The 119,859-nt window shown below is 38.5% G+C and overlaps 1 protein-coding gene across 38 annotated transcripts; it reads right to left on the bottom strand.

Annotated features, from left to right (window-relative positions):
* Positions 1-24,518: 24,518 nt before the first annotated feature.
* On the bottom strand, positions 24,519-113,359 carry SLMAP (sarcolemma associated protein). Of its 38 annotated transcripts, none has more exons than XM_075053195.1 (25): positions 113,287-113,359; positions 111,679-113,148; positions 77,061-77,208; positions 71,312-71,384; positions 69,860-69,896; positions 68,263-68,325; positions 66,712-66,807; positions 66,340-66,411; positions 65,355-65,495; positions 63,557-63,694; positions 62,101-62,269; positions 61,965-62,015; positions 61,326-61,376; positions 56,935-56,997; positions 50,571-50,627; positions 47,069-47,149; positions 46,743-46,802; positions 40,584-40,706; positions 39,762-39,836; positions 35,887-36,207; positions 34,476-34,593; positions 32,734-32,905; positions 31,124-31,258; positions 27,508-27,597; positions 24,519-26,467 (listed from the first exon to the last, which is right to left on the bottom strand). In XM_075053195.1, the coding sequence occupies exons 2-24, from the start codon at positions 111,874-111,876 to the stop codon at positions 27,514-27,516; spliced, it is 2,526 nt and encodes an 841-aa protein (XP_074909296.1). In that variant the 5' UTR covers positions 111,877-113,148; positions 113,287-113,359; the 3' UTR covers positions 24,519-26,467; positions 27,508-27,513. The 38 variants fall into 38 exon arrangements, with proteins under 38 accessions (XP_074909296.1, XP_074909294.1, XP_074909302.1 ...); XM_075053193.1 differs by having other exon boundaries at positions 77,055-77,208; XM_075053201.1 differs by lacking the exon at positions 61,965-62,015.
* Positions 113,360-119,859: the final 6,500 nt, after the last annotated feature.

The following is a 119,859-nucleotide window of genomic DNA, read 5'->3' on the forward strand; positions in this document are numbered from 1 at the left end:
TTCCCACGCATTCCTGTGGCTGCCAAATCCCCACCAGAGACCCCGGGGGCTTACGCTTGGGAAGGGAAGGGGAAAACCTTTGACGGCACTTTTTTCCCTTTCTCACCAAGCCCCTGGGAAATTGCAGGGGATGGAAACCACTTCTGGCAGATGAGAAACCTGCATCTGCGAGGGCGCGCTGGGAGGTGGCCCTAAAACCTCCCAGCCCCAGCCCTGCTGCCGGGAGCCCCCAGCCAGCCCTAGCCTGGCTGTGCCCATTCCCGGGCACCCACCTCCCTCCTTGCTCTGATGAGAGGGGGGTTCCTGGGGACAGGGTTTGGCGATCCAGCTCAAGATGAAAAGACATTTTGTGCAAGAGCAGAGGGAAGAAGATGCCTCTGCTTGGCCCTCTCAGCCCACTGGGTTTCCAGCTCCCTGTGCGCCGGCACCAGCCCCTGCATGCGGTACTACCGTAATGCGTAGGACAGGGTAGGGCTGACCACCAGGAACTCAAAATACTGCAATTTCCAGGAAGATGCAGAAAATGGTTACGTGATTATGTCAGCCCTGGCCTCCGTGTTCCTCTTGCACTTCTCTGCCATACAATTGTGGAGCGATGGAAACACTTTCTGCATCTCGAGGCGCTGATTTCTGTCCCCCGTCCCCTGCTGCAGGCTCGCTCTCACCTTTAGCCACCACATACGCCCCACGCAGACTGTTCAGAGTTGGCAGAGGGAATTTTTAGGCTCCTGCCCCACCCCTGAAAACTATGCTAAGCCTGGCCCTGGCAAAGGCTTCTTCAAACACAACTTGTTAGGTATGAAATCACGGCTCAGTATGAAACCCTGCTCTCGGAGCTGCTGTCACACGTGGGCCACCCTCTCGCCCGGCTGCGCTGGCAGTCGGAGGAAAGGGGCAGGCGCGAACATTTACCAGCCTCCTCTGCAGGAGATGTACCGGGCGGGCAGGCTGCAGGTCGTCACAGGGAAGGCCACGCATGGCGGGGGCAGGAGCGTTTCACGGGGCCGGCAGGAAGGCAGCAGGGCTAAGCTGCGGTGGAGGTTTGCTCACAGACCCGGCGTGCCCTGCGGTGTTGCGTTGCTCTGTGGCCACGGTGCACGCTGGTCCGGGCACAGCAGCAGTCGCTGTGCGGAGCCCAGCTGCTGCCCACCCCCCCTTAACCTCCGCATCCTCTCCGGTGCATCGCCCCGCGCGTCTGCAGGAGTCCATACGGGGCCTCATCGCCGGCGACAAAGCGCTCGGCGCAAACGAAGAACACGAGGCTCCCGCAACTCACGGCTCCGATGCCGGCACGTCCCACCCCGCACCCTGCGTCTGGGCTTCGCTTGCGAGCTCCCCGGGGCACGGGCTTTGCCTAGACCCTTGAATGAATCCAGAGCACTTTAGCCCCATCTAAATAACACGAACCTCAGGCAGCCCCTCCAGGGTGGATGCAGCATATCTTCCTGCCCAGGTGATTCCCAAAGGACCATCAGCACATGCCATGGCCAACCCCCTCGAGCACCCAGGCACCCTGAGTTACACAAACAATGACTTTTGTCCCCAGTTATAGCAGCCTCGATGAAAGAGGAGCTCGAGCGAGAGAGAAGGAGGGGAGAGGCAACCCCTGCCCTTTTTTCCCGGAGCAGGAGGCTCCGGCTGCAGCGCTGTAATTCCAGGTGACACACGGCATCCCCGGGGCTTCACCGGCGACGGCGCACGAGGCGACGGCCGACACATAATGCCCGCGCAGACACCCTCATTGAAGGGCTGCAGCAGCTTTTCATTCATCCTTGAGATCAGCCCCTCTATGTGACTTGACTTAAAGGCTAACATTTAAGATAATTTTTCAAACCTTGCTCTGGAGGGAGAGCAGCTTTCAGGCTTTTGATTTCAAGTATGAAAAATGTAATTATGGATAACGTTGCCTCTTGCTGCAGCATAAGTGAGAAACCTTTCTGTGTTTCATGGCTGGTCCCTGTGCCCTAAAGTAAAAGAGGGTTTCTGCTTTCATTACAAAACATATTTGTATTTCAGCCTGAAAGGCCTTCTCATCTGGGAGCTCTCTAGCGGTCAGCAGTCTCTCCTGCATGTGGTGTTACTTAGCCAGCAATTTTTCTTCTGTGTTGCCTGGGGGCCAAAAGTACTCCCCAAAAGGCAAAACGCAGGTTAAAATTGTTTAGAGAACAAAACTCTATTAGAACATTTTATTGGAGTCCAGGGAAATTACTTTTAAAATACATACACATAATATTAGCAGCAATAATATACTTTTTAAAAAGTCCACTGTAAAAGTAATGATGGTTCAGAACAGAGCCAGCGTTTCAAACCCATCTCTACGGAGATCACATCAGACGTGTGGCTTATATTTCCACCTTCTGCAGTGTGCAAGAAAATAGGCTGCTAAAGATACTTGCCTTTGGCTAATACATTTGCTAACCTTGGACAGTTTGGTTGTGTAATAGCTTGAAATCAGAAAGGTTCATGTTCACAGAAAGCTAAAACCTGGGGTTTTTTTCATTTACAGGCTTCTCAGCTTGTATCAAAACCACTCTTCTCAGTCCTTACTGGGTTCTGCCCCTACGATACTTAAATCTGCTGTTATATTTAGATTATTATAAGGTGACAAATTAATCTAGGATGTGACTACCGAAGGCAGGACCTGTCCCAGCAGCCGTCTCACAGTGTCACATCACAAACATCCAGGCTCGCCTGGTTGGCATCCACCTTCCCTCTTGCCCGAGGTGAGGGATGGAGGTGCCAGTGCCCAGGGAGGGTGCCAGGGTGGGCAGCGTGGAGCCGGGGTGGGCAGCGTGGAGCCGGGGTGGGCAGCGTGGAGCCGGGGTGGGCAGCGTGGAGCCGCGCCGGCCGCCTTGGGGGACCCTGCCCTCCTCCGGGCACCGGCACGAGGCAGCTCCAGCACCCGGGCCACTCTGGCCTTAGCCCTTGCTAATGTTAATTAAGCAGCTGCATTAAACGCTGGTGACTTCTCAACTGAAAATACAGAGATTGGGCTACCTCCACACGCATCTCTAGCGAGCAGAAGCGAGGTCTTCTATTTTTCACCTCCCCACGAGGAGGAGCCCAGTGGGCTGCGGGCATTCGGGGGGGCCAGTCCCAGCTGATTTGGACACTGCCCAGGGTACACTAGGTCCAAGCACATTATACATTGCTTTTGCTTATAGTTACCTGCCCTTGATAGCATTTTCTGGGGGGAACAGGAGCTCCAGAGGACTGTTCCCATCTGCAGAAAGATGCCATCAGCTGGGGCACAGTGACAGGCAGTGCGGTGGGGATCTGCTGGCACACACACTCTAATGCTAGTCTGAGATTTCCACATCATCTTAAAAAAAAGGGTAAAAAATATAAATTATAAGAAGAGAACAATGAAATCTGAGCAAACACCACTAATGGACTTTTCTCCTAATTTCTTAACCCACCTCCTATGTTTATAAATGAAAGAGAAACATCCAGAGGTTCCTAGTTTGAGATCTGATTTCCTTGCTAATCAAAAACGCCCCAAATACTTCTCAGTCTCTGTTTTCAGATGTTGTCTTCTCACAGAAATGACCATCTAAAGTATTCATCTTTTTGTCAAAAATACACCTTTTCATTAAAAAAAGATATGCTGTTTTTTCATTCTTATGACAGCCCTATGTTTTTCTTTTTTTTTTATATGGGAACAAGCTTTTTTCTAAACTTAAAGAAACCCTTCTCAGAAGGGGTGAAGATATGAAATATTTCTAAAACGCAGTTTTCTTTGATTTCCAAAGAATTCGATTCAAGTGCTAAAAAGCTGTGGAAAATAATCCCAGTGAGAGAGGAGTAACAGAGAGCCAGGTTCTTCCTAAGCCTCCGAGCCCCTTTCAAGTTGGTCTGAAAACCTCATTGTTAATCAAAATAATTGCATGAGAACCAATCAGGAAATCCTGAAACATTCAAAATGAAAACTTGTCGTTACAAATTCACCATCGTGGCTAAAAAACAGATTACCTCTGTCAAAAGCTGTGGGAAAGTTTGCTTTGTAGCAGTAGGGGCAGAAATAAATATTTGCCCAATCTGTTTTGTTTATCCTAAAAATACATATACATGTGCAGCACTTCAATTAAACACTATTTTCTTTTCCCCCATGCGCACATCATTTGAACTGCCCGTGTGAGGGGCTTTTAAAGCATCTCTCCCTGGAGTCAGGGTGATGGCTCGACGCCAGCGAGTTACTCAGAGAGTTACGCCACGGCGGGGCAGGTTGGACTGCTTTGAATTTTAAGCCTCACTTCTTTGGTATCACCTCTGAGTCCATTTAAACGTAGCTGACCCCGTGCTGTAATTTAAAGCAATTTAAAGTAGATGCATGAAGTGCCACTGAAAACATACCTGCACACGTGTCGTTATTTTTGTGGGTAAACGCCAGGCGCACCCGCGACCTCCCGGCACACGCAGGCAAGGCCGGCGCTTGCTGGGGAGCAGGCGCAGGGTGAAGGCGTTCGGGTGCTGACAACGTCTGTTTCCCCAAGACAACGTGCAGATTCTCCAAATTACAGTATTTAAACCATTTAAGAAATTGCATGTTTTCTTGAGGAAGAGTGGTGCTGGGGATGACTGGGCTGGTGGAAGAGCTTGACCTCAGGCGGGGACCAGGAGTGGAGACCTCCTCTGCAACTGGTGCCAGGGAACATCCCCGGCACCCGGTTATGCCAAGATACCCAGCACCGCGTGGCCGCCCCAGGTCAGCCCTTGCCACCCCGACTACCGCCAGCGCTGCCAGCTCTTCTCCTGTAGATCTCCTTCCCTGCTAATGGGGTTCCTGAGGGCTTCTCCCAAGGGGGTCCTTCCCTCCCCAGGGGTTCAGCATTTTCACCAATTTCAAGTCAAGTCACTACTCAAGCTAGGGCCCAGCTTGCCTGGGCACACCAGGCTAAAACAAGTGGTTCAAAACACAGCTGTTTATAGCCCTGCGGCGGTCATGAGCCTCTCCTGCACATACCCCGGGAACGAAGTCCTCTGCACCGACCGCTGCTTTTGCAGGGACATGGTCAGAGTTACAGATGGGAAAGGTCTCCAGTCGGGGCCCTCTTCTGTAACAGCTGTTCACAAAGTCAGTGATGTGCTTTGTTTTGAAAATAAGGTCCATACTTATAAACAAGTCATTTAAAAATGCAGTTGTTTAAAAAAAAAAAATCAGAAAAATAAAAGGAAAAGAATTCCAGCCCGGTATTCCAATCCTCCTGGTCCACTCCCCTATGGCAGCAATGTTCAAACAGGTGAAGAGGAGAGAAAAACAAGAGCTGGAAAAAGAACGAATGGTCACCATATTTAAAAACACCTGCTGGAAGTGACCGCAGCAGAAAATAGTTCAGAGCATTTTGGAAAATACATGGATGATGCCCATAACCCACCTTCACCCCAGGACTCCATCGGAGCATCCACTGATCCCGCTGGCATCACATGAAAGCGCAACAATCCTCTGTGAGGTATGAAGATCCTTTCAAAATCTCTTCTTGCCTGAAACAACTCACAGCTAACCAAAAGTATGGCTTATTTTGGCTGTATTTAGCAACTCTTGGCTCTTCGTCATCTCAGGAGATTGGGGTCTTGGTGCTTCTCCCACTCAAGTCATCGGGAATGTTGCCACACGCTCCAGACGGCAACCAGACCTCATCCTACGTGCTTATCTGTTGAGCTGACACCTTTTAATTTCTCAGCACCTATCGTAACAATAAATTTGCCAGAACTGAGCATTGCTACAGGTAGAGTGGGACGGACAGCAGCTTTCTGCTGCTGCACTTACAGGTGATGATGCTCGGTCGCGACTGCTGTGGGTCCCTCCGAGCCCAAACCCCACACCCGCCGCTAAACAAACCGTGTATTGGGACCCCCGGCAGCGGGGGCTGAGCTGGAGAGCCCACCTGGGCTGCCCCCAGCCTTCCAGCTCTGGACCTGTGGTTAGGGTTTCTCGTCCCTGGCCCTGGGGCAGCACCGCAGGTGCGATATGTGTTTTCGGAATGAGAAAATCTGGCATTTTGCTCCAGCTCTCCCACTCTCCCTCCCAGCCCCTGCGGCACAGCGAAGAGCTGGCTCACCCCAAAATGCTGCGGCCAGGACCGACCAGGACCGTGACAGCACACGGGTTTGCACATCAGCACCGCTGCTTTTATGTGAGGAAAAGGACTGGTTTGGTGCAACGCTCTGTTTCTGAGTAAAAAGCAGTGGCAGCTACAGGCTGGTTCCCTGCACGGTTGAATTTAATTTTCAACCCGTTTCTGTAGGATATAGCAGCGAATTTTTGTAAAACCACGGAAGCAGACGCGTCCTGCGTGCATCCCCTCGCAGGACCATCGCTTCTGGTGTCAGACACCAGGAGCACTTCCAGCCCCCTGCCCGGCGGTGCTGCGGCACCTCCCTGGCATCACAAGCCGCTGCTGCAGCTGATGCCCCATCGAAGCCAACCGACAGCTCTGACCACCTAGTTATGCCTCCACGTACACAGATACGGGTCTGCCCCAGCAGAACCGGCGGAGGAGGCACACTGCTACCAGCCGCGGGCACCTTCTTCCCACCCCTTGGATGAAACGGAGAAACCCAAAGGGAGTCAAGGACACCTTAAGAGAGGAACAGAAACCAACAGGGAGCTGTGCTGGGAGGGAAGGAGGCCAAGGAGCAGGATTATAGATGAATAACATGTGCAGTGTAATTAATCTAGATTAGTTTTTATTTTATAGCATTAACAGCCCGCAGTCACAGCATGAGGTGATCTGGTCCTGCAAGTTCCCAGCCTTCGCAGGGCTGGGCCGGATCGCCCGGCGCTGGGAGAGCTCCAAGGACGGCGTCAGTGTGCAGGAAGCGGTGCTGGTGACTCACCGGCTGCGTGCTTGCTTGGAGACTAATGAACTAATACCCGGCACTCTGGCCCTTTCCACGGCCCCCTTCCATTAATCTTCTGGTTAAAGAGCGCAGCAGTCGCTCAAGGGGGAAATTCCCACAGAGCAGAAGGATTTGTGCCGGCAGCCCCCCTGCGCCGACCTCCTTGGCAGCCCTCGCAGGGCCAAACGTCCGACTCCTCCGACCCGGCATCTGTGCTCAGGAGCCGCTGGGATTTACGGCTCTTCCTCCTGACCGCCCTTGGAAGCTGGGTCTCCTGCAACGCATGCCGGGTGATGGGGGTTCAGGCTGCAATTCACGTCTCAGGGAGGAAATGCAGAAGCAGGGTCTCACGCTGGGGTCGGGCAGCTCACAACGACATCTTTCTTCCCATAAAAGATTCACCTTGGCAGTTTTTGGCAGATTCCACCTTCTGCAATAGCAAGTTGCCTACCTGAAGCGCTCGTAGCCATCCTCACCGCCCTCCCAGCCTCCCCCCCATACAAACCCTGGAGATGCGGGGTTTTGCTTTCCCTAGATTACAAATTGCCACATGCTGTCCCATTACCAACATGTACTATCCCTAAAAGGCCCACATATCTGTTGTGCCTGGAGCAACAACAGAGCTTTTCTAGCCTCAAAAATCTGAAGCACTGTTAAAAATTGTTTCTTAAAACTCCTGAGACGCAAGAGCTGCACCGTGCCACAAACAGCAGGAAAACCTGAGATCTTGGAGACAGGCTCTACTGGTGAGCAATGTGCGACAGAACTTGATTTGTGCTTCCCTTTTCATCCAGGACAGACTGTATTTAACATCGTGTCTTCATGTGGAAAACTCCTAAATTGTTCCAGGGATAGCAGAGACCTGCAACCGCAGCCTTTGCCCCCGAGGCTTTGCAGCCTTGGGGAATGGGACAACCAGGGACTGGGGGCCCAGTTACCACACAGCTACTTTACTCCATCCTTTGACTTTATTTTATATTCGTTTTTCTTCAATGTAATAGAATACAACTTATTTTACATAATGTATACAAACTATATCACAATGCTTTACAGGGCAAAGCATGAATTACATGGTAAAAACTGGGAGAAAAACGATGAGGTCCTCTGCACTGCCAAACCCCCTGTTTTCTCCCTGTTCGGTGACCTCCCAGGACGTCCTCAACCTACTGGGAAGCTCCAACCTGACTAATTACTGGCCCCAAGGTGAACTCTGCCCATCACCAGTGTGGTTCCCCCCCCTCTCCAGAGCACAGGCAGGGCTGGAGCCCCGCTGCTGCTCCTGCCTGCGCTGCCCAGCCCTGCAGCCAGCCTGAGGACTTGTCGCATTTAACCTCCCCTTGTTCTTATCTCCATTTTTTCACAAAACAAAAGGCAGCTCTCCTTCTCTTGAGCAACATGATTATTCCCAAAGTAATTACTGCAAACTCAGGGAAAAAACCCCACCTCATTCTTTTCTCTGAGGATGAGCTATTTTTTGCATAGCACATGGGTGGCCCCAGATAAACCACTGGGTTTGGCAATGCCGTTTGCTGCATTTATGAAAGCAGTAAATCCATCACAGCTCCGCAGTAACAGAGCCGGGGCAGGATGCGGACCTGTCTCCTCTGATAGTCTCTTTTTCTAGCTGCTTTATGAACACAGCTAGGAAAAGCACTCACAACAACCATTCATGATATTGTGGGTATTCTAAGTGACATTAGACTGATGACAGCCAGGTCTCTACAACCTACCAGTGAGGACAAGGGCAAAAGGGAAGGTTTTGGAGACTGGGAGAGAGCGTTGAGAGGAGTTGAGGGTCACACACACCACAGGGAGATTGCAAGGACAGACAGAGGGAGACTGACCTTACTGTCAGAAGTAAAGTTTTCAGACAGATCCCCAAAGTGATCCCTGTAGGAATCCTGAACAAAGCACACGCACCTATACAAATACACATATGCATAGCAACAAAAGGAAGGTACTGGCTACAGCTTCCCCCAAGGCCTGAGTTCCTGCAGAACATCCCATTGTGAACAGGGCGCTATTTTAACAAATATTTTTAATGAGTTATAAGAATAATAAACCACCCATTTTCCATTCTCTAACCTAACGGAATAAATGTATAAATTCACAGCATCTGTACAACGTCATGTCCAGAAACCTTCCCAAATATGGAAAGATCAGGATCCCTTCCTGAAAGAGCAAAATCGAACACACCCATGGCAGAACTGATGACAATGGGCAGAAAAAGAGCAAAGGAAGGCGTGTAGGAATAAGTTTCTCTACAACACTTAAATTAGAAACATAGGTCAAATATACATTTGATGGGTAGGAAAAAAATGGTTAGTAGACAAGAAACCAGAGAGTTTTCCTAACTTCAAAGTCTACTTCCTCTCCTAATCCCTTTCATTCTAGTTCCACACCAATGAATCAGACTTTGACCTAAAACCTTTGCAGTAGGAGAATTAGCCAAATACTTGAATTAAATATTGCTTATAAAAATCTATTTCCTTTTCTTAACAGCAAGCCTTCCAACTGGGAAAAGAGTTTGAGGCCCACGTGCTTTCTAAGTCTGTAGAAATAGAAGTTTCTCTCTCTTGCATCCCATCCCTCATAATCTGGAGAAAACACAGCCTTACACATCGAATTCTTTTCCAGCAGCAACTCAGCAGGATATTTGCTTAACCAGGAGGAATTCTCTACATCTAAACGATCCTTGAATGATCTCTTCATTTTTGACCACACTTCCTGTAGTCCCTGAAACCACTTCAAGTACTGCAGGTCTCTGCTGACCCTGGTGGCTGCTGTTCAGCATTCCAGAAATTCCTCCTGACCAGGACCTGGAGCATCTGCTGCGGCTCTCCTGGGCCCAGCAGCCAAGGGATGAACGTACTTTGGCTTGGACTGCAAGGTCAACAAGGTCAAGTGCTACCATGAGGTCCTTCCAGCAGCAACCGTCCCCCTCCCAAATCTCAGACCCTACCCATGTAACTGCACTTAACAAGATACCAAGAAAGCCCCAAAACAACCCAACCAAAAAAACCCCATGTCCCCCTCAATTTTATAATACATTTATATTATATATTTATAATCCCTGGAGCAGACCAGCCATGGCTCCTTGAGTATGCACAAATTAAGCCTACACATCGGCCTTGTGAAAAAAATACAACGCACTGGCAGATTACACGTGGCCGCACTGGCAGAGGTAGGTGAACTACGGCTTACAACGTTTTCAAGAACAGACTAAGACTTGGGGGATAGGAGCAGGTCCTGCACAACTTATTTTGCTTTTAATCAATGGAGGTACACGAGTTTTTATTTCTACTTAAAGTTTGGACATGATGCACAACTGATAAAGATGGTAACTGCAATCTCAGATATTAAAATAGCAAAGGTTATTAAATAAGTACTGGCTAGTCCATACAAAGCTTCCCTTCCAGAGAAGGTTATGACTATGATTAAAAAACATTTAAAGCCTAAATTGGACCTTGGTGACTGTGTTATGGTCCCATTTTCTTAGTCCATCAGTCATCACCCTGGACTCAGCTTATGAGCAGCAACCATTTCTCAGACCATGGAAAGGAGGTCGTATCTTCCCTACAAGCAAGCAGAAGACCATCGTGTTTAACTAACGATGGCAGCTTCGCCTGTGGAAAATACCATCGTTTAACTTTCCATATTGGTGGCATAACTGGAATATTTAAGTAATCGCGTGAGTGTTTTCTTGGACTAGTTTTAAGATTACTGCATAAAAGGAAACACTTTGAAGTTCTGGCAAAAATGAGAACTGGAACTGGTGGCTTTATATCCTGCTGGGCCTTTCAGGGGCTATAGGTATATATTTAGAGCTGCAATTAGGTCAAGTTTTCTGTTGTTCTCAAGAAAAGTTTCTACATTTCTTGAGAATTCTTCCTTACAAGAGAGAAGAAGGAGGCAGCTCTCCCTATTTCGCTCCTGACTCGTAGAGGGTGGCTTTACGTGATGCTCTGCAAACACACAAGGATGGGCTCAAGGAGCACGGGTAGACCAGGGCCCGCTCCTACAGAGAAGAGGATGCCAACAAACCTGGAAGCACTGTGGATTCAAAGCGAGCCCATTGCTGTGGTCTGTGTACATGCAGAGACATCTTCCTGCCCTCTCCAACACATAGGCGTGCTCCAGCCTCGGGGAAGATGTCCTGCAGACCTCATCCAGTGAGTTTCTCTGAACCTCTGCCTGAAGCCTTATGTGCTTGCAGGAATATGGGGCTACGATTCAAGGCAAGATCACAACGCAGACCCTCCTAAACTACTCTGATGCAGATGGCACTATCAGACAGCTTTTGCTGCACACAGGATCAACTCCTACCTGCCATATCCTGCCACCTCAGTAAAGCAGTTAAGACACATACAGAAAAATTCATACACAAGTTATTTTGATGCGGAAACAACAACTAGTGGACAAGACGCACATACACACACACAAAAAAGGCAAAAAATTAAGAGTCTAGTATGGCACCAGTTAGCTTAGAATACTTTTTGCTTTACTCCTCCTGCTTCAATTGGATCAATACTTTTTAATACAATCTTTATCACATCTTATTAATGAAAATATTACTCAGTTCTGTTGAGGCAAAATAGATTGCATCGCAAAGAATAATTTCCTAGGATTTCATGCTCATGGCACACAAAGTCACACTGATTCCTGTTCTAGATGTGCAAATGGAGATGTGTTCAGTTTTGAAGAACGCAGAAGATCCTACTAAATAGCCCTTCTTCAGAAAGTGCTATATGTAGATATAAGGACCACTGAAATAGTCCAGAAAACACAGACTGTATCCTAAGGCAGTGATGCTTCAAACATGTGCTGAAGCCCATAAAAATAAGTTAAAGGCTGTGTTGACAGACAGGATGAAGGGAAAATCTGTTTCTGGGATTAGTAGTTACAAAAGGTCTTCCAGATTCTGGAGTAATCACAGGATGAGATTTCCAGATGGCTAACCCGGATCTCAGTAAGACCAAGGAAGAAACATGCATCCCTAAAGTTACCAGGGACAACAAATCTTCTAGATAAATGGTATCTCAAGGGTATTCCTGTGAATCGTCACATGAAGGTGGCACCCAATATCTTCTCCAAACTCTCTAAAAGTGGTAAAAACCTCCTCAGCTTCCTGGAAGCAGGAAGAAGGAAAACTGCTTCTTGTTCTCCACGTCAGCCAGGACACCAGCCCATAGCCCTGGGCAGACCCACGCCAATGGAGGGGCACACTCAGCCCTTTGGGGACGATTTGTTTGGGGCACTGCTGTAAGACAGACAATCCTTCACCCAGTGAGGAGCTGGTGTATGTTTGCGAGATGCCCCAAAACATCTTCTGCTCCCATGTCAGCTAGGCTCAGGTGCTTTTATAAAAGCTGCTGTTTTGGGATGAGGGTGAAGACACTTGAAAAGCTGAAAATAAGGCATGAAGTGCCATCAGGGAGCCACCCCTCCCACAGGGAGCTGAGAAGACAGAACATCTTCAGATGTGGTCTTCCTCAGCTTTTAGCGGGAGACTCGGGCATTAGAGCAAGCAGAACGTGGCAAGAGCCATATAAAGCAACTTGGTGGCCTCCTCCAAACCATCTCAGCAGCACCGGAGCCCTTCACAGGGCCAGGCACCAGGCTGATGGGTCAGTCCGTGAGTGCTTCCCCCTGCTCCGGCTGACAGCTTGGCAGCGCTGTGAGTGGCAACAGGAAAAGGCAACAACCAGATGAAAGAAATCGGGAATCTGACCCAAAAGTTCGCTGAGCCAGCCCTGGCTTAAAGCCAGGGAGAAGTGGCAACAGCCACTACAGAAGAAAGGTTCGGGAAACGCTGTTCTGCCCCTGGAATAATGCAACATTTGTCTTCATTTACCGAGGAAACAATTCAGAGAGGACAGCAGATATGCAGGCTTAGGACACAGCTGGAGGATATTACGACCATGGCACCCCCCCATTTCTGTGTCAGCACAGTTATGCTACACAGCTTATCTAGCAGACAGGGCTCCTGCTCCTCATTAACAGCATCGAGCAAAGTCCTGCGTCGAGGAGGGAAGGGCCCCGAGGCTGGGGCAGAGGAGGTGGCAGAAGAGCTTTCTCCTAAGCTTCAAGGAGGGAGAAAGGTAAAGGCAGGGGCTTAAGGATGAATGAGCCTCACTCCAGGCTCTCCTGGCTCTGTCCTCCCCAGGAGCTCTGTAACACGGGCTGTTCACATGGCACGAGGTCAGGCTTGAAAACAAACTCCCTGAAAGCAATCACTAATGCTTGCTAAACACTTTTCCATTTTTTTTAAACAAACCAACCAACCAACCCAAACAACTTTCAGTCTTCTGTCCTTGCATGACTTGCTTACTGACAGCGAGAAGAGAGGCACACTGAGACCATGCCCTTGCACAAAGGCAGGTGCTAGGAAATGGGGAGCATACATCTACTTTCCTCATGGCAATGCACTGCAGGACCAATTCCTTTCAGTAAACATGGCACAGAAAATCCAGGTGAGGAGAAAACAGGGTTTTCTCTCTCCAGCAGGCAGCAGACAGATCAGTGTGTTGCTGCCAATGTGCAACTTGCACAGAGGTGGTGCCTGCCAGTCTGCGGCTTTCCCCTTCGGAGCAAGTTATCTCCCATTCAGGTACAAAACAGATGCAAGAACCCAGCCAGGCCAGCACTCTTGGCTGCTCACAGGACGTCTTTAAAAGCTGAATGACAAGCTGTAGAGCAGATGTTCACCCTTGGCAGCAACTACAGCCATACTGTGGTGTATCGTTTTGCTTTTTCAGCTCTGGCCAAAAAGGATGCACATTTCTTCCACGCTGTGTTATGTACAAGAGACTGAACCCGAATGTGGTGATATTTTCTAATAGACATCAGCAAACTCCTCCGGTAGGAAACCGAGCACTTTACTGGCAGTTCATCAGTGCCCTGAACACCACCACTCTGAATGACTAACACATTGAATCCCAGAAATGAGACAGCGGTAACCATTACTTTATGGTTCAGGCATCGTTTACAAAAGGCTTTTGGAGGAGTGCAAAAGCAGATTTCTGGAGGAAGCTGGAAGAGGACAAAAGAGCTGCCTGTGCGTCGCATAGCACTCCCCAGCAGGCTGCAAGCACCAATTTTCACATAGTTTAAAAGGGGAAAAAAAAGTGGATAATTTTTGCTAATAAATTACAGTTTGAAATGGAGTAAACTCAGATTCACAGAGCTGATTTGGCTCAGGATACAGCATCTTTCTCAAATATGCACACTTGAAGATGAATCACATGTAGCTCATAGGGACACTGTTCCTAAAGTTTGCTCTCCCATAACTGTTTAAGGTTCCCATTCTACAATAAAAGATGATGTAATTGTTTATATTAATAAAGGTAATGGTGTTCAGATCAAATCTAGGAAACCACTCTCTTCCCTCTTAAAGTTTAGCAGCCACATTAATTTTTTTACCAGGTCGGAGAGTGTAGGAACTGGCCAGGGTATAAATAGAAACATAGAAAGACGAAAAAGGTGCAGAAGGACCCAAAACACATACTTGACACATATTTCTTTTGTTCTTAGAAAACTGGCTAAGTTAAAAGTGATGTAGTTCTCATTGCTCTCACTCTGTCCATATTAGGGAGATTAAACTTCCGCACAGGAGAGCTGCAACTGAAAAATATTGCCATTATACTAAGCACAAATAGCTTTTTCTTGAACACCAAGCATGCACGTGGCCTCCCCTCTCCCCCCAGCTTACATTTTATGAGATTTTGGACAGTCAGAGAAAACTCTCCTTCCATATGTTGAGGATGTTAAGATTTCAACCTCCTTGCAGCAGGAAAATAAAGTCATCTTCTTTGTAATGCCACAGCACTGAGCGCACACACACAGCACTTAAACAGTAATGCATGAACTGATCTCTGCCATTGCTGAAAACTGCAGGGATCCCGTAGCAGGTCTTGTTCCTGTCATGTCTGCAGATGCTCTGTTAAGGACTCCAGGGACATAGAGCAATTACTAGGGTTTGTTTCTGCTTTCCAGGAGCAGTTCTGTTTAGGAGAGAATAGAAAGGGATTATTTTTACCTTATAGTTTGGACTCACAGGGTGTGAACTGAATTTTTCTTCCCACAGAGATACATCGTCGTAACATCTAAGTATTATAGTGCCTTGTAATGAGGGGGTTCCTTCTGAGCAGTGTATACAATCCCAAGGGCTAACGAGGGTGAAGAGCAGGGCCCAATTAGCAGCGCAGCTGGGGGCTGCACAGTCAAAAGGACTGCTGCATTTAGGCCACACACTGAGGGTTGTCTGAAGTTTTTTTTCTTTTGTTTTGGGGGACTTTGTTGGTTTGTGGGTTTTTCATTTTTTGGTTGTGTGTTTTTTTTTTTTTTCTTTAAGTCTGCTATACTTGACATCTGCTTCTGGTAAAATTAACACGCGCTCTCATTCTATTTAATGTTAAACGTAGATTAAAACAGTACTGGGAACTGCATTGTCTGAATCTGTGGGATTGTAGGAAATATCCACGAAGCATTTTCCACTTGCATGTGTATAGAGAACAAAACATTTAAGTGAAGATCATTTTTTCCATCTATATTACATACATTATTATATACAAGAGAGAATTAGACAAAACAAAACTAGAACAAAGATTCTTTGAAGTTTCAAAAGAATCTTTGTCTGTCTTAGCCATAGGGATGGCTTAAGCAAAGCTCCACGGATGAGGCAATGAATGAGGCGACAGATGCGTCCAAGGCATCTCACTCTAACACACAGTTTAGCCAAAGCAATACTAAGACCACGCAGAGGACGTGCTGACACCAACATCATTCTTTCTACAGCAGAAGAGGTCCACAGGTCTTACCTTCTCCTGACGTAGTCAGGCACGGGTCCACCCTTCACCGTGCCCTACAACAAGTTCTGGCACTTTGACCAGTAGAGCTGCCGTTACCAAGGGCTGTGCTCGCACTGCGATGGCACCGCGCCGTCACGGCGGCGTGCGCACCGGCACTCAGCAAGACGATCTCTGCTAAATCTCACCCCACAACGTTCCCTGCAGCAGTGACTGCTGAGACAGTCCTGGTTCCTGAAGACCTCAGCGACCAGAAGGGCGTCTCCAATTAAAACCGCCGGACATAACTGGCGGCTACTTTATCGTTCACCTGCTTAATGCGGCAAGCAAAGCTCCACGTCACCTCTGTGCTGTCGCAAAAAGCAGAAGCCGCCTGCGCTCGGGGAGAGGGACGTCCGCGGGCCCAGCTCTCGCGCACCGGTGGGAGGAAGCCTGGGGTCAGGGCAGACCCGCAGGTCAACGCCAGGAAAGGGAAAGGAACGGAGCAGGCGTCCCACGAGGTTCGGGCACAGGGCAGGAAGGCAGACGTTGTCCCCGAGGCCCCTCTCTCGCACAGTGCCTCAAACGGCACCTTCCACCTCACTGCACCCCGCGTCAGGCAGGGCCGGCTCCTCCCTGCACGGGGCAGCCGGCGGCCGTCCCGCCACGCTGGCCGAGGCGGGGAGGCAGCAGACGGGACAGAGGGGATCGGGGTGCTCCCTCGAGGCCTGAAGGGTACTCTTCTACGAGGTAAAACCCAGGAACACCCCCGTCCTTGCCAGATCCGCTCGCTTTGCCCTTCCCTTCCTGATGCCGCCCGGCCCCATGCCTCTCTTTTGCATTGGGTGGGAACTTTCCCCAAACCGCGCTGTTTTTCCCTCGTTTCCTTCCTCTCAAGACACCTGGAACCTCCTCCTGCAGGATCCTGCCACCCCTCGGGGTGACTGGGGCCAGGCCCCAGGGCGGTGGCTCATTGTCTATGAAACTAAAGCAATCACACGTACAGCACAGGGTGCTGGGGTGACACATTCAGAGACAACACAACTACGGATACAAAGGTTTGTACATACTGAAGATGACAAGTAACTTATTTCAGCAAAAATAGCCTGACATATTTGACGAAAAACAGAAGCAGCAACTACCAGCAAGGAGTCCTCCAGAAGGCTGTAGGGGAGGTATTTTCCATCCTGAAACGTGTTACGAAATGTATTTGAAATTTGTGTTTTGACATCTCAAGCTGTTAGTAGATGCTCCTTGCTTAAAAGAGTCAGTTTTGCATGCAATAAGCAATGCAGCACAGAAAAAAAAAAGAAAAAATCCTTTCCAACTTCAATGCCAGTTTAAAAGTTATTGGGAGGCAGCCAATATATTTAGGGAAGCTTTTTAAACTCCCTCTTGCAAACTAAAAGATGCCTCAGCAGAGATCTGCGCACACAGCAAATGCCGCACATCTCAACTCCAACTTCACCCTTCCAACATGCTGAATTTTAAAAGCTTGAAATAGTTTTACCTGAACCTACCTCATTAAAACTGTATTGAGAAGCACACAGCTCCATCCCGCTAAGATGGACTATAAATAAGTTGAGTTTTATGCAACACTCTGCTACAACAACTTCTCTCTGCTACAGTGTTCACTTGATTCAAGCAGCCATGCAAACACACAGCTTAGCTAGCTCATTGAATGGGTACGGGTAAAATAGATGTTGTGTAAATACACTTAACATAAATGCTGGACTCCAGCTGAAAGCCAACCCCACAAGGCAGACAGCAGTGTACGGAGATGCAAGACTACTTTTCACTGATGGGCAAGTGCTCAAAGGGTGCTCATGTGGGTGAAGCGGTGGTGTCCCTAACCAGGGTTAACAGGATGTGACTCTACCCTGAGTCATCATCCTCTTTCTCCTCAACTGGAGATGGCTGCTCGCACCTGGATCACTGGACACCTATGGCAATACTCATCAAGACAGACTGCTTTCCAAGCTTGCTCTTCAGAGGCTGCAGGAAGCAACCTTCACATTAAACAGTTACAACTTTTTATTTTCACACTATCTTCACAACCAAAAGGACTGAAGATCGCTAATATATGCTCAAAATTTAAATAATAATATAGCAGTTTTCTGATGAAATATCTGAGCCAGCAGGATCTAGCTGAAGCCCTACTTGCAGTCCAAGAAATTAAAAAGTTAACCCATACAGCTGCAGAATGACTAAATACCCAGTTTTTGTTCTTTGTTTTAGAATAAAAAACTTACCATGTTTTAATAATCTCCAGGGTAATGTATTTCATGGGAACTGGAAACCATTTACATTAAATGAACTGAACGAACACCACTGTTACATGAGTCCATGTGCACATGAGTCAAACTGAGGTGCCTCAGTTGGGAAAGATCTCTGTCCGTACAGTAGTCTCATCTTCCATCTTGATATACATCACATCAAAGGCTTCACCGATAAATTTCCTTGCCCATCTCAGGGTCATCAGTAGCAGAGATGCCCAGCAGACCCACCTTCCAAGCAGATGCAACATCCTATGCATCTGACAAAGCAGTTCAGTTCTCACCAAAGAAATATCCCAGAAGTACTCGTTCTGCTGGAATTATTCCAGCATTTGTTTCTTAATTACTGGGGGAAGCATCAGTCTGGGGCAAATAATTTTTTGCCACTCTCTCTAGATTTGAAATGAGAAACACCACATAAGTCACTAGAGGTTTTTTTTGCTATTTGTCTACTAAGTCTCCTCCTCAACCGGGGCACGGACATGCTAAGGAACACCCTTGCTTGCTGCAAAAGCAGTCTTCCACATAAAGTATTAAGAAGGGAGATTGTTAATAATTTGTTATTGGCCGGGACATAATTAAGGAATGCATAAACACGGTGGTACCCTGCAGGTGCACCATGGCAGCAACTTCAAATTTACTGTTTAATCAGATGGATGAGAGCCCTTTAAATTTGAAAGTATTGGAAACTAAGGAAGAATTATAATTCAGAGAAGTCTGCAGAGGAAGGATGCACTACTGCTGCAACATGTAGCACAGAGACACCAACACCTGGCCAACCCAAGTCTGGAAGTGCAATTAAAAAAAATTACTGTGAAGTTGCTGCAGGCTACATTTTCACTTATATGCCATTACAATAATTATGAAGTGGAAAAAACTGAGCAATAAATGTCTATTACAATGCCCAGCTACAGTTGGATTACAGCCAAGTTCTGCAACAGAAAAACTGCCAATCAACTGTGACTGCTACACATAAAATAGAAAAACCAAACACCTTTAATACCACACCTAACGAGCCTGTAATATTGATACTGAATCTTTAAAAATGAGCAAACCTTATCATCACTTTTCATCTATCGCATTACTCAGAAATAAACTAAATCAGTGTCTGTTTGTCTCCTCGGTCTAAGGAAGAGCGCTCTGCACTGGTATTTGGGAGACACAAATTTGAGACAAAGTTACTGGTAGATTTTAGGTGCTACAAACAGCATCTCATGAAGAGCAGCTAGACAGACATATTTAACGCTTTTTTTTTTTTTAAGGCTTTTTTTCTTCTCCAAAAGCCCCAAACATCTAATGCATCTGGTAGAATGTTTTAATGTCAACTCTGATTTTAACTCTTTAAACAGAGAAACAGAAGAAGAGGCAAGTTACCTAGGCTCTTACACCAGGACTTACCACAGCCCGGAGTGGAACCATGCTTACTTCAACTATACCCTGGGGTGGATCTAAACCACACAGCAAACAGGGAGGAGACTTCCCTTCCTCAAACTGCTCAAACTTGCTGAAAACTACGTAAGTGACTCAGGAAATGTCCTTCTCCTGAGTCAGCACTGAAGCAATGCTCCAGAATTGCATCTGATTTACAGTGCAGGTTAAATAAAGACTGCAGGATTGTTGGTTTTCTTAAAGGATGATCTGTGAACGATACCCCAAGAGTGTCTGGTCACTAAAAACACGTAACCCTTGCACAAACCGAGGTTGCACTCGTACCCTGTGTTCCAGCCCATCTCTCCCTGGGTGTGCATGCACATCTGTTGGGGCACTGCTTTACCACATCACAAAGGTCATATGGCTGTGAACCCCATTCGTACAAAGTAAACAGGTAAATAGATTCCAATTTTAAAAAAAGTTTTAATTGATTTCATTAACTAGTAACTTGTCTTCTGTTGCAATAAAGCAGAGTGCAGCAGGTTATTTGGAAGTTGTGGAGTGCTGAAATTTGGAGTTAGGCTGAATGAAAGACTATGTACAATACAAACCAGCTTTCTGTTGTGTTGTAAATTTATTCTCGTAATTTTTACCATTTATTCATCCCAAAAAGACATATTGCATATTTGGAACATTTTTAAATAAGAGCCACTATATTATTCAAGATAAGTAGTAGTTTTGTCACATCAAAACTGATGACATGCCCAATAAAGTATTTTCCAGAGCAAGAATTCCTTACAAGAAATCTAAATAGAATATAAACTTCATAAATGATCTATCATGAAAAGATTAAAATAGTAAATCCATTCCATACTGAAGGCAGTCCTTTAGCACTTATAGTATGTGTGTGGTGCTTCTAAAAAAAAAAAAAAAGGAAAAAAATCAATTTCCTAACAGAACGTACTGAAACAAATACGGGCTAGCTTTTGGATAAATTTTATTCCAATAGAACAGAATGAATTGATCACTTAACCTTTTTCTCTCAAGTTACTGATTAATATGATCAGGTAGGAAAAAGTTACTTTTAGTTTAACCCAAGCTTTGGATGTATCTTCATCAGATACAATGAAGAGAAGACATGCTTGGAAGCACATCCACATTTTCAATGTATCACCTAACATAATAAAAGAATTACATCTCCATACAACATCTCCATTCCCACAGCTGAGAATAATTTGAATGTAAATCTCAATTACATCTCCATTGTCATGGTTGCTAAACGCAAGTAATCATGATCTATTTTACCGCATGCAAGCGCAGTCTCAGAACAGCAATGTATACACATGCACACACACCCTCAGTGCATTAGAACTGTGACATTTCCAGCACTGGGAATAATGCTGAGCCAAATTAAGTAGACTGAAAAATCTAAAGTCACATGAATAATTTAGAATTAGAAATGCCTTATAGAGGGAAACAGCAGTAACAGGCAACAACATGATGGAGCTGAGGGAAGAGAATAAAATGTATGATCTTGGGAAAAGGAGTGGTTTTGCTTCACCTTAAGATCTAAGCAAATCACAGAGTAATCTACTGGAAGTAATCAGTAGAAAATTCAAGAATGTAGAATAATCCCTGCCTGTCAAGGCATTTCTAAAATAAAATTCCACTTTTATGGGTTTTAAAAAACTTAGGTTTATTGGTGTTATTAAACCAAGACTTCTGTAAATCATTTGCCATTCCAATAAAAGTGATCAGTGCACTGCTATCACTGTAACTAATAATCCAGATTAAAAACCAGATGACAGATTGCAAAAAACTAAGTGAAGGAAGTATTCTATGAATGTTTTCCCTAGTGTCCTACAGGGATCTGGTTTTGGCTCACTACCATTCAACAGTTGATAATCAATAATCTAGAAATGCTTCAGTAGTCAGCCCTGCTAAAACCTGAAGGTGGAAAAAAACCCCATCAATGAACTGCTGAACAGTAATGGGAACGGGTTGTTGCCCTGGGATGCCTGCCTACAGCATTTTTTACCAAACAACATTGCCAAGTCGGATACCACTGGGGTGGGGTGATGCAAGGAATGCAAAGTTTTGATTCACAAGATTAAAATCCAGATGCTAGAAGTCAGTGAATCCCAAAAAAGGTTCTGGTAGGCAGCCAAATACTAATACCAGAGCAGGATATAAAGCTTATTGTCTATTTATATGATGTTAGTAAGGTAATTACTGTAAGGACATGTTCTGTTCTGGCATTTATTCTTCAAAAAAAAAATTCAGAAAACAAGAAATAGTTTAAAAAGCTGACAACAAAAACTAGAGGGATAAAGAAAAAATTAAGAAATTAAATCCATTAATATAAAGTAAGATTGGAAGGTATTTTGATCATGGTATGTCAAAATCCTTGGATCAGGACAACATTTGCAGTAGTAGAACATCCTTCAAGAGAGATATATTTAAATCCAATAGTTGATAGCCAAAGCAAGATGAACTCAAACAGGGGGTTGTGTTTTGGTTGGGTTTTGTTTGTTTTTTTCTGAGAGGACAGTAGTTGACCAAGTAACTTACCTACAGACATGACTGATTCTTTTGCTGAAGTTCTTAAAGCAAGAATTCTTTTTTTTTTTCCTAAAATATATGCTTAACTTCTTGACATTATGCTTCTGGTGTTGATATCAGTGGGTAAAGTTTTATGCCTGTGACATCCAGAAAAGCGGTCAGATATGAGTTCCCTCTACCTCTACCATTGAACGGAAATTTGGACCTCTAATGGCCCTTACCACTGAAACCTTTATTTCAATTGCTCATTTGCCTTCTACTTACAAGAGCCTTTAGTCAAATACTGGTAGCACCCACCATTTTTAAAGCTGTAGTGGGTGCAACCCTTTCTCCACGCAGAAGAACCTGGCTCTGTAGGCAAACCTTTGCTCACTAGTTTGAAGGAGTTGGCACAAACTAAAACCCCAGGAAGGCAGGAAGAACTGAGACCCCCATACTGCAGCCCAATTGCCCACCAGAGAGGAAGGAAAGAAATTCTGTGTCCAGAAGCACACACAAAGAGGGACTGGGATGAGCAAATCAGCTGGATCTGGGGAATTCAGTGCAGCTGTTCGCTGGAAGCAATCACCCTTTAAACAGATCCAGAGGTATACACTCGCAAGAGAGGGAGAGAATATGGCTTCTAATTCTTTTGTATGATCAATTGCTATATTAGCGGAGACTCAAAATCTTGAGACAGTCGCTAATGAAATACTAATGGTGAATGAAAAGCCAGAGGGGAAAAAAAGGCCTCTGGTGGAAACCAGCCAGCCCTAGTTGCAGAGCTAGTGCAAACGACAGTGGCTTCCCAAAAGCCATTGTGGTGACCTGGTGTTTTAAAGCACTCAGATGCTGCTGGTGGAATGAATCTCGGCAGTGGATTTGTCATGGAGAAGATTCAAGCTGAAGACGTGATTCTTGCAAGTGGCAGAACCTTACAGATTAAGGCAGCAGACATTCAAAATCTTATGTAAAGCACACTGAAAGTTTGAACCAGTACTTCAGAAGACTTAATTAGAGAAAGAAAAATAACTTAGAAATATACTCCCAAAATACATGCACAGATTACCTTTGCTTCAGCCATCAGTCATTTGATACTAAGTCTCACTGACTGTTTCATGAGAAAACTTTGCAATATATTGTGCAGGCTCACAATTCTCCATTTAGCACCAAAAAAAATCCAGAGATTCTGCAAGAAGGATCAGGCTAAGACTCTGGAATAATGCATTTAATTCAGCTACAAGGAACAGGAAAGTTACACTACATTTTTTATATATTGTATATTTATATTTTTAAATAAAAGACCTGCTGGTGTAGTCCCCATGTAGGTGGAATTCTTTTAGGACACCAGGACAAAACTGAAGTAGCATTCAGGTATTTTACTATATTGAATCTTCCAAATTGAACTAGCAACTGATAAAACAACACTCAAGACTAATTTTTCTAGTATGAGGAACCTTTTTAAAAACCTCAAAGTTCAGTGCAAGCTCAGAGCACTTATTTTACAAATAGAGCATCTTACGCACCTGTGAAAAGCTGCTCTTGTTACAGTAACTCCAAGGCTTAGCTAATCAAGCCTCACAACTAAAAAGAAAGAACCTAAATATGAAGGTAAAAGAGCACACACATTTATCATAAACAAATGCAACAAAAAAATAGAAAGGTTTGTGCATAGAGTGCTTGCAAAATAACTCCACTTGCTGCTTTAGTATCAAAGCACTGAAGAACAGCAGCTTCCCAGTTATCCAATCCTTCTCCAGGGATTCTCACAACAAAAGAGTGAACTGTGCATTTTAGCTCATTCCTGACCATTCTGAACACGCAAACGTCAAGAACTCCTGGGAAAGGCACTGTATTAGGGAACCACAGCTATACTTGTAAGCACAAACCTCCATGCAATGTGTACTATGCACCTGTGTATTTAATATAAATATGCACACATGCACATAGTTAAATGAGAAATCTTTCTCCTTTAATACAACCATGTTGGGTCTCAAATTTCAGCTCTCTGATGCTCTAAAGATTTCTGAAAACACAACATTTGTCTTTAACACAAGAAAAAACGCATGTCACAGGCAGTGTTGCTCAGTATGGGGCACCAACCGGCAGCACAGGCCGGCCCTGAGGTTGGTCCCAGGGAAGCCAGCACCATCCCCGCTGCCAGCCAGGAGGGACCACTGCTCCACCAGGCTCCACTCCACCTCCTCACACCATGTCTACATGCTACCAGCAGGGAGGAGCGAACGAAATCCACTGGAAAAGAACCAGTAGCTGAAAGAGGGACAAACAGGGAGTTCAAGATGCTAAAAAAGAGAGGAGGCAGCATCAGGCTCCCTTCCCCTAGAAGGGCTTTCCACTATCACCCCACTACCTGCAGCCACTGCTCCTCCAATCTCACAACCCCTGCCACAGGCACGATCCACCCTTCAGCTGTGAACGTTTTTTTTCCACCCCATGGCAATATGCTCCCAAGCCTTCCGTGGCTCTCTCCTCCCCCCCTTCTTTCTGAAAACCACAGACAGGAGAGAGATCAGCTAGACAAAAACTTAAACCAGTGCAAATGTGAAATACAAAGTAAAAAAAAAAGTCTTTTGCTATTACTGGACATGCTGCAGACATTGTGCCTAGTAACTGTGGCAATATCTAGTGCAAAAGAAACTTAGCATGAATCTTTTGTTTTCAAATGACATTCAACTCAAACATGCATAGGGAGAGTAAAGTTATTTTATTAAATCATGCACATCACGTGTGTTAGTGCAAATAGTTTAATCTGTACTCCAGAAATTCTATTGTATTTTTATATCTTTACAAAATAGATTTAAAACAATTATTTACTTTAAAAAATGTAATTCTGAAGTTAAGCATTTCAGAACAATATTTGCAATAACCTATATACAAGAGGTACTAAGTACCACTGGCATACGAGTGTTCTGTGGTTGGGTGGCTTCCTGCAACTGAAAAGGATGAAATGAATGAACTAAATGACAATATTTATTTTCTACAAGTCACTTGTGGACTATTTTTTCCAACTAATAATCCTCCCATTAGCAAATCCCATGTAACTTAAGATAGAACCTTTAATTAAAGGACAATGACCCTCAAAACCTCACAAAGTAAATTATATGCTAAATTTCTATTTAAATATTTAAACTATCTGTCGATTGCCATAATATTCTTTAAAGCCAATTGAATTGCTGAGATTACCTCCCTATTTTGAAGTTTCCTTTAGCAGAGCCATTTTACTTTACCATTCTTTAGCATATTATTTAAGTCTTTAATAAACTTTTTTGACAGAACTGTTGAGCTGAACAAGACAACTACAGTCTACATTTAATTCAGTACTAACTACAGTGATTCCCACCAAAAGTCAGCAAATAGCAATAGTTATAGTACTTGGATAAGGAAAATAAACTTTGTAATGGGGACCACTGCATCATACTTACAGCCATGTGATGAGGATGCACAAAATTTTACTACCAAATTAAAATCACCTTCACCTGACAATACTTCATCAGGTACATGATTCCAATTTTGTAGTATTTTATGTATCTTAGATTTTTCTTTTTCAGCTAATCACAGATGTACTGTAGCAGTTCTCTTAATAAAGTTACATCAACAAAAGCTTATCTAAAGAGCTTCTCCAGCTCAAGTCAGAAAGTATCAAATGACTGAAAAAATAAATTGATACATGTGATATGTGAGAAAGTATTCATACTTTTAAAGAACATATCTCTTTAAATATATGAAATTTAATAAATTACATTCAAACTAAAGGTAACGTAAGTTGAATCACCGCACTATGTCCATCAAATGACCAAGTACTTGCTCCCAGAAATACCTTAGTTCACTCAAGAACACACACATGCTTACACTCGCACACGCGCACACTAAATACTTTAGGCTGGTCTTCACCATCAGTATCTCTATCTCTTTAAGGCTGGACATGAATTGTGTTTATTCCCAAAAATCATTAATAAGCAATCCTTATCAAAGAAAAATACGCTTCCTTCAAAAGGCATGGTAAGACAAGTTTTCTTAAGTCTTGTTCCCAACAGCTCAGTGACTAACAGCAAGTAAAATGGTATACCAGTTTTAAAAAAAAAAAATTGTACTGAAAGGCACTGAGCACATGGCATCTGTTTTCCAAGTATCTGCAAGGTTACTTGGCTTGGGCGTCCAAATCAGAAATGTGTTTTTCCTTTTAAATCTGGCAATCAGATTCTAAAGTAAGTGTCCACAACCCTAGCCATTATAAATAATTTGGTACCAAGAAGCCTACTTTAGGCCACCATTATAGTATTCAGAATCCCAACATACTAATTTAAAACTTGCATGAAATTGTAAGCAAAAATATTGCTCACAGTATGATGAATCACAATTTTATTCCCTCTTTATAGACAGATACATTTTATACAGTTTAAAGCAAATGACCCTACTGCTGTTCTCACGCAGAGCTGTGCTGTATTAAGAGGTAAAAAGGAAGAGAATTAATCTGTTTTCCCTCAGTATATGAATGTTGCCAGCTTCTAAAGGGAGGACGGTGTATGGATTCAACAACAGTTCTCATGGAGAAGCTCTGGTTAGGCCTGGGTACAGCACCACGGCTGTTACAGCAACCAAAGCTGCCATCACAGGCATCCAAGGCCATTGTCTCTGTGTGGAGAGAAAAAAAAAATCAATATCATATTTGCTCTAATTCATACTAATCAGTTTACCCCGTGGTTCCTGAAAGTCTTGAGTACCTGTTGATAGGCATCACTAAAATGTTACCCATGAGCCCTACTGCAGGCTAGTCCTGACTTAGAGCATCACAGTAAACCGTGCTTCTCTACCAAAGGGAACTCCACAACTCTTCATGACTGAAGATCATCAGGAGAACTTTTGGCAGTTCCGTACTTCCACCTTCATTACTGTACGCACCTCAAAGAAATCTGCTATTAAACATGTGAGGGCTTAAGATGTTTAAAACATGGCTCGTGCCAAGTAATCGCTAGACAAAGGTTTATGCAGTACTGACATCTTTAACTTAGCTTTTGAATGTTCAAATCCAGATCTATGAAGTTAGTTTCTAGCAAATCCTAACAACATCATTTCTAATGGACTGTCACAACATTTCATGACAATAGCATTTTAAGAGGAGGACACACGGAGAGACATTAGAGAAAATGCAAGCTGAGAGTTCAGAATACAAACCAACCACCTATTTCTCATCTTGTCTTTTTTTCCATCTTCTTCATAGCAACAGTGAGAAAAATTAAAGTGTTTAGAGCCAGAGAGGAATTTCTTAGTCCATAAATAGGAACCAAAGCTTCTTGATTTTTATTATTATTTAGAGGCAAACTCTTCATTTTTCTTGGTTAATTAAGCAATTAAGTTTTCTTACAGGCCCTAGCATCACAGCATTGTGCAAAAGGTAGCCCATTTGCTAAAGACAAACTGAGACCAAGTTAGAAGCAGCACATTCAGAACCAGTTAGAACGAAATCCATTGTTAGAATTAAAGAAATCACACAGATGTTAAATGATTAGTTGATTGCTCAGCTCATCAGTATCAACAGAATGGCATATTAAATGAAGGGTTTGCTTCAGGTAAAGAAATACCTGTGAGCATTTCACCATGCACTATTTTATACAGAAATGGCACAAACAGGTGAGAGGGACAAACATACATTGACTGAACAGTAGTGCTTGTACCTTTCGCTACCACAATGGGCCGTAACACCAATACAGGAAAGCCAGGATTAGGCCGATGAATACGGCTGGGACGGGTTGTAATATGGAAGGCTAAAGAAGGGAAGGGATATTAAAAATCACTTTGTGCTATAAATCAATCAGGTAAAGATGATTTAGAGAGGGGAAAATAAGTCAGTGAGTTGTGTTTTAATTGAAATGTATTAAAGACATCTAACACAATACAGCATTATCTAATCTGGTATACAAAGTTAGTACACCGTTCTACTCAAATGAACAGGGATGTTTAAAAATAAAGGGAAGTAAGCAGAAAATGTTCTAAGAAACCTCTTGTCACAACTTGGAATTTAGCACTTAAAAACAACACAAATCTTAAACTGATTTGCCTGTATCTTATTTATAGCTGCGTTTTGTTTTTTTAAGTGATAGGAAATCCCATCTGGATTTCTTAAGGTAGAAAGACTCACACCAGATATTGAATTTTTCAGCTACTTCTTCATTCCTTGCTAGTTAGCCTTTCCCATTTTCCATCACCAGCCTCCAGGAAAAACATTTTTTTTCCTCCATTAGTGAATCAATTACAACTATGTCCACAGGCAAACCCAGTTCAGACATTTCCATGAGATTGTAACATGACTGTACAATCAACACTAAATTACTATAAAAGCAGGGAAGTACATTTCAATTAGAGATACAACAAAGATCAGCATCTCTGGAAGGTCAGCAGCCTTGTGACCAAATGCAATTCTGAAAAAATCAATCAAATGTTGCAGCTGGGCCAAACTACCAGCTGGCAAGACTGCAGGGTTAATTTAGCTTACAGCCTCATTAGAACCATCTACATATTTTCTCAGCTACATTCAATTAACTGCAAACTACTTCACATTCTGGATGGACAGCCCCTATCCTTAACATGACAAATTAAAAGCAAAAATGGATCTAAATTCTTTTTAAGCTGTCCTTGGAAGACTTCCACTTTCTCTGTATCCTAACCTATATATTTGTGCACATACAAAGACACACAGAGGTTAAGTTCAAACCATGCTAAGTATTTTAAGAACTTTTTTGTGTTGAAGCCACCTTGATTTTGTTCAGTCAAATAAACAAATGAATAAAAAATTAACGTTTGAAGACTTTCTAAAACATCGTGATTCATAAATAAAATCTCATCCTGTTATGAATTTGTAGAAGTCACTTATTCATAGAGCCTCCAATATGGTTCAAAACACAGGAATCTTAGAAAGTATTCTAGTCTCTGCCATTCAATTTAAATTTGTTTTAATCAAGGCAAATATTTCACAGAAAAATTATGTGTAACTATTGAAGTATTTTCATGCAGGATTATTTTTGTGTCATTGGTGCCACAAATCGGAGTGCCACCTTCCCACAGAAAGCATGTTGGTAGAAATAATCACAGCAGTGTTCAAAAAAGTGCCAGAAGTTTAAGTCAACCAGAGCAGCTAATGTCCTCAAACCATTCACATAAATAAATCTGTCATATAAAGCGCATCAGGAAATAATCAGTGACTACAAGCATGCAAGCACAAGTAGTACACCACACTGCTAAGCATTTCAAGAACACAACACTGCAATTTTTTAAAAAGTAAAACTTAAGTATAAAAACTTAATATTTAAATGATACCCCAAATGGAGTACAGTAGCCTTGTCTTTTCTAACATTTGTTAGTTCACTGAACAATCCTATGGATTTTTTTTTTTAGTTATACACATTTATGGCTGTGGCATTTTGGCAAATGAAACAGATGATAAATATCCACCACATTAAATGAAATTGCCTCCAAATGATTAAATTTTCCCCCTCACGAACTTATCAATATATCTAACAAATCCCCTTATTGTTGAGGAGCATTTAAGTAGGTGCTTCATCAAAAACGAGCATCTTGTATTAGAATATGAAGATATGCAAACTCAGATACAGATGGGCCGCAAAAAAGGAACAAATTCCACAGTGGTAAGTCACGTTCTGTGGGACACTGTCCTCAGAAATGAAGTAGCAGATACTGATTCCAGCGTAAGAGGACAATGGTACTTGAAAAATTTGACTTTGGAACTCAGCCCAGTATCCATGATGCTTCAAATAATCCACAAGATAGATATGTTTTACATTACTGATGGCAAGTAATGTTTGCTTGAACAGCAAGCTTATCCTGCAAGTCCTTATATGGTTGGATGCTCTTCATCATACCCTGACCTCCAGGTTTCAACTGTCATTAACTAACTCCTCTGGAAGCAGATTTTGGCAACTGCTGTGGTTCCTCATTTCTTCAAATACTCACCTCAAATTTCTCCTAAAATTTCCCTTACCTTGCAAGCTTTTCCACTTTCATCAGGTGCTCCAATTCCCTTCACAGTATTTCTTCCCTCTACTATCCCCCTTTTTCCACTCATTGTTTTAATCCTGAAGTTAATGTTTTTAACAGAGCAGAAAATCTCACATTCACAATCACTTATTCAGTGTGATCTCTTCTGTTAGAGTAGGGCTTTTTTGGTTGTTTGTTGACTTCTGCCTACTTTAGTAACTCACTATTATCTGAGCATTGCAGAAGAATTCTAAGCAGGATGCAGGTTCCAAGAGAATTAATTATAACATCATATTCCTGAAAATATGGCTGAAGAAGTGAGAAGGGCTTCGAATTCTTTACATCTTTGACAGCTCTACTATGTTAGAGTTTTACATTCAGTAATTGGCTATGGCAATTCATATTCATCCAAACTTTGGGCATCTAGCAGCCAGCTGATTTTAGAGGATGGGACCTATAAAACTTTCTTATTAGTCAGAGAAACAATTTTCTAAAAGGCTATTACAAAGCATCCATTATCCTCCTGTTTTGTACTGTCCACTACAGGAGTTGTTCACCCTGCAATGATTATACAGGTAGTAGAGGAAGACAATAAACCAGCCATCCCAGGATACTAAGGTTTCTAAAACAAGGCTATGACCACCTTATAACGTGTCTGCCACACCCTTAGTGTTTGGAGGATTTCAGAAGTTTCAGTATAAACAAAAGTTGTCCCTAGGTGTAAACTCAATTCTAATGATACCAACTCTCAAATTAATTGCAACAGAAAAGAGTATTTTCATTAGTGAGTAGAAAGGACAGTTCAACTGCACTGTTTAAAGCATGAGCCCATCAGCTATAACCACTGTTAAGAAGCATGAGCAAGAGTAAGGAGGGAACATCCATTGTAATAAGTACTAATAAAATAAACGCATCTTGAAAAAGATTGCTTAATTCATTTGGATACAGGTTTCTCAGCTTTTACCCATGTGCCATTCTCTGAAATTAAAAAGTTTTACTTAGTTCTGGTTCACTAGTATTTAAGCCAGATGTTTCCAAGAGAGCAGATATCTAAGGCCATACTTAAAACTGTCACACAACTGTAAGTTTAACTTGCATGCATAATTGTAACAGTGTAGTGACCTGCAAATTTGCACAGGTAGTACCAGAGTTGAATTTTGCATATACTATGGTACACAGCCTTTTTTTTTTTTTTTTTTTAAAGTCCATCCTTTTCTATTTGACACTTACATATTCCCTCAATCAACACAATTGCCAGTGTCACAACCTGATTTCCCCACATATTTTGTACAGACTTACGTTGTTTCCTTTTTCTTGTAGCAGCTTCAGGTTTTCTTTACACTGTTTGAGCTCTTCTGTGAGTGACTGGTTTTCTTGTTCAGCCATCTCATACTTAGCCTTCAGCTCTGAGAGCACAGTCTGTGTTCTTTCATACTAAAGACAAAGAGAAAAAAGTCTGCGGACCTCTGGACACCCAACACACGCTTACATTTGCTTAGCGCATCGCTTCCTTTCCTGTCATCTGCCTAAAGCAACTTGCCTTGGATCAGTACACTCTCTTTTCATAAAAGCAGGGTAGAAAAATCTTAGTTTAGATTTTCTTTTTTTCTAAACGAAGATTTTTTGTCAATGACTTTGAAGGGCTATAATTACTAAAACCAAGGAAATACAAAGTAAATGCAAGGCCTTAAATTATCTTGCATACCAAACAATCACTCATTATCATATTGGAAAGGACCGTAAAAACTATGACGACAAAACGAGAAAAAGAAGAACAAGGAATCCTTTACATTTAAAGAGTGTTCTTGCATCTAGGCTGTAGCTTAAATAGCTATACCAGTCAAATAGCTGCAAAAATCAATGTTCTGTGTGAAGTAAATCAAACCCTCTTCCCACATAGCAAACTGAAACATAAGAGTAAGAAAGGCATTAAAAAAAATATTATGCCTTATTAGTATCACGCCATAATCCTCAGCGTGACTCAAGTACAAACAATACTGGGTGAATGTGCCTCATGTTCCTGCAGTATGGGCAGCTTCTCCTTTTTCAAACTCACATTCAATTTTTTCTATAGATCACAAGCTTTCTAGTAGTCCTCATGTCAGGGATTAGTAAGGACAGAACCAATGACTCTCAGTACTGGCATTTACCACAAATTTAAAAGACCAAGCATCTTTACAAATACATCTGATTACAAAAACACAGACTAACAAGACCAGGTTTTTCAAATTCTGAAAAAGCTAAGGAATGTGACATGGATGAGTTAATGACAAAGCAAAGCAAAGGACTGCAAAAGAAACTAAAAGCAGTGACTGGGGAAAACTTCACTCGAAATGATCATAAGTTAAAGTAATTGTTGGAGAGTATGGCCGCCTTCTAGACACAATCTTTAGAGGCTAGGCAGATGAAATATATGCCCCAAATGCTAGCTTTTCCTTATGCACTTGCTAATCATCTTCAGCAGCCCACTGATCCAGTAAGATGAAAGAAGACCTTAGTAAAGAATGCATAGTCCCATTGGCAAATAAAAGAGTTTAAATCTAACTAGGAAGATCATACTGACTAAAAAGAATTAATTTTGACTCACAACAGCTAATGAAACTCTGTACCACAATGTTCAGGAAGACTGAATAAGGGTTTACCTGTCTGAACAGCTTAAAAGTAAATTCACTAAGGTAATGCACCAAAGCAAACTTTAGGAGGTTCCTAAGATACACTGAAGTCATTTTATCTGTAATCTTCCTTTTTAGATTTAACCCCCAGTTTATATATTGTTAGCTACCATAGAAGTACTTGCAATAAAAGTATGAAAAATTTTGATTACTAGAAATCTTATATTTCTCTTTTAGCCTAAAAGTCAGTCATTGGCCATTATATTCTCTCAAAACAGAAATAATGTTTTGTGTTACCTCTTTCTGAACATCTTTTGCTTGACTCTCAGCTTCACTGAGTTGGCTTTTTAAACTAGCTGCATCCCGTTGATGTTTTTCTCTCAAAGATCCCATCTGATTTTCAAGTTCCTTTCGAGACATTTCAAGAACACTTATATCGCTGGTTAGCGCTAAACTCTGTTTCTGAGAGCTGAAAAACAAAATCCAATTGATTCCTCATGTGTTTTAAATTTAAATAAACACAAGATTTTTTTAAAGCAATTTTCATCCTCCAAAGCTTCACACATTATTTTTATTTAATATGGAAATATTGGCTTAGAGCAATCATAGAAGAACAGATCATCGTGGTCTCCCTATACAAAGTACTGACACAAAAGGGCAGCCATAGTCTTGCTTTTAAATGTATGTGCACAGCTCGGTGTGTATAATTAATCATAATCTCTAATTTTAATAATTTACCCATTTGTAATTTTTAGCTTCTTATTTTAATTTTATTATTCACTAAGTATTTATTATATATTCCAAAGTATTTTGAAATCAATTTGTAATGAGAAGTCATCCATCCAAGGTTGTTAGAAGTATTTCACTTATTTGCACACACACACCTGCTTACTTCAGTTGCATAAGCTAATATCTAGTATATATTCTTCAGGTGTTTAGTACAATTGTGTAACAGTCATAGAAAGCTCTAAATTAAGCCATTACAAACTTCAGTGTAACAACCAAGTAGTGTTAATTTGTCTGTGCAAAACAAAGAAAAATAAAGGAGAGATCTTGCATATCTCCATTATGCAAATCCGGTATTTGCTTGTGTGACCTTCCACATGAGAAAAAAAAAAGTGGAAAACAGGGCATGATGGAACAACAAAGAAAGGTTTGATTCCTGTTAAATAACATATTAGCTCTAGAAATGTTTTACCGTGGGAAATTTCTATTTTTTCAATTAGATCTTACAACAGTGAGGAAGCCAGAAAAAAAACCCAAAAAAACAAAAAAAAACCCAGATGGTTGGTAAAATTCAGATCTACAATAAAACAAAGTTGCTGTCCTGTATTTACTTCGTGAATTCCAATATCTGAAACTGAAAAACAATGTAATAATGGCAGATGAAACAATAAGAGGGGAAGTTACTTCCAGGCAGAAGATTTAGATAGCCTTTAGCAATGTCATGTGCTCAAACAGCAAAAGAGATACAGTAAAATACAAATACTCCTGCACTCTAAAATTCCCTCCCAAAGGTATTATGGCATTCGTGATAAGATTTGTATTTTTCTGTTAAGCAAAACATGATATAGCATACTGTTTCTGCCCATCATTACTATTTATAATGTGACAGGCTTCCATGAGACACCATACTGAGAATCATTTTCCAACCCTGAATGCTGAGAAATTTTTGGGTTAGGAGATCTATGTGGTTTATTGTCTTTTAAGGAGAAAGATAACTGTTAAGTCTAAATACTTCCACAAAGCACGCTTCCAAGTCCTTATTAAAAGCAGCAAAATAAGTCAGGTTGCCTTATGTCTATATAACACAAGTGGTAAGTAATACAGAAGCATTTCCAAAATAGAAAAAACCAGCTTGGTATAACAACATGGCATAAAAGTGTGTTCAGCCCAATACTATGATATAAATAAAATTTCAATACATTTGTTGAAACACCATCAGGCATTTAGTATCACTTTTGGGAAGAAAAAACAACAACAACAAAACCTTTTCAGCTACTATGATACCTTCCTAGACAAATCCACTGTGCCCTCACCTAGAAAGCTCCTTCTCTTGTCGCTGAAGTTCAGATGTAAGCATAGTATTTTCCTTCCTTAGTGTAACACATTCAGCTTCCAGAGCACACCACTCTGCCTTCAGCTTTTCAAGTTCACCTGCAATGAATAAAATGAGTAAAATTATTTCATGACTGCTTCAAGTATCACCAGCTAATAAACAGAGGAAAAGCTGGTATCAATCATAAATCTCAAATATACTTGACATGATTATAGTCACATGAATTGTCTCACAAGCACCTATAAAACACTACAGTATCTTCTACTGTTAAGAAGTTTGTGAGTTGTTACACAAGGTAGTGCTTTTTTTTTTTTGGCAAGCTTTTTCTAAGGCACAAAGGAGGAGAAAACAGTCTGTTTATAGGTCTACTCTAGCATTTTAGAAACAGTGACAGAAAAATGTCTTTGAAGAAATTAATTTCCATGACTTGAAAATAGCAAACTAGAGTCATTAGATACCACGACTCTGCTACCAGGAACAGAATGTTTAAAGCAATAACTAAAGGGTGAAAATGAGACCTTTGAAATAAATCAGTCCCTGGTAAAATAGATAAAAATCAATGTTACACACATCTTAGTAATACAATGACAGAGACTGGAGTCTGAACTGGAGAAAGGCTTCTCTGACAACTTCACAAAGATTAACCAATTCAGAATTTAAAGTGTATTTTACATATGCCAGTTTCTCTGTGGCACATACAAAGTTTCAGCACAAACTTTTGAACTCTTACTAGCAGATTCTCCAAGACCTGAAGCTATAGGCCTGCAGTAGTGACTCTCAACCAGTCCTCATGAGATGTGGGTGCATTACAGGTAAAGTGAAACACAAATGAATGAGCCTAAAAGAAGTCCTATGCTGGCTCAGCACAACGTAATTGTATACCTCTACGTCATGTGTCCAGAATAAAGCTTTAATTTTAAATTTGTTTTAGCATTTTTATAAGTGAGATGGTATGAACAGTTTTATTAAGCCATAAAACACAGTTATTTGTCTCAAGTGAAGGTTTGCTAGAAAAAGTAAAATGTCAGAAGCTATCCATTTACAGGCTTCAATTATACAGAAGTTACACAGATCCCTTTGAAAATCTGTGGCAGTATCAATCCCTCAAACAGTACAAGTTTTCGATCTTTTTAAAGTGGAATTATGCTTGGTCTGCTCTTGATTTCAAAGGGTACCTAAGCTAATTTAGGCATCTAATGAAGTATACAAAACAGCTTTTGTAACACTACAAGCCTTGATACACATACATAAATACACACATATGAGTGTATACATATAGAGACATAGTAAACGACTACAGAGACAGACAGTGATCTGAATAATTGACATTCATCAGATTGATAAGGATGCTACTGTTAGCACTGGTCTGTGACATCCTTTTAAACAAGTACCTTTTAAGCGAGTAGCCTCTTCCTTCTGCTGATCCTCACACTGCTGGCATCTGAGCTGAAAACTCGCTTGCAGATTGACAATTTCTTTTTCATAATCTGAGGCATCCTTCCGCCAGAGTTCAAGCTCCGCTCGCACTGTTTGCAGCTCGTCTTGCAACGCAGAAATATCTGTATCTCGTTCCGATGCTGCCTTTTCTGCTACTTGTTGAAGTGACAGAATCTCATTTTGAGCACTGACTAGTTCATCTCGAGTGCTTGAAATTTCATTCTCCTTTTCCTCACGAAGATTCTCAATATCTTCTTGTAACCTTCGCAACTGAGCTGGAAAGCATACATTAACGTTAATATTTTTTAAAACGGAAAATCTAAAAAACATAACTCCCTTTCTCAACATTTAATAGGACTAAAGAATCCTAACGCAATTAAAAAAGATACTAATCTTGTCAAATGTGTACCCTTAAAGGCATGTGTATGGTGTCATGTATTACAGAGAGTCAAAAGAAACAAGAATTATAGTCAGACAAAGCTTTCTTCGGGTTGTGTTATGTGTGCGATACTAAAGCAAGTCTCCAAAATCTGGAGCCAGAATTTAGATCCAACTTCATTGTAGGCAAAACAAGTATTATACGAGGACACCGTGGGTTTCAGGGACAACAGGGAAAGCAAGAAAACTTCTGTGACAAGCCAAACAGTTGCAAAGCTACAACGGAAATGTTTGCCTGTTCAGCAGTTAACTTGTGATGTCTATACAATTTGAGGCACAGAGTCCAATTTCTACTTGTCTCAACATGTAGTAAAGGAAATAAAAATTACTTTACTTCTTTGCAAAAAGTATTTTTCAAAGCGCAAGGTGAACTCTGAATCGAAAGGGACAGCTGCACCTAATATACTGAACTATCAGAAGTCCTTAAGCATTTACAGTTTACTGTAAATGTGCAGCAGTCACACATGCTAGGCTATTTTACATCTCTGCATGGAGCAAACCTTATAAATTACACCCATTCAAAACTGTTTCATTACTAAACACATTTTTTTGAGTGCAACTGTTTTTTATAAACACACATGCACATAGAATCCAGTGCCAACAGTTGGAAAAAAAAGTACAGCACAGAGGAAAAGGAAGTATGAAAGAAAGAGGAACAAAATTACAGTTAAAACCCTGACTGATGGAAGCGAAATGTTTAATTTGCTCAGCATTTTTGTTTTGCTTTTTCGAGAACACATATCAGAGTTCAAATATAGTAGTAATATAGGTAGAATTAATATACAGGTACAATCTAGAAACTTTGCTGTTAGTTGATATAGTGAAGAAGGAAAATGCAACTTTTTTCTCCTCTCCTCTGAACAGGATCCAGCAAGACATTTAGCTCATTAGATAAACTAAAGAACCTACAAATTACCCAGTTCCACACTCTGGAGGAAAAAGACAGTATGGGGAAAAAAAATATTGTATTTATTATATATTGTAATACATAAGAGCTGTTATAGACAACAGTAAGTCAGATTTCACAGCAATTCTGTGTAAGATGAAATGGTCTATCTGTTCCATAACAAAGACATTTGCAGCATGATGGATTTTTTAATATACGTGAGCAACATGAGGCTTACTACCATCTCATTTGTTTGGAAATAGTTTCTACAGGCTTATACTAACAGAGTAGCAAGCAAAGTAGTAGATGAGAACAACATGGCAGCAATACAACACATTACATATTAATAAATTGGCTTTCCATGTATCCTTACATTAGAAACCTTGAATCTACCAAACCAGTATGCTAGGAACCCACATGTTTCTAAAACACCAAGAATTATAACTTGCTAACATAGCAGGTGCGAGCAAAGGAATGTTTTTTTTCAAACCATACCTTCCTGATATTATTATCTTTATCAAGCCAAGCTAAATTCCTGCTTCTCGGTAATGGCAGTATTTCAAAGAAATTTGGGTTTTTTTCCTTCTGTTTGCATTGTTGATGAACAACTCTCCCTTTAAATGTTCAGGCATGAAAACAAGCATAGTATGACTGAAAATCCAAACACATACATGTGTTTCTAAAGTTTGATGGAGTTGTAGAAATAACTTAGAGGAAAATCACTACCAAGAATATTGGAATGGTTTCTGAAGCACTGGATATAATTTGAAAGGGCAATTAGAAAGAAAACTTCCATTACATCTCTTATTTATGTAAGCCATTACCTCATCTAAACTAACACTTAACTTTTTTTTTTTTTAATAAGTAATGACAAGTTACTTGAATTTCCTTGCCTTATCTATCTGTTCATCTAAAGAACTTCACACGTAGAGACAGGATCTCAGTTGTTTCTGTGGCACCTTCTCTTCTCTATGACAAACATATAAAGCCATGTAGCACGGGCTGGCCTGAAACTTTGATTCCATGAAAATACTTCAAGAAATGTTACTGCATGAAGCTGCCAGGATTTTTTTTCTCCACTACAGTTCACAGAGACTGCCAAGAAAGAATCTTAACATATTGACAACTTTTCCCAAGTTGTGAGATGTGTCACGCCCCAAAAGTTTGGGAAGCAGCAGGCATACAACGAACGTCAGAACATTCTGAACTACAATGGAGAGAGAAGTGGAAGAAATATTAGCAAGACCTCACTTGAGAAGGGTTCATGAAACAAAAAAAACCCCAGAAAGTACTGAGCTGAAAACAAGCACCTTGCAGTTAAGTTTGGCTCTGTCAAGCTTCTACTTCGATTCTCCTTTTTTGAGAGGGAAAAAGATGTCTTTTTTCTGCATAAAAATAACTATCAAATTCTAATTTCTAACACTACAGCATTTTTTACTTGGAGAATTTTCATTCTTAGCAGGATAAGAGTCAAAATTAAATTGCTCCTCTTGTTCTGAAGATGGGTATTATGTAAGGCTCCTCTTTCTTACAGGAACAATGGCAGAAAACATAAACATTATTTGCTGACATTTATATAAAACATCGCGATTATATAAGCTTCTCAGTGTTAACTGGTATATGGCAAGTACCACATTCCACAACAAACTACTGCCCATAAACTAACTGGCTAAAGCTATTTTGATTTCCTAAGAAGGTGAGGACTGTTAGTCCATCTGCCTGCCTGCTCATCTGCCTTCCAACCATTTTTGGGTCCAAAGCAAATGTTATGCTGACAGAGATGCCAAGGTATGAAGCTCCTACAAGCTTCATAACAATCAATGGCTGAGTAGATGTTCAAACTAATGCTTGCTCTAAGGAAGTCACAATATAGCCCATATTGATTTTAAGGCTAGACAGCCTCTTGACCAATGAGGTCACTCACATGCACAGGGTAACAAATTAACGTAATACAGAATATGTAACACTCAAGTTAAGTAAATCACAGGATACCATTCCACTATGATTACTTTGGGCTGAAAAGAGCATGATTGGTCATACTGTTTTTTCTAAAAGCACAGAAAAGTGTCCCTGTTGCAGAAATTCTACTGCGTGCTGTGAGGTTGGATGTAGATCTGGATTAAAAACTTCTTTAAGAGGATCCTATCAATGAAGTAAAGAGACTGAGTAGCATAAAAAAAGACTAAACCTTCTGAGTGCTCTGAAGATAAAAATAGTCACAGTAAGAAGCCCTGGATCATCCAAAGCTGAGAAAGACTGAAGAGAGAGGAAGGAGAAGAGGTATCTGTTACAGGTTACATCTTTTGCATTTTCTAAGTTATGATTAGAACCATAGGAATTGACAGGAAACATGTCACGATAAAATTCAAAGATATGGTGGAAGAAATCAGATTTAAAACATACACTCAATTAATGTTTTCCTTTATTAGTGCTTATGATGCCACGGAAACAGCCAAAGCTATATATTTTCCCTAAAGAGCAGGGTGAAAAAAAAAAAATTCCTACCTTGCAGAACATTTATTTGCTTGTTAGATTCTTCAACTTGCACTCGATACGCTTTTCTCTCTTCTTCCAATAGCGCTATAAATGAAAGTGAAAATGTGCCCAAAAGTTTTCGTAAGTATTTCAGCCGTGTAATAAATTTTAGTCAAAACTCCCCCTTAACTGAAAAGATTAAAATAATCATATTATTTCAGTAAGTTATCAAAGCCAGTAACTGTGTAAGTAGTTTAATAAAAAGTTAATATTAAGACATCATTCCATTATTATGGTAGTATTACAATTAATTTGAAATTAATATAATCTGTTGCCTCATCCAAAAACTCCATGTGTGCTAAATGCAAACAGGTGTGGGAGGAAAAAAAAAATCTGTAAATATACCCCATAAAGAACACTGAACAATAAGCAATTAAACTGGACTATACTATTTCCTGTCAAAAACAACCCACAGTTTTGCTGAGGATAATGATACAGCTACATATCTGATAGGATGATCTAAACAAAGAACTACCACTGAACACATTACATTATGTGCATTACCTGACTGAAATACAGATTAATAAATATCTGTAGATTAATATATTATATAAGGATGAAATACATGGAGTTCAAGTATGTATTCAATTCTCTGAGAAGACTCTAGAACCAAAAAGTCAGAGCTCAATTGGACTGTATATAGTTTAGAAAAAAAGCAAAAGGTTCTCACATTCTGCGCAGAAGACGAAACAAATTTATCAGACAGTCCGCAAAATTGGACCCCCTTTTAAGACTCCCTGATAAATACAATTTTAATGGATACCCTACACAATCAAGTGATCTGGGTCTCACCTTGAAGTTCAAAGCATTTTTGTTTACTTGTCCTAGCTAGCTCTTGGGCTTCAATCAGCTCCTTGTGCAGTTGCTGAATTTCTTGCTTAGCCTCAGTCTCTGATTGTGCACCCTGCAATTCATCTGATAAAAGAACATTTTCTTTAAATTGTGAATTTGTACAACAGTTTATTTTGCACTGCCATGTGGTGACTGGCAACATTCATTCAAATCATCTGAAGTTAGTTAAAGTAAACTCAGAACTGGGTTAGGTAAATATTAGCAAAAATATTAATATACTTTTAAAGGAAGAAAACATATGCAAACTTTAAAACATTCATCATATATAACATGCAGTATAAAAGAAGAAATAACAAACAAGAATTAGAGAGGTTTTAAAAACACTGTATAGATTGGCAAGGATTCCTGGACAGACAAAAATGAACAAACAACAAGCATAAGACAATCTTTGACTGTGTTTACAACTTGTCTGTTTTTAAAAGGAAGCTCCTCTAACCCTCTCTCCTAGCACATGCTTATCAGCACTGATCCTGCATCCCATCCCCTACCTCCCAAGCCCACCCTCCCACAGTCCTGCTCCTAACAGCACGTACCAGCCCTGGCAGGCAGCATACCAGCACACTTACAGACCCAGCCACGCACTGAGGCTGGTTAATGCCAGTCAGCTGCAAGAGATTATGCAAAGATTTGCTATGAAGTGGTTTGCTACTGCCAATCAGCTTGCTACCATGCAAGGCTTGGCTTCCCCCTCTACCTCTGTGGACCGTAATGACAAGGAAAGGAATAATTTAGGGAAATTTCCTAAAACCAAATTAAGAAAATGAAGAAAAGTCCACCCTCTTTATTTCATTTAGTGGGCTAGTGAATACTAAGCTAAATTTTGTTTGCCAAATTTTTTTTCACTGTGTCTTAAAATATCAGATATATCTTTAATACAATCGGATATCTACGCATGTTATTTAACCTCTAAATAAAAACATTTGCTCTTCCCCACAAGTTTTGTATTAGCTAAAATGCATATGAAATACCTCTTGGGTTTATAAGTCACAACTTGCAGTCACAGGCAAATTAAATACTTTTAAAGCTGATGTTTTCGGGGAATTTAAAAGAGGAAAAATAAGTATTTGTAACTAAATAGCAGTGTCCTCTAACAGGCACACACTAGAAACTAGATGCAGTAACAGGGAGGAAGACAACACTCTAGCCTGCAGGCATCTGCAATGCCAGAACTGGATCCAGGAAACTCTCATTCACTACATTTTCCTTAAGTAGTGTCTGTGTGGAAACAGATCTTTCAATAGGCACAAACAGCACTACTAAACTATATAGGCAGAGGGCTAAAACTTGATGTAAGGTCTGTTAGCTGAGAAAGGTAGAGGAAGGAAATCAGTGAAAAAAGTCCAGCCGTGCATCATAGGAGAGGGAAAACAAAAAGCTAGGTGTGTTACACAGCTAACTCATTAATAGATGCCTACCGTCCATATGGACCACTACAGACCATATGGATTTCAGATAAAGGCACACTGCTTAGAATAAAAACCCCAAAAGATAAATTACTTTGGTTGCCTGGACCTTTCACTAATAAGAAAAAAATAAACACAAGCTACAGTTTAGTTCGTTATTATACTTTTGACATTCATATTTGACTGTATATGTCACCAATAAAGTAAATAAATTTTTTCTGCTGTTTTCTTAATTAAAAAAATGTTTATCAAATCATGCTACAGTATTCATACTGTATCCCTCTAAGAAAAGAGGCTATGCTTTTTGTATTCTCACAGTAATGAATTTGTGGGATCGAGTAGAGCTGAGGGCACACATGTGCTCTTAGACTTTTTCAGAACAGAATTATGAGAGCAGAAAGAACAAAGAGGACTACATATTTCATCCAAATACTTTCTAGTACAGTTTATTAGAGTTCCAAATCCAAGTTTCTCTTCACTGAACATGTTTTGTTCTTAGCTTCTCATGGATAAAGACTTGGGGCAATTAGACTTTCAACCCTCCTTAATGAGACTCTTCAGAAGAAATGGATGAGGAAGTTGACAAATTATGCTCAAATCATGCCTGATAAAGAAGCAGTGTCCCTAATCCAACAATAGACACCCTAAATGAACTTTCTGGGGGACAGTGTTTTCCAATCAGTGAAAGCACACATCATAAAAGATAATGCTGCTTCAAAGGAGACGAGGAACTCAACTTGTGGGACAACATAATCAGTTTAGCAAAGGCACAATCAAGGTAAAAAACTCTTTCCTACACAAATGCAATAGGGGAATTTCCATATGCCTGACATACTTCTAAAATCAAAAAGCCAAGAAACATAAGCACAAGAAAATAACAGCTTTTCTGTCCTACCCAAACCGAAAATTTCTTTAATGTCTTTTAGTTCAAAGCAAACATCATTTTCCTGCTAACTCTAGTTTTGAAAAAAATTCCTTAGTGAGTAGGATTGCTCTATTTATAAGTAACAAAACTACTAAATATCATCAGGCTTAGAATTAGTTTCCTCAAGAAGCAAATTCACATCACAAAAACGTGGTTTGAGAACCAATATAAAAGGCTGCAATTAAAGAAACTATTTGAACAATTTCCAGAAGTATTCAGCACTGGACTAACTGTTCTCAGACAAGTCTAAGGAATTCTATCATTAATTACAAGGTGCCAAAAAAAAAAAAAAAGTCAAATACAACAGTTTGAAAACCCTCATTCATTTATTCTAGCTCATGGAAAATTTTAATCTGTGATCAGATTGCTTGCCATGTTACAAGAAACTTTCTTAATTAACACCACTTTGTTTCCCACACACTCACAGTGAGGTTTCCCTTAACATCAATTATTTAAAATTGTTAAAAAAATTAGCATGATCCGTACAAATCATTCCCAAAGTACAGGAAAATTTCTTCTCCTTCAATCTGGCTCAAAAAAAGGAGTCTAACCCATGAGTCAGTTTTGGGGAAAAATGACCATTTCCAAATCATTAAAGAATATGATGGTGTGTGAAGGAATATTTTGCAATTTTAGGATCTGTAACATAAAATTTCAATAAAACCAAAAGAAAAACAAAACTCAGATAAAATTAATATTTACAAACATGAAGATATTAACAGAGGTCTGCTTATATGTTTGCCTTTACACTCTGGTTTTGATAACAGAGATGATACAGAACCACACATAGGCTGTGGTCTTAATTGATCCCTTCTCTGTATGTGCCTGGCCTGTGGAAGCAATTTTATGAGTAGGCTGGTATTTCTCCAAGTCTCATAGCAGTTCACTTTCAGAATTTTGCAAGATTTCTCAGGTTATTCAGATGACTATTTTCAGACTACTCAGATGAAGTCAGATAATTAAAACCTCGAGTTTTCTTCAGTTTCATAAGATCCACATAAATGTATTGTATATTTTAAATAAGGTATCTGGCTATTGCAATATAAAACAATGGTTCCCAAACTTTCTGAATCAACAGACCATTGCTGATTTTCAAAATTTCTTAGGTAAACTACCATTATTCAGCAAACCCTCAACTGAAAACACTTTTTATTAAGATTCCATGGATCAGTCTTGTAGTTACTATGAAAATGGAAGGAAGTTGATAAGAACAAGATTACTAACCTTCCAATGACATTTATTGCTTCTTTCCATCTGTTGAACATTTACCTGTTTTTAACTTTGCAATAAGTATTCACAAACAGCCTGTCTAAATAGAATTTGTTATTAATGGCTAATAAAGTCATTTACCTCATGGGGAAGGAAAAAAAAAAAGGCAGTTCTACTAATTTGTGACAGCTTTTCCCCCTTCCCCTCTTTGCCAGATTCTGACTTGTAGAAAGTTGAAACAAATCCTGAATGCACTCAAAATTTATTGATGGAAAATACACTTGGAGGAAACTACAGCAATTGAAAGTCTCATCATTTTCTTGCTCCATTAATTTTTTTTTGTAATTTCCAACAGTTAAACAAAAAGGAACACTGCCTTTTCCAGCAGCTGTTTCCGCATTCCAAACAGCTGCCAGATCAGAAATGTTCTCACTCTTCCTGAATTGTACGACCACATAACAAATCCACTTGAAAGTCTTTCTGTGGCAAATAAGATCCTTTTCAGGGCAAAGTCAAGCATATGAACTAGCTCTCTGACAAAACCTCAAACAAAACTGCAGGTTTATAGGCTCTTCATAAAAAACACAAATGATTCACTGTACAGATATTTTTTAATGGTTTCATGAGAGCAAAATAGGAATGCCCATAAATAGCCTCAAGAGAAGAAGAGTTACTGCAATTATTTTAGTTAATTGCAATATGCGATTCAATAGCAAAGCGGTCTATGCAAATAGGTATTTTTCTACTCATTCACTTAAAAGTTCAGTAATGGTTATGGTTTAAAACTTCAACTGAGTAAAGATAGGTGAAGGAATGAAAACATCCACATTAGCAAAAACCTGCTTCTATGTTACTACAGAAAACTTGATTTTAATCCTTTAACAGTTCAATTAACCCTCCCTGCCAGTTTAATATACCCTGGACAGAGAAAGTATAACTACACCTGACCCTTGCTGTGACATGAGACTGTTCTAATCCAGGAAGCAGCATGCTCACAGCAGCCTTATCTTGGTCTTGGGCTGTTAAACGAACCTTTCTGACAGAATTTAGGAAGATTTCACTTGCATATAAGGAAAATTCAGGAATCAGTGGTTTTCAGCCTGAGGGGTCCATGGAGTACTTCTAATGTGTCTGCAGAAGATAACTAAGAAATCCAGCCAATTAGTAGAAGTCTTCAGTTGGCTATCTTCGAACTGTAAGAATTAGAACTAAAATAATTTTGACAGGAGCTGAATTCAGTTTCTCTACTGTAATCTTTATATACAAAGGGTTGTTCCAGCTGTGAATTCTGTGCAAGTGACAACGCTCACAGGAAGCAAACTCCTTAATGTGCATCTCATTCTGGACTTAAAAGTTCTGATAATGAACATCATGCTTTTCAACCAAAATTTTTTTCAAATAAAACTTGCTGCCAAACCCAAATTTATTACCAAAACCAAGACTATCATAATCACTACGAACAACATCACCAGATTCTACCTTCTAACATAGGAAGTCACTGAATATACTTGTTATTAACTGCAGACATTAGAACAAAACCCAAATGGAACATGCTCAGTATCTCAAACACTCCTTTTTAAACTACTTTGCTGAATTGATATCCAGTGGAAAATATCAAACTCAATTTTAGTTTTGCTGTCTGGAAACACATATAATACATGCAATTTTTGGAAGTTCTTCTGTCATAAAATTAGAGAAGTGTAAACAATTACAGGAAAAAAAGCTCTTTTACAGGTCTCCTAAATTTCATTATGGTTTCCTGTCTTTCGGAACCATGAAGAAATGACATTCTTTTTACCTGTGATCCCAATGTAAGCATCATTTTACAGATCTTATCCAATGTCTAATTGTACATAAAGCACAAAATAATTAATTTTCAGTATGCTAAATGTAATAGCTAATTAATATCCCACAAATTTTTTCAGCTCATGAATATGTAAATATTAGCTTGCTAATCAAGTTTTAAGTACATGCCTTCAGTGCAAAGAGCAGTGAAAAAAATTTAATTTTATAGCTATGAAGCTCAAAGCTAAGGCTCAGCAATCATTCTCATACAGTTACAACAGGAAATTCAAATCTTGATTGTGTTAACCAAAAAAAGATTTTAGATTTTTCTTTTTAACCCATCAGGTGCAAACTAACAGAAGCATTTCTGACAGTGATAGAAAGTATACAAGCAAAATTTGGCAATGCTTAAAACATGTCAGTGATGGAAGAATCCCTCCACCCCACAGCTATTAGCCCTAACTTAAGTGTATGCTGAAACTATTTCTCAACTCTACTTGAAGTTATAATATGTAAATTCCCAGAACAGTGTTGGTCAGTGCAGAAACTAGCTTTATGCACAAATTATTTCTACACTAACACTCAGAAATATGCTTTTATATCACATCACCCAGGGGAATCATTATTGATATTTAAATGCAACTCTTCCATACTACTATGATTAAAACATTTGAATTTCAGCACTGTACTTCAATGCACATTTAATAAAAAAACAGGTAGGCAAAAAGATATATATACAGATTATGCATGTAAACTTACAAAAATAAATTTGTTTACCTTTTAGAAGAGCTACTTTAGCAATAGGTTCATTTAGGTCTTGGTCATCCATTTGGGCATCTAAAAAAAACCAAACCCACGCTTTTCAGAAAGCAGGTAGACTGCAGACAGCTTTCCTATATGCATTCTTTAAGCAAAGAGAAGCTTTTACGTTATTCTCACTTTACAACAGTTAATCAGGAAGTTGCAAAATAGACAATGCTGCTCTGAACTTGTATCTGGCTCTGCATAATACACACCTTCTCTACTCTTTTAGAAAATGCTTGTGATCAAGTGATTTAATTCAAACTAATTAGATGTCACAGAAACCTCAGTTAAATGCTTACCTGTAGTGTCGTCGCTGCTTTTTTCTTTGCTTGGACTAAGAGTGTCCGACAAATCAGATTCTTTGACTCTTGCTTGATTCTCTGTAAGAGACAAGGAAAATCAACTACAATCAGTAAATGCTTTGTTCAGTCTCTTAATCATAATTTCTTCTATACATCTATTTAACTACTGCTAAATGTCAATAGAAAACAACTTAGTTGAAGAAACACTTAAAAACCTGGTGGTTGTTTATTTCTTTGAAAATCTGGGCTAAAATGGATTCAGCATCACTAAAGTCATTAATCTAGCCTTGCATCTAATAGGGGATGCAACTCCCTCATGCACAGCTTGAACTTTTGTTAAAGCTGTATTCTTGCCAGTTGGAACTCTGTGCAAAAGCTGATTCAATCAGGGAACAAATAAGAAAAGAAAACTAGAACAATGCAGACACTGTAACAAGTCAGAAAGAAACTGCTGTTAAGAATAAAACTGTGATTCAGTATTTTGGACAAATAAAATAATAGCAACAAGTCTTGTATATACGTACTGTTAAAAAGAAGTGTCATATGAACCAGTAAAGAATCACAGCAATATAAATTAATACACTAATTTCTAAAAAGAATTTTCAGTTCAAATCGTATTAAGAGAAGGCAGTCTATATCCTTTCCAGCAAAAAATACTTTAATGAAGTACCTGTTCATATACAATTCACCACATTATTACATGCAGCTTAGTGAAGCCACACAGTTGTTTTGTTTTTTTGTTTGGTTGGGTTTCTTTACCAGTTGTAGATTTTTAATGGAGACCAGACATTTTCAAAAGGTGAGTGGACTTAATTATACTAGTGCATCCTTTTCCCACACAGAATTATCCCTGACTCAGAGTTTAAATACTTTATGAGGCTGTAATCTTTTTTTTTTTTTTTTTTTTTTTTTTTAAAATAACCACTCCAGTTTAGTTCTGATAGGTCCATTAAGAGAGGCACACCATCTCTGGTGTGGGCAAACCCAGTAAGTCTATCAGCGAGGAACCATGTCACCAACATGCAGGTGAGGTTACACATAATGAAGTCCTTCTTGGCTGACTATGCAGAGCCTTGATTTGACAGCAGCATTGCTGCCCACCTACAGATTAACAGAGGTTTACTCTTGGGTCTGAAGTTCCAGGTAGAAAGATATATATAAAAAGGCATCATTACAACATTCCCAGTGTACAGACTTTACTTCTACCATACATGCAGAAAAGCACAGTGAACACAAATAGTTTCTTCACATACAGATACTGTAGATGCAACAAAAAAGTACCAGGACATGGAAAGGTGCACAGCAATAAATAAATCAAGTGTTGTTATACCAATACTGTTAATATATGAAAATATGTAAAAAACCAAAGGAGTAATGAGAAAGCTTGTGTGCATTGTTTTTTCAAATAACAAGAGAATAAATAAAACTAATCACCCCCAAAATGAAAGAAGTTAAGCAAAAACTGAAGACAACCTGTGCACCAACACAGGGAAATTAGCAAGATTACAAAACACAAACAGGTTAATAGAAAAAAGAGTTTTCTATATCTAACATGAAAAGTTTTCTAGTTTTCTGTGCCAGAATAACATCCATTTGTACATGAAACTCAAGAAGGCAAGTACAAACAAAGCAGCTGATCAAGAGCCAAACTCTTCCAATCCTAATGTAACTGAAATCACTGGGGAGGAAGAAGGGGAAAGCACCCATACGCCTAAAGCACATTAGGGGTTCAGACCTGGCAGCTATTCCAAACATCTCTCTCATGACTTCAGAGCTCATAATGACTCGAGTAGTTAAAAACTTGATGTTTGGGGGTGGTTCTTTGCTAAAACAAAAAAGGTACTTGCCTGTTTTTAGATATTAGTTAGGAAGCTTACTCCTAAAGACATTACGATACAAAGCATTTTACATGTAGCATACAGAATCAAGCTCACAAGATTGCCATTGAAACTGTAACAATTACTAAACCAAGTAATACATTCTTTTTAAAGTATTAAGAAAAGTATATCCTAAAAGCCTCACCCATGTCGTTTATATTAGTGGCCAATCCAGAAGCACTAAGCTGAGCAGTATCTGTATCCAACTAACTTTACCATATCTGGTCATACATGGGAAACACAGCTTTCTTGCTCTGTGCGAAACGGGAGGAATAGCGCAAGTTCCAACTGCTGCCTTAATGCTCTCTTCCCCCACCTCCCCTCAGACTCCCCTCCCACCCACCCTCGGGTACACCAGCTTCTTCCTCCCTCCTGTCCTCCTCCCCCTGAAACATGGAACAGGATTAGGCACCAGAGGAAAGATGCATCAGTGTCTACATCTGAGACAGCAGAAATCAAAAAGAGAAATGATTTAGAAACCTGCTTCCTGTTCTGCAACCAGAGTCATAAGCACAAAACTCTTTCCTGTACTATATTATTTCACAGCAGTTCTCCCTATTTCCCATAATAAAGCTGAGCTGAATATAGACAAAATGATGAAGTATATTAAAATGTGTTGACATCATACTTACTTGATGAGTTAGAATATATTAACAAACACTAAAAATAGCTCACCGCTTTGCAAGATAACTGGCATCCAAGTGTTACGTTACAGTTATTGTATGCATTCTTTTGCCAAATATGGCATGTTGTCTATAGCTTACTCACATACAGAAACAAATCAAAGGTGCAATTTCATACATTGAGGTAAGAGAAGATAAACTGAAAAGTCTCTAAAATACCAGTACTTTTAACAAGCTAACATTTATTCAATACAATAATACTTTTCAGAAGGACAGAGGGTAAACAAATGAGTTAGTAAGTCTAGATATTAACAAAAAGCTACAAAAGTGGAGTCAGCCTACAAGTCCAAACAATCTTACATTATTAGACACATAGGAAATACTGATCTGCAGACTTTGTAGCATTCCTGATTTTGGCCCTGTAAGATATGGCTGTTCCTTGACAAGAGAAATCTTTCCTAATTAGCTTCTTGTATTTTACTTGTTTTATACAGAATAGAGATACACAGATACATTCTGCTTAGGAAAGGCACGTTTAGGAGTTTAATAGTTATTTTGAAGTTATGAGGGTGTAAGTTAGGAAGAAGTCAAATTGAAATACACTTTTATTTAAAACTTAAAATGAGACCAAATATTATTTCTATTTAGTCCTGCAATAAAAACAAAAACTGGTTTGAAATTTTTGCAGGCACTAAAGTTTTAAATCAATTTACAAAAACTATTATAATTTTTTTTTAAAGTGCACATTCAGGCAAGGGTTCATTAAAAACCAAGACTAGCATTTCATGCACTCAATCTTCAAAAATTGTTTCCTTTAAATCTTTTTACCCTACAATAGTATTTGGAGCAGAGTTCAATAAACAACATACCTTCCCTTTATTGATTTTTTTCTTAAGCAAGTATTCAACAAAACTCAAACTGCTAGTTTAAGACAGAACATGCACTGAAATGACACAAAAAACATGCTTCAAAAACAGTTAAATAATCCAGAAGTCTAACCTTTCAAAAGCTTTGTTTCTTCCACTTTGGTTAGATGTCCTTCATCTATGATCTTGTCTGCCAAACAAAATAAGTGTTACTTTCCAAGCTCAAATTAAGCAAGCTTTTCCCTGCATGCATCTACGTAGACTACATTCCATGACCAAATTAAAAGCTGATAATATTACTTCCTACTCAGGCTTGAACAAAAACTTTATTCTGGCATGGAATAATGAGACAGAGCACACAAGTCTACCAGAACTTTGTGATAAAGTACATAATTATTTCTTCTGCAATTTATTAGCTTATATTATTAATGCTTCAGTTCACTAATGAGAAATTAGGAAAATTAATTTTTATGAACTTTTAAAAATCTAACTGGGAGTAATAAATAATTAATACATTTCTCAAGTTAGTTATCAAAAAAAGGAATTCTAAGAGCCAGTTGCCTGACACAGATATCCACCCGATACAGCAGAAATCTAGAAACATGCCACAGTAAAACAGCAATTGAGAAGCCACCTCCACATCACAACAGCTTTAACACTGCCTATGAAAGGTACACAGAAATAGCCTTTCTTAGCTTAAAACTTTGAGAGCTGCACAAACTTCCAAAAAATTGTGCATGCACCACATTCAGGTTCACAAAAATTGAGTTTACATATAGCATTCACAGCAAAGTCTATTCATATATGTCAGGTGCACAAAAACCTAAACCATGGAATTTGAAACTAGATTGCTAAGTTCATCCTAACCCCAGCTAGGACATGAAGGCAGACAGTAAGACCAAGGGAAGAACAGGTCTGGATTAATCAAAGATACTAAAAGAACTATTGAACCACTTATTAATTACTTTTTTGGAGGAGATTTCATTATTTCAAATTCCTTAAGAACCGCCTAGTGATGCCAACACACAAAATTGAGGGTCACATATCTTACAGATCACACGATCAATTTCTACGCAGTAGATCTTGCAATTTAGACAATGTTGAAAGCTGTTGACATCCACTGAAAGACCAGGCTTAAAGCTGCCTCTGCCTCCACTCTGCAGTCTCCCTGCTGGACATCTAACAGCCAGGCAGGCAACTGAGTTTGCTGGTTACCCCGTGTAATATTAACAGGTAACTGAGACGCAGAGGAGACTGGATGAACAGCACATACAGGAGAGTGAAGATTAAGGAAGGTGGATGACTATAAATCCTTTTCAAATTTTTAATTAAAAAAAAAAAAAAGGAGCTTCAGTCAGCATTTCCAGCTGCAAGTAGCTCTGAAGGTGAAGAAGTCTCTGTACTCCTTCGATGGCATGTTGCTGTAACCATGACAATCTAAAGCCAGAGGAAGGACAAGATTTGCAGGAAGATATCTTTTTCAACCCTAGATAGTAGTCAAGCTTTCAGACAAAAAAACCCCGGAGGTCTGAAGAAGGGTTTGCATGGCCAAAAGCTTTTCCTGTTGTCCCCCCCACCCTCCAGCCAGAAAAACCAGTCTAAAAGAGATATTCACTCCATCTACTTTTATCTACAAATATTGCCGTGCATTTTGGTAACATTTGACAAATACTGCTTCAGAAACACACTGAACGGCACACTGGATTTTCAGGCTTGGCTTCATGTCTCAAGCAACTGTAGGAGATCACTCATCACCCACGTTCAGAACAGTCTCGAGTTCGTCAGAGCTGGAGAGAGTCCCTGTGCCTAGGCTGAGGAAGGCACCGCAGTGGGAATCAAGTTACTGCAGCCACAAGTGAAGAGTTACTGAGTGATATCATGAGCTCTCTTCCATTAAAAAAAAAAATCTAAACAAAAATCTTCATATGTGATTATTCCAGGACTCAGTTGAGACTCGAAGCAGGGAGGAAGGCAGCAAGAAAGCAGCTGAGGAATTCTGCCCATATGTCTGAAAAAGTTAGCTGAATGCAAAAACACATACACTCAAAGTAGCTATCAACTGCTTGATCCGAAGGGGTAACACCTCATCCATGCTAGACTGTTAGCTTAAAATAGGCTTCTATAATCAGTTTACAGAAGAAAACTTACTTAGCATTATGAATTGCTGAATCTTGGAGTTTTCACAATTCAGTAACTGTTAAAACCAGAATAATTATAGTACAAACCAAAGAAACTAATCTTCTCAACCTGGATGTTTTTCCTAACTGAAACTTTGCAGCAGCTTTTTACACTTTTAAGAATTCTCAATTCCTATGATTAAAAAAATGCGCAGACATAATGGTTTTTTTCTTTTCCATGGTGGCTTCCTGTTTTCTAATGTCAATTATGAATTTCAAAATTTGTACAAAATTTTTCTTCTTGATGCTACTTCTTCAGCAAAGAACTTCAGCAGTAACACACAAGTTCCCTTGCCCAGTGTGACCCAAAGCTAGTACAGCCAGTATTTTTCACTTGGTGGCTGACATTTCTTCTAACTTCGAAAACAAGTAAGCTTTCTCTGTGTTTTAAGAATGCTAGCATTAGTATATTTCAAAGCCAACAAAAAAATAGTTTACTTCAACACATCTGTGTATATTTAGATAATAAACAGAAAATGGGATGTTGATGTTATTGAACTAAACAGAATTTTATTCTGCTCTCTGTTACCACCCTAGTCACTAATGGCAGAATCCAGACAACAATCAGAAAGTAAAGGTAGACATATCTTTAAAACTTTGCCTCTTCAGATCTCTGCATCTTTTCATATTACTATTTCAGGAAACTTCATAAACTTGATTGATTTTTTTTTTTTTTTTTTTTTAAATCAATCCCCATTTTCCCTGAGTCAAGATGTGCATTTTTGGCTATCAAAATATAAATTAGGGTAAGGATCCTGGCTTTAATTTCTGGCACAAATAATCTTTACTTTCATGCTATCCAGTCACTACTTAACAGAAAGCAAAGAGTTACTGATACATATAATAAATAATAATTTTTACTGAACCAATCTGCTTTGAAGTTAAGGTTTCAGTTCATCTTTATGAAAGTTTCTTTCTTTTTGCTGATGAATGCAGTTCAAAGGCAGCTTTCCTTTGGGGTTTTTAAGCATTTCCTATCTTTTCAATTTAAGAACTCCGTTTTAGATTTAGGTTCCCTGTCACCATGTGTAATATAATAGTTAAGATCCATTAACATTACAACAATTACTTACATAACGCGCCCCCAATATATTTATGTTTTTGTATCAAATTATTCTTTGAAGGAGGCCAGGTTTAAAGACCAATGAAAGGAAACCCAGCCCTCAGCACACAAATTTCAAACCATCTGAAAAAAGTGATACTGAGCAGCTTTAACTTCACTTGCCACCTGCAGGTCATAAATTAATGGAAAAGTTGAAAATAGCCATTCAATCCATCCAAAAACTCCATTTTAGATAGATAAATAAAAAAAATCAAAAACTTAGTAAAAAAGCAAAAATTGACTTGCATTTAAAATCGTAAATGCAAAAAAAAAAAAAATCACAAAACAAGGAAAAAAACCCACACAAATGAAGAAGAGTCAGATTGGAGTAAAAGATAGGAAGCTAGCAGGGCACCAAATCTCTCTTTCGTCTATACATCATCACCATTTTTGGTAATAACTCATATCGTGTACTAATCAAAAAGAAGCACCATGATTTTTGCTGTTGATGTCACGGGTTTTCACCAGTGGTTACTAAAAAAAAAAAAAAATGATGAAATGAGCAACAAGTGAACTGGATGTAATGATCAGAAAGTAACAGACTTTCCAGATCATTCAGAGCAAGATTTCTTAACATTCTACAGATGTTGTAGATCAGGACAGGTTACTGGATGATATTGTGAGCCATATTGTGCTTAAAAAATAAAAATAAATAAAAAATATTAAAACCTACAGAAGCCAGATTTTACAAACAATGCTACCTAAGTTAAGCATTCAAACTGCATTGCAAGTAAGATTTAGTGTCCTGTCATTTCTCCCCCACCAAAAAAATTCTAGCTTTAGTACCTTGACAGGTCTTGACTGCTCTTAACTGATAACACTTTGAATTGTCCTATACCTCTGTAGCAACTGTTTTTATAGAGTACTAGACTGTTTAATCATCTAATTTTCCTTCTGCTATCTTACATACTCCACTTCTTGACTCAAGCTGGTTTTCCTCATTTCTCTGCTTGTGCTTTCCCAATTTAAGTCCTTCTTCCCCAGAACTATGGAGATGCACACTTTCCCTGCTGTACCAGCACAAGTCAGAAGCTTCTCTTCTAGACAAACTGTATGGTTGTCTCAATTCTCCTTTCTTTTTAGATTTCTCCTATGGTTTGCAGATCCTATAGTTTTAATTCCTCTGCTTCTATTACAAAACAGCAAACCCTACATAACACAACTTCAGTGTGTGACTCCTATTTCTAGGATTTTTTCTTTGTATTATTATTTTTTAAATAATAAACCTGTTCCTCTCCCAATACCTAAACCTCTGGGCAAAAAAAGCATAATGTATAGTTCATCATATAGTACTCTCTCAGTATTGCTGATCTTTATGATATTGTTCTAGACTTAAGTATTTGCGGCATGTCTTTTCCATTCCAGTGGTATTCGCTGCATGTCTTTTCCGGAATTCCAGTTCCTTGCAATCTCTGGAACTATGATTTTTCTCCCCACTAGTTCCCAACCCTCACTGCTGCAGAGAGCAAAGAGCAGGAGTAGGACCGAAGGGTAGCACTTACTTACAAAATGAAAATAGTAGATGCCACAGTTTGCAGTTTTTTAACCTATGATTTTGTGGGGCCTGACTAAACATGTTTGAATTTGGAAAAGGCAAACTTTCAGTCTAGGATAAAATACACCAGTTGCTGACTTGGAATCTTTTATGGTTTTGATTAGATAGTAAAAAATTACACTGTCGCAAAAAATGCAGATTACTGAACCCTTTGAACTCGTATTCATTCTTTTAAAAATGAGGCAATCGAGGCCTTACAGTGTCTTTACTCCAGCTTTCAATCTCTCAAAGGGAGGCATAAGTAAATTGATCTTCATTTTATTCTCTTATTACTACTTCAATTGCATGTTAGAATCTTTTACTAAATCCTGATGGTCACTTTTGCTTCTCAGTAGTGACAGGTCTGGTCACGTTTAATTTGCAGAGGTGATACTAATACAAGTTTTGCTAAAATAGGTTATAAGCTAACATCCAAACAATGAAAACAGGCAACCAATTTGTATTTGAACATCATTCCACGTGCTCTTCATTTTCACTCTAGACAAAAAAATATTTTTACTCAAATATTTAACTTCAGTTCATTTTTATGTACTGAATAAAGAAGATTTATACAAGGTCTTTGCAAAATTTAAAATTACTTTAAATTTCAACCTGACAGAAGACAGCTACCAGTCATTCACTTTTTAAAAAGTAATTCATTTTTTTCAAATAAATATTTTAAATTTTCTTAGACAAACATTAGCAGTATCCTGTCATGCAGTAATAGCACTGCAATCCATATCACAAGGACTAAAGTCAAACAAGTCTGCTACACTTCCTTACTGAAGTTGAAAAGGGAAAGGTAGAGTCCAATGGGCATAATGTCAAAAAAAACCAACATAACTGCCTTATTTCTGCTTATAAATACTTCTCTCTGCTCAACTTTTGGTACATAATTTCTGTAAACTCTTAAGTAAAAAATAATTCTTTATGCTACAAAGGAGTTTTCTTTGAAGTTTAATAGCACTTTTCTCTCTTCATCCTAATGATTTTTTTCTCTTAGTGGACAAAAAGTATTAACATCTTAAGTTTTTCTTTAATTATAGATATGCAGACTGCGCTGTTTCATTACTCATTTTCAAAAGCCATCTGCTTCGAAAAACATGTTTTTTATTCCAGAATAGCACGTCTTTCTCAAGATTGGTATTGCATATTTATGTTCTATTTTTCTTAAAAGAATCTCTTATATTTCTACATAAAAATTAAGGTCTTGTTTTCCTTTTTGTTCTTTGCAACAACTGATTTGAAGAATGTGTAAGACCTTTAATTATCAAATGAATTACAGATATGTGAAATGAAGAAAAGACATCATTACCTTATCTCTGTCCTACTGCTCTCTGTGATGTGTGCTTAAACTGTTAGGCTTTCAACTTCTTAATTTGTAACAGGTGAAAAATTACACTCAGTTTTAAACACCATGTGGCACATTACCACTCTTTTATTGGTCAGAGGACAATAATGGATTAACTGGTAAGAAGAGACAATGTGATCATCGCTTTGCAAGAGCAAAGGTATCTTACTACTACAGGCATCTGCTTAATATCACAGTGCCACCATCCTATGCTTAGAAAATTTCTGCTACTACAGAAATATTAAATAGTAGTGACAAATCCTGTCTTTTATCCACCTTTTCTGGGTTTTCTGTTGTTTTTAAAGCAAATGTGATGAATACTCTTGTACTCACTCTGACATTCTATGAACTGATGAATAAAAGTGCAGTCCCCTCCACTCTTTGAAAGAAAGTGCTCTAGTAAAGAAAGAAACACTTAAGTTTACATCTTCTTATTTTCAAATTGATGCAACAAAAAGTTTGAAAGGTATATCAACAATATTTGTAATTGTATATTTACAGTGAATTTTTGAAATCTGAGTTAATATGCAAGCAGACAAGACATAATTGAAATGATGTCCGAGTGATATTAGAAAACAGATTACTCTTCGAACTGATTAGAAGAAAGAAGTACTTTATCTGCATTTTCAAGGGGTACTTTTAAATAATAAAATCTAATAGCAGTTCTTAAGCATAATAAAAAGCCCCTTACCTCAACAGAAGCTATTTAAAAAAACCAAAACATTTTATTTAACAAAATTTAGTAATACCCAATTATTAAAAGTCCAGACATTCTGCATTTGGCATTTGCTGTATTGCTTTTTCAGGTTAGGTTGTGACAAATGATTTCCACTAAATTTCCATTGGCAACTTCGCATGTTTGGCAAAAAAAGATTAATACACATAAGTGATATTTAAATCACAATAAATATAGAATACAGATGATACACTACTGAAACATGCAACTCCATAGCACTGATGCCTCTAGTTCCTCCCATTTGTTAATTCATGATCAGACATGGATAACTGCAAATACCAAATCAAAGCACTGTAGAAATAAGAAACATCTATTTAACCTATATTCTTCGGCTTTTTTTATTAGCTTTTATTTAGCATGTAATACATTTTTCTTTAGTCTTCATGTTTATTCTTCATATCTAATACAAATCTTTTCATTTCAAGAGGGTAAGTGTTGCTGAATATCACCCTTTACTTTTTACACAAAGTTTCACTGCACAGAAACAACAATTTTTGAAAGGATGGTTCTACAGTAGAGATCCTAAAACTGGGCTCAATTCCCAGGTTTGCCCAAGTCTTTCCATGTGACCTTGATCAGCTCCCAACTCCATCAGAATCTTGTATCTCTTCAAGTAAAAAGGCGCTAATGCTTCCTTTCTAAAGAATCTCAAAAATCCTTTAGCCTCAAGAGTCTAGCAATCTGAAAAGGCTGCTTTTTAGTACCTAAACAGACAAAATGTGTTACATTCTAACAAAATTGTTCAATCATTAGCTTGTGATACCAGAATCTTAGCTGTTAAGATCCAATCTGTAATACCAAGCTTTACCACATTTCAAAGTTACTCTAAAAAGTAAACCTTTTTCTAACCCACAAGGACAGGGCTTTTAAAAGACAGCACCACAGCTATAACATTTACTTTCCATATTTAAATTTATTTTTTTTTTAGCCTTTTTACATAATCCTGAGTGACTGTATGCAAATTCCTCATATCTTTCTTTACGTAATACATGGCTCACAAAACTTAAACATGAAAGCCAGGTGTGGTGCAACTCACTGACAAACATACCACTTACTGAAATATCTCAGTTCTAACCCAACATTTATCAGTGGCTTGATGTATAAGCAAGTTACTCTCTTCTGCACCAGAATTTCCTTATGTGGAATAAGAGAAAATGAATGCCTAACTATCATCATCTTAATACACTTCGTTATAAAAAGCCTCTAGAGAGGCTATAACATGACTTCTTAGTTCCTCTACTCAAGAGTACAGATCTTTTAATGTTAGGGACAGCCACAGAAAGAAGTAATGTAAAATCCTTATTCTTGCAACAACTAGGTAGTATGACTATAAACAAACCTCGAGGACTTGACGTGAAGTTTTGAGAGACAGAGAGACAAAAGGAATCTTAAAAAACATACTAATTTTACATGGTTTTACAATTTTCCTCTGACAGGGGCGAGGAGCAGAGGGAAGGTATGTATACCTTTTTATTCAAATAGAGGAAACTTTTTTTTTTTATTCCCTTACAGGCTATTTAGCACCAAAAAAAATTTTAATTTCTGACATCTGCCTTCAACTGTGAAGTCTTTTCCTTATGCAAAATAACTACAACCTCTTTCACTGCCGAAATTGTTGAATCTACATTATAAACTCTAAATTCTTAGCTCTTCTAAAATAATGCAGACTACTCAGCAAAAAACCCAGTAACTGCCTCCTGCTGCTTTCAAGAAAACAAAAATCCAAAATCTGGCAGAGAAAAATTACTGCCCATCTGTCATTCTACAAGGGCTAGATAAAGGACAGGAAGATACAGAAAGGCACAGACTGTCATGAAAAGACCACAGGCCAGCAAAGCTGTAAAACGCCAGAGAAATGTGGATGGACCAGTTAGGTATAGCAGAGATACAGAAGAATGCAGTACAACAGACAGAATAATGGAAAACTACGCTAAAATATAGAATAATATAATAGCATGGTAGGTGCATGACAGAAAAAGGTGATAGACTGTATAAACACACAGAAAGACAACTTGAATGAGCAGTTATATGCTGTCTATATTCATAAAGAAATTAGCCGACAGCTTCCTAAAACTCCCAGGTTTGAGTACAATTTCTACTGTTACTCATAGCATGGAGGAATCTCTATTTTCATGTATCCATCCAGATAAGATTTTGACTCTTATGCGATCCAAAATAAGTCAAAAAGGGATTGCTTCTTCAACTTTGACAAAAAGTGAATATCGGTGATATTTGTTATAATCAAATAATGAATTCAATTTTGAAATAATATTTCAGGCAATTTTTAAACTCAGACTGATAAGACACAGCAGTATTTAAAAAACTAACATGACATTCCTACCAACAATTTAAAAAAAAACCAACAACCCAAAATAGTGTTTGTTAAAACAACATATCATATTTAGTGTGATGTTACCAATTATTTCTCTATAAAACAATATGTATTTGCACTTGAAGCTTCAAAGGTTTTACTAAATGTTTCAATTCAGCTCTAGGCTACTTTCGTTCACAGTACTGCATGTTTTTTTAATAACCTCCAACAACCTAACTTTCCAAATCTTTTTACAGTTTACTTGGTTAGAATGAAGAATCACAATCCCTATACAGTACCTCAATTTTGCTTTGTAAAGAAGTTTACTATTTTGTGGGGTGGAAGATTAAAAAAAAATTAAAAGCAAATTTGTTTCTTAACCATTCTATCAAGCATTAAGAGTATTACCAACCTAAAATTATGCATCAGGAAGATGGAACAATCTATCTAAAAACAAAGTATGGCAGTCCAGAGAACTAGGAACATAAGTCTCCTGCTTGCTAATCTCAGCATGCATCACAGCTAAGTGCCTAAAATGCTAAGACTTTAAGGGATAACTAGTACTTAGATTAAGGGGAGGTTTTTGTACAGTTCCTGTGATTGTTTAACAGATCTCTCCTCCTGCTCCAAATAAGAACCAGACATGAGGTTATGCTATGATTATCTTTTTTACATTGCCATTGGTCTCCCTAGTTAAGAAGCTCTTAATTTATAAAACAAATAAAAAAGTAAAAAGCTAAAAATTAGAGCATAGAGTGTTTTAAAATTTTGTTTCAAAAATGTATAGTGATCCTTAAATACTGTGAATATTGGTTAAAACCAGGAGTTCTCTATATAGGTACCCCAAACTTCCAACTGATACTACCACCATTCCTCAGAGCTTTCGCTATCCAGCAAGACACAGCAATTGCTGAAGCAAGCTCCATCAAGGAAAAATTTAAAATTAACGTAAGAGGTCAAATATATCTTAGCCAACGGAATAATTTAGTGAATTCAGAATCATAACTGGAGTATTCTTTGATATATGTGATATTGGGCATATTCTTATCAATTTTATTCAAAAAAACTTCAAGTGTATGTTAAGACACATTAGTTAAAATACTTAGCTTAACTAATTGTCTTTAAAAAGCCTAACAGTTAGTTCAATGTTTTATATAAATACAGTGCTGAGTTTTAAAAAGTTAGTTTCCGCTGTTTATATATTTTACATACTCACATTTTTCATACGTTATAGTTAGAAAAAAAAAATGTTTTGCTGACTTTACTTACCATACCCAATTTACTAGAAAAATGGTGTATGTCTGTGTTGCAAGGGAAAACAAAATTAAGAGGAAAAAAAATCAATGAGTTTTCCACTTTCTTGTGTCACAAGCCTGATATCATTCAGTAGACTCCTACTGATTCCAGTGAGAGCCCACCAAAAACAAGAGAAAAAAAAAAAGAAAAAAAAAAAAAAAAAGACGACGACTTCCAAGTTGGTTTGTTACATTTTACAGAACTTTCCAAAACCACCTAGACTGAAAGTCTAAGCAAAATATGCTGGTCAGAGGAGTGGACAAATTAAATTTCATTTTTTTTAAGAGAATATTATTCAAAGTAAAACTTAAGAGAACATTTTGAATTTGTTCAACTTCAAACATCAACCATAAGACAAAAGGTAGCCTTAAGATACACTACCTTTCTCTGTGCTCCCATTAATTTTAGGTATGAAGTCGTCAACTTGTATGCCTAGGATTAAGAAAGGGTATTATTTCTGGAACCAAGCAAAATGGTTTGGGTTTTGTTTCTTTATAAATACAGCATTGTGAAATGCATCTGGCTTTTCATACTATCTCCTCCTTCTAAGTATCTAATCTAATCAAACAAAACAAGCAAAATTTAATGTGTTTTCCTGCACTACAGATCATGTTCCTCTTTGTTCAAACATATAAGAGGTTACTATCACCCAAAGAATTACTGCCTATTACGTATGTATATGTATTTTAAAAATCCTTTTATATCTATATGTGTGTGTGTGTATATATATGTATATAAAAAGCCTTCAAAATCTTGGAGCTGAGAGGTGCAAACAGAGCTCTAAATTGAGCAATGAACCAGAAGCCTGAACACTCACAACAGCAGTGCCCTCTACTGGCATTCTGTTGTGGCCACTTGTCTTTCAATGTTAACAAGTGATACCAAGAAGAATGCACTACTGCAATAACTGTAAAACATCATTCTTTTTGCCAGACACCTAGGCTACAAGATTATTACAATGAAAATAATTGAATAGAAAATCTGCAAACCAGCTTGAAACAAGAAACTGATCACACCTACCTAAGCTGTTGTGTTCTTTAAGAGTTTTCTCTTGAAGATGTTCTAACCGTACTGTAAACAGAAGTCCAAGAAAAAGATATTTCACAGATTAAAAGAAAAACAAATAATCAAAGTTGCTTCCCCACTAGTAACTAACCTTGTAAAGCAGTTAGCCGCTCATTGGTGAAGTCATTATCAGCCTGCAAAGCTTCTATTTTTGCTTGAAGCTCTTGCTCTCTCTCTTCCATTTCATCTATTTTATGCTGCAATTCCTTTTTCTCAGCCAGTCCTTTCTGTTGGATTTCTTCTTGTCTTCCTTCTGCTACCTGCTCAAAAAAGATTTTAAAAATCCCCGAACAAATCAAAATTAACATGTAAAGGAACAAATTTCCTTCATTTTTGTATAACTAAATGTACATAAGTAACTGTCTTTGCTAGTCAGATAAAGAAAATGGAAACAACGCAAAATTCTTCTACTGTTATTTTTCTATAAATTTCACTTCAAGCACAGGAACAGAGAGAAAGAATCTGAAAGTATCTTAACTAACTTTTTATCTGAGGAACCTAAATTTTACAGGAATAGTACCAGGGCCCAAGAACTATGAAACACCCAAAGTCTCCCACCATCTCAAATCAATCAAAACACGAAAGTCCTTCTGAACTGAATGTACATTGCACAGACCAACTTGATCGAAAGCCACATCTTTTTCCTCGCTGGATTTCATGATAATAAGTTTCAAAGACTCTCCTCCCTCAAAGCTAGATAGTAAATTTAAATTTTGATCCCTCTGTGTATACTCATCATCATCAGTGATTAACTCATAATTGGGAAACCAATTGCCTTAAGACCAGCAATTTAACCTTTTAATTTGGAAAGAAAAATCTTCTGTCTGAGGTGCTGAACTAGGACTGGAAGAACCTAAGTTCAAATTCCAGTATTTATCCAAGACAAATGCAACAACTGTCTCAGGTCTACCAAGGGAACACTACTACCTTCCTCCTCCACATCATCTGCTTATCTAAATTGGAGACTCCTTGGGAATAGGCTTTATTATACTGTGATTATTTTGTTCTCCAGCATAAAGGACCTTTAAATATTAATATACTTAGATGTTTAGTTTAATAACAAACCTGACAGCACGCTTCTTCCCCTGACAGCTGAGCCATATTATTACTATGTGGTAGGCTAGTTATGTTTGTAACTGCACAAAGAAGCAACATGAAATGCAAATTTATGTCTAATTCTAGTTTTCATTCCCATTAACTGTAAGATGTTTAGGTTGAAAGTTATTTGTCTATATAAAAGCAGCTGAATATAAAGTTTTACATCATACATAATTTTATACTAAAATAAATTGCAGCTCCAAAAATATTGTAACTTGCAAAATTAGTAAGAAAGGAAATTGTTTAGTAATTTTCTTAACTGATGACAGTTTCAAGCACATTAAATGTAAACCAAAAGAATATGTAAAAGATAATATGCATCTTTCTTTCATTAACCTGTTGTTTAAAAAGTTTCTTAACCTTTATTTGATTGCTACATTAGAAATTAAATTGTATTTACTTGGTCCATGCATTAAAGTATTGTAAGTCAGATGAAGTTCTGTCATTACCTTTAGCTTGTCAGAAAGATCTTTAATTTCATTTACGGCTCCATTGTACTTATTAGCTAATTCTCTTAATTCTTCCTGAGTCCGCTCATTCATTTCTTTCAGGTGAGTACATTCATCTTCTGTATTACTTAAACTCCGCTGTAGGATAGAATTATTATGCAATAAATAATTAAAAAAAAATTAATAATCTACCAAACACTGAAGTAGATCTATTTTTTCCAAAGAGTAAATTTAACTACTTATATTTAACTGCTTTGTTCCTAAGCATTAAAGCTAAACAAACAGATCAAGTCCTGGCAAAAATGCTGTCTATACAAACCTTTGTAATGTTCTACTTAAAGAACAGATTATGTGAAAATATATTTGCTTCATGCATGTGTAAAAAACCCCAAACCAAAAAAACCACAGTGGGTTATATAATTAACTGTGACTGATAGAAATAAAGAACTGAAACGTGTGATCCATCTCCCCCATTCTCTTCTGTTTTATGCTAAACTGTGGAAGTTTCATAATATTTTGTAATTCAATGTAATCAATAGATTTCATCATACCTTTCACCCAGCAAAAGAAGACTTAACACATTATAAAAGCCAAATGGCTCCAAAGAAGCATTCTAAATCTTTTTCTGTACTCCATAATGTGGAAAGGCATCTAAACTAAGATCGCCTTACTCAAGAGGCAGCTGGGTCTTCAGGAGGCAAGAAATGCTCCAGAAGTGTGCATCAGCTGGTGATAGCAGCACAACTAAATGGTGTATAGAGTTTCCCCCTCATAGCTCAAGATTTGTTTCTTCAGTCACACAATTTATTTATTTTTTTTGGTAACAAGCTCTGACTTAGTTCTCCTTCACCACCAAAACAGATCAAAACACCTTTAAACAAAACTACATTCAAAACTACATTATATAATAATTATTGAAGGACAACTTTCAACCGTGAGCCAATGATTCTTCTGTATCGAGAAAAAACTATGTGGCAGGAAGCACTCAGGCAAATCTCTCACTAAAGTTGAATTCGTATTTATCCCCCAAGATTAAGGAGGAACAAGTAGAATAAATAAGTCAGAAGATTCTTCTCTTAGTACCGGATTAGAAAGGAGAAGAAAGCTAGAAGTAAACATAAAACTCCAACCATTAACAAATCTGTCAAGAACTATTACAATCTAAAAAAGTATATTTAACTGAAATCTCTTAAGGTTATTTATTTACAACACTATGTGCATTGCATTCTCTAAGAAGCATGAAGATGTTAGAGACTTTGTGCACTTAAAATTAAATCTTATGATATTTCTTGACCTAAGGGAGCATAGCAAATAACGATAATGGAAAGAGAAAATAAAGGAAGACAGTAATGAGAGATATTATAGGGGCAGAAATCTTATTTGAAGAAAGTGTCCAACACTTTGTAATCTTAAAAGCTCATTCTTAAGTGTCATTTGTATGAGTGGCTAAGCTTACATTTCCATAAATTTTACAGTTTAAACAAGGTCTAACAGCATTTTTTCTAATGCATGTACGTCATTTTCTCCTCACATATTTCCCACACATGCTAAGTTCTGCAAGACAGATTCACAAATTTTGAAGTCTGGCAGAAAAAGGAAGAGTTTAAAGAATAATTTCTCATTAACTTTTTAACAATCGAAGTATTGTCCAATAGGAAAAATAAACACTACTACTTAATATACTGCAAATGCCACAATACAACAAATGCTGGCATATTACAGGCAACAAAACAGGGGTCTATGTAGCAGCAGTTATAACTATTTCAGCATTTCCAGAACAGGTACGAAACTTCAATACCTCCACTTCAGACAGTTTTCTGACCACTTCAATTTTCTCCTGAAGGACCCGCCTCAGGGACTCTTTGGCTGTTGTCTCATAGTTGTGTTTGTCTTCTTGTAATGCTATAAGCTCTTTTCGTATACTGTCTTCTGTTTGATTCTGTACATATAAGATAATTCAGATACAAAGATAGAATACAAATTAGTATTTTGCTCATTAAATATATTAGATTGTGATAAGACCCGTTCTATTCCAAAAGGTTTAGCAATTTCTGGTAGATGGGAAAATGTTACAGACAAATCAGCGATCAAAGATTCTTGATGTGACTGGGTGTAAACCAGTTATTTTTTTGAAGTGTATGTATGGCAGCACATGTTCAGTGATCAGCTTTGATTATAGGAAAACTATGGGGGTTTTTTGGACCCTGCTAACACAATGTTAAGCCTAAGAGACCTACAATCTGACAAACCAGAAACCTACAAGGTCCCATCTGAAAGACCTCAAACGGGACCTGCAAAAAAGTTCTTATCTCATAGGTAATTGAGAGGAAGTAAAAAATAAAAATTTAAGGCAGACATAGGTGGCCTCAACAACAATCAAAGCAGGGCATACTTGTTACTCTGTCTCTGAGTATCAGACAGCACATTGACAATGTCTTTTTTCAAATCCCTATTTGGAAAGAAACATCCATAGGAAACAGGACAGGATGGTTCTCACCAATGACAAATTCCATTTCACTACATACATGTTTATATGCATATACAAAAGAAATCAGTTTGGGCTGAAAAAAATGCTGAAGAACAGCCGTTTATCTAGATTTAAAGTGATTCCATGAAATACAGAACAGATATACAGTTTTCATGCTATTCAGATTATCAAAATTGCACAGGCTTATTTTGGGAAGTTTATGTTCCAACTGCTTTCCTAACTAGCCAATTTCAAAACACTTCAAAAAAGCTATCTTTCAGCATTCCTAGCATTCAACTTTAAGCGAACTACTTACCTTTGAACATGCCTGTAATTGATTTCCCATAACCTCTAATCTTGATAGCAGCCTGTCTTCATCTATTAAAGCCTAACAGAAAAGAAGTATTACCTTAATATTAACATGTGCTTTATGTAGTTCCAGTAGAGTTCTGCTTTAAAGACTTTATTTTTGTTGGAGTACTAAGTTATTTCAAACTGACACATAATCACTAAATTTATTAAACAGTATCTTTTACACAGTTTAAGAAAACAACCATAATTTAAGAAAACCACCATAAGCTTTTTATTCTTTCTGCTGCTTTCTTCCCCATTGTTTGTAAATTAATAGCTAAAATTTATATGCTACTGCATATTTCAGTCCATAAAGGAAAAGGATGCCTGCAGATACCTGCCAACTAGTATCTGAAGCCTCTTGTGTGACAGCAAGTAGTCGCTGAAGGGTTGCCAGCTTCTGTTCCAACATTTGTTCCCGATGTAAGGCTTCCTATGAAGAGAGCAGAGCACCAGTCAGTTCAGCTAGAACAACTCAGAAAAACACAAGCAACAGAAGACATACCAAAATACAAGAAAAAAAGGAAGTGTGAGTAGCAAAAATTGTCACATTCAAACTACAGTAAGCCCATCCCATTTTATCCATCCACGCATTTATTTGTATATTTTAATTAGAAAATGTTATGCTATAACCTCAAGTTCCCGAAAACCTTCATTTTTCATGCATATGTTGCACATGCTGAGTACACATCGTAACAAGTTATTCTTTCCAAGACTTAAAAACACTTCGACTTTTCTCAGTGATTTGAGTAACAAAACTGTAAACACGAAAAGGCAGCTTGGCAGCTCCCATGCAATGAGCTGTTCATCCTCAAATCAGGTCACAAAAGAAAAATGCCAAGCAAGAACTACTATTTTTATTTGATTTTTGGTTTATGACAGTAAGATAGAAGAGCATCTTCGTTAACAATTCCAGGATACAGAGAGTGAACAGATTGCTGAACGAGTATGTATTTGGCCTCCCAAGAAAGAGCAGCTGCCTGAGCTGCTCCTGCTATGTCAGCAAATATATATAAAGTTAGTATCTGTCTCAAAAGCCTCATCGATGTGAATAAAAATTACCATTACAAAACAAAACCAGGCAAAACAAATCAGCAGAACTATATGTAAATTAAACCTAGGTAGAATTTACCAGTAGGAATATTCCTTTTCCAGAAAGCTGATTTTATGAACCTTTCTAAAGAGTTTGTTTATATATATATAGGCACACACTTCAATGTGTTACCATTGTGCAGTCTAACCTTTCTGTGACATGACATCTTGGGAAAAAACCACACCTATTAAAACGGACACAGGACCAGGCACAGAAAGGCTGATGATGCCAATGAGGAAGAGCTGCCAGCACCATCCCCTCCTTTGTACTTTCCAACAGATACAGACACAAAAATATTCACACTAAGAAATCATATTTACAGAAACAAACTAGTTCCCGACACATGAAATGACCTCTTGCTTTGCCTTTCTTTCATTCCACCAAAACTTTTATACGCATACATAGTACATCCACAGTAACGGATGATGACAAAAATATTGTAAGCAAAACAAAATTGGGGACAGTGAGGTACAAAAGGAGAAAAGCCAGGAAAAGCAGGTATATAGTGTTCAGGAAGCCTTCTATAAAGCAGGGAGCTTTTGTGTTTCTTCTACAAAAAAACTCAGTTTATACTGCTCATGCAAAACCCCAAAAGTTTCCATAGAACTATACTATGTCTAATTAAACACATTTTACATTATTTCACTACAGAAAAGTTAGTTAAATGCAAGCCAAACAAAATGCAGTTTTGTTTACAAAATGCAAGCCAAACAAAAACATAGAGAGCATAGGATTTGTGTTTTAAACAAAGATTAAATATTTAGTCAAACTAAATACTGTCAAGAGAAAACCTACCTGTAGATACTGTGAAAGCTGAAACAATTCCTGAGAATACATACTGGGAGTGTTAGCAGCAACCTGAAAAATAAGAGAATTTAAGAATCAAAATGATTTGCAATTTTTCATTAAACTCAAATAATAAAAAAATTCATCATTTATATCTAGTCATTAAGGTAAATTTAAGATTATCTAATAATGGCATTTTCAATCATTTGTTGTTCTGCTACTATTTATTCTATGTTTTATCACAGAACTTCCAGACTCTGGACTGAGGCTCCACTGTGTTAACGTCTTTACAAGTTCTTGAACCGCCAACATGCCAAAGAGTTTAAGGCTTTTGTTTCAGTTGAGAGTGAACTGACAAAAAAGAAGGTGCACAAAGGTGAAACACAAGGGCAGACAGGAAATTGGGGGCTTCCAGAACTCAAAGTAAAGTCTTTCATATTCCAATTCAATGTCATCATCACACACACATTTCATTTCCTGTTGATTTACTAACCCTCATCATCATCACTCCACTTGTTAAGTATCTATTTCAGATTTCAGGAATACCTATATTATCTTTAATCACAACTGAAACTGTTCTGGACTTGGGGGGGGAAGAAGGGGGGGAGTGTTGGCAAATTTATTTATTTATTTACTAGCTCTTGTAGGCTCCTCCTACACTGACATAAATTTGAAGCTGTTTTTCACACAGTTATACCTGCAAGTCCCTCCTCAGAGGGGCTTGCCCTGGATTCAAGCTACATATGCTGTTTTGAAACCTCAACTTAAATGAAAAGTCTATGAACTCCTTGGGCTGCTGACTTCACAAATAAATTTCCTTAGTTTCTTGAAATTTTGTCCTTCATGTTTAAAACTCTGACTCAAACCTATTTAAGTTAATCCTTCTTTTTAGAGGCTAGGGAGACGATCAATTCCTGATAGCTTGTCTCAAGGGTGTATCTATTAACAGCTTTTCTACAAGTCTGCCACATTATCAAAATTGAGTTTAAAAATTACACTAGACATTACTGACTCCATGACTCTGCAGTGAGCAACTCTGGCTATAGAAGCAGAACCAGAGAGGTCTGGTCTCAGTCTTCCTCTGGAACATGCCAGAGCACTTTATAGCCTGTGCAGTGCAGCTTCTCCTCTATTAAAAAAAAGACAACACAGGGACAACAGACCTCATCCAAACACCAAATCATGAGCTACTCTTGGGTCCCACAGAACAGATCAAGTATCAAATTATGCAGTACCCAAGACCTGTTAGTCAGTCAACCTGTACCTGGAAATTTAACCATCTTAATGTCAATGGTTTGGTGGTTTTTTTCTTCCAAAGCTATGTTTCAGGTGCCATACTGTAATAAGTCAAGCTATCTTAAAATATACACCACGATACTGCATTACCTTCTTTGCTTTGTCACATGAAATGACTTCTTGTTTTACCTTTCTTTTTTTCCTAAATTTTCTAAAATTGTCTGAAAATTCTAAATATTAAACTAGGTAAAAACAGGCAATGGAAAATATACCTAAATGTAACTGGACTTCACCACTTCTTCATCTTTATAACAAGTCAGAAAACAGCATAAGGCTAAATAAGGCAGAAAACAGCAAATTACTTAATTACCTTATCAACAGGACTCGGTAATGGAGCATGGATAACACTAAAAAAAAAATTAAAAAGTGAACACAGGTGCAGAATAGCAGTTAAAAATCCAGAAATCCCTAGTACTGCGCATTTAATCAAGATGCTTTGTATTTTTAAGTTTATGCTTCAGATAAAAATGAAAAGTTAATATACAAACGTGCAAAACCAGTTAATACTATGCTAAGCAATGTTTTCAAAGTTACAGAACTATTTTCAAATTATAAATCCAAGATCTACTCTAAAAACTCTCTTTACCAACTTTTATTTCAGTAGTTACATAATATTTGACTCTTAAATTTGATTTATTAAGATTTAAACCAATTTACATGCACAAAACAATAGATATGAAAAGACAGTGCATATACTACTGTCATTTACAAATCCAACAAATTGAGTAAAATAATATTTGGTAACTTACAGAATTTTGTACATTTCACTAGAGCAAATATTATACTTGCACATTTTCATCAGAACTAAAAAATTTAACACCATACATTTCTAGTATTCCTTATTAGGACATGCATCACATGGAAAAATTCCCATAATAATTTATTTTGACTTATCTTCCCAGAAGCAAAGACACCCTAAAGCTTCATGCAAATATTTCTGGATACTAATGGTAAAAGAATATTTAAATAAGCAATCAAAACCAGTCAATTGCTGAGAATGAAAGATGATTAAAATTACGTCATTTGTGATTGGCACTCAGTTACTGCAAACAAAATGTTTAAATTTTTTGTTTCTACTTCTCTTTGAAATTTTCTCCAAAATCTGCACATATACACAGTATATGTGTGTATGCATTTATACAACATTCCTCTCAACATTTATCTGAGTTTCCAAACATTATCCCATACAACATTTTCTATGATTTTTTTTTCCCCCCTGATGCCAGGCAAAGCTTTCTTGCATTGTGACACCAAATAAGTGCACCACAAGGACACGTTACTGTATTACTTATCTGAAGAATATAAAGTGTTATGTGTACACACAGAGACACCATTAACTTGACTTTAGTAGAGTCTATGTGCATTTAAAGGAGCAAAAATAATAATCCCAAATTAAAAAAAAAGAGGGAAGGAGAATTTGCTCACTTCCCTTCTTTTTTCCTATATTCTTCTCTTTATAATACCCATTCCAGTACACTAAACCACTGCCAGTCAGAAAAGCCCTACTTGGTAAGAACTTTTTTATTCTTTCATAGAACTTATTTATTCTTTCATAGTTGTCTTAAATTCTGCAAGTGACAAGCAAATGAGATTTCTTTTTCATAATGCCTGCAAAACAACCATGCTCTCTCTCAAAGTTACTTTCTTTGCACGATCACAGGAAAGTAAACTGTTCCTATGCTGATTTTAAACATAATATCCATCAAATCCTCATTATACAGTAGTTTAATTTTGCTACACATGAACAGATACTTATTCTTACTCTGATCGCAATCGAGCTTCCATTCCATCTGGAAGAAACAGTTTGATTGTGGAGACTATACATCCATGGGTAACTGAAAAGAAACAAATACTAAGTCATCATGATTCATTACTACTTAATTGTAAGTTCAATGGTTAACGTTCTAGTAACCAAGCCAACTGTCCTAAGAAACTCTGAAGCAGGCAAACAAGAAGAGGCATGAATGCCTTCAAGCACTAGTGCCTGGGTCTGCCTTTTCGGACCTCCTCTGGGGACAGGAAACTTTAGCATAACATCTTGAAGTTTCTAAGATGTACTTTGTCCTGACTGTGAAGCAGCTCCAGTTCCAATTCTTCCATGTGCAGCATTACTTGCAAGTTGTCTTTACTGCAGCAAGTTAAAAACGTTAACTGTATGTTTTGATCATAAAATGAGGGAAAAGGAATGCACCTTACCTGTGCTAGGTAATGGGAATGCATAAGTATAAACAAAACAATGAGCTGCCTTTTTGACAAGATTCCTATGAGCATATCCAGATACTTAAAAAGTAACACATCCAATCTGTGTCACGAGACACTCACTTCAACATCTGAACTTGTCAAATGATTGTTATTTACAAACACAAGGAACAAAATGGGAACGCAGAGGAAGAGTATAGGAACCACTGAGAAGTACAGCCTCTTGAACACTATGAGCAGCATCATTCAAGACAATACATCTCTATTTTGCTATTCTGGTAGTACGCACACATCTAATGCACAGCCCTAGACAAGTGGCCTCTCATTTCAGAAGGAGAAAGCTTGCTTCTCCAGGACTAAATTCAAGATGTTTGAACTCAAGACAGATCCCAAGTAGTCAGAGGAAGAAATGCAATATTTGATTCTTAAATCAAGCTCAACCTCTCTTCACAATGTTTCCTCAAAAAGTTACTATTTTCAATGACATTGGAAACAGTCAAATTATGTCTGTTTTGTTTGGTTTTTTTTTTCTTGTATGGTTCTATGAATTGGGAAGTAAAAATTCTTTCCAGTTACATGGAAAGAAAGACAGATGTTGTTTCCAAACTACTATCGCAAGCTAAATACAAATAAGTATATGGTCACCTATCACCTACCACTATACCTAAAGCACCCACCAACATACAAAGACAAATAGCTGCTCTACTTTCATGGTTATTAATATCAGCAAAACAGTTAATCTGGCTTTGGAAAAAAAAAAGGGCAATGGGTGTTTTAGGACACCAGTAGTGCTCCAGGGAAACGAGACAGGTCTTTGAGGAAGCTACCTCAATAGAATCTAAAAATACAGGAGAAGTGATCCATCTAAACAGAGGAGTCGTTAACCTTTTTTCAGTGCTAAAAGCTAATGCTTTGGAGAAGTATCCTCTTGGCTACAGCACCTTGTTTTTTCAAGCTGTCCTGGTAGACTATTAAATTTACATGCCAAGGAAGAACAGCCAGGACCTCATTCTCAAAACAGAGTGATCCATGGGTTCGGGGGTCTTTTTTGGCTTTAGAGTTGGGTCCCCAGAATTCACAAATCTGTTCTTGCAAAAACATAAAAAAATACATTAGTAATATTAGCTGTAGCATGTAACACACAGCTTTCATAATGAAGAATCTTTCCTTTAAGGCATAAAAAGGAAATTAGTGATTTCAAGAAGAACGTGTTAGGGTATCTGAAATTAAAGACCAACACACAGCTTTACCTTTGGGTCATACATCAGGTTGGTCTGCTGTGACATTACATAATTCTGAAGTTTTTCTATCAACGCTCAGACTGAAAAAAAAAAAATCTCCTAAAAGCTGCAGGGGCTTTATTTGTATAAAAAAAATTAAGGAATTAAGGGGATTTAGCAGAGGGTTGCAAATAGCGGCTGCGAGAAGGCACTGAGCGATTTGATAGGCTCATAAAATAAAAATAATTAAAAAACAAAAAGAAAACCCAATCAAAACCACACTCTGTCCTTTAGCTCTCAGTTCATTATCATTGGAAGAATAACGAGAAAGCCTAAGGGAAAGGCAAAGCAACATATAAAACATTATTCTGGCGCTGACCGGACGGGATAGCGGCAATTGTTTGAATTCAAGCCTATGTTATTCCTTTTGGGGAATTAATTAGCAGTAAAGCAGCCCCTGGCTGCCCAACGGGATGGAGAAAGTTCTCCTCCGAGCAGAAGACACTCCTCCCTCCCTGCCCTCCCCACGTCCCGCCCGACACGCCGCGCACTCACCTGCCGGCCGAGGGGATCCCCGCGCGCGGCCGGCGCCGCCACCGGCCCCGGCCCGGCCCCGCTCGGCCCGGCGGCGGCGCGCGGGCACAGCCCGGCCGGCACCGCCAGGGGGCGCCCCGGGGCGGCAGCCGCCCGCGCTACCGGCCAGGGGCCCCGCGGCCCCGGCTTGCCGCTTCCCGGGGACCTCAGCCGCGGCGAATAACCGCGGGCAGAGCGAGGAACCCTACTCCCGGCCTCAGCCCCCGCCTCGCTGCGTCGCCCCCGACACGCGTAACTGTCACCGCGCGACTCCGAAAAGCCGCCCGGGGTTGCCCTGAACCCAGCCGAGGCGTTCGTGCTGCGAAGGAGCATAGGAAGGGGAATAAAGCAGTAATTCTTGTCTGCCTACGAGTTTTTGCTTCGTAGAGGGACAACTGGCAAACGGTGCTCTCATTTCTGTTTTCACTTGTCGATGCGATACCAGCGGCCGTGGCGATAATCACGAGAGCGCTAAGAAACGGCCTCCCTCCTTCCCCTTCGACAAGCAGCAGGCACGGGGTTCCCTCCTCCCGCACAGCCTTTTTCAAACGCCACACGAGAGAAGAGATGTACGAGTCCAAACTTGACTAGGAAAAAAGTGCATAAACTGTATTTGAACTAAATCATCTGGTATTATTTGACCCTACTTGAAAGCCTGCTGCTCCCTTCCAAGGAAGGGAAGTCACCGCCAGTTAACTCTCGGAACGCTCTGGCCCTGACTGGGAAATTTAGGGAGGACGAAAAGAACATAAACCCCACTAACGCAGAGAAAAGCACAGTAAGATGGTTAATAGATAAGTACGGTATTAAGGAGAGGGAAATGAGCAGGCCTGTGTTCTTGTTAGTAATATCACAAGTGGACAAATAAGGAAGCGGGAGGGTTGGAAACATTTCTCTGGAGCCTGTTAATGACTTCAGCTCAGCAGCAGAACGCGGAGGAATCGGTGCTCGTGTAAGATATCCTGAAAAATCACACACGGAACATGCCACTCTTAATGAACCAAAACAAGATCATATTTGCAAGGAAATGACTAAGACACAGCCTGAACAATAAAACAGAAATAGATGTATTCTAGCAACATTTACACAATTCAGAATTCACATAGGCAAGTAAACTCAGCCTATCCCGTCATTACCTTATAATTACACAGACCAAAACACTGAAGTGTTTTGTGCAAGTAAGGCACTATGTAAATACAGAATGCAAAATGGTTTTAAAGGGAATCACTAGTTTAAAAACTACTTTCATGTCTGTTTCATTACTAGATCAGGTTAACAGTAACATCTAAGACTACTGAAATGAACTGGTGAAAAAAAAGTGTTTATATGCATTCCAATTACATTCATGGGTAAACACTTCAACCATGATGCAGCTATTTCATGCCCCAGCATGATAATACGATCTTCATTCATTGCTTGGGGAGCACAGAGATGGAAGAAAGCAGACTTGTATGCTCTTCCACATTAGCTAGCTCAACACATTCGTAAGTAATGTGAGTACAGCTCCTATGTTCAAAGCTCGAGAAAAAGAAAAGGAAGGCTGCACAACCTGATCACTCATTACACAAATGCCAGGTCTCTGGGACTGTGTTTTGTAAAACTAAGATAAAACCATTGGGAACAACTACTACTGGCAAGAGTTCCTGGCAAGAATTTGCTTACAGTGAACTTTCCACAAACTTTCACATAAACCAATTGCAAGTAATTGCTGATAAAATCCAAGTGAACTCAATTCTTCTTCCAACTAAATCTTAAAATAAAAATTGTTTTAGGTCTAAACACACATGAAGAAATTCAGCTTCTTTTAGCAAGGACAGCATCTCGTCAAATGAATAGTTCCAGGTTCATTAGACGCAATCTATTCCTTTGATTTATTCCATGTATACCGCTAGTATTCATAAATATTTGCAATCACTTCACATGAAGTAACATTTCAAGTAACTTTCAGACAATTCCAACTAGACATCCAGGAGTTAAATCTTTCCAACATCATTTTTGAGAAAAGTGAAACAATGTGATGTGACCTTCACTACAATGAATCATTCAAAAACACTATAGCTCCAGAAGCTCTCCATGACAACTTCACCACCACCATTGCTTAACAATGTTTTCTTTAAAGATGTATTCATTAACCTTCCCCTGATACTTCAGACTTTGAGTACTATTAACCTACCTGGCTTAAGACAGATAGAATTCATGAGCAGCAGATGGAGCAGTCTTCGTCTTTTTGTTTTGTTCACTTAATGCCCTTTAAAAATTCTACTGTTGTACTATGAGTTGGTTTGTTTGGTTTGGGGAGGCTTGGTTTGGGGGGGGGCGGGGGGTGTTTGTTTGTTTGGGGATTTTTGTTTGTTTCTTTTTAAAGAACTTTACCATCAGCATTTAAATTTAGTATTATTCTTTCATTTCACTCTTTTCTAATATACCCCTCTTTAAGCATGAGCTCTGTGAAGGTCTTGTTCAGAAAAGCAGTAAAGTAGAAGAGCAGTGATGGCAGTTCTGCCATTTTATTGCCAAATCTGCCTGTTACCAGACTAGGATTCTTTAGAACATGGCCAGAAGTTCGATGCTTACAGAAAGTAACAGACCCATAGGTAACTTTAAAAAGCCTTGACAATATTAATTACAATCTAATAATTCACATACAAGACCAGTCTTCAGAAAGAGAAAGAAATGGCTCCTGAAACACTGTACATAAATGAAAAAGAAAAGAGACTGAGGCTGCATTTTTATTAACACAGATACATAGCTATTACCATAATACAAGACCTCCTGAGCATGCATACTGGGAAGACAGCAAGAAAACCAAACCAAACAAAAATCCCATCACCTCATTTTTCAGCCAGCAACTTTTTTCTATCCTCATTTTAAAGTACCTGCAGAAATCAAAATTAGTAGCAGTCACAGAAGTAAAAAGTAGGTATCTTGACAGGAATTAAATTAGCCTGTTTCAAACTTATGCTGAGTACTTTATCAAGAAATGCAGTTTCATACTTCTGCCACATTATTAGCTGAAACTTTAGGGCTCATAGGCTTGAAAGAAAGGTCATTACAAAAATAAAACAATAAAAAAAACCCCACAAAACACCCCAACACAGCACTACACACACATGCCCATGCTGAACTTTTAAAATTGCTGTAAGTCAATTTAAGTGAGCTAAACATGTGGTCCCAGTTGAACCTCCTTTTCTGGATATACACTTCCACAACATGCACTAGCACCTATACAGCCACAGAACAAAGTGGGCTGTGGAAGCAACCCAGTTAAAATCTAGCTGGGCGGAGGGGGGGACAGGTAGTAGAGTATACTCCATGTTTTCAGCAGATCAGTTTCTTGATCCAGTTCACCATGCGGCCACAAGACTCACTGCCAGCACAAAGGAGGGAAGAAGTAACCAAAAAAGCCAGAAAAACTATTTTCTTACAACAGAAATACCATTTACTCTTAAAGATTGGATTGTAATAAGATGTTCTAAATAAATATACTTGAAAAAAAAAAAAAATGATCCATACCCTTACCTTTCCGCGTGTTCTCCGTCACATCTACACCAAACTGGATGATGTCACCTGACATAATTTCACATGGTGGGCTTTCCTCAGATCCTCTACTCAGTCTCTGACTATTAATAAAGGTACCATTACTACTTTTAGTGTCTTGAAGATAGAACTGTAAAAACAAACAAAAAGAATAGTAAAGTATCTGGAAAAAACAAAACAAGTGTGATGAAACATAAGCTCCAGCAAAATTTTTGCTATAAAATATAGGTTGACCTCCCAATGTAGAAGAGGACAAATGTATCAAACTCAAAACACCCTTCTCAGGATGCAACACTTTCACATTATCAAGAAGTATTTGTATTTGATTTTTAGTTGTTTAACATTTGATTGAATTCTAGCACATACACTATGCAAATAATTGCTATAAACTGTACTTAACCTACTGCCTGCATGGAAAGGATAAGACATTGTTAGCAACAACACCTTTTGCCACACGTATGTAAGAATTTATATTTATGTTGGTCAACACAAAAATTCTAACTGCTCATACATTTAAGGTACCACTGTTCCATGACAGAAACATGACATAGCAAAGACTAGCACTAAGGGCACAAGGAAAAGCTTTGGCAGAATTCAGAATTCAGGAATTGTAATATAAGACCATGGTGAAACTAAGGAAAAAAAAATTAGAATGCTTTTACCTCTCAGCAATACTAGTTCACACCATTAAGTTAATCTCAAGATTGCTGCATCATCAAGCACCTTTGTAAATATCCATTTGTAGAGTTAATTAAATTTTAATAGCAATGTACTAAATCTGAAACTGCTTATGACACAAGACTTCTAGTCAAAACTGCTGCATCTGAGAAGAGGTTACAAGTGAGTCACCTGGCAGAAGACCAGAGTCACTGGCTAAGACCTGATCAGCAGACAGCGTGAAAGAGGGGACTGGAATGTTACTAACCAGCCAGGTGTAACTACTGAAATGAGTCACTTGCAGTAGTTCAAGATGACAATAGTTATTACAGGAACCTGATGGGATGGTAGAAATCCCTGGCTTCCTGCACTCATAAGGAATCTCATCAAGTACCAAAGCAATCATAAGGCTGGGGGAGAGATGCTGCCTTCAGAGAAATGAATGTATTCCCATGTTTTTCCTATAAAAGCAATTGATTATTTTTTTCAGTATTCCATGAAAAGTTTTTCATGCTTTTATTTGCCTCTATTACCACAGCCCTCAAAAAAAAGTGATACATAGCTCAAAATCATAGTGTCAAGGGAAAACGTGGGTTTTAAATCGAGCGAGAGACCAGCACTAGGACTCTTCAGATCTCATACTGGAAAACAACACCAACTGAATGATACATATCTTACATGCTCATCCTGAGTAGCACAAAGCAGTGCCCCTAATTTGAGAGCTTAAATGCCACTGTGTCCAGAAGATGGGACTCAATACAGTAACCAAGGGAAATGCCAGCACAGGAAAACTCAGCTAGGTGTAATGACAGAATGAAAAGCAGCACATGAAAGATTCTCCCCCACCCCCCCACCCCAGATAGGCCTTTGATCTTAATCTGAAGAAAAAGAAGGTAATAATCAGTCATATGTTCATAAAGATGAAGGTAAACACAAATTATGGACAGATCAAGAAATCATGGCTGCATTCACTGCACTAACAATCAGACCCACCCTACTCTAAATAATACTTCATATATTATGAAATACTACGTATTAATATATAATAATATAATAGTATATAATACAGCTTTTATAACAGTAAAGTTTAAAAGCCAAATTAATTAGCTTGTTAATTTACTAATCTGAAAGTACTGAACCTTCTCATGGCTCAGTGCAGAGATAATTATTTTTTTACTTCCTGTTTGTTTTCAATTAGCATTCCGCTCCATTTGAAAATCCTTCTGTTATGAAAAAGTGAGTCACAAGCAAGGAGAAACAAACATACTTGTGCTTATTTGTTTTTCCCCACCCTTTTCTTTCCTATGTGTAATATCTGCCTTTTATCCCTCCAACTTTTTGATTAATCATTGCCTCTTGTAATCACACTTCTGCAGAATCTGCAGACAGGGCACACATGAGATAGCACAAGGAAATACAGGAGAGTGACCACAGGAAAGGAAGTGCAACAGAGCATCAGCAACACAAAACTTACAAAATGCCAGCAGACACAAAATTCAAACTGCAAAAAAATATTTGTAAACAAATGGCCGCAGAAAACACACATTAAATTTAATATTATTAAACTGATGTCCATTTAACTCCATGCTACTGAATTTCATCATGTAAATTTTGGAAAAGTGATGCTCTTGAAGTCTTTACAAACAGGATGAAAATACTCTTCTTCCTTCATCTAATAAAGAAGTAATAGCAGCAACATGTTAATAAGCTGATGTCTAAGGAGAAATGCACTGACTTCAAGACTTAGTAAAAAGGATTCAGTTATCATTAATGTAGCAATTGGTCAGGAACCCCCAGAGCTGGTCCCTTTCACATAGCAAATTCAAATGTTACTTCCGTACTAGTCTTCACTGGTTCAAATTATCTTTCTCAAACATCAATCCCTCCATCACTTTTGTATCATTACTAAAAGTTACCTTTAGAAAACAAAATCAAGCACAAGCCCTGAAACGCACACATGTATACGTTAACTAGTATTTATGGTAGTATGGTAGTATACTGGTAATTAGTATACTACTAATTATGCGAATCCTTGGTAGGTTCTCCAATTCCCCAAACAACGCCTTTTACACAGCAGCTATGTAATAGAGTGCCTTCTGTGAAACCAGCACCATTTGTTCTTCCAGCTTCCCAGCACAAACCAACAAACTTCAGCAGCAGTGCCAGCTTCAAGACTAACTATAAATCTTTCCCTTCCCCAATGCTCATTGCTGAGTTGCACCACAACCTCTTCAGTTGTACTGGCTCAGGCATTTGTTTAGTCACTGCAAACCAGTTCTGAAGTGCTTAAGCCCATACTGCCTGAAAAAAGGGCAGCATAAACTGACCTAATTATACTTGCCTTTATAATTCACACCTCTCTTCAGATCCATCTGAAGTCCCAGCCATTTTGTGCCTCATATTAACAACTAGTCCACTTTAGAGCACAGATGGTAGCTCATACACACCGAAAACAACTCGGTTTTTGAGGGCTGTTAAAGAATTATCATATCCTTAATTCAGATAACTTCATATATGGGTCAAGCAGTAATTTCCCCTCTTTCTTAAAATACAAGGCATCATACAACTATTTAAGAAACTTACTCTCCAGTATTGTAACACATTCTCAGGCAGAAAAAGAAATCCTAGCCCACATTTCTTCCTTAGTAATTTATGTGCTCGTGGTTGTTTGCATTCTCTCTCATTTATATGCCATTAATAAACTCTGTTAACTGCAGACATCCTACCATAATGCTTCCACAAAATTTATGGAGACTTTATTCAAAAGTAAAACTTGCGGTTCATCAGTACACTCAAACTTCTCCAGTACAGTTCATCTTCTTTAGAAACTGCATTAAGGAAGTTTCAAAAAATTAGATTTTTGTTTCCATGCTTTGCAAGGAATTATGTATTAATTTCACAAATTTAGTATTTATCATATTTCAAGTTACTATTCAGTTTTGCAAACTGAACAAAAGTACCTCCTCTGCTCTGATCTGTGGTGTATAAAAATCTCATTCCATTTAAGTTTTATTGCTTTCTGGGTCAATGACTCAGAAGAGTACCAACAACTTGCTAAAACGCAGTCCACATTTTATTTTCATGCAGTTAGATTAGATACCACTACAATTTTTCCCCCTGTAACAAACTCCTAATATTTCCTGATTAGTGAAACAGAAAAATTCTTCCATAGATATCCCAGACTATCAATACATTAAACTTATACACATACAATACAGGAATCCTAGCTGATATTAGGAAGTTGCAAAATTGCTATGCTCCAGAAGGACATATTTTAACTTTACCTATGAAATCTAGGTAGACTGTTTTCTTCAAAGAAATAAAAACAAATAACCACAAAAAAACCCCTATTCTGCTTAACTATTACCACCATAACATCTTCCAAGAGACAGGCTGAAGAGAACCCCTTTACTTAGACTGACAAGTGAGGAAGTCATGAAGCGTTTTGTTTCCCAAGCCATATGCAGTCCTGATAGAGGATGAGACACTTTTGAAGGACCTCAGAGAAGCCTAAGGATGGGCTCAGAGATGCACAGAAAATCTTGAAGAGAAAGTAGCACACTTTTTCAGTGATTTAATTACAGTACAACACAATGGTAGAACAAACAACTAACGAGCTTTTTAGTATCTTACTACAAGACCTGCTTTTAGCACTGCCTTTTTTCATCTTCATGATATACAGCCTTTCTCTCTGCACTATTTCACTAAGGATCAAACTAGATATTTAACATGAAGTTCTAGGATCAGCCTAAAGTGTAGGCAAATGCATCATTGAAAATGAATTTGTAATTACCTTGCTAGTTTTTAATTTTGTTCTGAGAAAGCTAAAATGTTAATCTCAAAATAACAGCAGTGCATAATAATCAATCACACACACTCAAAAGCCAAAGATATCAGAGATCTTTTGGTTGCATAACTCTTCATTACAAGGTAAAGATGGAGAATAAGTGCTCCACGCACAGGACAACAGAAAAATCAATTTTTAAAGAGTAAGTGCTCTATTAATGACTTATTGACTGTTTAAGTAGTGTTTTTTCAAAAACTCTTATGACCTAACTACCCCAAGTACAATACAATGAAGAACAGAACCTCAAGTCTCTTCTAGAGTAGAACTGTACCCCTACAGCAGTAAGGCAGTAAACCAAGAACTGGGATCAAGACAGACTCACCTAACACTTGCTATCACTATGTACAGCCATCCTTTTCCATTTTAAGAGCACATTACTGCTACTCCATCTAACCTAGCTTGAAACTGCAGTTCAGGACAATTACACTGAGAATTACAGTGAGGAGAATTACTGGAGAACTGAGACAGTTTGTTTGCAGATGTGAGATTCACTCCATGATGAGGAACAAATTCCACATCTAAAAATGCAGACATAGACCACAGGGTATAATTAAACATATTTCAGCCTTATTCCATAGCTGAATTTGTAATTAAGTAAATAATCAGCACCAAAATGTAGGCCATTGCCTTTTACAGGAAGTCAATCAATACATTTTATTCATTCAATATATTTTCACTGCCTAGGCAACTAATGTAGAAAGAAAATCTCAATGTCAGGATCTCCTAGTTTACCATTCTTTACCTTGTCTCATTTCGTGTAAGAAAGAAGTACACACAACTCCCATGTGCTTCAGAGCCCTGTTTTACAGGCTTTGAGACATTAGTTTAAACCAGAAAGGTTTAAATTAATTTGTAAAATTCTGAACTGTAGCCACTGAGGAGATAATAGCTTCATTTTTGCCATGTTTACTACCACATAGGGGCAGCAAGGCTGTCAGCTAGAGCAGTTAAACCATAAAATGCTGCAGTTAGGCTGACAGATTCTTTCCCTACTCACGTTACAAGCTACATGATCAGTCATTGAACAATTAATGCTAGCATTACAAATGCACCCCCTGAATACTAAAGCTAATACTCATATGCAGCAAGTAAATAGGGATCTAGAAATTGGAATACTTGCCCTAGAGTAATACTGCAGTTCAAAATTGGACTGAGTAGTAGTACAACTGTGTTCGTTTATTTGTTTCACACTGAGTATATTCTACTAGGAGGTGAAGTACATTGGCTTTGCACAATCTGAATTGTGCTCAGAGGTTTTAAAACAATACATAACAGGGTCAAACCAACACAGCCAACATTTATCACACTGCAGCCAGAAAACTTTTTCTCCCATACAATTAAAAGATCATTTTATCTTCCTTGAAGTGTTAACACTGAGTATTTTCACATTTTGGGAGCAGCACTTCTACTAGCAAAGTACACTGTGCAAACCATACTTAATTCCAGGTTGGTCCTTTGGCTGTAAGAGAGAAGTTCAAATGCTAAATTATCTCCAGATACAATTGAGTTCCTCATTCTGGTCTGCTTAGACACATCCTAAATTCCTTTCCTCTCACTTGCCTAACTCCACCCACCTATCAAGGAAGTAGAAGTATTTGTCTCCATAAGCAAGCATAATTCACAGGGTGGGGTACATCAAGCAAAACTGCTTTTCAGTTTAGTTTTATAGTTCTTAAACACATGGATCTAATAGCTCTTTGCTTACTGAACTCCAGCTCCTTCAACTGAGAAACAAAACTAGTGCATTAACTTTTGAGTTCGTAGCAAATCTCCTTTTTAAAATGATTCTAGCTACCTGAGGTAGGCACACACTATGAAACTAAAAGCGACCAGCTGTGAAGAAAGGGATTTTCCAGTGAGATTGAACAGCCTGAAGGAGTGGCAGCTGGCTGTTCAGGGACCATAAGTATTGAAGGTCCCCAGAGTGAAGCTCAACTTGCTAGTAGTTTTCAGTAACTTCTCTGGAAAATAATAAACTTAACCACTCTTTCTATGCAGCAAAGAAAAAAAGAAAGAGAAAAAAATTAACCATCTTTGATATAGCACTGGACAAAAAAATATTCACTTGAAGTTTTCACCTGGAAGTGTAAGCCTAATGTAAATTCAGCTACTCCGATGAAAAAGGTTAAAATCCTGAGCTACCCCCAGGAACTCAGTGCTATTCTTCCAAACCTGCCAGTAGCTCCAAGGGGCAGGAGGGAAAGGACACCAGGGAATATGCTCTTCTACTGACCAAGTTGTTCCGTGTCTGTTTACACCTTTAAGTTTTGTTGACTGTACTGCCAGGACAACCCTGCTGGTTACTCATACCTGTTGTCAAGCAAAATAAACTGTGGCAGTAAAAGCAGTTTTGTGCCAGCACAGCTGAGGCTGGGTATAAACAGAGTTCAGTCTTTTCTGGATGCATTTGAAGTGCTGTGAAGTATTAATCCCTCTGCTGCTTGCCACGTCCTGATAGTTCAAGTGCTTTGAAGTTCACTACAGGCCCTGTAATTCAGCTTAACTTTTGTCTGAGCTAAGTCAGCAGACTCCCTGAAAAGGACACAGGGGCTATGGCAGGGAAGGGAAGATGGGTTGGATTTGTGGGGAGGAGGAGGAACCACCTTAAGTAGAGTGGCAATGCCAAACACCAAGAGGCACTAACAGCTTAAACTGTGCACAAAATGTATGTTTGCTTACAACCTTGAGTTGCTCTAGTGTGTTCCTCGGTAGCAAAATGTCACCTTCCTCAACAAAACAGCACAAACATTTCCAGGTATGTTGTACCTCCATGTATTTCAGCATAGACCTTTCTTTTGACATACGACATTGCAACACCTATTTTAACTGCCCAGTTCTACAGATACACTTACACCTATCAGAATTTTAAATTATGGCATATTAAAAGCATTCACAAAAAAGAAAAACATGAAAGCATGTTTGCAGAGTTAAATACCATCCCCTACCTGTTGTGCCCATTAGGCAAAAGCATTTACTTTCTAAACCACTATTCAAACCCCACATTTGCTAGTAGTTGTAACTGAACTTACTGGTCTGAAGGTGAAAAGCTCAGGATCAAGGTTACTATTAGTCAATAGCTCTATACTATTCTTCAATATTTGCAGTTATCCATATATCTACTTTACATCAGGAAAATTCACAAACAGGACATCAGATACTTATTTTTAAAGGATTTTTTATTTGTATTAGGAAGCGGTCATTATTAACAGAAAGGCTACTAAAAAGATTAAGCAATACTTTTCAATTATTCAGTTTCAGAACTAGCTGTGTGGAGCTTAAAAACATTCTAATTAAATGCTTTGGGCTATTTTTTATCAAATAAAATTCTTCAGCAGTATTCTTGCATTTTTCAAAGTAATTCATACTAAAGAGATTGGCAGAAGATGGCTAAAAGTGTAAGTTCAGGACCTCAAACTACATCACAATCCAGGTTCTCTAGTTTAAAACAAAAGCAAAAACCCATGCTCACAATTTAAAGCTTATACATATATATAGAAGAATGAGGATTAAAATCTCTACCACTTGTCTCTGAGAGTTTGCTGCATTGCTGCCCTCAACTTCAAACCATAGTCCCACACATCTTTCACAATCATTATACTATTCAAGATTGAGGTCTTCAACTCGCATGTGGTAATGGATGAAAGAAGTGAGGCAGCTGAACCCACCATCACCCTAGTTATCTGCTCCTTACCCATCATAGAAAGCAGCAAAGTTGGCTCGATAGCAGGGACAGCTGAACAACTTGGCATGGTTTCAGAATTTCTATCATTTTCAATTTGCTTAATTTGGTTGGTATATAACCATGACCTGGGCTAAAAGTGAGCATACTTTAGAAGCTGGTTCCTAAGCCATATACTTACACCTCCCACAGCCGCAGCAGCATTCAAGAAGAGAACAGCAGAGAGCAGGCTGTATTTACAATGTCAACCTTCTGATTTCTATCAATTGCTGTATGTCAGAATCTTAAGACCTTAAAGTACATTTCACAACCAGAATTTGGAGTTCTCTATATTAGGAGATAGCTCTCTGGAGTAAATTAAGAAAACCATGATGACCTGCATCATCTTTGCTTTCATAAAATGTAAGTAAACAAACTGCATTACAATTCCTGGAACCCCCAATATCCCAATGGTCAGAACAGAACTGTACAAACCCACTTCCAGATTTCTTTTATTTACTTTAGCTCTAAAAGGAACTATCAACACTCCAAACACCTAGAACAACAAAACTTCTGGAAAAAATACAGTAGTATTATGGTGATGGTAATTTATATGTCGTCGTAGGATAACAATATTAAAGTAATAGCTTATACTGAAAACAGTGCTTTTACTCTGTGATTGTGTACTCATTCAAGACTTTGCACAAAAGGTGCCCAAGTCCTGTCTTTTTTTTTTTTTTTCTTTTTTATCCAAAACAAACCCCTGGAACCAACAAACATGAATAGAAACATTATCAGAAAGGATTGTTTCCCTTGCTAACCTATTTGCCCTCACCCTCCTCTGGCGGAACTGGTGACATTCAAGTACCCTCACAAACTCTATTTTCTAGAAACAATTTGTAACCTAACATGACAGTTGTGAAGTTAACTCCTCCCAATAATCACATTCTGTAACTGCAAAATGCAGTAAAACGCCCAGTTACAGAAGAACAAGTCCTGACCACCCTCTATTACACAGTAACACCTCACTCCTCAAAATTCTGTAATAAGTACATTCATGTAGAAGACTCATACTGAAGGATGTGACCTGAAGCAATCCTAGGCACAGTACACAATATTCATTCTTCTTACTGAATAAAGTTTTCGGTGGTAAACAGCTGTGGAATAAAGTAGTTCAAGAAGGTAAAAGTTACTCATGAGCACTGATCTATCAATAGATTACTCAAATAATCCAGAAATGCATTCACTATCAACAGGATGACAAGATACTCCCCCAAAACCTCAAGATAAAATGTTTTACCACAAAATGTGACAACACCATACAAAAATGGATCTCTCTCCAGATCAATGTCACTAGTTTTGATGCAAAAGGCTATTTTTAAAAAGAAGAGATCTAGAGGAAGAGTTCTAATTTACAAGTAATTTGGTTTATATATAGCTGACTGACTTGCTACAGGGAGACATCTGTCACCATAGTTACTAATCACTACTCTTTAGAATACCTTAACTTTTGTCCTCACAGTTCACAAGAATTCCTGAAAATCAGCCTTCTGGTACAAATGCTGGATGGTTTCAGGACAACTAGAAAAATTTTATATTTATTTTCTTCACAGCTGAATCAAAGTCTGTCCCTTCACATATGACATGCTTTAAAACTTCCTTTTGTAAGTAAATCACAAAATAGATTAAGGACATTAACAGCCTCAGAAAATGAGGTGCAGCTCTATTCTGAGTATAGAGAAAGCAGAAGTTTCCTACAAAAAAATTCCCCAACTTGGTACTAATTATATATAATTTTCTTAAGGAAAACAAAAATTTATTTGAATTTTCAGCCTCATGAAAATTCTCAAGTACAATTTTCATTCCATGTGAAATTCTCATCCTGAAGATGCTGAGAGATTTTAAGGTATATTGCTGCTTTAAGTGCTAAGCTAAAATATATTAACAATAAACTGCAATCAAGGGCAAGATTCCTGAGGAAATGATTACTCACACACGGTCCCAAGATGCTCAAATTGACTCAGTAGAATACAAAAGCAATATAATGAAAAGACTTATTTTGTATTATTGCTGTCATAGATGACAGTATTTTACACAACATACAGAGACTTTGAAAAAACTTTCCTGCTCCACATTAAAAACCTGACTAGTGTAATGGACTCATAAAAACTAGATAAAAACCAGCTTTCTAGAAGGATATTGTACTTGTTGCAAAGAAGTTGTTCCGCTCTATTTCATTGAGGCTCAGTCTCTTGTTAACGCAAGACATTTATACAGCTAAGTATCATGTATCACTGCGATACCAGTGATTACTCTGTGTAATTTACATCAACTTCTATCACCACATCAAACATTCACCCTGGGGAAAACGTACGGACAAGGTGACTTTCTGAGATTTCACTTACTATTACTGTGTTCTCTATATTAATCAATTACAGAAATATACTGCAACTTAATATGGCTTTAAAATAAAGAAAACACCTTAATAGCCATTACCCAGAAATCCAGGATTCTTCAGGATAATCATTTAAGATAATAACTTCTAAGTGTAAAATATTGCTGAAATACTCATCAATCCTGATGCCCTTACATGAATACTTTCATCCAAAACTAGACTGAAAGCTAAATACTATTGTTTACTGTAATAAATTTAATGAGAATTTGGCAACATGACATACTCAAACTTTGCAACAGAAGTAAACGTTATCTTGAAGCATACAAAATCCCAAAGACTGCATTTGTAGGATGCATGTATCCAGGTAAGAATTATGAGCTCTGCAAAAAGCAGGTTCCCATATATAACTCTTAAGTTCTTTTCAAAAGTATGTTCCTAAAGGTTTGCAATTTGTTATTGCAATTTACTCTTACCTTCAAGTGGCAAAAGCACTACTAATATTCTGTACTAGGGAAAAACACTACAAGTATTCAGAGAACTAAAATTTTTATTCTTAAATTAAAGATCAAGAAGTGATTAAACTTGATAGTTACTTTCTTTGGCCAACTTGATAAAATGCAAGATCAAAATAAACTGTGGTCTTGTCTCCGACTACTGCAATGAAAAGTATGTCATAAAAAGGGAGGTTTGTCATGTTTGGATGTAGCTTTGCCCTAATTTAAAACCAGAGCTAAGACATAAATCTCTCCTGGTCTTCAGATTTTAAGAGACTAACCTTATTAAATCCTTGCATAAATAAAAACTAAAACCGAGGATCTACAACACCTACTAAAATAAACACTAAATTGTTTTAGTGGGAAAACATTGAAGAATAGGCAGAATTGACAGAAAATGCAGAAAACAAATTAAAAACAAATGTTTTAAAAAAAAGAAAATCTTGAAATACTATCAGGATCTGACACAGTAAATACTTAGAACAAGAAATCCAACACTATTATTATCCATTGTTTCTGCTTCCTCAAAAATCTTGAATTAATGAGATGACTAAGTGATTAGCAAAAAATTAACTGAAACTGAAATTTTCCTTAAGGAATTTGCATTATTAAACTACTATCAGCAAACAATTACATTTTTCATTTGCAAGCAAATTGGAGAAAAACCACAACAGAAGCCAAGATTACCAGATACTCCACCAAATGAACAGCCAGAAGAGAACATCTACTTCTACAAAAGCAAAAAGTATAAGGCAGCTCATTAGTTTATCCGGAAACTCCAACTCTCAACCATAATCCCAGACATTTCAAGGCAGGTGCAGAACCACAAAAGCTGCTTAACTATCCTGCTACACACCACTTGAGCTTTGATGTAATGATTAACTAGTTGGAGAAACTCCTCTGCTCCTTGCAAAGAAAAATCTCTTCTCACGTGGTGACTTTTCAACTGTTTAAAGAATAAAGGGAGAAATTGTTGAAACTATTTCAACCTTTCCTCATTTCTACTCCTTCCACATAAGGTAGTGTGTTGACCTACTATCATTAATTCCATATGACTGCTGTTTTATGACAGAGAAAACTCCCAGTCATCACACATTCAGATAAAGAAAAAAAAAAACCACATCAGTTTTCACAAACACCTCCAAATGCAGTAGTGGTTTGGTATCGTCACAATAACACTACATAAAAACTCTAAAAATATGCTGAAAAATTTATGAAGAAGTTGTCTCACTTCCTTTTAGCAAGGGACATATTCAATCTGAAAGGACTCTTCTAATGCAACTACTGTATTAATATTTTTTTAAACAAACATCTGCAGCAGTCCTAGTTAATTCACCTCTCCTTTCACAAAGCAAAGATTTCTTGCTTTCTGACATCATCTGCTCCTGAACTATTTATTAACAGATGACAGGTGTCACGAGGAAAATAATGTTCAGCGCATGTCTAAACTACAGTTAAAATGACCATACTGAGGATAAGCTTAATGTTACGGTGATATAAATTCAATACAGCCAATAAAGATGCAGAAGTACAAGTCTTAACGCAAAAGAACTGCCCAAGTACAAATGACACTGTACTAATTTTATTCACATCAAACTAGATATTTTTGTAACAGGTCCAAACCACAAATACTACCAAAATATAGTGTAGTGAGAGTTCACCGTATACTTCCTCATACTGAAAACAAGGGGTCACCAGAGCAATATGCTCCTCCATGTTTTTTCTGAAGACTTCTCTGTATCAAGTAAGGACCAAAACTTTTTTTAAAGAAATACTAAATTTAATTTATTTTCATTCTGTGTTTTGAACTTCAGCATTCCATCCAGAGAGCAAATGCAATTAACTGGAAACCAAACACTGTCAGAGAAGGGTGCGGCTTCATCCAAAGACGGAAAATTCATTTTCCAGCACAGAAGAGAAATTTGACAATTGGGAGTTTAATATTTGTGCTCAAGGCACTGCCAAGCCATACCTCCAACAAAGTGAGAGCGAAAATAATCTGGGAGGAGGCTGTATTTATTTGCAACTCATTCCCAAGTAAAGACTTTCAAAGCAAGCAGTAATTGAATGCTGGTATTCATGAACAAAAGGCAGTTTATTCTGGTGTTCCTTTGAGATTAACAATTTTACAATGAAAAAAAATTAGGGGTTTTTTTTTTAAGCTTAAGGAAAGAAATACCTATAGCATGTATCCACATACTGAGACAGGTCTGCCAACAATGTGAGAGATTGTACGAGTTGATTTTTGTAGGTGATCTTAGAGAATATTAGTCAGCCATTTCTTTAGCTGCATCCTACTGACTTCAGAACAAGGGGCAACTGCTGCAGCCTTCTAACCAGTTCGCAACATCAGAACAAGCCCAGTAGACACAGAGGAATGGGCAGAGCGCAGATAAGATGTTCAAAGATATGGTAATTACAGTTTCAACAGTGACTCATGATTCATACCAGTCTTAGTTGAGTACAAAAGTCACATACATGGTACCTTGGATTTACAGATTAAAAGGTTTACTAACATGGCAAAACTTGCCAAGGTAATTATTCCACTACAGCTTTCTACACGGACAAAAGTATTTTGATGTCTTTTTTCTAGCTATTTTCCATCATATCCACGAAGTCATCAGGGACGTTACAGTGATAACACCGTGCCCATAAATTTTATTCTTCAGAGAAGGAAAAAAAAACCCCACCCAAACCAACCTGAATGCCTTTTAAAATCTTTGTCAATAAAAGAAGTACTTAGAACATAAGAGCCCGTGACCAGTGAGCACGAGGAGCACGGGCAAGGGAACTGCAAAGCACTGCTGGTAATCTCACACCCTTTCAGCTGTAAAGCCTGAGAGAGTAGTCATTCACACCTCTCAGAAATACATTATCAAGCCTTGCAATTTTTTGGACTAAATGTGCTGTATTTCCCTCCAAAACATGGAAAACATTTTTCAAAGTACGAAAAGAACCTCTTTCTAGCACCAGCGGTTCTAGATTGTCAGTCTAAGAAGAACTATTCTCCATCGATGTTTTAATTCTTTAAACAGCCATCAAGTCATTTTCCAAATGGCAGATCCTTCCAGGTATGAAAACCAGAGATACCTCCAACCATCTATATGCAGATTTCAGGTCACACTGTCTAACTGACAAAACACAATATAACATTTTTCTTACCAAGAAAATAAGCATTTTTAATGGCTAGAAACATACAGTGAATTTTTTCTCAGTTCACCTCCTAAAAGCAGCTGATACTATGTACACTGAATCACTTAGGTTGTTCTTTGTACTTCAGTATCGTCATCAGAAAAGTAATTCTCTCCCCACCCCCACCCCTTTTTTTTTTTTTTTTAAACAAAGCAGTTAGGATAAGCTTGGTAAGTTTTTTATTCCAAACTGATTTAATTAAAAAAAAAGGAGGGGGGATGAGAGGAAGAGAGGGAGAGATGACAGAAGTACAGATAGTTTCAATCCTGAAAAGCATATGCAAAATTATAGAAATATGACTAGTCCCTCTGACTACCAAGCTTTTCCATGCAGCTACCAATTCAGGGAACTTTTCCCACTCAACGTAGAAAGCTGGTACCTTGTTTGCCCATGAATGAATGAATGGTCAAGTGATTTTTCTCGTTAACTCAGTTGTGATGCTTTGAATTAGACAAAAAAAGGGCAAGTGTAGAGAAAATATGAAGCAAAAAAAAAATCATTCTGCCTACCAAGAATCACAAAAAAGCAAATTAATGTAGGTGGCCTGAAGGACTTGAATACTTTTTTTAAACATCAACTCACCTGAAAGTTGAATCCAAAGCCTCATCAAAAGGTTACAAGTGCTACTATACTCTTCCCACGAGATAGCCCAAGGCACATCCCCAAACATTGCAACCAGCACACCAATAAGGCACTGACAATAATCTCATACAATTAGAAAAAAATTAAATTATACAATAAATCCATCAAGTTCTTTTTTGCTTGTTTGTTTCCATCATCATAATTATGGGTGGTATTCCATGCTATCAAATTATGTAACAACATAAATTTTCTTTGTACTATCCTGGTGTTATTCAGTTGTCACGGAAGTAGCATGCTGTTCCACAGACCAGTGAACACATTGCTACTGTAAAAAACACAACACACCTAATCATTTCCAAGCAAGAATCATTGAATCCTTTCCCTAAGCATGAAATGCCTTTTCTTTTTAATATTTAAACCTGAGTGGCAACCACTAGAGGGCAACATAATTATACACACTTTTGCCTGGATTTGGTAAAGCAAACCAACTCAATAAAAAAGTATATATCAGAAACTGAAGTTGAAGGCTGTTTATATTATGAAGGTGGTGTTTTTTTAATACTGGAATTTCCATTTAATCATAGCATGTATACTGTGCGTTGTCTAAACTATTAATTCCATCTTTACAGTCTAGAGCCTCAAACACAAGTGACTTTTAAGCTACAACATCCATATTAACAACTCTCCTACTTCTCAGATTTTAAAATTAGGTTTCTCAACTTCAATGTTCCTGCTACTGAAATTATACAAGTTACTGAAATTCTACCCAGAATAAGCAAGCATGTGTAAAAATCAGAATGATGTCAAAGCTTTTTCACATTAAATATAGAAATTGAACTTCCTAATCAATGGTAAAAAATATCTAGCTAGAAATTGGCTGCTGCAAAAGAACTGGAATTAACATGCAAATTTTTTCCATGTCTAATCAGCAGTTCAAAAATATTGCTGTTCTGAGAACAGTTAAGCTTTTTCTTTACAAAGATAGCACTTTCCTGAAATGTATTCTTTACATTTAGCATACTAAGTTCTGCTACAATTCATTAACCAGGCTCTTAGAAGAACAAAAGAGGAAGTCCAGAAACTAAAGCAAACCTGGAGAACGAGTCATTTACTAAAAGAACAAGAACAAAAACAACTCATACAAGGATATGCACTGGTAACTCAAAGCAAAAACATTCAAAGAATTATTTCAAGATCTACAGTCCCAACAGAACGCAGAAGAAAGCTCAGCAAGCTTGGTTTCTCCAGTCATTAAAAATGATAATGACATTTAATAAGAGTGGCAATGCATTAGTATTGTGCATCAAATCAGTCCCATCTACACTGGCCCATCTACTCCATGAAAAAAAATCTGTACTGTGTATCACCAAAACAGATGAACCCTCAAATTAAGTTCACATAAAATTCAAACTGAACTCCCAGTACAAACACAGCCTTCCCACAAAAAAACATGCTTGCTGTTAAGTAATAAGCTTCGACATACCAAAAGATTTGTCATCCAAGCTTAAATTTAATATGGCTGTAGACAAGACTATTCTTTGATTAAAGAAAAATCAGTGAGACTTTTACGCTACCTATAATTAGTCTAGTATTAGTATGAAGGTTTAATAAACTTTAATTAGGATTAGATGCTATCCATAGCTTGTTTCAAAGGAAAATAGGTTGGGCCACTGGGAATTGGCAGCATTAAGAGCAACATGGTTAAACACAAATTCAAGAGAAATATGTGTGTCTCCATTCTTCTTTGTTTTAAGCTTTTTTGGAAAATAGTTTTCTTCTTCAGCCAAGCAGTATATTGAGGTCCTGTGCAAATACCAGGCATATCAAACCCTATAGATGATGCAGGATGACAGAATGTTTCATTGGATTATTACCGTTTTGCATTATTTCAACACTGTCATTACAAAAACCCAAATTTGTGACACTTCTGCTAGAACAATTTTAAAGAAGTGTTTATCACTCAAAACCAGAAAAAATGCTTCAAAGACTGCCCAGCCAGTCTTGAAACAATTAAGATTTTATTGTTATAATAAAAACAGAATACAAAATTTATGTGTAGATCAGTAACAGCTCTCCTGATTGCTTATACACAGATCCATGGGAATATCCACTGAAGCTACAAAATCTAGCAGATACAGGTAACAAGGGTAAGACCCCCTTACATGAAAGCACCTTTTCACACTGCTGCTGTTAATATGTTGGAGTTACTCTGTCTACCACGGACTTCAAGAGTAGAAAGCAAGTCCTTCTCCTGCTTGATCTTAAAATTACCTCCTTCCTCTGTTGCCACCTGACAGTCGGTCCTAGGGCTGAAGTAGCAGCTGTATTTTAGATATTCTTAAATGAGAGACTCTGCAGCAATTCCTGGAAAGTAATGTACACAATCTCAGCCTTTACATATCTCTTGGCTTTACTAGATAGCACATTCCTCGACAGCACTCAATCTCCCATCTAAGTTTTCAGGGAAGTGTCAGGAGTCGGCTCTCTGCTTTCTTCTCTATGTATTTCAACTATGTTCCACCCTAACATGTTCCTTCTGTTGCACCAAGTCTATGCTGTGGAGCAGTAACGTTTCACAGTGTACCCAACTGCAGGAAAGACGTACTGTGCAGTGCACACAGCTGTTCTACTCTCCTAAATAACTGCTTTAAGAGTTGCACCACAGCACATCTCCAGCTTCCTCCCTGCTTATGTGCTTGGGTTTCTTTTGGAAAAGAAAAAAAAACTCGACACGTGGAAGAATTGAGTGTAGACTGGTCCCCTCCCATCACGCAACTGCACCATGTGCAAAGCACGTCAGTGACTAGAAGCATACCACAGACTATCCTGTACTATAGTTGCAACCTTCAATAGAAGGTACCTTAGAAACAAAGGGGTACTGCATTTCGAGACATAAACACAAATACATAATTTAATTCTTAATAAGTTCTCATGGGACAAACAAACTGTATTTTTACTATATTTGTTTATTCCATGGCTTGTTCTTCTGTCTCTTAAAATTAGGTACAACTCAGATAAAATAAACATGTCCTGTTAAACAAGGTCCCTCACTTACCTTCTTAAATTGCACTTTTCACACTCAATTCAAAGCTGGACAACTTGAGCTGCTTATCTACCTACAGACTGCACAAACTGGATTGCCTGACAACTTCCAGACTCAGCAGTCGAGTGCCTCTAGACTTCCAATACCATCCACTCAACCAGCACCAATGAGAACTAATTCAAAGCATGACACTTTATCATCAACCACCACCCAGCAGCATTCTCCTTCTCTGTTTCTCAACAGTTTTATAACCTCAGTGTTTCTTAATAGGCGCATCAGGAACGTTGATGTTTTCTTCACTTCCCTTTGAAAGGTTTAGCTTGAAAATTTAAATACCAGAAACAGTAAACTAGTAAACAAAAATGTGTAAACCACATCAATAGTTCAGAGCAACAAAGTAGAAGAGAAAAATCCCAAGTCAACTCAGATATTATTTTGGAAGAAAAATGGTAGGCATTTCAAACGCACTGAACTTAACCCTTTATTCTTAACTGTTCCGTCAATACCCAAATTATTTTGAAACAAATAGCTTACACACATAAATTGTTATAATTTTAGAAAGTTCCTCTGGTTTATATCAGTCATTCATATATACAATAACCAATGGGCAAATTATTAATCCAGTTTTTACTTATTACTTTAAGAGAAGACTATAATCATTTACACAAAGCAAGTCACTCAACAGTAATATTCTATGACAAATTACAATAGGAGTATTCTTGCACTGGGCCTCATGATAGAATGCAACACATTTACTTCTTTGCCAGTTAGACAATAATCATTATAAAACTTCACTGAGGAACAACGATCACCTTTTATTCTTTCATTCCCCTCTTTCTAAATATTTACCAAGTGTGTGTGATTTACAAACATTTCACTCTGCAACCCAGAACGAAGTGCACCCACGGTGAGTCAATCAATCAGCTGGAACCTCAATACCACTTAAACTGCAATAGACTACTGCTTATCTTCTCTCAGATTTATGAGCAGCATAATTTCAACTGAAACTTCAATGTATGTTAGAAGAATTCAGTCCCTAAATGATTCAAAGAAAAAAAAAATTTAAAAAAACCAAACCACCAAACCAAAACAAAAACCACAAGAAGAAACTCACCAACTCGATTCAATGAAATAATGAATTTAATAAAGAGCTGCTAAGACTGCTCATTTTGGTAAACATGAAATTTTTTTTCAAGCAATACTTAATCCTCCTTCCATTACATTAAGAGTCACTCTGCAAATACATAACTAACACAGCAAATAAAGGCTTTTCACTTAAGTGACCATATTTTTACTACTCGCACTTTACCTGAATTTTTATTTTTCATTCACTTCAGATACTGTATTACAAAGAAGTTCAAATTGTTACTTGATAAAAATCATTTACTGTGACAGTCTCAAGAAAAAAACAATTACCATTGATTTTAAAAGAAAACTACTAGAACATTTACAGTCTGCAGATATGAAGAGTAACCACTGTGTCACTTCAAGGATATAAACTTAATCTCTACTTAGTATCGACTACAATGCAAACTGAATTACTAGATTTCTTCATGAAGCAACACATTCAAAACAGCATTAAGTACAAAATAAACTATTGTGGCTGTGACAGAACCATGGAAATGAACATAAGAAGTTCCATGCTGTTATTTAAAACAAACCAAAACCACTGAAGCAAACTCTAACATCCAGTGCATTAGCAAGTCAAGATATGAAACTATTTTCCCTAAAATCTTTCATGGAAGATGACCTGTCTTCCAATTGTATGAGTAGTTCAATGAAACAAATCTGTCTGATCAAGAAATATTTATTTTGCTATAAATGAAGCTCATTACAACTGCCATTTCTGCATTGCTTGTAATGCTCTTTTTAACATTAAGAATATTTTTATAGAACTTAAGAAATTAAGCTGAGAAAAAAAAGCATTTTTAAAAATGAAACATTCAAACAGCAGACTTAACATAGAAGATTTTCAAGGAAAAGCTTTATTACCTTAAATGATAATTTTAACCTTTATGATGAATTTTTTCAACGGCACAGAACTCTGCTCTTCAAGCACCTATGCTTAATGGTACAAGTAAATTTAAAAAGGAGAAGTGGTAATACATGTTTCCTGTTAGGTTTTTTTTTTTTTTTAAAAGCAACTTGCAATCTAAAGTGTGTAATCATGACTTCAATTGTTCTTAAGTTTCACTATTCCCTTTTGCATCACTTCATCCACTTGCAACATCAATCATCTTGTCTCTATCCCATCCTCATAGAATTTCCAATGCAATCAAACTCTGTGGTATCTTCACTGATCAGTGCTCTTTTCAGTAGTAGGGATAAACAGGTGAGAAGTGGTTTGTGCCTCAGTGCTGATATGAAGCTTACCTCTACAGTTCTCCAATCTGACCACACAGATGCGCTTCCTGCCCCTCACAGTACCTAAGCACCTGCAGACCACCTTTCAATATGGCTAGCAGGCTCAAATCAGAGAAGTGACCTCACGAACTGTTTGGTTGTATGTAGAAGAAATGAGAGACAGAACCAGGAAAGTTTCTTCCAGCCTTTCATCTCACTCCTCTTTTCCCTAATGTTGCTCTCTCCAGCCCCCTAAAATCACTTATGTATGGCTGCTCTATCACCACGTCACACTCACCTTGAACCCACTTGGACAAAAGATGAGAGGAATCAAAGGTGCAGCTGAGATGGGATGCTACCACAGATTGTTGGGAATCTGTCTTTCTTTGCAGAAAGGCACAGCAGTAAGAGGAAGGTGGCAGCTAGGGTAACAATGGTTTTCAGGAAGACAGCCTTACAGACTCCAATGGGGAAGTAGTGCCCAAAACCAGAGAGAGTTGATAAGGTAGCTCTTTATGAAAGCTTGCAATTCTTTTCCTCTCAGTGAGTGGCAAGAAGACAGGACCAACAGTATAGAGCATTGACAAGGGAGCTGAAGTCTAAGGTCTAGCTGTTTTAAGAATGGCCCAAGTGTGAGAGTTAGCGTGCGGAAGATAGGATGGATGAAGGACCAGCTATGCAGAAGGGCTCATCTGACCTTTGAGAACTGGTTTGGGAAAACTGTGTGCACCCACAAGCTTTTCTGCCACAGATTTGTTCTCATTTCTTCAGTTTTGTCATATACCTTTATTTTGCAGAACAGTATTTTTTACCTTCTCAGTAGAAAAAAATAAAGGGAAACTTAGTTCCACAAGCTGAAATACCGTATCTTCTAACGGTAATATATACACATTACAAAGAAAAGGAAGTTACTACCTCAAAATTCACAAAGAAACACAACAACTCACTGCTATGCAGGCTTTAGGTCTCAAGAGGATTAGATAAAGGAAACAAGGAACACTCTACTCTGATGTTGTGGTTCATCATGCTTTTTACTGCCTACTCTACTTCACTCTTCCCGTTAACCTACCAGATTACTGCCCTAACGCTGACAAGAGCATCCTTGCTCTAAATAAGTGTTATCATCCACATTTTCAGAAATGTGTAGGTTCAGTGACCTTGGATTTTCTAAAAAGATATTTTCACTGGACAATGAACAAGTTCACAAGATTTTGTTTCATGCTATTTGCTTTAGTTGTTTTGTCAAGGGAACTAGAAAGCAGAGGAACATAGAAATCGATATTGAAAAGAGTACCTTTTGAGCTGGAACAAAATCCTGCAAAAGACTACAACTGGAAACTAACATGCATGATTCCTCTCTGAACTGCAGCACTGAGTTTTGCAGAAAGTAACAAAAGACTCCATATTCTACCACAGTTTTCACAATGCAATTTCTCATTAGTATTGTGGGATGACATACAAGCCTCCTGCTTGTATGGGATACTTGGTGCTATGGGATATTTTTAAGTTTTACCCAAGCATAATATCAACATGTCTGAAAATAATTGTTAATATTTTATTTTATAAAGAATAGCCATTCATGTCTATTTTCCTGAACTTGAAGCTGTAATACCCGAGAAAAACAAACTACGCAAGCATATAAATTAGAATGTTTTCAAAACTTATAAGTTTGGCTTAATACACCATTAGCATGTTAAACAAATATGTTAATTATTATAATTCAGACATTTAAATGATAATACCCTTACTATGCCTCCAGTGTAGACAGGTATCTCAGTGCTTTACACTTTAAACAAGCTGCACTTTAACTGACTTTACCACTTCTGATTATATAAAATAAATATACAAGAGATTCCTCCCATTATAATTCTTCTTCATGTAAGGTCATACAGTTCTTTGTAAAGGCTTGTTTATCAAAGCAGACAAACTTCCTCCTCCCTCTTTTAAGATGCCAGCAGACAAGGCTTATACTTCAAAGGCTGCATTAAAAAAGTAAGCCCTAGTACAACTAATACTCTTTCAATTGCTCAAAAATACAATGCATCAGGAAAATAAGGAACTCATCTCCACCAACCTAAATCCACATAGCATATGCATAAACTAAAAAAACACCTTGCTAAGTAGTTAAAAAGGCCCTCAGACCTACTCGTGGCCACAACTAAAAGAATCTGCACTCTTGACCAGCTGTATGAGCAAATGCAGTGCATCTAATACCTATCTGATTTTGCGGTAAATTATTACTGGTGTTCTTTTCTTCCACTGCAATCAGAAGTTTTGTTAATAACTGTTCTAGTATTTGAATGAGTGCAATGAAGTTAAAAAAGACCATGAAAAGAACAATGATGGGGAGAAAAAACCTGAAAGATCAGTAACATGTTGGTCCCCTCTATTCACTGTAGTACCTCTAGCTTTATGGAAAGGAAACCCCAATAAGGTAAAAAATCATAAGAGCAAAGACTGAATTGGTCTATTTTTCATATTTGACTCAGTACACTTACTAAAATAACTTTTAATGTCCTAGCAATTACACAGCCAGGAGTCATACTAAGATTACAAAAAGCTGGCCCCTTCCTATGTTCCAAAATACTTGTTTTGCTTGTGTGTTCTTTTCATCGTGTTATTTGTTATTTCAGACTTCGACTAGAACTTTCCAGAAGTTGCAACTTCTCTTCAGATTGAAAAGACTATTCCTAGAAAGCTGATTTGCCTTTGGGTGTTTTTTTGGCTTCTTATTCATGTTTCCACTCTCTCATCCATGAAATATAACCATTTTTAAAATAAAAAAGCAAGTTGGCTGCGTCAGTAAATGCAATAATTAAGTTTTAAGATAAAAAACATTTTCTGTCCACATATAATCACAGATTCTCATTCTGAAACGGATCCTTCCATAAAAGCTCCTTACTCTAATACAATTCCCCACTAAAACAGCATTTATTGTTTTGTTAGTAAATCCTAATAGTATGGCCACCGAATGGGTTGTGCTGTCATATTATTAATTCTAATCAACAGCTTGGGAGTCAGATACATAATAGCTACCTGTACATGCACCCTTAGCTTTCACCCACAGACTAAATCAAAGTACTTCGTGCTTGCCATGAACGTGAACATTCACACATAAGCAGCAGCTACTGTTGCACCAAGTCACTTGTTAAGCCACTGAATCTTTATCAGCTCTAAGAATGCTTAGTTACTGCATGGTCCAGGAACAGAAATTTCAAATGAAAAATTTCAACAGTATTTTTTTGTCAAAAAAAATCAGATGCAAATGCCTCAATTCTGGAAGGTCAGTTGTTCTTTTCTTTTTAATAAGCCATCAAGCAGAAGTTCACGATACAATTTCTGAGGTTTTATTCCAGTTTAAGAAAAGGCAAAAGAGATTCAGATCACTGGATATTTATTCCATAATTGCAAAGTAACTTGCAGTTTTAGCACTAATGGAGAAATCACAGTTGCATTGTGTCTCAGCAAACAGCTTTAACCCTGATGGTATCAAAAAAAGTACCCTTATTACTAACAACAACGACCTCATTAAACATCACCAGGCAAGAGCTCCCTTTTGGATGCAGATAATGGACCTCTCAATTTTAGGTCACTAAAATATTATACAAATTACCAACTTCAAGCACTGCTGACAATTAAACAGCACTTTCATGTAGCACAGCTAGGACTTGGTTCACAGCTACAATAGTTGCATGAAAAAGAATACTTGGGACAGTATTCAGCATGAGTGCAGCAGTCAAAATTATGTTTTCCAAATGTCCACAAGTGTAAGCAAGCACTTACTATTTCTCAAATCCTTCTATTGTCTGAAAACTTTTGCTCTGGAATAGAAGAGAATAGTTTCCACAGGTGAGCAAACCTGAGTATAAAAACTGTCTAAACCAGTATGAAGTATGTAACATACTTTCTAGACTTAGTTTGAGGCACAACACCAGCAAGCAGACCCAGTCACTGAAATAATGTTACAAGATTACAGGTACCCTAACATTAGACTCAAACTTTCATCTTCATAAAAGGTTTTTAAAGGATACTACAAAGCAATTATTTTTGTAAATCTTTTGGAAATACAAAACAGCAATTATAAAGGAAGATGTGTACAGCAAGTTTAAACTATAACACACATCAAAGTAAGTACAAGTTACAGATCTCAAAAGAAAGACTACTCATCAAGATCCTTTAATATTAGTTTATAAAACTTACATCATCATGTAAAATTCATCCAGCAACACCTATCCTGGGAAGGCTCAACATAAAGCTATGTGGGAAAAGGAAGAAGAAAATTGAGCACATTTTCATTTGATCAACCAGGGGAGACCAAAAAAAACCACCTATCTGCACATCTGCGTATAAAATTGTTCAACTGCAAGCACATTCACACCAGGCTGTGAAGCAGCAAAAATCCCAGAACAGGATGACCTAAAGAGCCCACAGGAATGCAATCTGGATGTCCCAGAGTGGCTCAAAGAAAGCAGGACAGCAGTGCTGGTGCAGTGTTTTGCCAGACTAACCCTTCCCATTTCTGGAACATGGGGTCAGAGCAAGTCAACCTGCAGCTAAAATGTAGATCAGCATTAAGTTTATCAGGAGGCAGTATTCTGCAATAGTATGTATGCATAACCTGTACTGATTTCAATAGGTGAGGTACCATGTGTACACAGATTCCAAAACAAAAACCCAGGTTTTTCAGAGAAAGTTGTCGATGTGTGTCAATGCAATGCATTTGTTCAAGTACAAAAAACACCAAAAACATTTTCCCTTCTGTTCACATGAAAGTTAAAGCTATCCAAACACAGCATACATACTTTTAACTCCCTAATTAACAGTCAGATTCATAAATTTAACTCAAAATCAGGATGACACCATAGGCAAAGAGCATTCAAATAGACCTAGAATATCCACATGGCTTTCTATGTTATAGGTAACATACTATTAATATAATAGCAGTCTATCAGTTCTTCCTTTAATTACATAGAAAAGCTTCTGTTCATAAACCAAATCACTGGCCTTTGACATCACAGACATTATTTATATACCTACCAAAAGCCCTGCTTAAACAGCACAACCTGTAGTTTTACATAACGTCAACTAGTTACAGAGATGCAAAAACAAATATGCCCTATCTGTGATTTGTATTCCTGGTTTTCCCTTACAATTTCTGGCATATGCAGTCTAGGAAAACTCCTCAAAGAGGAAGATTGGAAAAAAAACATTCATTTCCCCTTTGAGTTCTTAAAAAGGAAGTAGTGGTTGAGAGCTGTAAGTGAAAGTGCTGTATTATTTCCACCCTTTTGGAATTAGAGGTGGAACTAGGAACATTCTTATGTCTTTCATTCAGTGCTTCTTTTCCTCCAGGTAAATTTTAAAAGAATTTCTGACACATTTTGGAGGTAATTTTAAGTTGCACTATAAAAGAAGTACTCCAGGTATTTCATAGTACTATATTATATATACATACACACACACACGCACTGAAAGTTCGGAGCATAACTTAAGACAACAGCAACATAAGCTAGCCTACCTAGCAAATATGCCTGACCCCGTCCTCAGAAGCTTGTTTGTTGGTAGGGATTAATTTTTTACCCAAAATTCTATCCCAAGTCCACAAGCAACCTAAACTAATTAGACCTGCTGCGGAGCGGAGGATTGGACTGGATAACCTCCAGAGGTCCATACCAACCTAACTTATCCTCTGACAGTACATCCGTGCCATAGAATTTGGCTGTCCTTGTTCATAGTATCGTAACTCCCCTCAAAATAGGTATCAGCCAAACTATACATAATGACTTACAGCTCTGGAACCCATAGAAACAAAAGAAACTTTATCAAACTTATTCTTTGTCCCTTACCAATATGTGATTATATTAACTCCACATAGCCTTAAAAATCCTCTGGCATTCAGCAAGAGGAATCCTTGTAATGATAGCAAGGAAACAACAAAGAGTTGCAATTACCTACCAAGATCAAAGACCTGAAAAAATAGTTTGGCTGCAGAATGGATTCTTCCACAACCAGATATTAAAAAAATAAAATATTTTTTTTTAAATAACAAAATAGAAAATGTGAAGAATCACAAGTAATTCATTACACCTCCCAAAAGCTTTCAGATTTTTCAAGCACCTGGAAACAGTAAGTTTAAGTGCAGAGAACAGCAATGCCAGAATAAAATCACAAGTAATATCGCCAAAACTGATTTGCAATGCTACTACCCATAAGTCCATTCAACTATTACAGCTAACAACCAAAAAAAAAAAAAAAAAAGAGAAGAATGACAGTTAACTGTGCTAGGAATTACTGGGAAAGGTCACCAGAAATTTGAAAGGTAAACAGGTAGGCAGGCTAAAAGTCAAGCTTTGCAAAACCAAGAGATATGGCTTCTACCCTATACAGTTAACTATTACACTTCAAGAAAAGCAATTAAAAAACAGAAAGCAGGGCACGGTCATCAAAATCTGCTGGGGGGGGCAGGGGTTTAAACAAGCAAAAAACCCTCTTACAGATCTTTAATAATATTGCATCAAAGACATCAAAGTTTTAGAAAAATCTATGTTTAAACATAGTCTTGCTCAACATCCAGAAAAGGAACAACTCTTTGAAAAAGTGCCAATTAAGAGCAAAACCTGCCATATCAGATAGGACTAATGGCATATACAAATAGCAGCAGCCAGTACCAAATATCTTCAAAAGAACCTACTGTACACATATCTATTTGGCCCATAACAAAGCTTTTCTTCCTTGATTTGAAACATAAGCATTTCCATTCCTTCCTTTAAAAAGTTTATTACTCAATACACAGTTAGAAGCATTCACAAGTCCTGTATCTTAAGCTCTTGCATTCATTTCATTTTTATAGAAGAACTATTACAACTGTAATTATGAGAATATACAGCATTAATAATTTGTTCTTAGTTTTATTTTCAATAGTCTTAATACAAGAACAAAAGGTCACTTATATGGAAGCTATGTAAGAACAGACATCTCAGACATTGCACATTTCCTATATTGAAGTCTTTCTGTCAATAAATATTTTTAACACATTTGAATTATCATCTGAAAACCAAAACAGAACAAGATGTTTCAACTGGGGACAAACTTACTTTAACAGTAGCACAATACTGTCAATATTTTTGTATTTAGCTACAAGTTCTCACTATTTTACACTATTAGAACATTTGTGATTAAGTTCATCTTGTCAATTCTTCGGTGTTTTCAGTGGTTGGTTCCTGTTATTTTATAACCTAAAAAGATCTAAGAATAGCACGTATTTTCCTCCAGTATGCACCATAGTTCAACTATCAATACTGAAATGTTCTTTAGCTTTGCAAAGATACTATAAATTCTTCATGCCCTTAACTACCCTTAATGAATCCCAGTACTTTTTACATTTTTAGAAAAGTTTAAAAAAAAAGTCAAACTGCTGCTAGCATTTTCTTTGTTTTTCCACTCAACTACAGTGTTGCTACAGGATTTTGGACTTTCTGTTATAAGCCTGCTGGAAGTTCATCATTTATTTATACTTTCTCAAGACTGAAATAAACTCTAAGACATTGCTCAATCACATACATATGTGTCTGGTACAACATAACACAAAAATTCTATCTGATTAAGTGTCTGGCTCCAGCACAATGATTTTCCTTTTCAAAAAGGAAACTGTTCTGGGCCTCTGGTAGAGAGATATGTCTTCTTGCAGGGGTTTAAGATGGTACAGTCCAATCCATCTCTCTGCCTGAGGTTCCCACTCCTAAAGCAAACTGAAAAAATGCTTGTCTATATTCAACAAAAACATGACACTACTGTAAGCCTTCTTCTAACAATTCTGCGATAAGCAGAAATGTTTCTGGAAAGAAAGACAAGTTGGGAATGTTAATCTTGTCACAGCAAGATTTAACAAAACTCAGAGCTCTTAGATAATCCAAACTCTCAGCAAGTGAGCAACATTAACAGGAAGCAATTATTGATGCGATTCAAAAGAAAATCCAGAGACAATAAACAATCGTATAACTTAGTAGCAATAGCCTGTAAAATTGCTAGCTTTAGGGATGAAGGAAGCATTCTTCCTTCCTTTTCACTTGCCAGGTTCCACAAACAATAATTTTCACTTTATAATATCTATTAAAAGAAATGACAAAAACCAAAACGCAACAAATCAGCTGAGTATTTGTCTACACATTTCACAGAGTTTTAGTTAGAACAGATTAAAATCAACACAAAGTAGCACATTGACACAGTTAGACACTACTAACCCACATGCTCCTTGACAGCATACATAAATTCAATTACTTAAATTAAATAAGCAACCAAAACTGTTCAAATTCATAAGAAAAACGAGATGGCAAAGCCAAATCAAAAGTATTTCTCCAACGTAACATAATCCACCCGCAAATGATCAATGGATTGCTGCAACTAACATGTGAAAGAAAGTAAAAGTCAAAAAGAATTTTATATAATGAAAGTGTATTAGGGAGACAAGGTTTACATTTATAAGCATGGGACCAGGAGCAAACCCAAACCATCCCATTAGAGACCTAAGGAAAACACATTTACTGGCCTTCATTACTAAGTAACCTGATTAATTTGAAGTTTGTAAAAATTCATTGCAACTACAAAAGGGATTTGTTTGTTTTTAAAACCTAATCAATGTGTTGGTGTTCCTGGCTCAGGATAGATGCATCATGACTGCAATGGATCAGCTCCAAGAATTACAGTATTAGCTCTGCAGCAGTGGCTCTAGATGGTATCTCTGCAGGGAAATCCTTGTCAGCAGCAACTTACCTCTACTATAAATGGCCACCAGCACTCCTACGCTGTGTTCTAAAGGAAGTATGGCAGTGAAGTTTGCCGAAACAGAGAGCTCCATAGCCCATACTACTCTTATGATCATATCAGCATAATATTGCATAGTTCATTCAGGGTGAAAAGCACTTACATAAAAACATTAACAGGTGTATGTAAGGGCTGGCTGACATCACCCTCTTCCCAAAAGCATCTAAGCACTGAAATTTCACCTTAGTGCATTATAGCAGACCCCAGGTCAGTCTCCCAGGGCACTTGGAATAAACATTCAGTGTTTGGAAGATGAAGTGTCTTCTCTACAGGCACTACAGACTGTAAGCATATAGCAGCATCAAAAGTACTGAAAAATAAAACATTTGTTCAGCTCTCAAAGACAACAATCATAACAAAGCTGAAAAGATGTAACAGAGGAAAAAAATAAGTAATAAACATAGTATCTACCGAAAGAAATGCTACTGACAGATGAGAAATTAAGCATCCTCTACACAGGTCAGCACCAATAGCCCAGAGTATCATACAGGAATCTCTATAGGAAGCAACAGAAAAAAAATCTCCCATTAAAATCCTGCAACCCCAAATACCATTTTTCATATCCCACTAAATTTTGTAAGACAGATTTACTAAAATAGTTCTGAACAAGCACAATGTCCAGAGAAGGTGTCCTATACTTCTTGAATCTTGCCAAATCCTTGATCTCCACAAAACATTCTATGTAATGTTAAGTGAACAACATATTTCCTTTTTACAAATTCTTTCTCTTATTTCTTTCATGGTCAATATACTTTTATCCTTAGTACCATACAGCAAGAAAAGAGAGCATATGATCTTTCAACTCCTGTTTATCAATGTATTTCTTGCATTCGTGGTCCAAAATTAGATGCACTATCCTAGACATGGTCTAACAAGCTGCAAAGGGTTCTTACTTTCCCACTTGAGCACTTCACATTTGTCCTTGTTCAGACTCCTGAGGCTCCTGTCTGTCCTTTCAGCAAGGTCAGGTCCCCCTGGATGGTAGCCTTGTCCTTGAGCTTATCAACTCATTCTCCACCACACCAACACTTCCAGATTTGGTGTCATCTTCAAACTTGACTAGAGTGTACTTCACCATGTCCTTCAGGTCATTGATAAAAATGTTAAACAGGACGGGTCATAATATAGACTCCTGCTGTATTCTGCTTGTTACCAGCATCCAGGTAGAGCACCACCTACTAACCACTACCACTGAGCTTGATCCTCAAACCAGTTTTATTCACTCATCTAGTTGTCCATACATCCAGTCTGCAGTGCCCTAACTCAGACACAAGACCATCGTGGGAAACAGTCAAAAGCCCTGCTAAAGGCCAAGGTGAATAGTGTGCACTGCTCTCCTTTGCCCACAAATCTAGTCATTTTATCATACAAGGCAATCAGATCTGTCAGACATGATTTATGCCTGCTAAATCCATACTGTCCTTCACCAAATCATCTTCATGCTCCCAGGAAAGTGTTTCAAAACTTGTTCCATGGTTTTCCCAGGGACTCAAACAAAGCTAGCCAGTCTGTAATTCCCTGGCTGTACCTTTGGGGTTGTTGTTTTGGGGTGCTCGTTTTTGGTTTGTTTGGGGTTGGGTTTGGTTTGGGGGTGGGAGGGGGCGGGGCAGGGTTTGTTTGTTTTCTTTAAAGAGCATGCTCCCTGCAGGACATGTTCTGTAACATTTTTATCTCACATAGTTTAAGCCTGGAAGCCATAAAGGACAGCCTTAAGTTTAATTTGCTATCATGTGGACTATTTGGCTCTCAATTTACTAGTTAGCATTTCTGTAACCAAGATACTATGAATGTGCTCAATTCAATTCATGCCCACTTTGAAATAAGTGAAAACGGTAGTATTAGCTACCACCTTAACACAAAAACTTGTGCTTACACATTTTTTTTCAGTTGTTAAAAATGACCAGTTATTTGGAGTCCTTTTGGTCTAAGAAAATACTTTATTTCTCACACAGTTTTTCAGTGCCTTTGGTAAGCTATGACAATGGATTCTTTATAAGAGGTACTTATAATAGCCACTCACAACAAACTAAGGCACTGAGTAATTCCAATTTTTGAAAGCCTGGATATCTGTCGGAAACTTCAGGCTTCTACTAAAAGCTTCCACCACATCTGCCAGAAGCATTTCAGCCTGGGAGAATTCATATAAAAATTCTCAAGGGTCTTCAACTTGCTTATTTTTAAAAACAAAATCAAAACAAAACAAAACAAAAAAACCCAAACCAAAAAAATACAAACAAAAAACCCTCCCCAAAACCTCAAGTTTAAGACTATTTCAATTAAGCAGTTTTTACAGAATTTCTGCCCATATGCAATGATAGAAGCTAAACAAACTTATTTAAATTTTCTGAACTACAGCCCACTTTTTATTTTGCTTTCATTCACACTTTTTGGAATGCTCCACGCTCAGCACAACATCCACTTGCTACATATCTAGTGACTCACTTTTTCAGGCATCTCTTAAGAAGATTCATTAACTTGTAATTACTCAAAAAAAAAAAATCAATTCTAAGCATAAGCTTCTAATGTTATTACTGTATGAAAAATCCACAAGGAGATATTACACTGTTTCTACAAACACAAGCAAAACAAAGCATTGCACTGGTTGTTTATAAAAGTATTAGTAAGCACAGAAAAAGTCTGAGTACAGGTATTGCCCACACCACCTCCTTCCACCTTTATCTTATAGATTTTTAGGCTTACATATTATATTAAACATATTTTTAAAAGCAAATCCAACTTTAAATATTTACTTTTAATTGCTATTTACTGGTGATCTTGAAGACTCATCCTACTTTTATCCTTAATAATGCTGGTGTAACATAGACATTATCTCCTTTGGGCACATAACCTTTTCCATGCATAATTAAAGTGCCTTTATACAAAGTAAACATTCACATCTTTCAATTGTAAGTAACATGTCATCTTCAACTTGGTCTGTTTATGTGACATACTTCAGCTGAAGCCTACCTCTGCCACAAAAAAAAAAATAAATTGCGTTACTAGTTTCCTTGCCACTGCTTACTGATGCTCCCTCTCTTCAGTTTCTACCCTTCTTTACAGATTATGCCGACACAACAGTTTACAGTCTCTGTAGTAAACAGGATCACTCACATGATTCACTAAAACAAAAGAAACAAAATTCCAAACACTCAAGAAAACAAAAATTAGAGTATAACTGAAAGGCACCTCAGGAGGCAGCACAGAGACTGGACTGAGTGGGAATTCCAGAAACCGGTGTAGTCAAAGTCCACAACTTTTAGAACTGCAGCCCCAGATCATTCCTGAATCATTTTGAATTATTTGAAGGTTTCTCTCTGTTACTAAATTAACATTTCAAAGTCTTTTATAAATTTTGGGGTTTATGAAAGATAAAAGTCCTGTATATAAGCTTCTAAGAAAAGTTTACGAATACTGTGGCAAACAGAATTTATGCGGGTTTAAATATAGGTCATTGATAGGATAATGACATAGTCCTAAATGATATGTACTTATTAGAAGTTCTGTAAACAATGATAATAAACATTCCTGCATGCAAATGTTCTGTCATAGCTTTACAGGTTTTTTTTGTACTGTGAAAACAACACAGAATTCTTTAAAGTAGTTTTTGCAATTCAAGATTTAGACTGTATTTGCCAACATCTTCTACCTGCCTTTTCACAACAGCATTTATATTTACTGTCTGCAATGATGCATTTTTTCCTCTCCTCCAACTATCTCACAATTTAGCATTCAGATACTCAACCAGATGAAAAACCAGACCATATTGCCAAGAAACACACACAGAATCCAAAATTCTCCATACCACTTTATCAATGCTTTAAACCTTTTATAGTACTACAGCATCTAACATGTAAAATTTACAGTAATATATGCCTATGCATGACCTTAAGCCCCCTCTTTAGTTGATCACTATGGCTACTGATCCCGACACCCACCTGGGCAATTTTCATCAAGACCCCCATCAAATCCTCACATGACGGTATCTCAAGAACTGTCGCATACCATCCTCTTATTTACTACTACCAAGTTTCTATTTTAGATCAGCTAGATAAAGCCAAAGGTAACTGAAATTTAAAAACAAACAAAAACCCCACAGCTGACTGCCTTTTAAGCTTGTTAGTTAGCAGTCTTGCTCAACACTCAACACGCTTTGTCACATTAACCATCTTTAATATGGCTAGGCTATTTGTAACCATAAAAGAGCACATGGGGGTCTTAAAATCTTTATAAATCATGAGAAACGTTGATAAAAAGCTATATGCATAATATTTTTAAATTTAAAAACAGTACAATAAATTGGAACATTTTACTTTGTTGAGTCAAACAAGAAAGGTTAAAAACTAAGCCTAAATTGAAACTATTTCATGCACTTAAATTTTCTGAAGTGTGCAAGAATGCACATCACAAACATAACAGAGCCAAAACAACATGCTTAATGAAACACTAATACAGATAGCAGTTTGCACAATTACATGCAGGTAACTTGAAAGCCATGCCATAACCCAGCCTTAAAAAATTAAATGCTTGTCTAGTCCCATCATGCCCAGGTATTGCATAACACAGGATAGTTAACAATGGAAGGTTTAAGAACTTTGACTGCGTTGTACTGTTCCTTATGCTGTGTCATACTACTAAAAATTACTGCATTAATTACAGACCATATTATTCTTAAAATCAAGAGCTACACTGACCGCATTTCATAGAAGGGCATGCTGCAAAGCTAAAAACCAGCTGATTTAGAGCATATGAAGTTCTAGGGCATAACATCAATACATTTACAAAAAAAAAATACAGTGCTGAGCAACTGAAATCTGCACTTTGCTCATTTCTTGCAGGATATTTAAAATTAACTTGACAGTCATTAAGCAAAATAACTTTACTTGTCCCAGTTCAATCCCTAGTGGACAAAACATGCACTACAGAACCTCTTAATTTCACTTAACCAGATAGCTAGCCTTTTAAGAGACACTGTTAAGACAACACAGGATATATTTTAAAACCATTTTCACTATCAACAAGGAAATATCTTGCATGCCATTTGTTACACTCCTGCTGCCAGTAACAAACCTTCTATCAGACCCAAACAACAAAATACTCTTTATAAAATCTCAAAAGGGCAAGTAGGAAGAGTACCAAACCAACCCATTTTTTTTTTTTAATCCCTTTTTTGACGTTCCTCACAATGAGATTTCTTTACATGCTCAGATATAATAGTAATTTCTCAACATTTGAAAAAATACTGTTACACCATTATATTCAGACAAGCCCGTGCTTTAGGTTTGTATTACTCACCTCAAAATCACATACTTCCAGCAATTAATAATACGCATGCAAATTTTTCAGTACTTATCACCATTTTCAACTAGTTTATGTACTTTTAATATTTAAAGTTTCTGCGTAGTAAGAAATTATCACCTTACCTGAAACATAATCATTTTAACTCTAACACAAATCTTAATCCTTCCTCATGCAACCATATTTATTACAGCGAAACGAAAGTGATCTGCAATCTACAGGGACTTGCTAAAACAAACGTAGTCATTATTTTTAAATAAAGAAGACATCTTACCTTGCCTGTCTTGTGATCAAACCACACAAGAGCATGGTTCCTGGACAACACCTTACAGTCAAAAGTTGCGTTGTTCTGAGCTGGCCGGCAGCGAGCCACTGAGCGGCCAATCTTGACGGGCTCGTCCAGGTAGACATGACGCTCCTGAAACGGATGAGAGTTCGGGCGGCAAGTGAAGATGGCCAAGGCTGAAGGCATCGAGGACAGATTTGGGTTGCCACACCAACCAGAGATGAAGAGAGCCTCTTCGGATGCAGACTGTCCTCCACAATTTTTAACCCAAACCTCCACAGCAACTTTATATTAAAGCAGGACAAACATTATCACATGAGAGGCCTAACAACTCATTGTTTCAGTGTGTAAACTAATTCTGGCAATAATCCAGTGAAAAAGCCCCATTATGTCTTTTAATACTATCAGCAGTGGCCCAAAAAAAGTCTAAAATGTACAACTTTCAATCCATCCTCCTCTGGAAGAACAGGAACAAGCATCTGATTCCTTCAAAGAGAAGCAAAGGCTCCTTGAAAGAAGGATAGAATGTCTTAAATCCAAGTAGATGAGTCATACGAGTACTTTTGTTTGTAACCTCAACTGCCTTCTTTCCCCCCCCCCTTCCGTAAACAACACTGACCAAAATTCTGACCAATGCAACATGGAAGCAAGGAAAGGTTTAGGGAAGGGGGATGAGGGAGGAGGATTAGCGTCCTCTCTCAAAGCACACAGATCAGGAGTTGGAAGGTGAATACGAAGCCCTCACTCCGCAACAGGGATCTAGTCGCTTCACACAGCAATCCGCATTTCACCATCTTCACTTATTAAACCAAAGCAGAATAAGGTGGTCCTCGATTTGGGCTGGGGTATGAGAGCTATGCTGTTTTCCTCCCCTACACCAGATAAAGCTGAACGGGTCTACAGGTTCAGGCAGCCGCTCAGATAAGAACTTGATAAGGCATGGAGAGGGCTTCAAACTCTCCTTCCCTCGGGGCGGGGGGGGACGGGGACGGGGACACGACGACTAACGCGTGGGAAGGGTCCTCCGGGGACGGCCTACGAGGTGCACTGACAGGTTGCTCCCAGGCGGTGCCCGCGATGGCTCCGGCTGCCAGCAGCGGGCAAGCGTCCCTCCGCGGCGGGGCGGCTGGCGGCGGGGTCTGCCGGCGGCGGGCGGGGGCCGGCGGCGGAGGGAGGCGAGCGGGGGGGGGGGGCTGCTCCAGGAAGTCTCCGCCAGAAGCCCCCCGGCGCGGGGAGCGGCGGGCCGGGAGAGGCGGCGTCCCCTCCGCTCCGCTCAGCCCCTCCGCAGGTGGCTGCGCATGAGGGGGGCTCTCTCCTCAGCCCCCCGCGCTCTCCGCCCGCCGAGCGCGGCTCCCCTGGCCCGGCGGCGGGAGAGGCCTGGCGGCCGGGCCCGGACGCCTCCCCGCTCGGTAGCTCTGCCTCTCAGGCAGCCGCCGACCACGAAAACTTTCCTCCGACCTGCAGAGCCGAAAACAAACCGGGTCAGACGCGTCCCTCGCCCGGCGCGGCCCCGCGCCTCCCCCCCCCCCGCCGGCCTAGCGCCGCCCGGCCCCGAGGGAGGCACGGGGCGCACCAGGGCTCCGCTCCCTCCCTTACCTTCAGCGCAGCGGCCGCCATAGTGACTGGAAACCTACCCGGTGTAGCAGCCGCGGCGCTGCCGGGGAGGGGCGGGGGTCGGGGGGGGGAGGGCAGGCGGTGGCGGAGGGAGGAGCCGTCCTCAGCGGGGCCTGACCAAAGGGAAGGCGCGCCGGCCGCCTCCAGCCTCCGCGCGGGCGGCTGCGCAGGCGCGGCAGCGGGGGCTGCGCAGGCGCGCTGCGCCCAGTGAAGCTGCGGCAGCCGCCGAGGCTCCGCCCCGTGACCGCTGCCGCCCTCTTCCGGGTGCGCGGAGCGGACGAGGGGGGGGGGAGTGGGGAGGGGGGGGGGGATGCTTGTGAGGGGAGGTGGGCGGCGGGCTGAGCCGTGAGGGTGCGGGGGGTCGGGCGGTCTCTTGCGAAGCGGGGAAAGGGGGAGAGGGGCTGCTGCGGAAGGGCACAGCTGGGACGTGTTAGCAGGTGGGAGCGGGGGCAGGTCTCTGAGGTGAGTGAGCCCCCGGGGCCGGGTGCCATCTCTTTCCCCTCCCCTGTTCTCCTCAGCTCTGCCCTGGGGAGGGAAGGAGGGAGCGAGCGAGCGAGCGGGGCTCGTCTGCCGTTGAGTAGGGGAACCCTGAGGAGAAACTGGGGTCACACGTTATCAGCAGAGCTCTCCGGCGAGAGTGCAGGAGTCTCCCCCGCATCCTCCTGCTTGCCCCGTGCTCTTCTTGGCGTTTTATGATCCCAGGTTGAACGTTTTGGAAGCCGCAGTGTCATTTGACGTGTCTTGGGGAGGGAGGAAGGCCGGCCGTGTTTTGCCGTCTCTAGTTACGGGTTGGCAGCTGGAGCCGGGGGGGAGCCCTTCAAGTGGTAACTGCAAGCTCAAGGCAGAGTGACAGAGAAGGGTCAGGGCAGGACAGAGGTGGGGTCACTGGTGCAGTGTTTTCCCTCAGTAGGTCTTGGACCATCATCCAAGGTCATATTTATCCCCATTTTCTAGAAGCCAAGGAAAGGTTGTTACTTTTCAAGGTCATACGGTAGGCTAGTGCCGAACAGGTCTCTCCGGTCTGAATTCATTTTAAGTCTGTCATTCCCTATAAAGCAAACAACTGCAGATTGATTGATATAAGATAGATGTTGGAGTTGTGCCAGCACTATAATTATTCTGTGACAAGGTGTTAGGATTAGGGGTATGACAGGTTTCTCTGATGCCAGGATGCCAGAAAGGCCAGGCGGCTGTGGAGGAGAGAAGTGGAGTTGGGCCAGGCAGTTTAGCCGGCAATATGTGAGGGAAATAAGCAACATTTGAGGTAAGGCAGTGCAGTGTATGAGAGAAAGCATGATTGCTGTGTTATTAGTTATAGCACAGTAAAATCTCAGGGCTGTCTTCATTTTTTTTTTCCCTTTCTGACTGCACTGTGAAGGGGGGGGGGGGGTGATTCATTACAGCCTAGTTTTTTTCTATTTTCTTCCAATGAGAAAAAGACAGCAAAACCAGGCTGTAACATCTGTGTTTGAAGCAAAGAAATGAGATCCAGGATGAGAGACAGGTCTGATTTTTGAAGTCAAAAAAAAGGACTAATAGGTGGAAGCTTTAGGACTGTATGTCCATAGTTTTCAATTCTTCTGACAGGAGAAAAATGAAAAAATATCTTGCACACCACTTCATGGCTTTCATCAGCTTGTTTATGAAATTGTACTATTGTGATAAATATGTTCCTAATTTACTCATTTTTTTTTAAATAAATGGAAATTCCATATGGCTATTGCTTATAGCACACAAGGTGCCATAATTAATCAAAAGGGGGAAGGAAAGGGATATAAAAAGAGTATGGGGAAAATGAGGAATAAATTTAAGTCCATCAGGAGTTAGATTTGAGGGAAAGAGTTGCAAAAGTAGAAATAATTGAGAACATTTTGGAATTGCAAAGTCATAAAAGGTGGGAACAAAGGGTACTACAGGTGTTGGAATGACAAGAACATTTATGAGAGCATGTTTTATATTTTTGTATGCATGTTTAATGGAGAAAGGAGTCTGAAAGTAAAATTAAACATGAAGAACCATTACCATCTGTAGGGCCTAAGAGAATCAAGTTAAAAAGATAAACTGAGCAGTGGATATCTTTTTCTGAGGTTCTCTGTAAGTATAATATTTAGATCCTGAGATTCAAACAAATTTCATACTACTGTATAGTGTGACTATTATCTTTCTCAAGTCTTCCTGCAACCAGTAGAACAAACTAATACTCTAAATATCTGTCTCCTTTAAACTGTAAGCCACTGCTTTATTACAGTATCCTGAACCCTTCTCTGTCCCCTGGAGAAATCCCATTTTGACAGTCCCACGGGGAAAGCAATGGTACGTGCCAGCTGCCTTTCTAACACTTTTTGGCGCTGCCAAGTGGCTCATGTAACAACAGAGTTCTACCTACTTTTCAGCAAGGGCATTAATTTAAGCCTTCCTTTTCTGTATGGGTGCCAGCTTTCAGAGAAGTTGGATGGGTTTAGTTATCTCTCAGACTTTTTTTACTCCTGTTTCAAATTGCCTAATGAGTTCAAAAGTTATCAGGGGCAGACTAAGGTAAAAATATAGAAAGTGGTTGCATTCTGAAATGAGATACAACTACTGTATGGGTATTTTATGAGGTATTTGATGCTTACCAGAAAGTGTCCATCTTAGAACTGTGGAAAGCAACAGGTGGATGAAGAGAGTTCAGTATAAAATGCTCAGCCGCTGTACTGTGCTCAGGAGGAGTAAGGAGGACATGTAAGCTCATGCTTCGTTTCTGCGAACCCCTGTTTGCCACACAACCAAAAGAGGCAGTGAGCTTTGGTAGCCATGTTAGGTAAGGGCAGCAAGATGCCGCTTAGGTGGCCATCCTTTTTCTGGGCAGGAAGTCCATAAAAATTTTATGATAGCCATCATAGCTAAGGGCAGAAACAGCCTGCTCTAGAGCCATCTTGGATAAGGGAAATGGAAGAGAGGTGACTGTCACGTTTGTCCCCTAAAGAGCTGGTGTCTGTTTCAGGATGATGAAATGCAGCAGAGGTAGAATTTATGTGCATACCTGCCAAATATCTGGATTTGGGCTTGAGTGTGTGAAAGTGCAGGAGATATTCTTTGGTCTTAATGACTTCATGAAAAATAAGATATTTTGCTGAAGGAAGCCTGTTGTGAATTCTAAGTTAACTGTAACTGACTAGAGAAGAAAAATACCGAGCATCGTTCTAGGCAACTCAGTGCCAGATTTCTGAGTATTGTGCAATGATGATCTAAAAGCTACCAAAATATTAATATACATCAGATTAAGATTGTCAGTGGAGAGGTGTTGTGAACCAGTTGCTTAGTGGGAGATCCTGACTCAAGAGAGATTGTTACATTTGGAATGAATGAGGCATGCTATATAGCAAAAGCTCAGTTTCTAGTATAAAAATTACGATGCAAACTGGTAATGAAACCAGAATAAACAGGTAAGGAGAAATTTGGAGATGCACAGTTTTCTACTGAGTTCTCATCCCTGAAACGCACTCATCAGCAATTTACTAATCAGTTTCACATTGATTTTCAGTAATACAACAAATTTTATGTATAATTACAGGCTTTTAAGCCATACCAAATTTTAAAATATGGCAGTCTATAAAGGCATTTACTGCTACGTAGAGCAATGTGGAAACGTATAGCAAAGTTTGAACTGTTATTTACTTCCTAACATATCTTTTGCAAAACAAGCTTGCCTCAGAAGTAGCTTCTGAGACATTCGGAATCGAGCTGAACTGTCAAAAACAAGGAACTGTTTCAGAGCAGTAGGTTCATTTACCTGGAGCTATAGATGTGTCAATTTGAGTGTTAACACTACAAAAACGTAGTTCACAGCAAGCACTTTGTGTCCACTAGAGGACTGGGAGGAGGACTAGCTGCATGGCCTGTCAGACTATCTCAGACCAGTGTTTGCTGATCTATAGTTGCTTTTGAGATGCAACGACTGAAAATGTAATCAATTTTTTCTTAAGTAGGAGAAGTGTTCTCACGAAGTAATTTAAACAAGGAGTGGCAAGATTATTGTGACGTGGTGATTCTACAATTGGTTGAAATATTCTGGTTGCAGTTCTTGATAAAATTCACAATATTCTGTGCATGCATGATAGTGGATATCGCTGGACGGTCACAGGAGTAAATGGTGTAGTTGCAGCGTATGTTGAGACAGCAACAATCCCATTTGAATTTTTGGATGCCTGTTTGTTTTAGGAGCTGATGAATACATATACATTCTACAAACGTGTTCTCTAGCAGTGTGTCTCTGTCCATGCTGGTGTATCATGAGAAGTAACTGGAGCAAGATCATGTCCTCAGAATGATGATCATTACTGGCAAACAACAACAGGTATTTTCTAATAGGTTTTTTGCAGCTTTCATGATCACATTGAAAAAGAGCCAAATTATCTTAGATTAATAAAGATCACAGATAACATGAAGCTGTAATACATCTAAGAGCTGGTTTCCACTTCAGTTTTAACTATGAACTTTGCTATACAGTGTTTGAACCACTGTATGTAAACCACTTTGTAAAAGATTCTGCACAGATATAGACATTGATATGTATGTGTCTGACCGCTGAGTCTCTCTGCTTCCAGTGGCAGTGATCACACAAAATCCTTTTTATAAGCTCACCAAGCTCCTCCTTAAAACTTATAAGGACTTTATTCCTCACTACTCTTGTTGGAAAACTTTGTTCAAAACCTTATTTCTCCAGTGGTTAGAAAATTTTTTCTAATTATCAGCCCGGATTTATTGAAGGGTGGTTACACTTTTTTTATTGTAGCATTATCATTGTTCTTTAGTTTCAGACTTTCTGTTCCTGATCTTTTAACTCTCTGACTGATTATATATAGAACAATTGCGTTATCTTTCAGCATTCATTTTGAAAGAATAAGCAACTCAGCTGGTTTAACCCTCCTTTGTCAGGTAGATTCTCCATTTATCTTGTTTTCATTCAGACCCTTCCCTACTCCTATTTCCAGTTTGCATTAAGCTTATTAAAAGATGCTCATACCCAGTATACAAATGAGGATCTTACTAACATAACAGACAATTATATTAATGTAATAGACATAGTAAGCATATATTGAATATACCATTTAATTTACATTGTATATTAAATATATGCAGGTGTTATATTTATACAATTATATGTAAAATATATTATTTATACTCTATATATCCTATATTTATATACACAACATACATTGTATAGTATGTTGATAATATATGTATATGGTATACATAAATAATGTAACATGCATACTGTTAATACAGTATTATGCTAATATATAACTAATTTTACATACAATGTTTCTTCATTTCTAATGAAATTAGGTAATTTAATTAGGTAATTAGGAAAATGGCATTTTCACGGCTTTATCATTTTAGTAGAACATAGTCATCATGTAACCAGCTCTTAGTTGCTTTTCTGTTAATATGATGTTGAGTATTTGAAATGTTTCATGTTTTCTGTGGCTGTTTGAAAAATAAGGAAAAGTGTTTTAAAAGTAAGTATGACATTTCTGGTGTTTGCTTATTTGGGTTTTTTTTGTTTTAAATAGATGTATTTACTAGACCAGATCTAATTTTCAAATACAAATAAAATATTGCTTTAAAGTGAAATCTCAATGTGGGGGGTGGAGGGGGGAAAGTGAGGTGGGCAGAAGATGTTTATCCAATTCTTTGGTGTTACTCAGTGGATGTGAACAGGGTGCACAGTCACTCCCTGCTGAAGCTGATGGAAATTGACCAGCCAGCAGCCAACACAACATTTGCTGCTACCTGATAGAAAGCATCCCACTGAGAGAGGCAGGATGGAACGGTAGAGATAGCAGCTGTAGGAGAAAGATAGACAGTGGAAGAAAACAAGATAGGCTCAAATGCTGAACAGTTTTGGCTCTTTAGAATCCAGCTGCCCCACATAGACCTATACTCACTTTTATTCCAGCAACTGACATCGCATGGGATGCTTTTTCTAGAAGATACTCTTGTCCAAACCCTGCCAAGTATTTTCATGAACAGATTGCTGTCTATCTGCGAAATAAGACAAAATAAGAGTTCATAGAGTGCTTTGCAAGGGCAAATTCCATGTGCAGAGCCCTACTGTTTCATGAGACTGTATTGCAATTTGTAGCCAAACGTTCTCAGTTAATAGATTCCAAACTTTGAAGTCTAAATTTTGTCCTACAGTGATATGCTTCTTGAAGGAGAAATAGGAATATCTCCAGTAGATGAGAATCCTCTCTTTTTCAGTGACTACCTTCTCAAAGATCATGTCTCTAGTCTCTAAACTTTCTCCTGCCAAAGGATGATTTATGTTAAGCATCAAGTGGAATTAAGTTATTGGTTATTGTTTGTTTAACAAAACGATCAGAAAATATCAGTCTTACTAAGTACTTTATTCATCTTATTTTACTTGTATATATTTATACTTTTTATTCACATGAAAACTTCCAAATAGAGGCCAGCAAAAACTAGAAGGCAATGAGTGATAATAATAGCTAAAATTTTGTTCTGCCCATGATAGCAAGAATGTAAACAGGGGAAAGTATAAAAATATAA

Source organism: Buteo buteo, chromosome 21 (assembly GCF_964188355.1).
Source record: "Buteo buteo chromosome 21, bButBut1.hap1.1, whole genome shotgun sequence".
In the NCBI taxonomy this organism is placed as follows: Eukaryota; Metazoa; Chordata; class Aves; order Accipitriformes; family Accipitridae; genus Buteo; species Buteo buteo.

Bases quoted from the DNA above. Each gene is read 5' to 3' on its own strand.
- SLMAP (XM_075053192.1), bottom strand. From the start codon at position 111,876: ATGCCTTCAGCCTTGGCCATCTTCACTTGCCGCCCGAACTCTCATCCG. The intron at 39,837-40,583 runs GTGAGACCCAGA...TTTCATTTATAG, and splicing joins AAAATGCTTTGAACTTCAAG to CGCTATTGGAAGAAGAGAGA. The intron at 31,259-32,733 runs GTAACACAAAAC...CTTTGTCTTTAG, and splicing joins CAAAAGATGTTCAGAAAGAG to TATGAAAGAACACAGACTGT.